Genomic DNA, 144,179 nt, shown 5'->3' with positions numbered 1-144,179 from the left:
GGCTTGTTTTATAATATGTGTTAAAGTTAAAGGTAAGGGATCGTCTTATGATGTCTGTTAAAGTTAAAGGTAAGGGATCGTCTTATAATGTTTGTTAAAGTTACAGGTAGGGAATCGTCTTATAATGTTTGTTAAAGTTAAAGGTAAGGGATCGTCTTATAATGTCTGTTAAAGTTAAAGGTAAGGGATCGTCTTATAATGTTTGTTAAAGTTACAGGTAGGGAATCGTCTTATAACAATTTACCCATCATCCTCTCATTATGTGACAAGACACTCGCTTTAACTATAAGCAAAATAAATAAGGCATTATTGAATGATCACATTAAGTTGGTTATAATGTAAAAAATCCATGGTAAACATAAATATGTTTAATATGGTTATTTCAGTAAATATAAATCTGAATTTAAAGTAACCTGACTCAGCGCAGTTAGTAGGTGTGGCGGCTCTGTCTCCTTTAAATTTCCCATTAAAGAAAGAGTTCAAGAAAAACTTGTAAATTTACAGTAAATAGAAGTCTCCACAATCATTTTTGTAATATATATACACTTATATATATTTATGTAATATATAGGAACTAATGTACTTTTTGTGCTGGTTATGAACTTTAAAAAAATGTGAGAGTAGATACTATAATAAATAACACAAAAATTCTAAATTTCACACAGTTTATTCATAATATAACACACTACAGTATTCATTACTACCTCCACAAACAGTTTACATAAGTTTTAACAGCTCAATATATTAAAAACATGATATACAATGTGTGATAGTTAGGGTGACTCTGTAGGAAGAGCCACCGATAAAAGTTCTGGAGGTAAGGGTGTTTTCTGTTACCCGCTGAAATGAGAAGAAATCTGTGATAGTTGTTTCGGTTTGGAATTATTTGGCCCCAAATAAAAGGCCGGCAGAAGAACTATTTGATCCAATACCTAGAATTAGATGGGAGGGTAGAACCCCAAGAAATCGCACTATACACTACCTATGACTCAGCACATGAAACAAAATAAAAACTCAAGATATTAAGAGACCAAATAAACACAGACACAAAAATATGTTCACCTGATAAAATTAATGATGAAATTTAAAAATAAAACAACATTTCATCAACATCAACAAATTTCTTCAAAAGACCCTGAAAAAAATTATACGCACACACACACTCATCGAAATCAACAACACAGTCAACAACAAACCAACAATAATAAATCCCAAAGTACAACAAACGACAAAATTTTACACTGCTACATACCATACATTCCTGATATCAGCGAAAAAATAACTCACATTTGAAAAGAAACTTAACAGAAAACAGAACATTCCGGTAAGCACCAAATTTATTCAAAAACCAGGTACAAAACTAAAGTCCATACTATGTAAAAACTACACTAACAAACACAACATCAACATTATTTATAAAATACAATGTAACAACTGCCATGATTTCTATATTGAAAAAACAAGCAGAAAAATGGAAACCAGATTCAAAGAACAAAAAAAAAAAATTCACACGTGTTTGAACACTGGACGTCAAATAAACACAACATAACCATAGAAAACACCCAGATACTAAGTTGGGAAACAAATATAACCAAACGCAAAATCAAAGAAGTCCTACTAAAACAACAACTCAAACCAAAATTAAACCAATATAAAGGAACAACTTAACATATACTGCAACGCCCCCTAAATTCCCGTACCCGTTTACACTATCGTCTCTAAGACATGTGCCCAGCAGCGGTCAGTTGCAAAATCTCTTTGTTAACCTGAAGATGACCTAGGAAGGTCGAACCGTTGTTCTCTACTCCATTTTAATAAAAGTTTTAATACCCATACCAGCCGTCTTCAGATACATTTGTACTTCAAGTGGATTTCTCGTCATCAAGAGAAACTCCGAACTTTAGTGTTGTAAGCAAACTTACCATTATCCTATGGAGGGACAAACGTTCTAGTAATAAATAGTAAAATAGCAGGAGATAAAGTAGTTCATCATATAAAACATATATATTATTTAATTTACAAAGAAAAGTAGTTATTTCTTAATAAAAATGTGGTAATATAGAAAAAGATACAATCGTCCATCATGTACAACACATATATTATTTAATTCAGAAAGAAAAATAGTGATTTCTTAATAAAAATGGATAATATAGCAGAAGATGAAGTAGTCCATCATATACAACATATACATTATTTTGTTTTTATTATTGTTTTCCGAAGGCATATTTTTCTTATCCTATACGTCATTAGTTCGTAATTTCAAAACTTTTAAGTGTTAATATTTATAAGATCCAATATAAAACATTAAAATTATTGTCTTCTAAACTGATGGTTGTTTTTATTTCCATAAGCTTATTTATTCCTGCTATCATCTTATCAGAGACAAAATTTCCGGAAGAGCGAAAAAAAAAAGCAAACTAAATAAAACACGTTTCACTCTCTTCATGGTTTTAATATTTTACAGTTAGTTTTCACATTTTTCTGTATATAAAAAAAAATTAAAATGGCGGGTTTTGTACCACCTTGTATGAAACACATTTTTAATTAATTTACAAGTATGAAGTTTGTGTACTGTATATAAGTTCTCTTCTCTGCTCTGCTAACAGCACACGTAACATATCTTTTCATTAATAAACATTTCTGTTCTTTTGATGTCATTATTGGTCACGGAAATTTAATAATAGGCTAAAGAACTACCAAGTATTTTAATATTTTCATATTACGGGTATGACATTTCGAGCTAACACTCTTCGTCAAATGATTCTTTAATGATCTGATGTGACCTGGCTCAGTTAACATTTGACCAGCCGTGTATGCATATACTTATTAAACCTGAACAGCTGAAGTAATAACCTCTAATATGTCTTTATTGCGTCATTGAGAGACGCTCAAATACAGCAATTAACTTGTCTAGATAAATCACCCATTACATTTTATTACTTTAATAGTTTGTTTGGTTTGGTTTTGAATTTCGCGCAAAGCTACACGAGGGCTATCTGCCGTCCCTAATTTAGCAGTGTAAGAATAGACGGAAGGCAGCTTGTCATCACCATTCACCACCAACTCTTGGGCTATTCTTTTGCCAACGAATAGTGGGATTGACCGTCACATTATAACTCCACTGCGACTGAAATGGCGAGTATGTTTGATGTGATGGTGATTTGAACTCGCGATCTTCAGATTACGAGTTGAGTGCCTTAACCACCTGACCATGCCGGGCCTTGCTTTAACTGTATTAGTAGTTTCCAGTTCCACTTTCTGTACGTGTGTTAGAACTCACAATGAATGCAAAGTTTTATTTTAAAGTAACGACAGACACAGTTATAAACAAATAACTTATATTCAATAATGGGAAAAAAATATCCTGAAAAACAGGCGCCGACACTTTTGTAGTAGTGTTTAATTAGGTTAAACTTTTCTGTTCACCTGGCGAAGACATATTTATAAATACACAAACTATCAATTACCCTGTCCTGTCTAAAAAAACCATAATAAGCCTCACTTGGTGAACTTCGTTATAATTCACAAATGCACTTCCACGTTTAAAGTGGTATAGGTTAGTTTACCTAGATAAAAGTATTATATATACATAATAAAAATATTATATATATTAGGCAAAATATAATGTTTTACTAGAGAAAATGATGCAACTAAATAGGTTAACCAAGCGTTGCGAATAACGTTGTATTCCACAAATATATATTATATTATAGAAGCCTGTATTGCACAAACATGTCAGAAACGCATTAATTTTTCTTTTGAAACAAAAATTATTTACGACTTCTCGAGTTATTTTATAAAGCTAACCTTGAAGTTCTCTTCAAAATGCAAATGGGATTACATTAGTTGTTGAAACTTTTGTAGATAATTTCTGTTAGAGAGGACTCTGTATTTTGTCATCAACACAGAAAGTTTCTGTTAGAAAGAATCGTAACATTCTACCTCGTCTCATAAAAAGAATGTTTCTGTTGGAGAGAACTCTGCACCTGATCTTGAATACAAAATGTTTCTGTTGGAGAGAACTCTGCACCTGATCTTGAATACAAAATGTTTCTGTTGGAGAGAACTCTGTATCTGATCTTGAATACAGAATGTTTCTGTTGGAGAGAACTCTGTATCTGATCTTAAATACAGAATGTTTCTGTTAAAAGAATCGTAATATTCTATCTCATTTTATAAGGGGAATGTTTATGTTAGAGAGAACTCTCTACCTTGTCTTGAACAGAGAACGTTTCTGTTCGAAAGAATCGTGAAAGTGTATAGTAGTCTTATAAGTAGAACGTTTCTGTTTCAAATAGCTTGACTGCAATGTTGAACTTTCAGAAACTCTTATACCCTGATCACTCTTTCAGAGAATAATTTCACAAGAAGTAATTACGTAAATCTAAAAAATAGAACAACAACTCAGATGTATTGTCTGAGATTATTTCCAGATTCCCATGTTCTCTCATTTTCCTTTTTTTTTTGGTTTTTTACCAGGTGGTTAGGGCACTCAACTCGTAATCTCAGAGTCGTGGGCTCGAATCCCCATTACACCAAACATGCTCGCCCTTTCAGCCGTAAAGGCGTTATAAAGTGACTGTCGACCCTACTATTCGTTGGTAAAACGTGTAGCCCAAGAGTTGGCGATGCGTTGTGATAACAGTTGTTTTCCCTCTAGTGTTACACTGCTAAATTATGGCGACTAGCTCAGTGAGGGGGGAAACCGGCTGAAGACAGGTTTACGAACTAAAAGAATGACAACCAACTGACAACAGGAACTTCTCGGTAATAAACTGGTATTGGTCAATCTTCCTTCTCGTATATCTGTAAAACATGTACTTGATGCCACCTCAAAGAACCAAATAAAGTACAGCAAGTCCCTCTACGTTTACGTAATTCATAATGTTTAAGTACATCATCCTTTTTACGGGTCGGGGGTTCGAATCCCGGTCGCACCAAACATGCTCACCCTTTCAGCCGTGGGGGCGTTGTAATGTTACGGTTAATCCCACTATTCGTTGGTTAAATTAGCGACGGTTAGCACAGATAGCTCTCGAGTAGTTTTGCGTGAAATTAAAAAAAAACAAACGTCATCTTTTTCCTCATTGTTTGAGAGATAAAATCATTCCTTGCTACAAGGAAAGATAAACAAAATATAATATATTTTTATTTGCTAGTCTTTCCACAGACTTCATTTGATTTATTTAGTACGTCTGCAATAAAAAAGAGGAAATGTTCAATCGTTTTAGCTCGAGATGTATTCTGGACAATAATTGTACGGTATACAATAGAGTATATATAATTATACGCAGAAGACCTGCTTAAGATAAGATATCTTAATAAAGACTTAATATGTTACCTAACTCACCAGAGCAAATAAATTGTATTTTTTTTTCTATTATATTCAGTGTAGAACTTGAAAAATAAAACGTTGTTAATAAAAAGTCGTTTGAAGGCGGTCCGTTCCCGTTGGATAAAACGTCGCAGTTTTAACTGTTTTAGGAACATTCCTACCACGGTATAAAGTTATAATGGCATTATATTTAACCACCCACTTGGACCATCACCTTTTAATACTCAAAAATCGTTTCCACCTATCTATTTTTAAGGGGGAAAGGTATTCAACAAGATGAGGAGAGATCCATGGTTACATAGTAATCTTGTGCCCTAGGTTATTGGAGAATCACCAAGACACAAATAACCGACATCGCTGCCAGAACCTGTAACAGAACAGATAAATATGAGATTCGTGACTTCACCATGACAACAAATTAGATAAACATTGATCATTCCTCATTTCATCTGCACGGTTACCTTTCAAATACGTTGTACAACTTTGTATCAAATATTATTTTTCCTAAAGAAAATTTTCAACACTTTCAGCTTGAAAGTGTCTGCGCTAGCTGTCCCTAATTTAACAGCAAAAGACTAGAGGAAAAGCAGCTAATCATCACCACTGACCGCCAACTCTTGGGTTACTCTTTCACCAACGAATAGCGGGATTGACCATTACATAATAACGTCCTATGGTTGAAAGGGCGAATACCTTTGGTGCACGATTAGAGCCAATAAAATATTCTGTAAATTCAAGTACTTACAGGTTTATAATAATTGTCTTTGTTGGATGAAATATTTTTAATATCTGCACTACTAAGGCTTAACTTCATTACATTTAACTTCTTCGCTGGAAGGGCCCGGCATGGCCAGGTGAATTAAAGCGTTCGACTCATAATATGAAGGTCACGGGTTCGAATCCCAGTTGCACCAAACATGCTCGCTGTTTCAGCTGTGGGGACGTTATAATGTGACGGTCAATCCCACTATTCGTTGGTAAAAGAGTAGCCCAAGAGTTGGCGGTGGGTGGTGATGATTAGCTGCCTTCCCTCTAGTCTTTTGCTGTTAAATTAGGGACAGCTAGCGCAGATAGCCCTCGAGTAGCTTTGCGCGAAATTAAAAAATACAAACAAATCTTAGCTGGATGTTTTTCTCACTTTCGATCTCTATTAAGGCTTAACTTCATTACGTTTCACTTTTGTTTTTACTCATGTTTGATCAGAAGCTCTTAATAATTACACACTTTTGCAACCAATAATACAACCAGCGTAACAAGTGTGACAGTTTCTAGCTTTTTTTAATTTGATTAAATATAACCACCTAAATAATCGCCAGCATAAACTTTCTATAACTCTTCTACAAATTACATGAAGTGGAAGTATTACGTGTTAAGAGAATAACATTGATTTATTCTTGAGTAATTTAACGTCTTAATTAATTGGTTTGATTACAAAAATATGCTCGAGCGGAAAATGAATCACAACGACTTCTTAATCCCTCTTGATGCAGCTAAACGAACGATCCTTAATTTAGAAACTTCAAACACGTGCAAGTAACTAATAAGGAACCAGAATACAAGAGTATCAAATAAAAATGAGCTACAGCTAATACGTCATAATTTAATCCAATTTTCATTGGATAACTTAATAATAATCAGCAGCAGAGCAAGTCGTAATGAAACATAAGGTACTACCTGACAATGCACTGTCTTGTTCTTCGCCATTTGTTATGCAAATTTAAACTCAAAACAGTTCTGAATTATAACAGTGAGAGCAAAAGGGAGTAGGCTTTAATGCTACCGATGACTTATGTCTCAAGTGTATGGCATCTTGTTTGTCTCCCAGTGTGGAGAACGCCATTCGTAGATGAATACGTTTAATGACTTTTACTTATGCCTTGGAATTAACGTATCTCTGTGTTAATTCCTTCAATACAATATTTATAACACAAATCGTGAGGCTTTTCGAATACTCTTTGTCTCAGATGACATGGTCTAAACATTAATGTTCGTTAGCAGCTGAATGGCAGGACCCGTAATCTAATATTAGGTTAGTGGATATCATGATATGTTCCAATACCTTATGAATGTTTCATGATATTCTCTATAATTTTACAAATGTTTCATTATATGCTCCAGAATCTTACAAGTGTTTCATGATACGTTCCGGAATATTACAAATGTTTCATGATACGTTCCGGAATATTACAAATGTTTCATGATACGCTCCAGGATCTTGCAAATGTTTCATGATACGCTCTAAGATCTCAAATGTTTTACGATACGCTTCAAAACCGTATAAATGTTTCATGATATGCTTCAGTCTTACGAATGTTTCGAGTTCAATTTTAAATCATCGAGTTTGGCTGATATGCGAAGTTTTTGTACGTTCGTTCAGTTAATTAGCCAAAGTTTTTCTAAAATAATAGCACTGGGCTTCAAGAAGATAAGGGAGAATGTTATGGTAAATTTTAAAATAAAAAGAGGTTTGTTTTAAATTTCGCGCAAAGCTACATGAGGGCTATCTGCGCTAGCCTCCCTAATTTAGGAGTGTAAGACTAGAGGGAAGGGAGCTAATCATTATCACTTACTGCCAACTCTTAGGCTATTATTTTACCAACGAAATGTGGGATTGACCGTTACATTACAACGCCCTCACAGCTGAAAAGGTGAGAATGTTTGGTGTGACGGGGATTCGAACCCACAACCCTCAAATTACGAGTCGAGCGCCTTAACCACGTGGCCATGCCGGGCCGATAAAAGAAGATAGACATGATATTGAAGTATTTGATGAAAGAAGAGTAAGGTTGGCTACTCGTAATGTGGTAGTAAGACCATTCTGATGTTGTGTCAGTACATCGTAAAACAACAACATGATAACAGATACGTAAAAACCGTGACAGTGGAATGGCAACAATATAGAAAACTTATTTATTAAAGCAACAGTGTGACCAGTTATTGAAAAACATTTTGAAAGCATCCAGCTATAAGTTTTTAAAACACGTTTTACGTTTTGAAGAAGACATAAAATCAGATTAGATGTTGGTGAAGTCTTTGATATAAGGCTCACATCTGTTCAATAAAATGTAGATTTTTCTTATATGAAAGTTTGGTCAGTAAACATTACCATCACAAATTAAACGTGCTCGTGCAGTTTAACTTTATTGTGCCAGAAAACGTGAGTTCAGAAACATGGATTAGCTGAACTTTAGTGTGCTACGAAACCTGAACTCGAAAACACAGCTTAGCTGAACTAATAACGTAAAGCAAATAATTACTTCTTTGCATAGAAAACGGAAAACGTGAGGCAAGACCTTATCATCCTGATAATCTATAAATTACAAAAATGCGTGTGTCTCGCTGTTTGTCCCTTATCTAATAATTCCTATGTCGCTAGGTCATTCTCAACCAAATTTTACACAGTGAAACTTTGGAAAAGGAAGTATATTAATGGAGATGAATAACTCTCTTCAACCCCATTATTTCTGTTATTAAATGTTTATTAATCTTGGCATAAGCTAATTTTGATTACATACACAGATGGCGCCACGTCTTTACACAAAACAGTTACTAAATGTTCTGCACAACAGAAACAGTCTTACATGTTTCAGAGAGTACGATTATACCGTTTATGGAGGAATGCAATGAAAAAATGGTGCAGTAATATATAGACATGGTTGAAGTTCCTACTCCTATGGTAACCTTAAGGCTGATGATAATAAGAGCTGTTTCTATAGTTATACTTGCTTCCTACTTTGACCCTTGACCTTTCAACTTCCGTCAGTAAGACGCTCCTGTGGCCAATGACCGTGACTTAATTACTAATGTGAATTACTATTGAAGTATATTAAGAGTTGGGCGTTGAAAGCGGGAAACAGAAAGCACCCCTTCCTCCACAATTTTTATCGATACCTCTTCCTACAAAACCACCCTAACCATCACACAGTGTATACCATGTTTTAAGTATATACACGTTGAGTTGTTAAAACTTATGTAAGACTTTTGGTGAGGTAATAATGAATACTGTAATAATATGTTGTGGTATAGATAAACTGTGTGAAATTTAGGATTTTTGTGCTATTTATCTCAGCATCCATCCCCACATTTTCTTAAGTTCATAACTCGGACCAGAGGACGGCGCAACAACTTGTAAATTATAAAACACTAATACAATCCATCCTAAAATTATTTATATTTGGTTCAGAACTGAAGTTATTGTAGAATTCTCTGTACTGTGTTAGTTTTATTTCACTAGGATTATTTGATAATCCTTCTTTATTAAAGCTATTATTGAATCTCTTCTACTGAAGCTATTTTTGGATCTCTCCTGTTAAAGCTCTTGCTAGATCTCCTTTACTAAACTTGCTGTGGAGTAACCAGTATTCAACCTGTTATGGAAAGTCTACTGAAATCTTTATTGGATCTCCTTTAATGGAATTGTTGTGGAAACTCTTCTACTAAAGCTGCTGTGGAATCTCCTTTACTGAAGTTATTATGAGATCTCTTCTAAGGTTTGTAATGTCTATTAAGAAGACAATAAATATTTCATCTTTTATATAGGGAACATTAGTAACACTGTCTACGGTACCATTGTGTGTCTGTACATCCAAAGGTAAAGAAAGATGCATCTATCAAAGGAAGTTGATGCTGTGAGGGTTTTTATACACATACAAAGATGAAGAGCAGAACAGAGTGGATGAACATATCAAAAGAACAGAGTTTGGAATACCTCAGTTATCTTTATATAAAACATTTAAGTAAAGTTTGGTTCAATGTATTTAGACACTGAGTACTTCAATCTTTCAGTGTGGATCAGCATTTATATAATCGACAGTTAGGCTTAACAAAATAGTATACATATACCTAAAAAAACAAAACGAAAACAGATAAGCGATAAATAGGATATACTTAACAAAGAAATAAACTCAGGTCCGCAAACATTGGGTAGTAATAATGAATTATCTATACAAATAATGGGTCTGACATTCAAGAAGAAAGAAAAGCTAAAGAAGTGGACAGTTACGTCGTGAAAATGGCGACGTAATTGAAGGAATTCATTTGTTTAAAACTCCTACTTTATTCAAAAGGACGAAGAAAACGAGTTTAACAGGGACGAAAAGAAAGAACCTAATTAACTGACGAGAGTTAGTCGCTAAGAGCGATGGCTGATCTTTGAGAATAACTCAGAGAAGCTAATTAGTAAGTAAAACGAGAGGAATGGCTCGCTATCAAAAAGACAACTGTAGGAGGAACGACTGTTTGTTTTTGCACAAAGTTACACGTGGGCTAACTGCGTCCCTAATTTAGCAGTGTAAGACTAAAGGGAAGGCAGCTAGTTATCACCACCCACCAACAACTCTTGGGCTTCTCTTTTATCAACGAATAGTAGGAGTGACCGTAACATTATAACGCCCACATGGTTGAAAAGACGAACATGTTTGGTGTGATAGGAATTCGAACCCGCGACCCTCCGATGTCAAGTCGTGCGCCTTAAATACCAGGCCATGCCAAACCGAAGAAAGGATGATTGAGATTTAAGACTGAAGAAGTAGTGTCTTAAAGTGCAAGTACCGTACCAACAGCATAAATAGAAACGTAAACAATATGACAAAATTAAATCATGGAGATAAAAGTAAAATTCGTTACTGTTAACAATTCACACTCATGAAGTCTCAGTTATAATCAGCGAATGATTATTGTTTCAGTTATGAGAATACATTAGTGAATGATTATGTAATTTGTGAAGTAAACTTACAACTAAATAGTTAAAACAGGATTTTTTTAAGCTGTTGAAGTCGTTGGAGAAGGAATATATTTTCTGTTTCATTTATTCTCCTATGAATTAATTGCTTGTATGAAGCTACTGGACTCAAAACGTAGTCTTCACTTAACATAAGCCCAACATACTCTTGCGTTTTGTTTAGAATGTGCATTTGAAATATTAAAAAATAAGATGACCTCCCGTTCAATAAGATAATTATTACTGTGATAAATCTGTTTTACTTCTTAAATTATGAATGTAATAGAAAATAACGAATTTTTATCTTACGACTAGGTGCTCAACATTTGAACAATATCTACTAACCATAAGAAATGGGGCCCGGCATGGCCAGGTGTGTTAAGGCTCGTAACTTGAGGGTCATGGGTTCGAATCCCCGTCACACCAAACATGCTCGCCCTTTCAGCCGTGGAGGCGCTATAATGTGACGATCAATCCCACTATTCGTTGGTAAAAGAGTAGCCCAAGAATTGGCAGTAGGTGGTGATGACTAGCTACCTTCCCTCTAGCCTTACACTGCTAAAGTAGGGACGGCTAGCACAGATAGCCCTCATGTACCTTTACGCAAAATTCAAAAACAAACAAACAACCTATAAGAAATTATATATTCCTATGGAGTTTTATATCAACGATTATATATTTCAGAGTAAGCGCTTATAAGCACGTAACACCTATTTCAGCTCTTACATAGAAATCCAAGAAGCAACAAAGTCATCTGTACCAATGAGACAATTGAGACAGATGACGCTTTACAGCTCAATATCTTGTGGTAAGCAATGAAAAGGAAAGAAGCGTTTGGAAAAGGCTTAAGGCGAGGCTTAACGATCCGTTACTGAAATGCTTTTGAAGCCCACCTCTATCGACTCTTAAGCTTTTGGCTGGATGTGTGACGTCGTTGACACTTTCTTAATGAAAGACAATGATTCTTGTCAATTCAACTAAAGATTTTTTCTCCGTTACCAGGTCACCAAAACAAGTGACCATTTTAATATAGATCTAGTAGTCAGTATTTTAAGGATAATCCCACTTATACAGATAACAGTACGGGAACTGACTTATATTATTACCATTATTACTACATGCAGATCTGAAAGCATAAGTGTTTAGTTTCACGATAATCCCTCTGACTGATTAAGTATTCTGATTATGTATTCCTTCTTCAACAGTACAAGACTTCCCTGTCTACCCATAACGGTTGTTACCACGAGTATGGTCACCATAACACGAGGTATTTGTTTTGTTTTGGATTTTGCGCAAAGCTACTTGATGATTATCTTCGCAAGTTGTCCCTAACTCAGCAGTAACAAACTAAAGGGTGTGTGTATTTTCTTATGGCAAAGCCATATAGGGCTATCTGCTTAGTCCACTGAGGGGAATCGAACCCCTGATTTTAGCATTGTAAGTCCGTAAGTTTACAGCTGTATCAGTGGAAGACTAAACTAAAGGAAAGGCAGGTAATCAACACCAACCACCGCCAACTCTTGGGCTATTATTTTACCAATTAATAGTGAGATTCACCACAACATTTTTACGACCGAACAGATAAAAAGGTGAGCGTGTTCAGTGAAAGGGATTCGAATCCGAGATCTTCAGGTTGGGAGTAGAGTGCCCTAACAACCAAGTCATGCCAGGGTCGGTCTAACTAATAGCAGATTGATTTATCACCATCCAATGAAAGTATACACTTTCATATAAATTTTATTAGTAGTTCACAAATCAATGACTCTTTTTTCTTTTTCGCTTTTTATACAAACTTTTACAAAGAATTTCCAAACTGATGAAGAAGGGCACACAAATGGAATTAGTTCGTAATTTCTGTCGTCGTCCAATAAAACAAATATGAACTTATACACAACTTTAAATGCCAAACCAGTATGATGAATAATTTTTGCGTGTTCTAACTTAATGTAATAAACTTTTATTGATGGCTGGTCGTCAATAAGGCATGGTACTGATACTTTCGTCTATTTTGTTTCGTAGGCAGTGGTATGGTTTTAGAGAAGGCGTAATTTTCTGTCGTCACATTGAAGAGAGTGACATTGTTTTACTTGTTTCTTTAAGATTTTTATAGATAATAACACTGAGGACTGATGATCACATGTACATGATTTGGATTGAACGTCTTCAATATTGTATCGATTATGAGGGCGTTTAATTTTAACTTATTCTGTAAGCGTGTATAGCTAGAGGTAAGCAAGTTTTGGAACACCCTATATATATAGAGGAAGCAAATAGCACACTGCTGTGAAAATTGTGAGAGATTGAAAGCACAGTTTCAAGCCTTTAGAAAAATTCTGTGTTTAATATCAAATAAGTCACGCAAAACAAACATTTAGAACAAATACGGTGATTGTCTCCTTATCTAAAAGAAAACTTTTCAAATCTATACAGACGATTACGATTTCATATAGTACCGCAAAACAGAACATATTAGAATTTACATACATATGTATATAGGTGTTCATATAATAAATTCAATTACAGCTTGTAATAGGATAGATGCAATAAGTGCTTGATCTTAGGATATGAAACTGTTGAACTTCTTTATCTGCTAAGCTCAAGATCACTTGAAGTCCTCGCAAAATTCATATAAAATAAAATTTGGTATGCTATGATATATGTGCTACTAAACAATTACGACTACACAAATGAAAGAAAGTTTCTCTCTGATGTGTTTTGTCGATTTGATCATGTTTTCTTCCTTATTTAAAGACTACGAATATCTCTGCCTTACAGAAATGAACAACTTTAAATTAGGAAGTAAACTTGAATATATTTAACATTATTTATGCTATTAAACTATTTTGTTTTATGTTCGAAGCGATGGGGTAAATATTTCCTATGAAAGGATAATTAGGTTTAGATGTCATGTGTAATATTGACCATTTTTGTCTTTCTTTATTTTTAAATAAAATAGGACAGTACAATCTTGCTTACCGAAAACTCAGCTTAAAGATATTTTTCGGGGTATAACATAAACAATTACTACAATATTTAAAAACATGTTTAGAGTGACGAAACCTATTATTCGGTTGTAAAAGAACGAAACTTTTAAATGTAAATTGTGTTTATGAGGATTTTAATTCTTTGAACACGATTTATAAATTAAATGAGCCGATGTTTCTCTTTGTTTACATTCAAAAACAATATCACTGTGAAGACCTTTACTGAAATGCAAGCGTTAATATACTAAACAAATATTACATTGATAACTGCAATAACAGAAGAATTATATAAATTTGATACAGCAACTAAAAATCTAAAGAAGCAACTTTTGTATTTAAGTAAAGAGCAACCCATTCTTCATTTTTCTGATAAGACTATACGAATACAGAATCTCTAATTGCCTTAGGAACAGTTTTGAATATTTCATGAAACGAGAAATAAGATTTATTATATTCAAAACAATTTCAGGGCTTTGCAGATTAAATAAGTTTCCTCTGAAAGAATAACCTGAACTGCATTGAAAAATCTAATTTTATAATACGAAAAAAGACACTTATTTCACAACCTATCACTTTAAAAATTCTTATAAAAACTGAAATTTAATATGTATTTCGTGTTAATTTTAGCTCTTCAATCTTATTACTATATTTTACTCTAAATCATTTATGCTTATGTTAAAGTTTCATACCCTTCTCTTTGTTACAGTCTAGTGATTTAAATACATCGTAAGAAAAAACAAATTTCCCACGGGTAAATGTAGTGATGGTGTTTTATTATCTCATTTTACTACTGAAGTGCTGAACTTCATGTCTCTACTAGTATAAAAGATCCATATGTTAGAGCAAATTAATAATAGCTACACTTACTTATTTCTTGTAGATGTTCATTTGGAGAATGATGCACTTAGTATTCATTAATATCCTTACATAGTTCTAGATGACACTATTAAGTAGCGTCCTTATTTAAATCTGAAAACTAGTATTCATTAAAATCTTTATTTAAATCTAAAAACTAGTGTTCATCTACATCCTTATTTAAATCTGAAAACAAGTATTCATCAACGTCCTCAATTAAATCTAAATCTAGTATTCATCAACATCCTTATTCAAATCTGAAACTAGTGTTCATAATCTTGCTAATTTAAATCTGAAAACTAGAATTCATCAGCGTCCTTATTTAATCTGAAAACTAGTATTTATTAACGTCCTTACTTAAAAGTGATAACTAGTATTCATCAACATCCTTATTTAAATATGAAACTACTATTCATCAACGTCCTTATTGAAATCTGAAAACAAGTATTCATCAACGTCCTTAATTAAATCCGAAAACCAGCGTTCATCGACATCCTTATTTAAATATCAAAACTAGTGCTCATCAACATCCTTATTTAAATATGAAAACTAGTATTAATCAACGTCCTTAATTAAATCTGAAAACCAGTGTTCATCAACATCCTTATTTAAATATCAAAACTAGTACTCATCAACATCCTTATTTAAATTTGAAAACAAGTATTCATCAACATCTTAATTTAAATCTGAAAACTAGTATTCATTAGCGACCTTACTTAAATCTGAAAGGAGTATTCATCATCTTCCTAATTTAAATCTGAAACTAGTATTCATCAACATTTTTATTTAAATTTAAAAACTAGTATTCATCAGCATCCTTATTTAAATCTGAAAAGTAGTATTCATCAACGTCCTTATTTAAATCTGAAAACTAGTATTCATTAGCGTCCTTACTTAAATATCAAAACTAGTACTCATCAACATCCTTATTTAAATTTGAAAACTAGTATTCATCAGCATCCTAATTTAAATCTGAAAACTAGTATTCATTAGCGACCTTACTTAAATCTGAAACTAGTATTCATCATCTTCCTAATTTAAATCTGGAAACCAGTGTTCATCAATGTCCTTAATTAAATCTGAAACTAGTATTCATCAACATCCTTATTTAAATCTGAAAACTAGTATTCATCAACATTTTTATTTAAATTTGAATACTAGTATTCATCAGCATCCTTATTTAAATCTGAAAAGTAGTATTCATCAACGTCCTTATTTAAATCTGAAAACTAGTATTCATTAGCGTCCTTATTTAAATCTAAAGATAAGTATTCATCATCTTCCTAATTTAAATCTAAAACTAGTATTCATCAACATTCTTATTTAAATCTGAAAAAAAGTATTCATCAACGTCCTAATTTAAATATCAAAACTAGTGCACATCAACATTCTTATTTAAATTTGAAAACTAGTATTCATCAGCATCCTTATTTAAATCTGAAAAGTAGTATTCATCAACGTCCTTATTTAAATCTGAAAACTAGTATTCATCAGCATCCTTATTTAAATCTGAAAAGTAGTATTCATCAACGTCCTTATTTAAATCTGAAAACTAGTATTCATTAGCGTCCTTACTTAAATCTGAAGATAGTATTCATCAACATCCTAATTTAAATCTGAAAACTAGTATTCATCAACGTCCTTATTTAAATCTGAAGATAAGTATTCATCAACATCCTTATTTAAATCTAAAACTAGTGTTCATCAACATTCTTATTTAAATCTGAAAAAAGTATTCATCAACGTCCTAATTTAAATATCAAAACTAGTGCACATCAACATCCTTATTTAGATCTGAAAACTAGTTTTCATCAACATCCTTATTTAATACTAAAACTAGTGCTCATCAAAATTCTTATTTAAATCTGAAAACTAGTATTCATTAACGTCTTTATTTAAACAGAAGGATTTTAAATTCTGAAATCTGACAATCTTTATTTCAATTATTATTTTAAAATAAATTCCGGGAGTTGATTTTTCAAATAATGAAAGATTTTATGACATATTGTGGAAAATATTTTACTTTTTTAAATTATGACAATACATAACGTTGATTTGTCAGAATTATTTCAATGATATCGTACCTAATTTTGAAATTCAACAGATTTGCCGTGTTCAAATTTATCATCAATCCATTTTATATTTAACACAGAAATTCCAAACTCTTTTCCAGTAAGAAGATTTTTTTACCACTTTAACTTCAGACACGTGGTTCTGTAAGTAAGCAGATAACGAAATAGGAAACTGCCATAACAGTGTAATCTCAATGTTATTGAATTTCGTAAACATTGAATGTATGGAAAATAAAGTAAAAAATGTATCGAAAAGGAAATTTTGAATCTTTAATAGTAGTTTTCAATATAACTTTTTTCATGCTTTCTTTCGTATGGAAGAAGCGTTAAGCTATGTAAATCAACGTTGAGAATATAGAAGATTAAATTTACCCAAATATCTGGGTGTTCTATAATAATGTTTTAAAAAACTTTCGAAAAGATAAATGAAAGAATTACCTGTTTCAAAACTGATAAAGGATGTTGAAGCCTCGTCTTTCTCATTTCTTGAGCAAATATTGACTTAAATCTCTTCTCAAGAGATACAAACAGCTTCTGGTAATATGAATACTCTCTACCCACTCTTCCATTAATTTTCATTTATTAACCGTTACTTGCTACTAGGATAAAAAAAAGAAAAGAAAAGTAAAAGCTTTAGTTCCTTTATGCACGCAGTTCGTTGCTATGGTAATTTATTATTGTTTTTGTTGCATGTTAGATATTTGTAAAAACAACATTGTTGAATGACAAAATCCCATTAAGACCGATGTGGATGGGTGTTTCATAAGTTAATGTTTTATTTATATTGGAAATATTTTGTTAATATATTTCCTGTTTATTGTGGTAATATTTTGTTGATACATTTCCTATTTATAACACAAAGTACATACATCACTACGTTTTGTTTCAGTGGTTTGGAATGTTGTCTCAAATCTTAGATTAGCCAGTGATAAGATACGTCTCGCATGCGGCTGCTAATGCCCATTGTTTTCGGAAGAGGGCGCATCGGTAAGTATTTTGAATTATAACATTATAATTAAATATAGTGGTACCTCAGTTCTCGAACGACTCCCTTCTCGAACAATTCGGTTTTCGAACATATTGTTTGTGAAAAAAATCTATCGGTTCCCGAACCAAACTGTCGTAACCGAACCCCCGGAATAACCCGACTGATGACCCGAACGACCCTTTGACCATTTTCGGCCCACGCCAAGCTTGCCCAAAACATTTTACCCGCACCTGTCGCTCAGTCCACACCCCCGCTAAAATTTACTTTGAACGTTCTCGTTTTTCTTTTTGTTTTCCTAAATATTCTGATTAAGTAAGCCACCATGGGGTCAAAGAAAGATAATGAAAGCAGCAAACCAAAAAGAAAAGTTGTGAGAGCCACAATAGAGGTTAAAAAAGATCTCATAGCAAAGTATGAGTGGTGTTCGCGTGTCTGACCTTGCTACACAGTTTGGTATGGCGAAGTCTACAGTCTGCACCATACTGAAAAATAAAGAGGTCATCAAAGGAGCTGATGTTGCAAAAGGAGTGACAGTGCTTACGAAACAAAGATCACAAACAATGGAAGAGGTAGAAAAACTGTTGTTGAGTTGGGTAAACGAAAAACAGTTAGCTGGTGATAGCATTTCTGAGACCATCATTTGTGAGAAAGCAAAGCAGTTGCATGCTGACCTCCTGAAAAACACCCCTGGAACGAGTCCAGGGGTACAAGTGATACAAGTGATGCCTTTAAGGCTAGTAGGGGGTGGTTTGAAAAATTTAGGAAGTGAAGTAGCATACATAGTGTGGTGAGACATGGGGAGGGTGCCAGTTCTAACAAAGACGCTGCTGATAAATTTGTTAGGGAATTTAAGGACTATGTAGAAGCTGAGGGTTTTATTCCCCAACAAGTGTTCAACTGTGATGAGACAGGCCTCTTTTGAAAGAAAATGCCAAAGAGGACCTACATCACCAAGGAGGAGAGGTCACTGCTAGGACACAAGTCAATGAAGGACAGGCTAACTCTATTGTTATGTAGTAATGCAAGTGGGGACTTAAAACTTAAGCCTTTTCTTGTGTACCATTCTGAGAACCCGAGGGTTTTTAAGAAAAATAATGTCCTGAAAAGTAAACAGATGTCATGTGGAGGGTTAATAGTAAAGCATGGGTAATCAGGCAATTTTTTATGGAGTTAGTCCATGAAGTGTTTGCACCAAGTGTAAAGAATTACCTCACGGAAAAACAATTGTCACTCAAGACCCTTCTTGTGATGGACAATGCACCTCCTCACCCACCAGGCTTGGAGGACGGATTGGTGGAAGAGTACAGTTTTATTGCCCCCTAACACAACTCCTCTGATTTAGCCCATGGACCACCAGGTCATATCGAACTTTAAGAAACTCTACACCAAAGCACTGTTTCAAAGGTGCTTTGAAGTGACCTCTTACACAGAGTTAACCCTCAGAGATTTCTGGAAAAAATCACTTTAATATCCTCCATTGTTTGAGGATTACAGACAAAGCCTGGAGGGAAGTGTCTTTGAGGACCATGAACTCAGCCTGGAAGAAATTGTGGCCAGACTCAGTAGCAGATAGAGACTCTGAAAACTTTGAGACTGAGTCTGTTGTCGAGGATATTGTCTCACTAGGCAAGTGTATGGGCTTGAATGTGAGTGGTGATGATGTGGAAGAGTTGGTGGAAGACCACAACACTGAGCTCACCACGAAAGAACTTCAAGACCTTCAGAAGGAGCAGCAACAGAAGGCAACTGAGGAAGTGTCTTCAGATGAGGAGGAGGGAAGGGAGGATGTTCCTAGTTCACTAATTAAGGAAATGTGTGGAAAATGGAGAGTTACAAAGTTTTGCGGAAAAATTTCACCCTGACAAAGCCTTAGCAAACCGCAGCATAAACCTTTTCAATGATAATGCCATGTCTTACTTCAGAAACATTTTAAAATGCAAGCAAAAACAAACCTCATTAGACAAGTTTTTGTGAGAAATAGGTCCAGTGAGTCTCAAGCAGGTTGTAGCGGTGCAAAGAGACAGAAAAGTGAAAGAACCCCAGAAGGAGAGTTACCTGACGTTTTTATGGAAAGTGACTCCACTTCCAAACAATAATAACCCTCCTACTCTCTACGTTCCTCACCACCTTTCACTTACGCTATCAGCTCTCCTCAGCACAGGTAAAGTACAGTTAAATCTTCATTTATTGTTTTTATTGTGTTTATAGTTTTTGTGGTTGACTTTATGCATGTAAGCATTATTATACAGGCATAAATAAGCAATATTTTTACTTAAAATGCTTCATAATGTGTAATTTTTGGAGGTCTGTAACGGATTAATTTAATTTACAGCATTTCTTATGGGAAAAATTGATTCGGTTTTCGAACAACCTTCTGGAACAGATTAAGTTCGAGAACCTTGGTACCACTGTATTTTGTTTACCTTAAACTGGTATGAAGGTCATTTAAGTGTGAATGAATACAACAATCTTGAACTAATGTTTCAGTGTGTACTGCTATACGTCATATTTTTATGTGATTTGTTAATATCCTTCCCCTAAGAACAATCTCACAATTTAAACGGTGAAGAGCAAGATTTCCTATCTTCCACACCTGGCCTTCTTACTGAATAACACCTTAGGACGATCTCAGTGGAAACTGCGAGACTTTTTTCCGGTTAATGCTGACGTCAGTAACGTGGCATGATGGTGTCTGCTTAATTCTAGTTCATTCCAAAAACGTCAGCCTGACATTTTTTTTACTGACAGAAACTAGCTATTAGTAACGTTTTGTACTACAGAAATTAGCTGTAAGTAACGTTTTGTACTACAGAAACTAGCTGTAAGTAACCTTTTGTACTATAAAAACTAGCTCACTGTTTGTTTATTTATTTATGGATTTCACGCAAAGCTACACAAAGGCTATCTGCACTAGCCGTCCATAACTTAACAGTGTAAGACTAAATGGAAGGTAGCTAGTCATCACCACCCACCGCCAACTCTTAGGATACTCTTTTACCAACGAATACTGGGTTTTACCGTCACATTATAACGTCCCTACGGCTGAAAGGGCAAGTATGTTTGATGTGACGAGGATTCGAACACATGACCCTGAGATTAAGAGTCGAGCGCCTTAACCACCTGGCTATCCCGGGCCTCAAAAACTATCTTAAAGTAACGTTTTGTACTACAGAAAATACCCGAAATTAAAATTTTGCTAATTTTTAATCGATGTGCATATTTTTCATTGTTTTCTAGTATATGTATATATATATATTGCGCCAACTCTAGTTTGTTTGTCTTGTTCCTTAAGTTTTACACAAAGGTATTCCAGGCTATCTGCTCTAGCCGTTTCTTATTTTGTGGTGATAGAATAGAGTGAGACTGACCGCCACATTATAACACCTCCACATCAAAAAGGTCGAATATTTCGATGACATTATTCGATCAGGCGACCCGAATATAGTAGGCCAAGCACACTAACCAGCTGACCATAAATTCTAGTTACAAAGTTGCATAGTTTTGAATATGAAACACTTATCTGCCCATTTATCTATTTATGTCGTTTTTGTCATTGTTAAGCTCAAAGCTGCATAACTGACTATATGTGATGTGTCCACGGATTATTTACACAGTGAAATATGAAATTATCCAAATATCTAATTTTTGAATATGTTTGCGGGTCTAAAATCAATTTGATAATGTTATATTTTGAATATTATTTAGCAATTACGTCATTTTACAGAAACCATTTTCAGTTAAAGTGGTATGAAGGTCAGTACGTACCAGGTCGTCTTATGTTCAGGAAATGAGCTTCCTTCCAGATCTACGTATAAGACAACAGAGAATACAAAAGCCCACCAGCGGTATTTAAAATATTTCTAGGTTATACGATGTGTTGATTCAAGCTTTTTACGTGGCGATTTGAAACATTTACATACATATATATAATATATACATAGGGTTCAGAAATCACCTCATAAAAATACCTTAAAACTGTTGTGGTCACTTTATCATAAACATTTTTTTCTTTGTTTTGAATTTGGCGCAAAGTTACTCTGCGCTATCTGTCCCTTGTTATCACCACCTACCGCTAACTCTTGGGCTACTCTTTTATCAACGACTTGGGAAGATTGATCTTCACATAATAACGCCCGCACATCTAAAAGGGTGAACATGTTTGGGGGGTGATGGGGATTCGAACCCGTGATCTTCAAATTAGGAGCCGAGTGCCTTAACCACTAGGCCAATCATAAACAATAACATTTAATTGAGTTTTGAAATTAATTTTTGTCCATCCAGTTCCCTTCTAAATACCTGCTAAATAGTTTCCAAAACTATAAATAAGGATACAATAGCTAATAACGATTAGTATATTTTTCTCTATCAAGACAAATGGGTGGGGTGGGACATCATCTTTAATCTGGTATTTCAGTATGCAAGGATAATGAAAAAAAAATCTTATAGCAAGCGAGAAAAATAATTATTGTATTTAATATTCGAATTATCCAGATATTCCAATAATTACATTTTGATCAACAACTTTAACTATATCTGTAATAACTGATAAAATGCAGAGTTTGGACTTGATTGAATAAAATGCTGTGTGTGATACTATTAATAATCTATTGATCGTTGTACTCGATCACATTTTGCACGTGCCTCGTACTAACACTTGTGTGTGACATCATTGTTTATAAATGTTTGACAAAGTTCTCGCGCACAGTCTAGGTTTTTAGAAATTGAACACGTGTCTAGGACTATTACACAAATAAACTGAAAAACTTTCATTTTATCTTTAGGTGCTTATGATTGTTAAATCTGTTATACGTTGGTTTTAGGTGAATTTTTTAACCAAACAGCAATTGTAGAAACTTTCGTCTAATAATCGTAATGCTTTAACTTAACATAAAAAAAAACTGATTTATTTCAACCAACATTTCCTCTTCAGACATTCTAGTGACTTTGTTTAAAAAGAAACATTTGGTTTCGTATGTTCGAGTTAACATCTTTCATTCTTAACAGATATACTAAAGAGGAGATAACCTAATCATATAGTGTGATTTCACCGTCTATCGGATTTACACGGTGAAGGTGTGATGAAAACCAGGAAACCTCAGGTCCCTACGGCTGAAAGAACGAGCATGTTTGGCGCAATGGGGATTCGAACCCGCGCCCTTCAAATTGCGGGTCGTACGCTTTAACCTACCTGGTCATGCCGTGCAAATATCAACGTACTTTTTAAACGTAAAATAAATCTTCTTCCAACTGTCAAGGATACTGTGATTCTTTCATGATAACCATTGTTTCTTCACCTACTTAGCATGAATGAAATAAAGAAATTCCTATTGATCACAATGGCCAGGTTCGTTGCTTTCTAATTTTTAGGATAAAAGAAAAAAACGTATCTTGTTTTCTTATGAATTGGAAATAACAATCCTAAACACTGAGAAAACTTTTACTTATTATTAAAAATGTTGAATAAAGGTGAAACAACTTTCTTCCAAGGAATATTCAGTAAAACGTATACATACAATTATATATATATATATATATATTAGTGAAAATGAACACATTCTAATAAAATTAAATAAGCAAAATCACAAGGAAGGACTGCAATAAAAACTGCAAATCCAAACCTCTGACTAATTATATTAGTTTATTATAATTTCAGAAGACAAGCTGAAACAAAAATAAATTAAAGAAAAAACGCTGCACTGATTAAAAAGATCTCGGGGTACAAAGTATAATGTGAGATTATCAAATGTACCCAAGGTTGTGGAGGTTACTGAAGAAGTAAGACCCACACAGCGGTTGGGATACACCATCTCTCTGTCTTTAACTCCTCCATTCGCCAGTCTCACATAAGAAATAAAAAAGTAGCAATAGGTATAGAAATAGAAATTAGGAGAGCGAGATGTGGGGGTTCAAGCCCCCAACATCCTATATCTATATCACCCTTCATTCCCTGCAGACAGTTGTGGGAAGTGACTACTCTCCCAAGTAAAGAAGAAAAGTAATTGAAATAAAAATAATAATAAGAAACTAAGGTACTACCGTTTGGAAGTAAGTAAGTTGAATACTCACTTGTTTTAGTTAATTTTCCAGTCCCCAATATGTAAAGTGTGTGTGTGTGTTTCTCTTAAAGCAAAGCCACATTTAGCTATCTGCTGAGTCCATCGAGGGGAATCGAACCTCTGGTTTTAGCGTTACAAATCCGTAGACTTACCACTGTATCAGCGAAGGACCCAACATGTAGAAGTGCACTAATTGACAGCACAGTTTGTTATAACCTAAAACACAGAGACAGAGTGCAACAGAACATTAAATGACCTCAACAGCTATATATTTCATGAGAAACAGAGACAACAGAACATTAAATGATCCCAACATCTATATATTTCATGAGATACAAAGACCAATAGAACATTAAATGATTCCAACAGCTATATATTTCATGAGAAAAAGACCAATAGAACATTAAATAATTCCAACGGCTATATATTTCATGAGAAACAGACAATAGAACAATAAATGAACCCAACAGCTACACATATCATGAGAAACAGAGACAATAGAACATTAAATGATCCCAACAGCTACATATTTCATGAGAAACATACTTTTGAGGTTAACGAATAATTAACTCGTCCTTATTGGATTCAAATTATAACACATAAAGCTTCCATAAGCAGCTAAAGTGAAGCAGTTGGTTAAACGTAACGATATTTGCCTAACGTCTGCTGCTTAATTATAATAAATAAATATATTAACGTTATTTTATCTTAATATAATTCCTACACATTATTAAGCATATGTACATACAAAATTTTGTATTCAACTCAATTAAACTGAATTATTGAATTAATTAAATATTCGCGTTTATTTTATTTTCATTTTAAGCAGTTGTCTCATACTTTTTATAATGAAATAAACATTGTTATTTTTTAAAATTATCTACGTAGATTGAATTGAGGTCAATTTAAGACTACATAATTTTTTTTTCATTTATTCGCAGTGGTAGCTAACATTAATACATTTATACTAAAAACACACATTACAGTAGTTTAATCTTAACTGTCATACTTTTCATGCTCGCTTAAGACTAGTACTAAAAGAGTTTCTTCACGAGTTGAACATCTTACATTAAGCAAATATAAACACATCGGACGAAAAAAGTATATTAAATTTATTTATGTTCCTTATTGTGTTAACCTGTAAAGTGAATATGAAAACTTGTTTGACAGTCTATTCGGGCCCCGGCATGGCCACATGGGTGAAGGCGTTCGACTCGTAACCTGAGAGTCGCGCGTTCTAATCCCCGTCGCGCCAAACATGCTCGCCCTTTCAGCCGTGGGGGCGTTATGATGTGACGGTCAATCCCACTATTCCTTGGTAAAAGAGTAGCCCAAGAGTTGGCGGTGGGTGGTGATGACTAGCTGCCTTCCCTCTAGTCTTACACTGCTAAATTAGGGGCGGCTAGCACAGATAGCCCTCGAGTAGCTTTGTGCGAAATTCAAAAAATAAACAAATAAATAAACCTCCCAATGCTAAAATATCCATGGAACTGAAACGTACAAAAGCACCAAAGTAAGTACTCACATAGTTACGTAGTTGGTGTGACGACACCTGCTGCCATCTGAAGACGTAATAGTGATTTTGGTGTGAGAGTCTAAGATGACATTTTTCTTACATATTCTTATTTTTAAAACCACCAATAAAAAACAATGCAGTATAAACACTAAACGAATTCTCACAAAATGGGCCAATCTTTAAACTGTTCTGATGAACACTGAAATGTTCCAAATACATTCGTATGGTGGTTTTCATCCGTGTATTTAACCCAAAATACATTTAAACTACTTATTTTAGTTTATTTAAATAAATACTCTCAGGAAATGTTAATCATTGTCTGTAAACAACGTTTTATATATCAAGACATTATCTTCCCCAAACATTATGAAATTGAGAGTCACTCCATTGCAAAGTAACGCTAGGAACCAGGTTGCGATACCCATGGTGAGTAGAACACATATGACCTTTTGTGCAGCTTTGTACTTAACTACAAACAAATAAAATATTATGAAGCGATTACTCTAACATAATTCATTATCAGTTATTTCGAATAAATACACCAAACAATATGTTCCCCAGCGTGACGTAATGGTTGGTATCTCGGACTAAGTCCGAGGATTTAGGGCTCAAGATGTGTCACTACGAAACGTGCTTCGCACTTTCAACTGTGGGTGCATTATAAGAATAAGAAACAATGCCGCAGTTCGATTAAGAATATTCACTTTAGGTAGCAGTTTCTGCCATCTAGTTGTCTTCCATCTGTTCTGCAGTTCGAAACAAAAAACAGCTATGCCTGAATTACAGGAATCTCCGACCTGATTATTTAGTCCATTGCGTGCGTAAAGTATCGTTTAGGTGAACCATAAAACGTAAAATATTACAATAAGATAAACAGATTAGCTAAATTTCTTACAAAGATTTACTCTAGAAGGTAAAATCTAATTTTTATTGGATATTTGTGTCATTTTTTAGCTACCAAAGCACTGGAAGTAATTGACTTTGTGATCATATAACTTGCTAAAATTAAACTACTCTCAGAAACCTCTAATCTTATAATCAGTTGAAATATTAATACCCGTTTCTTTTTCCAGATGCTCGATGTATGTTAAGGTTGGATAAATATGTTATGAAAGCAACATGTGTACACACAACGTATATCTCTTTTCCAGGCGAAGATCCTTCTTGATTATGTTGCATATTGTTTTCTGGGACATATGGACAAATTTTGCCCTTGATCTTTGTGTTCATGGATTCTAAGTTGTTATATATCACTGCACTTTTAGTACAACCGCTGTAATATGACTTACTGCAGGTCTCTTTCTGGATGGTGCTGGTGTCTTAAATTGATCCATTTTCATCACTTTTCCTATTCCTGAACACAAATTTATACTCTAATATATAATACTTTGATGTCTGATAGGGTAGTAGCAAGACACCATCTATATGCTGTTCCACCGTGACATTATATTGTCTGTGGTTGTCACATGATGTTTGCATATTCAAAATCATTTAATATAACGCACTCAACCCTTATATAATCAAACGATTGTATACATAGACCATTTAGTTTTAAATGTTTAAGCTTAGAATCTAGTATTAGAATAAACGTAATAATTCTATGCTCAGTGGCTGAAAATTCGGTTTGTTTTGTCTAGTGATAAAACCAACATCACCAAGACAAACAGAAAAAGTAAATTTCTCTCCAGTAGAACTTTTACTGCCAAAGTGAAGAGTAAACTTCTGGGAGGCTTAATGCGACCCATTCTTTGCCGATAGTTAACTTTACTCTTGAGAGCAGAACACACACTTTATAAAATGAAACATATCTTACTAAACCACTAAGAAATAAGGATCAGGAGTGGATCGAGCTGCTTAAAAATTCCTTGTAGACTGGCGGTCATGGAAAAAATCGCGAATTGTTTTTAACATTATTTGGATTGTGCTTAATCGGGTATCCAGTTTTCCTTTAATGGCTTGTAGCGCAGAGAAACAATGTTTTATTTAAAAATCAGGTTTGTATGGATTAGTTTCGATTCATGTCGTATTATGATCATGTAGATCTTTACTAACAAACGTTGGATTGTAAAGGAAAATTTTGCACTATGTACTTTTATTTAATGTGTGTAGTTGTGTTTTTCTTATAGTGAAGCCACATCGGGCTATCTGTTGAGTCCACAGAGGTGGATCGAACCCCTGATTTTAGCGTTGTAAATTCGTTGACTTATCGCTGTACCAGCGAGAGACATTTTAATTTGCGAATTGTATGAATAGAATTAGTACTATTACATAGTAATGACAATGTAACATTAAGTTCAGCAACCTACCCAGTTTGTTTGTTGTTGTTGGTTTCCGGGAATCCAATCTCTTGGAGGTTTGTAATAAATATAATTTTCTCGAGCCGTTTTCAATCTCCAGTCAGCTCCTCTGTGCCCCCACTTCCAGTGGCACAGTAGTATGTCTGTGGACTTGTACTGCTAGAAATCTGATTTTGATACCAGCGGGCAGAGCATAGACAACAGCCACCTGTGTAGCTTTGTGTTTAATAGCAAAATAAGCTCCTGTCTGAATGTTACAAAAATGTCTTAATATTAGCGTGGGTGTGATATATAATTTCATATATTTCTATCTGTATATTATTGTTGGTTTTTTCTCCAAATTTTGTTAAATAGATAAAAACAAATCACTTCGTGATGCAATTACTTTAATTTTATTCTTATCTTTCATTAATTTGAAAATAACTTTATAATACAGAAAAAAAATGAAATTATCAGCAGTCATTAATCTTACCATTTACCACTGTCTATCGAAATCTCCACAGATATTCGTACCTGGATGACACACATATTACATCACTCGAACATTTATAAGATAACTTGATTTTTCTCGAAACGAATTTTGAAAGACAGCATCAAAATCAGGTTACGTACAAATGAGATGAAAAAAAGCAACCCAACTATATACAGCACACTGTTCATCAAAATCAGTATGTACATATGACGTATTTATCTTTGCTGTCTGCATCACTAGTATGTATTACATTACTCAATGTCACGAGTAAACACACGTAGGCGTAGCAATTAAGTCAAAATTGAAGGGAAAAATATAAAACAATGTCCCTCTCAGCACAGAAGGATCAATAGAGAGAATCGTTTTAGTTATGGAAAATTTACAATAAAGGCTAGAAACACTTTTTATAAACTCGTAAATCACATAGCTAATCTCATTAAAGAATGCTTCATTAGAAACTTCTTGTTCAACCATGTACAGTGCCAGTGGTGTCAGAAAATCGTATTAATTTTACGTATTAAATTTGACATTTTTTATATTTTTTTCTGAAAAAGGAGTTTTTAATAAATTCAACAAATTAATACAAAGTACAGGAATTTTATATACAAAATTATTTCTATTTTTGTCCTACTTTCAACAATTGCTCAGATATATCAGCGTGATTACGATTTCATAGAAACTGGCAAACAAAAGTGTTTTTCACAAAAATGTTTTTGTTGATAAATAAGATTTTGCCGACATGGAAACTGCAGCGCCCTCACTTACTATGCTTTACTTTAGAAGCATTATATAGGCAGTATTCTCATGGGTATTACACTAGTCGCAGTCTTATACTTAAATCTGATGGAAATTTTTAACCCATGCAGTATGGAAAGACATCAAATTTCATCCATCAGTGTGACAGAAAGAGAGACATAAACGAGAAAGTCGCCATTTTTGTTCTCATTGTCACAAACTAAGCGCTGAATCTGGTTCTTCAGCTCTTGCGAAAAGGGAGTAAGACGTAGACATAACGCATATTCACGTTGAAAGGAAATAATAGAAATGCAAAATATATTTCTCCATCGGGGAAACTGCAGACCTTGTTTGTTCCAAGACGATGCAGTGTACGCTTTTCAGAAATATTCCACCTATTTTCACACATGTCTGTCTTTCTTCAGTTGGGAAGAAAATTGCATATTTCTTGTCTGGGTTATGCTTATTAAGCATTTCAGACATCTAAAAAAGTGTGATTTCGCGAAGTTGAAGAAGTTTTGTGGAAAAAAAAAATACTTATTAGTTGCTCAAATCATTTGCTTCTAACATACTTTTAGAACGTATAAAATGTTACAATGCTGGGAACTAGAAGACATAGAGGTGTATGATATATATCTGTGCTAGTAGGCAACCAAAAAAAAATCAGTGCTGTTGGTATATTGTCAGGAAAGAAAACAAGACAAATCAAATGGAAAAAATAGATAAACACACAATTTTACAATTAAAAACAAAGTAAAACACTTGTTATAATAATACTCAGTTTTTGCCTGTACTAAAAAATGCGCGTGTACGCAACTAATTTCATCGAATGTAAACAATGAAGTGAATATAAATGTACTTTAGTAGATATTTTGTACAACATGTTAAACCGTCATCAAAGTTTTCAAAAAAGTCTAATGTTAGAGCTACAGTAAGATTTTGGCTTTATTTAATGACAGTATTAAGTGTGTTAAAGTTTAGTCCAAACTAAACTAAAGCAAAAAAACAACACAAATTACGGTTTTAATTTATCGCTGTCAAATATAGGGTTCTCCGGAGCAACAAAAATAAATTTACGGAAGTACATCGTTAGTATCCGGGGTTCGATTCCCTGTGATGGATTCAGCAGATAGCTAAAAGTCACTTTGCTCCAATAATGCATTTACTAATGTTAAGCCTAAAACAAGTGAACTTAGAATATAAATTAATGGTGACAAACTTGCCAAATTAATATAATTTTATTAATAAAACAGGAAAGCAACATTTCGAAAGACATTCCTTCATCAGGTTTCCAGTTTATATGATACTTTGCATTTTGTTTCCTCGCCTGCGCAAGTAGTTTATTATTATAATTTATATATTTTGGTGTGTTCGAACAGAATTATTTCATATTATTCTAGAAACTCAACATTTAAAGTATTTTGTAATAAAAACACTAATTTGACTGCAAATGTTTTAAGAGTCTCTGGTAGTTTTCTTAAGAACGTTTTCATTACACTTAAGCAAAAGAATTTGTGCATTACAATGTTTTATTATGCATTTATTACCCCTATGGATTCGACTCCGTGCGATACTACAAAATATTCCTAGCACTTTAAGCTGTGTGTACGTTTTACGAGTTACGGTAAGTTCCTTAATCTGATGTTGTTGAATGGCTTTCTTCCCTGTGGTCAGTAGTTCAAAGTTTCACACTTGTACCAAGTACGATAAATTATTGGCACCAGTATAGGTAATAAAAGACAGTTATCAGACTGTAATCATCTAAGCATAAAAATTGCAAAGAGAGAGATTAAAATAAGCTTAGAAAACATCTATAGCAAGAGATAAGTTAAAAACATACGGGAAATTACTCTTAATTTAGAGAACTCAGTCATAAAAGCAAACGTATTTTTTGTAGGACGAAAAAAATTTTAAGATATAAAGAATACTCGTTTAAATAAACAAACTTTTAAATTCTTTAATCACAGTGCTTGTGCATTGTATGTCATACTAAGACCCATAACACCAGCACCACCACATATACCATATTAAATCCTACAACCCCGAAAGTACCACATATATCATATAAAAACGTATGATATATAAATTACCTTTGATATCTAACATATTATCGTGTACGTAAAAATCAATCATTTTCAAGAAAAGTAAGCGAGAATGGTTTGGTTTGTTTTGCTATAGACAAGAGGATAGATAGTCAAGACCATCCACTGCCAACTCCTATGTTACTCTTTTACTATTCAGCAGATGAATTGACAGTCTCGTTTTAACGTCCCCAGGGAGAGCATGTTTGGAGTGACGAGGATTCGAGCCCGCGACCCTCAGGTTACCAGTTGAGCGCCCTAAACGTTGGCCATGCCAGATCAATTAACTAAATTTAGTAATAGCTGTTCCCTAGAAGAAGAAAAAATGTTTGGTGAGACGAGGACTGGAACCCACTACCCTCAGATTGAGAGTCAAGTATCTTAACCATTAGGCCATGCTAGAACGAGATGACATTCTTTCTTATACTTAGATAGTTTATGTTCGAAAGTTGTAAAACACAGTTTGAACACTGAACCGGTAATTGGCGGATTGCTGAAGACAACTTGAATGATGAACCAGTGATTAGTGGACTGTCCAAGACAACCCGAATGTTGAACTGGTGATTAGTGGACGTTTTCACTCTCTTCCTTGCATCTTACCAATTCACAAAGTAAAGCTGTCCATTTAACAACTCTTAAATATATATAAAACAGCAACTTCACTACACTATTATCTTTGCTAATCTGCAATAATGCATTGCATGGCCCAGGGGATGTAAAGAGATCAGCAGTGCAATCCCTGTCTTGAGTTTAAGGACTGATAAATTAGAATTTTCATCTTCAATGACACTTTGTGCATAAATAAGCTATCACCCAGGTAACAGGTCATCAAATGGATTCAAGAATGGGCATCTGGGTCTGTTATAGCCATTCCTAATTTTGAACTATTGAAAAGGGGGAAGGGCAAATAGCTAATAACACTCACCCCACAAGGGCTACATCCAGTTTTGAACTCAAAATCAGAATTGACTAAAGCTATTATAACAAATATATAAGCTGAACATGCAGTGATAAGCACTATTGCCAAATGAACTATGGACATTTAGGACCAACACCTGGCACTGTAACCATTAGGTCACGATAGACTTTAAATAACAAAAACATCCTACTCAATGACTGTTCTCAGGATGAGCATATTTGGTGTGATGGGAATTTGAACTCGCAACCCTCAGATTACGAGTCAAGTGTCTTAACCACCTGGCCATGCTGGGCCCAAAACAAAGTGAAGTACACATAACACAAGTTTTAACAGAAATACTTAATTCAACTATGCATTTGATAAAACTTGATATTTATTCCACTTAAAAATAATGATTTAACCTAGTTAAAAATTGTGCATTTCTTCTAGTTTATAAATCTTGAGTTATAATGTTTTATTACTTTGATCCACTTCAAGCTATCTCATCTTTGTTATAACATTTTAGTTTTGTTCTGGACATCACTGTGTAGTCAAATAAAGCAGATACATGTTTAAGTCAGTATTTTATTTTGAACTAAATTTAAGAAATAATAAAAAAACGACAGGAAAACTTGATTTTTGATCTATTTTGTGTTTGTTATTAAGCAGAAATGATACTATTAAAAGAAAACCAACAGCATGTACATAACCTTGGCAGCCATTATTTATGCTTAAATTAAAGTTTAAATTTCCAGCCATCTTTTATTCTTTTATACAAAATGTTATACAAAACCAAAAACTTGACTATAAGGTCATTTTCACATGAACTAAAACACATCCAAAACAGTTTCAGCAATAATAAAAAAGAAAGAACTTCATAACAACTATTAGAGTAACAAGCGAAATTCTTTTAGCAGGAATTGCACAATTCAGCAACAGAGCTTAAAGTAATATTTAAAAGGCAACAAAGATTCTTCATAAAGCAAAGTCTTAGTTAAAATGACATTAGTCCTTCAAAGGTTATGAACAGCATAGAATCCTTCATGACTCATGAGCAGCTAGGCAAGTCCTCTGGGATCCAGTCTAGAGGGATTTAGGACTAGTGCACAATGAAGAAAGGCTAAACTGAATTAACCTACCACCAAAGGTCTTATATATAAAACAAATTCAAGGGAACACTTTCAGGTTAAAAAAAAAGCACCAAAGAGATCCACAAAACCTGAAAACTTGAATGCCTTCGATCAATTACAACTATTTCTTAAATGATTAACAAGGAATAAACCTATTCAATATTTACTGCTGAAAGTAAATATATGTTAGTAAAACTGATTGGGTTACTATTATTTTTTAATTCACAGAGGACTTATAAACAATTCAGAGTGTCTTATTTGCATGACTATGGTTGGTTAAGGACACTAGTTGCTAATGGTACAACTATTACAAGTCATTCTAAAATGCTTATTAATTATAACCAGATCTGTGAAAAAGTTCGTTTAGGTCATTCTTAGATATATGCCATCTTAAATTATGATAAAGAAAATTATTCCACTCTTCTTACATGTGTACATGTAATAGGTTTTTGTTTTATTTTTTCCTGTAGCATAAGAAATTTAAAAACAATAACCCATTACATAGGCTCAATGATGGTAGCTCTAGATATTTTCATAAACTCTTTCCTAAAGCTAAAACTGAAAGATTTCATTAATAAAGTTATTTAATTTCTGTCTCTGCAAACATACTTTGTTTAAAATTTTTAGCATCACTTTAAAATATGTCTAATACTCATTTTTATACACAAAGTAAATTCATAAAAACTAGCAATATTTGAAGTTATCTCAAAACTTTGGTGATTCAAGTAATCCATGATTGAATGCTGTATAAAAATATAAGCCACATTGCATCTTCCATATCTAGTGCCAATAAAGCCATTCACTCAATACTAGGGTTTATCAAGCTTGCTTGAGTACAACAAACATAATACACATGGCTTTTCAGCCCCACAACCATTTAAGAAGCAATTCTTTTTACATCACATGTTGTGCAATATTAAATAATAGTTCTAATTACTATTAGCTGGAGAAACTTGTTTAACTTGCATTTTATCTATTTCATTTAACAAATATCTTGAGAATTTTGTTTTAAACCTGCTAATTTAACAACCTCGAATGGAGGTTAGGATAATATGAACTCACAATAATGCATTATTATTTTACACATCAGTTATTTCAGATCATTAAAAAAAATATCCTTATAAAACATATCTCCAGACACTATTTTTTAATTTATCTCAACAATTCTTGCTACCTTTGTAATTTTTTTCAGTCTTCCAAAAATGATAAACTCTAGAAATCTAAAGACCTCATACTTCATTGCAACAGTTATTTAAACTATGTAACTCTCACTGCACAGATTACACTATAGTAATTTATTGTCCACCCTTCATAATAAACATCTATTCAAACTGTACCAAATAAGAAACATTCAACAATTATAAAGCAGGGTTAATTTTAAATTTCACCTAAGTTAGATTTGACCAAAAACATGCATGTACAAAACCTGTTTTGATCATTTACAATAAGAATAATGAGAAGAAAAATATATCAGACAAATATTTTGACTTTTTGAAAAGACTGAAGTATAAGAAACTGAAAAAAAAACCATTAAAAAAAGAAGTCTCTTAGGTTTTCATTTTTTTGTTCCAACTCTGACTTTGAAAGAAATTAATTTTAATAAATTGATGGTAACTTCACATGAAGTGAAAAAGTTATGCTGGTACCCACGAATAATTGTACGAGAAATTTCTGTCTGCTAATGTATTAACATCAGAAAGTAAACAATGGAATCCTGCATAAAGAGAAAATGTAAAAACAAGAAACAAGAGAACATTATGTTTTGTGCTACATCATTTTGTATTTCATGTTTACTGCAAAAACAATTAAGAAAACATTATGAAAATTCAGGAATGTGGTGTATTTTTAAACCACATACTTTTCAAAGAAAGGTTTGTTTATTTGGAATTAGGTACAAAAATACACTCTGCCCATCACTGGTACTGAAACCAGATACAATAGGATACCTGCATTATGTCCACTGGAAGAAGTATATCTTTAAAAATAAAATATTTCACTTCAAAAGGTTTTTCGAGCTCTCTACAATCCCTTGATTTGTATTCTGCTAGCAGAGACAAGGATCACTAGACTCACGATAACATTAACAAGTATTTATATTAGCAGCCTTTTTTCTTCTTCATAAACTGATAACAATATAGTTTCCTAAAAGTAGTACCTCAAGTATCCATTTTGTAGAGATAATTACTTAACTATACATACACATATATATATGTATATATATATATATATCAAAAAACAGTAAATAATCTCAAAATGATTATTTCATAAAACTATAAATGCTCATAGTATAGGAATGTTTTCAAGTGGAATTTTCATAAAAGAGGCTAGATGCCCTTCAAACAAAATGAAGAACAATGATACCATAACTATTTGTTGGAGGATTACCATGGAAACAGTAGATACAATAAAATAGACATAAAAGTAAAATGGAGATTAAGTGTGTATTTCATGGTGGATTTCTTAAAAACAAACTCCCTGTGATAAGAAAACAAATACATTATATAAAGAGAAAGAAACAGAGATTTTCTGAAACAATACACACCCACAAGAGTTTCCCTAACCCATAACATTTTACATCTATTTCCAAATGTAAATATTTTGTTTTTGTTCAAGTTCACATAAAAATTTCAATAAATACTTGAAACAATAATTTTTTAGCTTGTAAGTATACAAAGCCAGCCTAATATAAATGAGAGACGTATAAACTAAAAATATTCATAATGGTTTCATGACACAATTAATACATTTGATCTAGTGTTTACCAATGTAATTCTCCTCATAACCTTGTACCAGCAAGACTTACAATCATCTTTATTATATCTAGCATCCCTTTGTTTCTAGGAGACAGAATATGAGGCTTTGCCCAAATAGAATTTTCCTCCAGTTTCAGTAACATACTTGAACCCAGGCTCCGCTTTCGTCCTTCCTGAAGAAATGTGGTCTGTTATCTGGAAAGACTGTCACACCTGGAAAGGGATTCTGCTGAATAAATTTCAGTGTTGCTCGCACCTGCAGAACAAAATGTGGTGGCTGAACTTCAGGAGATGTTGAGAGGTGCTGAAATGATGAGATTTGTAGCTCGTCAATGATTAAACTTTAAAAATGTACTGGTATTGCAACAAAACTCTGAAGCTCAGATTAACCTGAAATATTACCATTTTAGTTTAAAACTATAACAAAAAAACCAACAGCATACAAAATAGTCTTAGGTTTTTTCTTACTCAAGAAAGCAAAACAAAATTATAAAGACACCTACATACACAGGTTTGATCCATTGATTCAGAATGAAAACTGAACTAATCCTAAATATACAGGTTTGATCCACTGGTTCTGAATGAAAACTGAACTAAACCTACATACACAGTTTGATCCATTGATTCTGAATGAAAACTGAACTAATCCTACATACACAAGTTTGATCCATTGGTTCTGAATGAAAACTGAACTAATCCTAAATATACAGGTTTGATCCATTGATTCTGAATAAAAACTGAACTAAACCTACATACACAGGTTTGATCCACTGGTTCTGAATGAAAACTGAATTAATCCTACATACACAGGTTTGATCCATTGATTCTGAATAAAAACTGAACTAAACCTACATACACAGGTTTGATCCATTGGTTCTGAATGAAAACTGAACTAATCCTACATACACAGGTTTGATCCATTGGTCTTGGCTCATACTGAAGAATTAATGGTTGCCATAATTAAAATTTTTTTCTTATCTTTGTAAAATTTGACAAATGTTTCAATAAATGTTGAAAGTATGTAGTACAAAACAAATCTGATTTCTGAATAAAGTATTTCTACTAAAAATCTGACAGAGTTTTCCAAGTCAGGCTACATAAAAGTGAAATTTGTGACAGAAATAAGAATTATTATTACAATTTTAAAGTTTTTATAACCTTTGGAACCTACTGAATAAATATCAAAAATTATTTTTACTGACACTGTATGTTTTTACTTGTAGATTTATCTAAACAAACATGTTTTATTCCACTGACACAACATCTAAACAATGTAAATGATCACTAGTGACCAAGAAAGTCACAAATTACTTATATTTACAGTTTAAAACCTTTATTCTTTTATTAAAGATGTTTCTTGTTTTATTTTTAATCTTGCAATGTGGAGAAGTAGTCCCCATACACAATACATTATTGCACAAGTCATTGTATTGTTTCTGGTAAACTATAACAAGTAAAGATGTCATCCTTCACAAGTAATGCAATAATCTTATGAAACTTACACTATGGCTCACTAATATTTACAGTATCAGTAATTTGTGTGAAACTTGTTAGATAAAGGGGAGTGGAAGGAAAAATTCAAAAATGGGGAATTTTGTGCACAGATGCATCATGTGTTACAGACATGTGAAGATTGAGATATGAAATACCTCCTTTTGAAATTGAAATACTAAAACTTGTGTAATATTAAAATATTAATCATAAAATACATTTTGATGCTAAGTTTGGCATGCATTCTTAAAAACATTGCAAAAGAAAAACATCATGACATGCACATTTTGCAGCTGAACAGAAAAATAATACACATTCAGTGAACAACTTTATAACTGTTTAGTAAAACTAGCTTACAAAGTACAACTCTGTAACTTAGCACACCAGCATATTTTGTCAAATACAATGATATTTTAATTACCATATATTATGTACATACCTGCATTGTTACTATTTACTCGTAAATGTTTAAATTGTAATTACAACTTGACTTTCTAGCACGTGATGTCACAAAAGCTACTCTCACTCAGGAAGATGTGGTCACTATCTCTCACACTGAGCCTTATTATCAAACTAAAGTGGACACAAATTAGTTTTCTAAATGTTAAATAAGCAATTAACAAAACACAATAAAATTATCACTCACCAGAAACTCACTTACAAAACCAATGTAGTTTATATGGTTTTCTGACAAAGGTGGAAGCAGATAAGAGATTATTTTTTCAGCATTCTATTGTAAATTTTCTTTCCTTGCCATAAAATTGACATATAACTATTAGACTTATATAGTTCAGATTCTACTCTTTCTTTTGGTTATAAATATGTGCATGAAAAGCAGGTATGAATAATTAAGTAGTTTCAAAAGAATGAAGGGATGGGAGATGCTTCTCAAGTAGGTTTAGTTAATACACTGGCAGCTCAACAAATTAAAAAGGTTAGCATTAAAGACTAAGTTTGTGTCCTTGACTGTTTAAGTACTGAGACTGTACAGTAGAAATAATGAAATGTAAATTGAACAACCTAAAGCTCAAGCAGGCCATGTAATATACTTGAGTATTGAGTAATTTAAAAAAAAATATTTCCTTTAGAAATAATACATTAAATTTTATATAAAATTAAAATATAATTAACCATCTTTTGATGCCAAGTTTATTATTATACATTTATAATGTAGTTTAATGTTTAACATAACTCTATAATAAAAAAAGGTTCTGACATGTATAACTTGATCCTACCTGCATTTTATTAATAATTTCTAATACCTTGTTTATTATCTTTTGCTTACCAGATGTATGTGTCTAACAGTTTGATTCTAGGCTTAATAAACCATTAGTTAGTTTATGATTTTTAACAATAATGTTGATAGTTTACTCAAAACATTTAAAATGTTAACATGATTAACTTGTTTTAACCTCACTGAAGAAATTATAAAATATAAAACATTCATGCTTTTAACCATTGTTTGGATGGGTCAAAGTGTGAATGTCAAGATATTATACACAGCTAGATTCAATGTTATTATTAATGCATTTATCATCAATAAATTGGGCATCAAAACATAGTTTACCAACCAAACCTGACTATTATCTGAGTTTTAATTTAGTAATATCAAAAAACATCCAAGGAACTTCTAAACCTTGAGTTCTGTTTCACATAATGCATCTAGTGTTCCAATCTCCCCTTTTTATAGTTTTTCTTTCTACTCATTTATTAGTGTCATTGTCCTGTGAATTAAACATACATTCAACAGATATTTACAATTTAAAATACACAATTTAAGTATCCACCCATTTTACTTTACTGAGACACTAGTTTAGTCACATCTCAATTACATGCCCTTCTATTTCTCTCAGACTTTTAAGATAAGACATGTATATAATGCTCTCTTACATTGCTAGTGGAAATGTTTATAACCAGTAGAAAGAGCAAAATTCATTGTACTACCTACTTACGTTTTCTTCACTAAAATGTAATTGGAAAGATCAAAGTTACCAGAAAACACTGCTGCATGTTGAATGAAGTCAATGTTCCAATAAGCTAATGGAATTTAATATATTTATAGCTTAGAGAGAAAGCCTGCTAAATTATAGTAGTTTGGGGTAATTCTACTTTTGTACCTGATTTATTTTTTGTGTCTAATATGTGTCTAAATGAAGCTAAAAAAAATCCAACTTGGGTACATCTTAAGTTAACCTAGTCACAGGACTGTAATTTAATCAGTTGTTTACACTAAATTATCCTGCAGTAGTTAATGTTGTTAGATACATCTAATGGGTATTGTAAAAACAAACAGCTGCAATGTTTAGAAAACTTAGAATAAACAAGTGTAGTTATCTATTACAATCTGCAGTCATTCCAAAAACACAGAATCTTCATTTTATTTCATATTTTTCAATATTTTGTTTCACTGTTTTGCTATAGTTGGTATTATGATTAAAAAAGAAAAAGAGATAAAATATAACATTTTACTGAAAAAAAATTATTCATTTAGGAGGTGCTAGAAATTAATCAAATTAAATAATTAAATTAATCCATGCTGATGAGAAAACCCACTTGTAGAGAAAATTATATATTCAAAAACAGCTGGGTAGAGAAAGCACTAGTAGAGGAGCGAACAATGTTTTGACCTTCTTCAGTCATTGTGAGGTTCTCAGCTGCATCTAAAGTAAAAATACTTGTGTACAACACACGTGTAATTTTTAATAAAAACTTACCAAATTCTGTAAAGATACAATATGTAAGTTCACAACCTGACGATGACTGAAGAAGGTCGAAACATTGTTTGCTTCTCTACATAGTGCTTTATCTATCCATACCAGCTGTTTTTAAATATATAAATAGGAAAACTGTATGATAGGAAATATTTTTATTCTTAGCATGAATATCACCTTTTAATTTCAGACTCAGTAAAAGTTTCATGAATTCTAAGCTGCATCTAAAGTAAAAATACTTATTTATGTATAATATATACGTAATTTTTAATAAAAACTTACCAAATTTTGTAAAGATACAATATGTAAGTTCATAATTATTGTAAATAAAAATGGAGCTGGTGCAAAAACACCAATTCTATTTGCAGAGGGTTCATTAAATAGTAAGGAATTAGGTTTTTATTTGTATGCCAAATTACCTGAAGAATAAACTCATCACTTTGAGACAACCACAGATCAACACCTCTCATTGGTTCATAGTTGAATGGTCCAATTCTCAAAAGACCCAAATTGTAGTCATAGACATCAAGCATCTAGAAAAACAAAATTTTATTAGTTATTACAAAAACATGGAGAGACCTTCAAAAATGGGCTACTAAAAATCTTTTATGTACTAAACCTAGTTCAAAGTATAAATATTACTTCAAAACTGTTGTAATACTTTAGAAGAGTCAGATTTTTTGTTTACAAATGTTTGAGGTTCTTGATAATAGCATAAAAGAAACAAACATCATTCGAACTGACAACTTTGAACAATTCAAATAACTGAATATTGTTATACCTCTTTATCATAAGAAACTTGCTTTAAAGCAACTGCTATTATAACTACAATTAAGGGTTTAACTGTTGCCTATTTGAAATTAACAATTTTGCTTCTATTCAGAGTAAACAATTAACCATAAAATCTATATAGAATTCTTCTTTATTACATTCTATGTGGAACCAAGCCTTCTTGAATTATACATCCATTTATCTCTCAATATTTCATCAAATCTCAAATTATTACCTCTCTTTTACGAGTTGCTATTGTGGGATTTCACATTACATCACATTAAACAAAGTTACATCACTGTCTGTTACAATGCTCAATGTAAAGAACTGATCACAGCTGAACAAATGAACTCATTTTCTATGTAAAACACACAGTGTGCCATGTAGTAATCAGTAGAATTAAGTGTATGATTGACATATCATTAAGATTCCTATAACAACAAAATAATGTGCCTAAAAGCAAAAGTAGTTCATAGCTTCATTTGGTTTTGTTATGAATTTTGTACAAAGCTAAACTAGCGGGAAGGAAGTTATTGAACACCACTAACAGCCAGTTCTTGAGCTATTTTTTTTTTACCAATGAATAGTGGGAATGACCATCACATCATAATGCCCCTATGGCTGGAAGGGCAAGCATGATCAGTGCAACAGGGATTGAAACCCACAACTCTCAACTGCAAATCAAGAGGCCTAACTATCTTGTACCAGGAATTAACTTATAAAAAGTATTATAAAGTCAATGAGGATTCATACTGAATCCACCTGCACTTACAGGGTTTATACAATCATTTTGATCTCTATGTTCTAGCTACAAGTGCACTGATATTTTTACATAAATTTCACACAAGTACTATTTTTACTTGACAATCTATTCAAAGCAGAAAAACAAAAACTAAGCCATATATTTTGTACTTCATATTTAAACCTTAGACTCACTTTAGTAATCACTTTTCATCTGAAAAACCCCCTGATTTTTAATAGGTTAGAAAAATAAAAGTTGTTTAAAATTTAGATAAAAATGCATAGCATAATTTAACTAACATGTAATATATTTAAACAATTAGTTATAATATAAAAGATAAGCAGAATAAATGTTACAGTGACCAAAAAAGCTTGGTGCCAGAGAATGACAACTGACAGCTCTTAAATCATGATCATGTCACCTTTTGCTGGAATGGCAGAACAAAGTTTTGTTTATTTTGCTTTACTCTATCATGTCATCATTAACTGGTTTTGCATACAAAACTGTTTTTAAATTTGATATTTTAAGAATTAAAATGAATTTTAAAGAGACATTGTATAAAATTGAAATCAGGTAGACTTACCTCTGAAATACTGAAAGCCAGAATAAATACATTGTAAAGGATGTGGAACCCAATAAAGTGAAAAGAAATGGAAAAGTATAAATTACAAGCTACAGGGCAAAAAAAAACATACAGCCAAGCAGAATCGAAGTAGAACCCAAAACCAGAAAATAATTTACAGAATTTACTTCCAACAATCAACCTCAACCATTTGATGCTTGTTAAAGTTTTCATACTATAACTTTTAATAAGTGTTTGTTTGACATTTTGCAGATTGCCAGTAAACATTCCACAGCTTATGTACACAAATTATCAGATTTTTTTAAAAATTAAGTTTCACAATTTTTAAGTAATGATTTCCCATGGAATTTTTCTTTTCAAATGTTGACTATCCAATGTGCAAAGTAATTTTAATTTTAAGATTAAACACACTTTCATGCACCAGAAGATTTTCAAATTTCACATAAAATCTGTACTACCCAGCTAATAATCAAATATTTCTTTCAGGAAAACTTTATATTTTATCTTTCATTTTCACTATCATACCCTTGTATGGGTTTGGTTGATTTGTCCAACATTGTAAACATCATAAAAAATTGTGAAATAGATATAAATGAAGTTTTTTCCTTCTGGAATGACTACAAATTATAACAAAACCATGAACATTTAGATCATCAAGAGTTGTAGGATATATTTCAATACACAACAGGTATGAGGATGGACATTAAAAAAGAGTCAAGAACCTACTGACAATGTCTCAAGTAAGTTCTATCAATGGAAATTGCTATATAATGATGAGCCATCTTTCCTAAAACAAAGGTGAGTTTGACAGGTGAAAGAATATTCAAACTCTAAGGACTGCAAAGGAAAATGAAAAAGGTGAAAAGTTTCTGTAGAAGTGATAATACCAAAAAATCCTAGATGAATAATATATTGATTAGGCACAATCTCAGACTTGGACTTGTGTACATCTCAAAGAAGCTATCCAGAATGTCAATTCAGTGCAAGAAAACAATTGAACAAGAATCCTTCAATAATCTGTAATGATGGAAATCAATATGTGTAGAAGCCATAAAGTGCTCATGCCAGACTGAAAAAGGTAGAGCCATAAACTGATAAACCAAACTATTCCATGAAGATAATGGCTAGTAGATAGGTCAATTGGTACATGAAAATATGCACCTTTGAAATCCTCTGTCAACTGCCAAGGACCTAACAAAGGAAGTTTCATATAATTCTAATTAGTTCTATCTGAAAAGGAGGAATAACCACATAAAAACAAACAAGATAGGAAAAATATAATACCAATCTTTGTTTTGTTGAGATGAGAGTAAAAACACTGAGGAAACATTAAAAACAACATAAAAATCTCGACTGGCCCAAAGATGACCTTCCCCTCTAAAATGTTCAGACAAAGATGTCCTGAACAGGGAGTCAACGAGTAGGTCATAAAGACCAGCCTTGCTTACGTCAACCTTAAGCTACAAGAAAAGTATGAGTAGATATAGCAAGTATTGAAGAACATCATACATGGGATTCTGGAAAGTAAGAAAATGTAGTAGCAAAACAATATGCTAAAACCATGATCAACTTCTGGTCACTAGCTTCCTATGAATGAAAAACAAGTTTATATATATGCAAGAAAGTGAAGTACCTATGAAACTAAAAAGCAAAGTAAAACACAGATTTATGCCTACACACAAAATATATATATGAAGATCAGCTAATTAAAATATGCATACTTTGAAACACAGCCTGACAAGGAAAGTATCACAGGTACATAACAGTAGTGTGGTGAACTAATGTGAGATCAGTAGGTAATGAAGATTAGAAAACAGATGTGTGATCTGGATTCTAAATAATCAGACAAAGAGAATAGTTAATAATGTTGCAAAATAAATGTCACAAATAAGACAAATCATGTTGTATAATTCAGACAAGATGAATGTTTTTTAGTTGAGATATGGGTAGTTACTGTTTTCTCTATGTATGCAAATATCAGAGTCTGGAGGACTTGGTAGATGTTTTCTGGTTCTTCTCAATGCTACCATATGATCACAAGTTCACAAGTGTAACTAGTTTATAGTTTTGCCAATCTACACGGCATTACAGCTGTCAAGAGTATTTATATATGAAATATATAGAAGGAAACAATTCTTTAAACCTGAACACATTTTGAATCTTGAAAGATGATTTAAATATCACTTGTAATTTAACTCGTGGATAAATGTTTTAATGTTTCTTAAATTTTGTTACTTCACTAGGAAACTTTGATTACCTGAAAAAGGTATGGTCAGTTTTAACAAGCAATTGTCTACAGTATACGGTTTCTTTGTTGGTTTGATTTTGGTAGAAAAGGATATCAAATGTTAGGGTTTGAATGAAATGCAAAGGATAGCCACTCCTTATTAGAATATTCCATAATGTAGTTACTTTGGTATGAAGAGAGAAGTATTCATAGATGTTATATACTCAACTTAAAAGACTCAGTACTTACATTTAAAGAACTCTATAATAAAGCTGTTTAAACAAGCATGTAAGCCTGTATATGTTTTCTTACAATAAACAGTTGTTGTGAAGTGGTTATCTAATCTGCTGGTTGGATATCAAGAAAGGGCAATCTGCTATTTTTTTTCAGTTTCACAACTAAAATAAATGTGAGAATGTTTCAAACTGGAAAAAATCCTAAAACTGTGCCTTAAGTAGAGCTTCCAAATAGTAGAAATGTATCATCAACATACTTTCTATGTAAAGTGTGTTTGTACTCAGCAGGACAGGTGTCCAACCAAGAACCCTCATAATAAGCAAGGAATATATTTGTAAGAGTCAGCTGTTAAAGTGACTCTATTACAACAACATCTATTGGGTCACATACAATACTGTACAAGTATTAGGACAAGAGAATATTTAGTCATTCGTTCCATATTATAAAGCTAATTCTTCCAAGCCATTACAGAATGTAAATTTCAACACTATGGTAATGCTTCCCTGATCTTTGTTAACAACTGAATGAGTCAGGATGAGAATACTTATCATTCTTTGGAATTCCCATATACTTGTACCAAGGGCATATCATAAAGGTTCTGCTTGAATGAATACACTGAACAAATTTATGGTCCAAAGTAGCTCTCATGTTACTCCATGCAGTGTCTTAACTATACAGATAAAATTAGTAAGAGGTTAATGTATGGTACTGGTATATGCTAGAAGAAATTAAATTAATAGCACTCCACAAATAAACCTTTATAAAAGCAGTGTTTAACATCATATATTAAGTTTTGCTGTCATGCCATGGCCCAAAAATTACTTAACTAAGACAGCTGCTGCTGGAGTCACTCGTACAATGCAATGGGCCTCACAGAGTCTGATCTCAAACCAATTGAACAGATGAAATTTGGTACATCAAAAAACTTGACAAATCAGAAGTTACTTTAAAAAAACCTTTTACAGGCATGTATTGGAAACACCTGGAGTAAAATCTCAAAGGGCAATTTAATTAAATAAGTTGTAACAATGGCTGAATGACTATCTGCAGTTATTAAAAAACAAAAAATTTTAACTGTTTGCTGAACTCAAGAACTTCCACTGAGTTTCTATTCTATTAAATATGAAGAAAATTTGGATATTTCACCCATAATTTACATTCCATTGTTCTTTGAAAGTAACATTAAATCTAATTTTTGACTTTGTCCTAACACTTTGCACAGTACTGTACCTGACCACTGAAGACAAAGTGATTATCTTTAAGAAGTTTTAGTAATTCTTCAAACTTTTGGCATTTAACTCTCTCTATATGGGGCTCAGTCAACCTGACTGACAATGTGACCTCTCTGTACTTATTTCAAGTCTATAAATCTATAATGATTTTTGTATGTGAAAGACTTATAACTTTTACTGAAGTGTTTTTAATGAACTAAAAAAAGATTTGTCTTCGAATATATCAAATATTTGTTTTGAATAGTCTATGTGCTAAGCGATTTTCAAGTTAAGATTAAAAATACTTTTCTTCATCTCAAATATCATTTTGTTTTTATCTTAGACAACTCCTAAATACATTTCAAATGTTTGTTTTGGGCAAAACTTTATATTTTATGTGTTAGTTTCTCTACCCTAACAATATACTACTTGGTCAATTTGAATGACCTTGTAACCACAAAGAAATTGAAATAAATCTAAATTACCTTTTTTTTTTCTTGAATTACTTCAAATTGTAACATGAAACTGCATTTGTTTATCATAAGTAGCTTTAAACTTGTAACAGTATACATCTATTTACAAATAAATTTTATTGTTTTATTGCCCTTTGAACTGTAGCTAACTACTAGTTGCATAATTATAAGTTGTAAATCACTTGGAAATGTGCAGCTCATGTTATGCTATGAAATTATGTTACCCACAAGCTGTTCACATACATGCATTGTAAAACATTATTATTTTTTGTTACCTAATTTAACGTTAATTAACCAAGAGTTCTTGATAACTTTTATATTATTAAATAAAGAATAAACATGATAAACAAAAAATATGTATCCATATCTTTTTCTTTGCTGCCAACTGTCATTGACAATTAAACCTGCTTTTTTTATACTAATAGCAGAAATGCATAATTTGTATTTAAATAAATAATGCACCAACAAACACAGAATAACAACATGCAAAAAGCAAACAGTTTTCTATAACTATAACAATTCTCCTAGCTTTCTAATAACACAACAAGAGCCATTACAAATTCATCCAAGATAGTCATTATTTTTCCCATGGAAACTAAGCCTATACTAAAAGATAAACTGACAATTCTCTGTTCAGAAAACAATGTAACACAATACTTCATTTGATAGATGAAACTCTTAGCTTTCTGTTGGTTATAAATAATACAGAATTAAATGTAAGAGAGAAATATTTACAATTCCTAAGAGTAAAGGTGTGGAAAGAGGGGGTGGTGGCTCTATAACCAAGCAAAATTGAAAGCTATAAAAATTATGGTTTGTCTAAGCAGTGACAATTTTATGGTGATTAATTTATATTTAGTTCTGCATTTACTGGATGAGTGTTGAATAAAATAGGAAATGTGTTACTTTTCACATACTAGGGGAAATTCAGGGTTTTTAAAAAAATATATAGATATTAAAAAGTAGCTTATTAAAATATTAGGTGTCAGCTGCTAAAACCTCATGACATCTATGGTAAATGATGTCTGGTCAGATAGAGTTAAATTCTGTGTATTTTTCAATTTTGTATGGGAAAAATCTAAATTATGAATAAAAAAATAGAGCTTTTGTTAAATTACTTGATGCTTGCAGTAAGTCATATGGTATGTAAAATGTATCTAATGCATAAAGGACATTAAAATATTTCTAATTATGGTTTGTTGACAGCATCAATTCAAACACAACATGTAAAGCTTCTCAAAGATAAGGCTTTCTGACTTCAAACACAGTTTCAGAAGTTTAGAACATAAAAGTAGAAATCAAAACCACTGAGGGATTTGAAAATTACTTACTTCGTAACAACTTGTGAAATATCTTGTTGACCTTAAAGGTACATCAGGGCCTTTGTCTGGAAAAGTTGCTGGAAAGATTTCTCCACTTTTTACATTAACTCCTGGAAATGGATTTCAATAGTCAAACAAAACTTTTTTTTTACACACCAATTTAATTTAGCCCTTTAATATGAAATTTATATTCTGTAACAATTTATTTTTTAGAATAATAAAGTATAAAATTTAAAATCAGTTGATAAGTCTAAGCACTAACTAAAGATGTATTATTTACTTCTCTTTTTGTTTCATCAGATTATTTACAAACCTTACATTTCTCTGGGTAACCTAAACAAAAACTGGAGCATAAAAACATATTTAGAATCTACATGCTTAGGAAAAAGAAAACTGCTACACTTTAACTGTTTCAAATCCTTGTCTACTTGGAAAACAATTTTAAAATTCATACAGTAATTCATGTTTTCTCCTTTTTTCATTCTACAAGTTGCATAACAAAAGATAAAAACCTGTTGTCAGTAAGTTTACAGAATATGTAATAAGAATTGGTAAATTTAACCAATACTTGTACAAAACTATCTGTACCAGACAGTGAACAGTTAAGATAAAAACCCTAAAGAAACTTGTTACTAAATACAAAAACAAAATATTTCATTCTATTCAACATCATAAGCCACTGACTATACTATAAAAACAAAATATCAACACTTGTTCCAGTCTTCCTTTTACAATCCAACCCATAAGAAGCATTGTTTAATTACTCTGTTGTCCCATGTTTATCATAATATTTATAACACTACGTTTATTTATCTGACTTAAATTTTATTTGTTGCTTCATGTATAATAAGTAAACCACTTCAGGTACTTTCCAAATGATCAAACATCACTTCAGGTATTTTCTAAATGATAAAACATTTTATGTTTCCTTTTATTAGTTCTATGTACATGATTTGACTGTTTTCCCTAAACCTTCTACACTAAGTAATTTAGTGCAGAAGCAACTGTAATAAAAAGAACACTGTCTTGCCATTTCAGCAACCCTTCAAGACCAGGGTTCCTCAATTCTTTAAATTATGTTCACTATCCTGTGTATAACCAGTTAACAATTAGATAAAAATATTAAAACAGTTAATGTTTTAAGTGGAACAACATTCATATCTGGTCAACTTAATTAGTAAATTACTGGAATTAAAAGTTTTATTCAATATATTCTTACATACTTTCATATTCATCAGTTTTCTTGTTACTGTGCACAAAAGCAATACTTCTAAAAGAAACTTTTCTGTTGTATATATATAACAACGGGTGTTCACACAGAACTCTTTTTAAACTATTTTGTTAATATGTATGTATGTCTGTTTTATTGCTGCATGTAACAACACATCCTTAATTTTTTTAAATACCATAATCTACATTTCAAAGCAGAGAACAATTATCACAATGAAGAAAAATTTAAAGTTTTAATAAAACGAAAAATGTTTAATAATATTACACGTACTACTGTGCATTTTTAAAAACTTTGTCTAGCCCATGGCATGGCCTCAATAATATTCAAGGCCTACAAGAAGTAAATCATAATCTTACTAAATTATGTATTTATGAAACATAACTATCTTGTTTATTCTCAATTACATAAAAACATAAAGCTTAAGTATTTCAAAAATTTAAATGAAAACTTTCTCAGGGTAAGAAACATTCTGAATGATAAAACTTAAACGATAACTTTCTTGAGTAAAGAAACATTCTGAATGATAAAACTTACATGTTTATTCTTTAACAAGTTTTCAAGTTATTTTAGTATATAGTTTAAAAATGTGATAATCTCCATTACACTTCATAAAAGTATCCACAATAAAATCTTTACTTACCAATCCCATAAATGACTGGCCAGTTGATATTCCCCCTCAGAGAATTATTCAACTCTTAAAAATAAATATTTATTCAGTTATTATTCAAAGAAAGCTATACCTCTCCATTATATACAAAAAATTTAAATTACAAACATTTCAGTCACCTCTCGAAACAGTTTCGTGCCTAGCTTAATTTATTTGTATCAAAGGAAAACTAGTAGCACTTAATTATCAAAATTTTTATTTGTAAAATAGGTATATTAAGTACATACATGCTATCATTCAAATGTTCAATTAACATCTGTTTTTTTTTCCACATGTATGTACATCACCTTACTGATGTATGCTATCTTTTAACATCCAACATACAGTGTAGGTAGAAAAACAGTCATATACACATGGAGTGTGCATGATTTCAGATATCATAAATTTGTATAGCAAAACGTTTTCTGGAAATAAAAGTAATACATAAACACAAGACTTTACACAAGCTTGTAAGATGTTTACTTATTCTTTAAAAGCTACCAAGAAAAGTGTCAGCCACACTGGTATGTAAAAAAAAAAAGCAGCAGCAAATGATTCACAACTTGCATGTTCTTACTGAAACAAAACTACAAATACAGTCAAAATCCTAATATTTTAGGAATCAAATATAATCATAAAATAAATAACAAACATAATTCAGATCTTAAATATAATTTAATAAAACAACCAACAAATTAAGATTGCAAAGTCTACCAGAAGCCACAATATTAGACTCAGTATTTGTAATGCATTCCATGCTTTATCGAGACTACCTCAATTCTCTCAGGCATCTCACTAGTCCTCCAAACAGCCTTTAAACTGAAGACAATTGAGAATTTTCTCATCTAATTTTACAAATTTTTAAGTTGGTGCAAAACTTATGGCCACAGCAATAGTCAACTTTTGGGAATTTCAAGGAAGTGCAACATTTTCTATTTCATAAATTTTAATGTTATCAAATATAAAATCTATGTTTGTGATAATAATTGTATTTTCTAATATAAACCAGGAAAGAAAAGAAAAAGTCATATTTTTTTTACAGTTTTTACATGCTAGTTTGACCCTGGATAACTTGGTTGAAGGATTCATTAAAACCAAAAAAAACATGCATTGAGCTACAAAAAAGGCTTATTGACAAATTACCAACTTGGGGTTCTCCAATAAAAGTTGCATTGCCTGCATGTTTTTTTTATTATAATTTTGCACCGTTGTTTACAATTGACTTAGATTATTGAAATTATGTTGGGTTTATTAACTGCTCCACAATAGTCATTGAGTAAATGCTAGAACCCACTGGCTTTTTTGCCGCCTAATAATTTGTATAAAAGTAAATTACTAATTAATTAATAAGTGAATGATTATCAACAGAAATAAAGGAAGATATATTTAAATACATAGGTATTACTCCATTTATTTATTTTTACAAAGGCAGCTCTATCAATCGAGGCCAGTGGGCATACCATTTCCACTACTGATTAATACACCATGCATCAGCAATATACAGCTACTAAAAGGAAGAATATGACAGTTAAAAACTGAAGCATTCGTAAAATCATTACATTTACTGTAGGCAACAAAACAGTGTACATTTCTGCTACACCTGTGTTATAAAGTTTCCAAAGTTGATATTCTACAAAGTACGTACATTTACTGTATTGTAAGGTTATGACAAGACTCTAAGTTTTGACTTAGCACAGACAACAATATCACATGTGCCCTCTTTTCAATCCATGAATTACTTGATGTTTGAATAAGTCGTATGTTACAACAAATGTATGGATTAAATTAGTGAAGTAAATTTAAGTGTTGTGGAAAAAGACAAAACAGATTATACTCAGTTAAACTACAGTTTTATTCTACCTTCACCCAACATGAATATTAGTTGTTGCAGATTTTATCCATAGATCAATCAGCATACATTAACCATTGAACTGTTCCATAGTCAATAGGTCAGACTACCAATCCATGGCAGATTAACTAATGGTGGAATCACACTGCCTACTAGTTTAGATTGACACACCTGGCTTTGGAAAATACAAATGCCAAAATTTAATGAGAAATGTAGAAATAAATGTAAGTAGGTAGGAGCAAACATGTTTTGAAATAAATAAACCGACTGCATATATAAATTTTTCTCTATTTCTATTTATTCAGCCACTTTTTAATTTACTTATGTCTCACTTTTAAACCAAATATCTCCTATAAATTACAAGCCCTGAACAACAAATAAGAGTAGGATATACTGGCTAATGTATCAAAAAAAGAAAATTTACAATCACAAATGTATATTCTATTCAAACCATTTTCACAAAAGTCCATTTTATAGTTTGTCATTAACCTTCTTGTCATTCAAATTCAGTCACAGGTAAATTTAACAGTATTAAAAACAAAAGAAATTCACTTCTCATTGTATTAAATACAATAATTAAGACAAATTAAAAATGGATATATGCAACAAAAGAAATTACAGTAAGTACAAGAATATCAGGAAATGATTAATTACTTTGTTTTTTAATTAAAAGATAAACAAAGTGCTTTATTAGCCATTCTCCTTAAAACACATCAGCAAAGTCTCAACTGCCAAGAACTTAATGGGTAACAATTGTTTTTTTAACCAGTTTCACAATAATGCTAGAATATGTCAGACAGTGATCACAACATATTCTATGTCTAAAGCCACAAATGTTAAGTATATAAAAGAAAAAGAAACTAAGAGGAGAAATAAGTAACTAAAGCTTAATAACTACACAATGGGGTATAAAAATAAAAATATTTTAAACAAAAGTTGAGTGTTTATTTTAATAAGCTTTCTACTATGCACAACAGAACTTAAAATGCATTAAAATAATATAAAAAATAAACTCACCAGTAATACATGCTGTGACTAAATGTATACTAACTGGTTGCTTGTTAAATGTATCTGGAAATAAAATCAAAACTAAGGTTTCTTCAAGGGCTTGTTTTAACTAGCTTTACATGCATGTTAATTCATTTCTAAAAAAGAAATAAATTTCACGTAGTAAACACAACGATAACAAAAAAGAAAAAAGAGGCTATTAGGAATATATACACACACACACACATTTACAGTAATCCATTTTTCATTCACTGCCTGTCAAATACTTAGATTGCACTTTTGCAGTAACGATAATTGCATTTTAGATTATTAGTTTTTTGAATATTGTTCTTTAAACCAGTAAATACCAGTCATATAACATTTCAAAAGCTGGTTGGTAGATATGAAGGCTGATGTGGATAAAATCAGTCTTTTCTTTTCAACATGTAAATGGGGGTAATCAACTGTAGAGTCCTTGTATTTTACTGTCAAAAAATGCAAGGCATGCCAAAACATGATTAACATTGTAATATTTATCATAGTACTTCATGGCTAGTCTTTCAGAAAATTTAAAGCAGACACATTTTTACAGTAAAGTAGATACTGAAAAAAGTGTCCATTTTATATAAAAAAAATTTTTTGCACAAAAACTTAAAATGCTGTGGGTGACATTGTACTTTTAAACTCTCAAGTATCGTGACCAAATTAAATGTTACTTTGCTAGCAGAAACATATTCCAGATAAAATGTTTCAGAAATAAATGTACACTGAAACCAAATGATGTAATTACTTCCAAGTCCAAAAGAGAAACTTACAATTACATTCCCATCCACAGTTAAATGTACATGTGTTTCAAGTAGATAACAACTTACTGGCAATATACTTCCACAATGCTGTGCTATTCTTTCTTGGGTGCCCATTAGCAAATAATCACAAAGTATTTGTTTGAATAAAATTGTTGTAAACCTACAGGACCAATTACAGTAAACACTATTAACATAACTGGAGATCATACCTATGATATCAACATAGCTATGCATGGAAGTAATGGCTGTTACATTAGTAACACAATCAAAATAAATAAATGTTTTTTAATCTAATAATACACCTAAATTTATTAATAGCTAAGAGTGAACAGCTATCAGACAACATTCATTTCAGTTAACGTAATAGTAGGTAAAATAGTTAGTTAGTGGTTACTGGGACCAGCTGTGATATCTTCAAAATGGCATCTATTAACCAGACTTCTTTTTTTTAGAGGGTATTCATCATATTACATTACAAAAATAATACAAGTACATGAAATTGTTTAAAATTTGACAAGAACATTTATAAAAATGTTTAATTTAAAAAAAAAATTTAGTCTTGATTTTGTTTCAACTGTTTCTCCTGAAAAAATTTGAAGTATTTATTTACACCTGAACTCTTAGTTGCTCACCTGTAAAATGAATTTTAAAGGAAGTATAGAATAAAAAATACTAATTATTATCTTACAGTTTTCACATTTCATTTGTACAAGTTATAGAACCTCCTAAATAAACATCAATATTTTTAAAGGTAAAGCTTTGATATTTTGTTTTCCATTTTTGATACTCTATCACTAACTACTTACCATCAATGTACAATGCAATAAAATATAACAAATTAAAATATGTATATTTTAATTTTAAATCTTTGTAGAAATCTTTTGAAACTTTTTTTTAATATGCATAATTTCACATCTTTATCTTTCCACTTATAGTCTATTTCTAATTTTCAATTCCAATTCTTTTATTATTTATGCAGATACATCAACTGGTGACTACTGGGCTTTATTATTATTTATATAGCAAATCTTGTACAGTAACTCGATTTACTAACACTTTATATGCAAAAACGGCTCGTTTGGGTTGAGAAAATATTTTACATAGAAGAGCGAACAACGTTTCGACCTTCTTCGGTCATCGTCAGGTTCACAAAGAAACAAAGAGGTAACTGACCGGAAGCTGACTACATGTGTGAAAGAGGTTGTGTAACTGAGTGTCAGAATGTAGAGGGCAGTGTTAGATGTTTGAATATATAATTTTATTTGAACAAATTTATTCAAAAACCGGGCACAAAACTGATGTCTATACTATGTAAAAACTAAACTGACAAACACCACACCAACATTATTTACAAAATACAATGTGATAACTGCCACGACTTCTATATTGGAGAAACAAGTAGAAAAATGGAAACCAGATTCAAAGAACATAAAAAGTCACCTTCACACATTTTCGAACACTGCAAGTCAAATAAACACAACATAACCATAGAAAACACTCAAATACTAAATACAGAAACAAACATAAACAAATGCAAAACTAAAGAAGCCTTACTTATACAACAACTTAAACCCAAAATAAACCAAAATGCCTTTATACCTATATTAATATAATAAAATAAATAAATTATATATTCAAACATCTAATACCGCCCTCTACATTCCGACACTCAGTTACACAACCCCTTTCAAACATGTGGTCAGCTTCCGGTCAGTTACCTCTTTCTTTGTGAACCTGACGATGACCGAAGAAGGTCGAAACGTTGTTCGCTCTTCTATGTAAAATATTTTCTCAACCCAAACGAGCCATTTTTGCATATAAATTTCTCAACAAGTGGGTTTCTCAACATCACTGATTATTAATAACACTTTAAACACATTGGTGATGCCACCTTACATGGTTTCACAGTTCAGACAAGTTAAACCTATAAAAATCATTCAACCTTTCATGTACAACTTTTAAAGCAAAAATAATACATAATTAACTAAAATATAAAACTAAGGCCTAAATACAACTTAACTACCTAACTAACATATATAAGTAGAGAACACTATAAATGCTATAGTCGATCAAGTAGACAACAACACTAATGTCAGTTACATTTACTCCAGTCTGAAAACTGTGTTAATTTCAGATTAACCATTGGTGCAGTATAGTGTGAAATAAGCCCTTTCTAATGAATATATACACTTGTATCCATTAACTACATGTACGTTGTAGATCTCATGGCAAAGTATAGAAGGTGGATGTGCTACTCATCAAGGATTGGAAAATTTCTCTTTCCCAATGAATATGGCTATGAAACTTTGTATCTTGCATGTCAAAAGCCATGCAGACCTACACTGTGTCTAGACACTTGTATACATTGCCAGCTTTATTGAAGCTAAGAGCAAACTGCTACTAAAGTACAGATTTTTATAGTGTGGATCACATGGCATTAGAACTGCAGTTCAAGTATTTTTTAAGCATTTCCTATGAAAAAAAGAAACTAAAACTTAAGATAAAATTAAAACATACATCACATTTCTAATTTCCTTGATATATACTGTAATTTAAATTTTGAAGGTAACACCATACCACACATACAAAACAATTCAAAAATGGTCCAAATAGCCAAAAAGTCCATGACACTGCAGAAACCTGTAAATCAGTTAGTAAAAATTGTTATTTACCATGCATGGCTGTATTTTGCACTAAACCATGAACTAAACTTTCGAGAGAGGCAAACTCTAATTAGGTTTAGTTAATTACTTTTGTACTAAGATTAAATTATTCTTTTTCATTGTTGTCTTGGTGACACAAATAATAAGTGTTGGACAAGTCAATTACGTCATCACAAGCACCAGGTATACCAAACAGATTTATAACATTAATATGCTAAAACATATTTTTCTTTCAAATTATGGAAACTCTCTTGCCTGTGTAATACCACCAGATCAGGAAAAAGCTTTTGGCAGAAGACAGAATTAACCAGGAATTGTTATTTTATGTATTAAACAAGTGCATATTTCCATAGGAATTAATAAAAACAAATTAAACTACTTTATACCAACATTACATCTATGGTAAGTGAAAATGGAATTTTAATAAACATTTTTGTAAGGTCAGGGGTCAAACAAGGTTGCTATTTATTTCCCACTCTCTCTGTCCTAATCTTAATGTGTTTTTTATCATATGTAAATGCAAGTTCTGGTGTTAGAGGTTTATAAATACCAGTAAACTATAATATCCAACAGAACTGTATGTTACATTGTGACAATGTAACCTTAACTCTCACTAGTGAAGAGTGTATCACAGTCAGTATAAAAATAAGAAAAATTTGTAAAGCCAGTTCAGCCAGCCTTTTGATTAAACAAGTGGAGGGAGAGAACAGACACACCAGGAAATACGATGCAGACTACAAATCCTGTAATGTTCTAGATATTTGATTCAATTCTCACAACTTAACTACTTATAACTGTAAAATGAGTAAAAGAAACAATAAATGAGTAGAAATGGAGTTATCATTATTGGCAAAAACAAATAAAACAAGTTATTTACCACCCAAAAAATTATACTGGATGAGTATTTTTAGTGCCTGAAAGACAATCATTATTTTACATTTGTTAGAATGATATAGCAAATTGTCTTTCATTTTAGGCTCACCTTACTTTTCTTATTTCAGTAATTAAATCACATTTATACTGATTTTTATCACTATGGGTGAAAATGCTGTCTATGCAATCTTCCTGTACAAGTTCAAGATTGATCACAATGCAGTAACAGAGTTTGTAATGTTAATCATGCATTTTGTGATGGCATGAATAATGAATGCACAGCACAGTGTTTGTTTTGAAGATTTCACTCTGGTGAAACAAATCTTGAAAATGAACTTTGGAGCCACTCTCAGGTAGTCATTAATAAGGAAGAATTGAAGGCCTTAGTTGAATCAGATACCCACAAAACTGTGTGAGGATTTGCTAATAAACTTAATGTTTATTATACAACAGTTTCCTGACATCTTGAAGCAATTGGTAAGGTGAAAACAATAAATGGGTACCTCACAAATGACTGAAAACCATAAAACAAGAAAAACTGAAATTTGTTCCTCACTCCTTACTCGCAACAAAAGATGACCCATTTCACCATAGAATTGTCACCTGTGATGAAAAAATGGATTATTCACGACAGCTGACAATGATTGGACAGTATCTTTACTACAAAGAAGCTCCAAAACATATGCCAAAATGAATTTTTCACCCTTAGCTTATGATCAATGTTTAGTAGTTATTAGCAGGTGTGATCCATTTTTCATTCTCAGACCCAGAAGAAACAATCATAGCATAGGAATATTGCTGTCACATCTAGCAGTAGTCAGTTATAATGAATCCATACTGCTTCATGACAGCACTCAACCTCATGTCTTGTGCATTACTGTCCAAAAACTAAAGAAATTCAGAATGGAACTTTTCCTCATCCACCTTATTTATCAATCTGACTAGAACTTTGACTGCCTTTTATGTGTTTATCATACCTAGTACAACCATTCTGACATGTCCAATTCAATACTCCTCTCTATTTTGTATTGAGCTAAACCTTCTCCATGATACTAACCCAAAGTTTCTGCAGTTCCTACAGAATATTATTCTTCTAAATATTTGGACATATTTGTAAAGAAAAAAATTTGCAAACCAAAAGTCAACTGAAAGTGCCTTCAAAAATTTCATTGCACCAAAAAACATTCCACCCAATAGCATTTATAAACTTAAAACTCATTGGCAGAAGTATACTGAATCTAAAGCTTATTTAGATTAAATAAGAAAATAAACAAAAAACACATTTTCCTTTAAAAAATCCAACATTTCTTATGCAACAGCATGATAGAAAAGATAGGAGGTTTTTATTTTATATTCTGGCTTATCAGCATCAGTAGTTTGAGTTCCTAATTTGTACAAAACTATAGCATTTGTATTTGAACAACACAAACAAAATTTGAGCAAATGCTCCATTCAACATACCACACAACACACAAAAATCAATATGTACAAGTGTTCCTTCAATATTTACCTTTCAATGAAGAATTTAAATAATACATAATAATAAAATTTGAATTATAACCTATAATTCAATACCAAACTTACTAATGTACATTCATAAAATAGTTCACTAGAGTTCTGAATGCATGTCAACAATTGCAATGACGTATTGTGATAGGGTTAATGTGTGGTATTGTTTGTTGACACCTGTATGTAGCAGAGCTAAGATTTTTTGTCTGACTTCGAGTGTAGATCAGATCCTTGGCCTTCTTGTTATATTACTACTTACTGCCTTTCATGAATTTAACTTCCCCAGTAAAACCATTTTGATAGGTCCAGTTTGATAATCCTTTCTGGTCCTCTGTTTTGTAAGTCCTTATATTTTATATTATACTAAACTTTCTCCATGACACTATCCTAAAGTTTCTGCAGGGAAGGGTGGTCTTTCTTCTGTGATTCCTTTACTTCCCACAGACCTATATTCAGGATATCACTTTTTTATACTTGCAGGAACTTGATGTCTTGTTGTTTTTTCTTTTCTATAGCTCTAGTGGTGACTTTAAATGATTCATCAATCTTCTTTCTGTCCAGTTCCCCCAAACTTCTGCTACCTAGTGTGTTTACAATCACTAAGTCATACACTGGTAAATCTAAACACATGGCCTCAAAGCCTCCTACATAGGATAAAATATCCATCTTTATTTTTATTGTAAGAAACTTTTGCACTATCCCATCAATTAGCACACACAGATGTATCTTACCTGCTATCTGGACATCAGATACAAAGATACAAAGCTAGTTTTCACTGCTGCAATACCTCACCCAGTGTCTCTAAGAACATTCACTTTCTTATCTCTGACATAGTTTTCACGTATTAGCATTTTGTGAATCATTAGCACCTCTTCATGCTTGTAATATGCTCTGATCAATACTGACACTGCTGATCCATTTGCTAACTTAAGCTGACCATCAGTTTTGCACTGATCAATCACAGAAAGAGCATTTCCTTCTTGTGTTTCTTCTGACAACAGCATCCATGATGATGATAACACTTTTCTTGCATCTTACTAGCACTATCTTTGTAGATAGCTTCAGATGCTTTATGGTGAAATTTCTGCTGTTACTTGTTGGCTATGCACTCCTTTACAATGTGCTCTATTTTATAACAAATATATCAATTCTTCTTCCATTTGTCTCTTAACATCCAGTCACAACTGATCAGCTACCACTGGTTTGAACTTTTAACTGGTTATTCTTACACTTGCAAATTATACTCTCTCCATGTGGTTTCACACACTGTTCTGCCAGCTTATTCATCTCATTTATGTATTTTGGGGCTCTTTCCTTTAAAAACAGTGACATTTCATTTGAACATGTGATCATGAACTGTTCACATATTAGAAGATCTGTCAGTCCATCTTGTACAGTAGTACCACAGACATGTCACAAATTGAAATACGGTTTTTCTAGTGTCAGATTTAAGTCTCTGAATTTCATAGCATTTCAGCAAAGCTACTTTTAACTTTTTATGGTTCACAGTAGCTACTGGCATTATGCCTACATAGACTTGTAGGCTTTCTCTTATAAAAAATAGAATCAGACAGACTACCCAGTCACATTTTTCCCAGTTTTGATTTTTTTGTGAATCTTTCATATCTCTCCAGGAAAGCATAGTTTTTCTCTTCATCAAATTTGGACAGCATGGGTTGGCTGGCCCTGCCCCATTGTTTGGTCCTTCGTATTTCTGTTGGGTGACCTTAGCAATACCAATTTAGGCTCTTATTCTCTCTATTTGTAATCTCACATTTTCTCATTCTACTTTTAATCTTTCTTCCTCTCTTTCCTATCCAGGCTTTTCTCTCTCTAGTTCTTGTTTAAAAACTCTCACAGTTTGTCATCTTTGAGCCCAAGATGCTCACCCCTTTCTATTCATTTATCAAAATCTGTTGATGTGATTATATAGCATGATTGAGATCTTAACATTATTTTCTTTCCCCACTATGGTTCTGCTCACCTACTTCTGTTGTCGCTACAATTTTCATCACTGCCATTTACCACTGTAATCCTGGCTGGCTCACCAAGTGCATGGTTTTATGTACGTAGGGGATGAAATCTTTACAGTAAGTGTCTGTAACTTGTTGGTAATAAATTCAAACAATAAATGGACAGCACACAATACACTTATTTTAAAATAATAAAGTCAAATTATGTTAAAAAATTATTTACACAATAGAATCTCACAGTTATATCTAAAATTCTAAATAATTCTCTCTTTTTTCCTATTATCATAATATAATTAGATAAAATTACACTTGCATTGCCCCTGGCTTATCACAGTTGTAATTAATTCTCATTCACGTTAAAAGCTCACACAGCTTGGTTCACTTACTTCAGAAATCAACTGAAAGATGAATTATTTTTCTCTATTCTCTTTATTTACTGCATAATCTGCACTAGATTCATTTACATTACTTCACAGGTTACCACAGTTGTATCTACAACCTTAAATATTTATCTTTTCTTGTTAAAATCGATACAGTTTAGTTCAATTACTTTAGAATACCACTTGACAAGTTATTCTCTTTATCTCTGTTATACTGAGATAAATCACTTGAAATATTGCCTGTTAAGAGTAAATTAACAATCACACAATCTAACTTCACTTTCATTAACATAACAAATAACTTTTAACACTTGTTATGAAAGCTAAAGAATCATTAAACATTAAATCACTAAATGAACTAATTCTCCTACACTAAACAGTCTTGTATATTCCACAGTGTACTTTCAGAAATTGTGGCATAATACTTTGATTTTTTGTTCAATTTGAATGTTATATAAAGTGTTTAACAGTGTTCCTTAGGCATGTAAGTGTGCCAAGTTTTAAGGTCAGTGCTACCTTAATGATAAAAACTGTTTTTAAACAAAATATTTCCTATTACGTCTCCACTTCACACATGGCATTACATACTGTTTTCACGATGTCACGTAATTTATCAATGTACAATGGTAAATTATTGTTTGAATTGCCCTGAACAACTCACAATAATTCGGACAAGTTGTTTGGTTACCTTTAGACCTTTTCAATTTTTACTGAGGCCATACTATTTTCACATAACTTTGTACAAGCTAAACCATAGTTATGAGTATTACATTGGTCTCTTCACCATCATGACATAATTCAACAATGTCTGTTGTACAAATGAGATCACTGTCTTACTGAAATATGATTCCCTGCTTGAGGGAATGACACAGTGGATCAGAAACTATTTGTACTTGTCAGCAGTTCAGGGTGCCATCAATATTGCATAAATCACATCAACTACTGGTTGAGTACAAGTTTTGGATTGCATCTCATCTCCCACCATGGTTCACTGCAAATGTGATGCATTCACTATAATACTCTTCTCCTCTCCCCTATCAAACAGCCAGAAATCAAAATATTATGTTTCCACTGAAATGAACTTAGCTTGAGAAGTTCCATCTTTTTAGTTGACTTTCCCACTTGAAAATGCAAGGCCCATCTGTATTCCTTTAGTTATGACCAATGAAAGCAAACATATTACATGGATTAAATAAAAATACAATTCATGAAGAAATGCAACTTTACATAAGGTAATGTAACTTTCCTGATAGCTTTTCCTCAAAATTGAATGTAATTTTATTTCATTATTTCTGTCTCTGATAACTCATTGCCAAACAATCCAAACCTTAATTCATCTGTGAGGAGCACACATTTTCAGCTTTTCTTGTTCCACTTTTTGAGATTAATGACCATTTTGTGTGGTTACCTCATTCCAGTAGCTATGCATGTGTCCCTTAAGGCCAATTCATGCTAATGTGTATGTTATTAAACCATCATCTATCTTTTCACAAACATACCAAAACACTTAATATAACATTGGGATGTTTTTGTTTTTTTACCATGACATCTTCTATTATTAACAGTGCAAAATTCATGTATCATTTTCAAACACTTCCTACTGAAACATGTAATCTTGTTATAACTGCTTTGCTTTGAGTATCTTTGACCAGTCAAAACTTTTTATGAGGTAAGTCCTTGAGGCCAAAACTTGATAACACTGTCACTGCTCAGACTTTTATATGCTTTATACTACTGTGGCACTTTCTTACTGGATGGATGACAACCAATCATGAAGTAAACATGACCGTACTCTGAAGCAATTCATTTACACATGATCAAGGGGTAGCTGTCCTCTAGTATTTGTCTTCTATACCCTTTAGTTTATACCCATTCCTATAATTATTTTGAATACTGTATAGGTTTATTACCTCTATTCTAAAAACCTGAAATGTTTGTTTCTTGGGTGTGTTGGTTAGTGTGAGGTAATACAGATAATCTAGTGCCAGATTCAGATGTCAAATGGGTATCGTACTGTGTTTCTATCAAAAAACAAAATAACTAAAAAAAATACATGAACACCTTCATATCTTGAAACATTTCAGCAATGAAACACATAATTTAAAGCTTTTTCAAAGAAATAACAACATGGAATTACAACAAATATATTTATATGACACTATTCTACATTATGTGCACTAATACAATGCAAGATAAAATCATTCAGATAAATTTCAACTATGGTTTAGTGATATATCATAATATGAACTCAAGCAGTAAAGAATTTTTTAATTTGCTTCAAACTGTTACATTTTGATACAAGAAGAGCTGAAGATGGAAATATATTTGACGTACAGATTATTTCTTGCTCTAATGCAAGCTGGAACAACAGACAAATACAATAAAATAAATGTCCCATCCTAATGATTAAAAATATTCTAAATAAACTTAAGCAGGGATTCAGATACATTTGTTCAACCACACAAAAGATTTTGTGGTTGCAGTGAACACACCTTTATATGTGATTATCCTTCAAAACTGTAAGTGTAAAAGACTGACTTACATATTAACCTGACAGCCAGATCTTCAGAATAACCTCGGCTGTCAAGAAAACCACCAACAAGATGAAGTTCTAGCCTACAGAAAAAAAGTACTTTATTTAGAAATAAATGGAACCATAGTTGTTAAAACATAAAAATGGCATGAATTCTTCTACCTTTTTATTATTTTATATACAAGTTTCTTCTGCCTTTAGTCTTGAAGATGTATCAAAACTCATACTGAAGATCTAAGACCAAGAACAGATCATAAAACACTTTTTAAAACCATTACATTTATTAATAAAACCACATCTGAGTGATGAATATATTACGTAACTCAGCTTAAAATTAAGAATTTACTAACATTCATATATTTCTAAAATAACAGAGCAAAAAAAATTACTTCCTTCCAATTCCGAAAGAATAGCTTGTACGAATTACAGTAATGTTTTGAATGTACAATCGTTTGACAAGATTTTGTGATCACCAAGTGTAATAATTACCCATTCAAATCATATTTAATCTTAGTTTAAATTTACTCACTTATTAAGTTATATTTTTTCATGTTTACAAATTCAGAGGATATACAAAAATATAACATTTTTGTCTCAAAAACATTAAAATCTCATTTGATCCATAGTTTTAATTTCTAAAATTTTACTATAAAGGTTTACACAAAATTAACTAAAACATTGAAACAAGTTACTCATATTAGCTTAAATAAGTTTTGCTATAATTCGTTCAATAGTTATGCAAAATTATTTCTAGACATACCAGTTAAAATCATAATATTAGGATCTATAATTTTGTTCTATATGCACTGCTTATTCAAAAGGAAAAAAAAATATCTAAACCCCTGTTGTTTCTTTCCAAGAAGACAAAACCTATTTATAGAACCAGCATTATGTAACTCACATGAAACACTCGTCATAAAAAAATGTACATGTACTACATACAGGTGTATAGCTGGGTAAATTTCTCCCTGACTGTACATTTGTATTGACAAAGTCAACGTACAACAGTTTATATTTAATGAAAATAGTGAAAGGTCAAGAGAATTGACTTTGTTAAAAGATATAAAAGGTCTGTTCACATTCCTTGTCACTACTAGTTTGAAAGCTAAAACGCATATATAAATACACATACCTAACAATAATGGTGATTTACTGAGGTTAAAAAAAAAGAAAAAAAGGTTTGCTCTTACCTGCCATCTGGTGTATTCATAGAAAACTCTTGAACTCTTCGAATCATATTGGCCACCCCTTGTTCCATCCCACAACCATCAAAGTTACCCAGAGCCACTGCTCCAGAGCCTAATAACATATTGAAACTAAATGAAATATTCCACTTTTTCTTCTTTCTGAAGATATTTTACACACAATTTTTAACTGCTGTCTAAAATATTAATTACTAACAAATGACAAGACTAGAATTATCATATTCTGGTAATTAATACAATCTTTTCAAAGCAATCTAGAAATATAATCTGATAAATATTATAATCTTTTCAAAGCAATCTTAATGTTGAAATACACTATTAAACATGACAAATTATTAAAATAAACAGTACTTTTAGGATACGTTAAAGTTATCACATTTCAATGTAAAATGAAAGAATGAGTTTCTAACAGACTCCCACACTTCTGTATACAAATTTAAATAGCATACAAGCTGTTTAAATAGAAGACAAATAACTATGATGAATATCTTGCTCCACAATATTTGGGACTCTCCCAAAACTCTTTGTTTTGTAGTTCAAATCAACTAGAAATTCATATGCTATGACGAATATTCACCTTCTAGGTAATTTCTCTGAACAGAGTCCAAAAGCTACTTGTTTTAACCACAGTATACTGTATAACTATACAGTAGTGTTTTCTGTCAGGCAGTCAGAATGCTCTAAAATGACATCACATAAGAGATGCTTAACTTTGTAATGAATGCTGTTATGACACGTCAAATGTGTGCATGCCATGAATTATGCATGATATATACGAACTTCAGAAGCAAGAAATAAAAATTTGTTCTTAATTTTGATTTTATTTATTTTTGAAGCAGAACACTTTCTGAGGCACAGTGAAAAGTACATCTAGTTACATGTACATTTATTAAATACTCATTAACTACTGAATTCTTATTTCACATTTACAGTTATAAAAGAAAAATTTTTAAAAATACTAATGACAAATTCCTACATATATTTTGCCACTTATGACCTCTTACACACTATTAATTAAATACGAGAGATAGCTTCAGGACTACCTGACAGAACTGTGTTATATTTTTAATTTAAAGGGAGAGAAAAACACCTTCATAGCTACCTGACAAACCTATGTTACATTGTTAATTTAAGAGAGAAAAATAGATCTAAGGTTCAGAGCTAACAGACAAAAAATACTACACTCTTAATACACTAAGAGATATCTCTGTTTAAATCTCCATCAAATATTTTAACAATTTCCTCATTATTGGTTTTTCATAATCATTATTGTTGCTATCCACAATCTAAAACAGACATAGATAAAATCGTCATGGCACTTCTATCAAATGAAATACATACAACATTCTTACTTGTAAAACAAGAGTGAAAGGTAAAAGTATTAGTTACAGAATATTATAAACATACATTTCATTGCTAACTGAAGCCTTCATTTATAGGAACAAAACTAAAATGTAAAAATTAATTTCATTAAGTTATCAAATAACAAAAAACATCTTTAGGTTAAAAGTATAGTAAGAATATTGGTGGAAATTGAAACTGTCTTTCATAGGTGTTATTACTTTAAAATACCAAAGACACAACAATAAATACAATGTTATTAAATATGTATTTAGACAATAAAATGAAAATCATGATATTCAATTATTAAAACCTTAGGGAAGATGCTCCCAGTGAATGTGGAAAAGAAGTTGTAAAGAAAAGCATATCATATTCTGTGCAATGATCAACATTGAATTAAGGGTTGGCTCACAAAGTATAATTCACTCATTTCAGCAGTATATAGAATATGATTTCTGCCATTTCTGTAATCAGCTTTGAAACTGTCATTTTGGTTTTTAGATCAGCAACTGATAGAGATTTATTTATAGCATTGTCACTTTGTAGCAGAAAGATAGGTGTACATATCATGATGTTTACAAATTAACGGTTCTTGCCACAGCTGACAATTACAAACATTTACGAATATGTTATTCACAAATTCTATCACATTCATCAGTTCAGTAGTTATCATATAGTCTTAAAATTTGCACCAGTTTTAATTTTAGAAGCTATTCTCTACAGAGTAGCACCACTGTTTCTGATTCATCAACAATTTATTTAAATGTTAAGAGTATAATATTAGATAATTTTATGTGCTTATTTATATTTCAAAATGTCAACAACATATTAGTTTAGTTCATACTAAAGACAGTAACTAAAACAGATGTCAAATGAAAGAAGTTTTACAAACGAAACTGTTTACATAAGAGTTTACTACATATTAAAGAAAGTAACTAAAACAGATATCAAATGAAAGATGTTTTACAAAACAAACAAAACAGTTTACATAAGAGTTTACTTCATACTAAGGAAAGTAACTAAAACATATCAAATGAAAGATGTTTTACAAAAGAAACAAAACAGTTTACTCCATACTAAAGAAAGTAACTAAAACAGATATCAAAATAAAGATGTTTTACAAAAGAAACAAAACAGTATACTCCATACTAAAGACAGTAACTAAAATAAGATCAAAATAAAGATGTTTTACAAGACACAAAACAGTATACTCCATACTAAAGACAGTAACTAAAATAATATCAAAATAAAGATGTTTTACAAAAGACACAAAACAGTATACTCCATACTAAAGACAGTAACTAAAATAATATCAAAATAAAGATGTTTTACAAAAGACACAAAACAGTATACTCCATACTAAAGAAAGTAACTAAAACAGATATCAAAATAAAGATGTTTTACAAAACAACCAAAACTGTTTACTGACAGGTAACTAATAAAATGACATAGTAGAAAATATTCTAACTAATATGTGGTATTGAATAAACTTTTGTAACACCTACCTGTATGCTTAAGAATCACCATGATACAGGTTGTTGTATCATCTGTACCTAAGACAGTTATGTTTTCTGCAAAACAAAAGAGTTAATATATTCAAAAAACTATTACAAAGATTTGCTCAATTTCTCATTGAAAGCTTGTGTTGATACAACACTGCTTTTGAAGTATTTTATAAAGAATTGAAAATTTCAAGATTAAAAAAATCCCCAATCTTCATGATTAATGTGTAATAGCTATGTGCCACTCTTTTTGTAGGTTTAACAAAGTTTAGTTGAGTACATATTGTCTAATACACAAATACATCCAGACTTAATATCTAGATACTTTATTTTAAAAATATTAATAAAAGTAAACTCAATACAGACGTGAAACTTCACACAAAAAGAATGCAAAGTTTAAACGAAAATCAATCAAAAATGTTAAGTGCTTCCAGGGACAGGCACCTGGGTTTGGGGCTGTATGACAGACCTTAATATTTAACATCATTCCAGAGTTAAAACCTTATCTTTAGCATTTTCAGGTTGAAATAAAATTCCACACAAAATTTTAAGAACATAAAATCACATATTTAGTTATGCTACTTTAAGTTTTGGACTCCCACAACACACAGCGTAGCTTGCTTACAGTAATGCTGGACATTTTGTACTGCAGGTTATAGCTGAAACCCATATTTCAATTGACAAAAGTACTATCTATCTTTTTCTAAACCTTGTTCTACAATCTTCAATCTTCCTTTTACTCCTTTGAATGTCATCAACTAACAAAGCAGTACAACTTTTCTCTTCATACATTTCTCTGGCAGAACTTGTTGCACATCAATGGCAGATGAGAATACAGATTTCTTACCAATGCTATTTCCAATCATGTTCATAAGACCATCTGGATCTTCTGAGAGTAGCATGATACATAGAATCCTTTATACAGTCATGCATATTGCAAGTAATCAATTATTCTCATCAAGAGCACTAAAACGTAATGTCTCCATCAAGCTTCTTCAAGCGAAAAGTTTAATGTCACTGTGGATTCAATACCATAGAACTCCTCAAGTTGTAAAGACTTCATTTCTGTGCTTTACTGAGGTACAACTAATATGCCTTGCTTTTACACTCGAGTTCCTGGATTATCTGTGTCATATATCATAAAATCCAAGAGATCTTTAGAAACATCATCAGACATTTCATCTTCAACACTATCCAATGGAATAGCATAATCAATCCTCCTTTTCTTTTTATATTCATGCTTTCAATTTGCTTTGTAACTGTTTCCCACGTTCTCTTTATGCCATTTTGACCTTTGGATCTAAATTGTTGCATCCATACTGACATCAAGGACATTTTATTCTTTACCTGTATTAACACTGCTTTATCAATACAAGTACAATACACTTATTTACTGAATGCCCATTGTATGTCGATATGTTTTATGACCAGCTGTGGATCTAGTTTTTACAAATGGTGTAGCAATTGTCTGCTTTTTGTCCAATTGGGTTTTGGTAAAATTGTTAGCCAAAAAAGAATAAAAAATGACTTGAAAAATTAAGTTCTGCAAAATCCTGGGTGGAAGCACTGTTATATTTAACAGCTATACATTGACAAGTAACAGTGCTGACAGATGTGAAGTGAGATCTATGTAACAAAGACAAAGGAGAACAATATATTTTTCTTTAACACAAGATCACTTACTATCATGAGGAGAGGTTACTGCATACTCCCTCTGGTGAATATAAAGCAAACCAACTGGGCCAATGACCTTGGGAACTTGGGCAATAAGTGCTGCTGTGACCTCCTGAAAGAGAGATAGATGTACATAAATTGTAAGCACATCAATAATACAAAATATGAATATGTACACACAACAAGTTTTAGACTAGACTCTGAAAATTCTTCACTATCTAAATATTCAAAGGTAGGTCTAAACTTTAGAAGGTTTGTTATACGACTTTCATGCAGTGATATTTTGTTAACAGAAACTATTTAACAAATTGATATCATATAAGTGGAAAATTTTAAGTATAAACAATGTTAATTACATTTAAAAAATGAACTAAAATGGTGTTCTAGCATGTATTGGCACTGCTGTGGTGCTCTGAACAAACTTTATGGTCCAGTACCAGGGATAACTTGTAGCTGCTGCATAGATGTGATACAATGTGTGCTGAATGTCTAATTGTGCAATATGTTGTATGAGAAGTGTTATGATGTCATAAATATAAAACCGAAATTGCAAGTTGACTAAAGTATTTATAGATAAAAAAAAAAAAAAAAGAACATCAACAAACCTTTCACCTATCCCATTTGTATGGTAATAAGAGGAGGGGCTTTAATTACACCACTGTTAATTTTGCAGTCAAGCATAATATTTTGAAAGCAATATTTTGGAATATATTTGCCATTTGAGATATTTTTATTAAATGCTCAGTGACACATTTGTTATATCATGTAGGCAAGACCAATCTTCAGTAACAGTTAATGTTATTATTTTATAATAGCATGCCAAATACTAAATCCATGTAGCATGAACACTTTTACTTTAATGATGGAAAGAATAACATTTATAAATTTGATATTTTATCTATGTATTCTTCACAAATATTTTCCAAACTTTTAATCATCATTTCACAAGTAAACCCACCTCAGTTTAAATACTCTCACTTCCAGCCAACATAAAGCTCAACTCAAAGACCAATTCAAGTTTTTTAAAGATCCCTATCTCAGAAAGGCAAAAACAATATTGCTAATAGCATCATAGCTTTTCCTTTCCATGGATATGAGACCAGCAATGCAATATCAAACGTCTTTGACAATCAATAAAATCTCTACAGCTATGTATACAATCCTTTTAAGATAAACTTGATCTGAAATTCCACATAAATATATGCAGGTATAGACCAGTATTTGACAAGATCATGCAGTTCACTCTGGTCAGCTTAACAACAGATATATGGTCACAGACCTTTCTGTGAAAAGAAACCACATGTATATGGTGAGTCTCACACACACACACACACACACAAATAAATCTGTATATGCAAATCAAATGGGTGCTTAATACAATGTGTTATGGCATGAAAATAACAGTGAGGAGCCTTGAGAAAAAGATGCACGAGACCAGGTGTGCAAGACATATACTGCAACTTTGCATTAATACAGACAGACTACCTCTTCAACTGTTGCTACTAGAAGAAGACTTGAAGGCAGGGCTTAATTTTGAGGTTGTTCATAGCGCTGTGTTGGTTTTCCAAAAGATAACAACAGATCATCATGAAGATCCAAGAATCATTGTTAGATTGAAAAAATAAGTTCAAACCAAGCTGTTATTACCTTAGTACTACCTTAAGTACCAATGATCTGTTAAACTTTTAAACAGAACAGAAATATTGACCAATCACATTCAAATGGGGTCAGTGTTTCAACTGCAATGATTAACAATGAAATTTTTGAGTGATTATGTAAAGTTGATCATTTTTGTTTCTAAAGAATATCAGTAAGAAACTGAATTAGTCATGTTAGTTTCATTGTCATAAGCATCTATACATTAATGTCACTGAATATGCATGCTACAGGCATTCATTTTTACCATATAGTCATTCATGCTTAGTAAGACAATAGAAAAAAATCGTAAGCATAAAGCAGCAGTGAGGCACAGCTTGTCCACAATAGAAAGTTTAATGACTAGAATAACATTAGCCATTCACAAAAGCAAGTTTTCCTAGCATTTTTAGCCCCTTTTATTAAATTATACCAACATTTCTCTTGTACAATGTATAATCTTTGTTTTTAAACAAAAACAATTGACTGAAAGATGTTTTTCCTGCGAGTTAAAATTTCAGAGTTCATATTAGGGAATTTATTGATAAATTTGGTCAAGGATTGGAGTTAATGTTATGTGTGTAGTGTGGAAACAGGTAATTGTACTGTAAACTGTAATGTTATTTTGATTAAGTGCCTGTTTCAGGGAGATAGTTGTCCATCAGATGAGTGGTTTAACTGTCATCTGAAGCTTTTAGTCATCTTGAATGACTGTTAGAATCAAGTAATGCTGGTAGGTTATTTTAAAAGGAGTGTTACTACAACAGCTGCTCTCAATGTGAAACAACAGCACAGAATGTGTTAGAGAACCAGCCGAGTAAAAACATATCAGCATGGAACAGTGATGGCCAGAAACATAGGTTTTATCAAATCCAGACAAAACCGAAAACTGATCTCAAAAGTCCTGACTGGGAATTTGAAAAGTGGATTATAGTTGATGGCACTGTTAAAATTCTGTCTCAAGAATAAAATACTTCCTTACTTAGCAACTCCAATAATGCTGCTTAATATGAAAGTACATCACTTGACTGTTGGAGGGTGAAAGCCCAACTACAAAAGTACTGAAAAAAAAAAAAAAGAATACAGTAGATGGTAATTGACATTTTTAACAGGAAATGGTACTCTAAAATTTGCTCGCCAAGCAATACAGGAAGTAGAATATGCTAAACATGAAAGGCTGGTGGGATGGTCAGAACAAATAAAGCCAATCTCACATGCTGTATCCATTCCAAATAATGAAGGTAAAAGTTTTGAACATGGTCCAGACTAAAACGTGCACACAAAACAAGCAATACAGGAAGTAGAATATGCTAAAAGTGAAAGGCTGGTGGGATGGTCAGAACAAATCAAGCCAATCTTGCATGCTGTATCCATTCCAAGTAATGAAGGTAAAAGGTTTGAACATGGTCCAGACTAAAACATGCACACAAAACAAGCAATACAGGAAGTAGAATATGCTAAAAGTGAAAGGCTGGTGGGATGGTCAGAACAAATCAAACCAATCTCTCATGCTGTATCCATTCCAAGTAATGAAGGTAAAAGGTTTGAACATGGTCCAGACTAAAACGTGCACACAAAACAAGCAATACAGGAAGTAGAATATGCTAAAAGTGAAAGGCTGGTGGGATGGTCAGAACAAATCAAGCCAATCTCGCATGCTGTATCAATTCCAAGTAATGAAGGTAAAAGTTTTAAACATAGTCCAGACTAAAACGTGCACACAAAACAAGCAATACAGGAAGTAGAATATGCTAAAAGTGGAAGGCTGGTGGGATGGTCAGAACAAATCAAGCCAATCTTGCATGCTGTATCCATTCCAAGTAATGAAGGTAAAAGGTTTGAACATGGTCCAGACTAAAACATGCACACAAAACAAGCAATACAGGAAGTAGAATATGCTAAAAGTGAAAGGCTGGTGGGATGGTCAGAACAAATCAAACCAATCTCTCATGCTGTATCCATTCCAAGTAATGAAGGTAAAAGGTTTGAACATGGTCCAGACTAAAACGTGCACACAAAACAAGCAATACAAGAAGTAGAATATGCTAAAAGTGAAAGGCTGGTGGGATGGTCAGAACAAATCAAGCCAATCTCGCATGCTTTATCAATTCCAAGAAATGAAGGTAAAAGTTTTAAACATAGTCCAGACTAAAACGTGCACACAAAACAAGCAATACAGGAAGTAGAATATGCTAAAAGTGGAAGGCTGGTGGGATGGTCAGAACAAATCAAGCCAATCTTGCATGCTGTATCCATTCCAAGTAATGAAGGTAAAAGGTTTGAACATGGTCCAGACTAAAACATGCACACAAAACAAGCAATACAGGAAGTAGAATATGCTAAAAGTGAAAGGCTGGTGGGATGGTCAGAACAAATCAAACCAATCTCTCATGCTGTATCCATTCCAAGTAATGAAGGTAAAAGGTTTGAACATGGTCCAGACTAAAATACAGGAAGTAGAATATGCTAAAAGTGGAAGGCTGGTGAGATGGTCAGAACAAATCAAGCCAATCTGGCATGCTGTATCCATTCCAAGTAATGAAAGTAAAAGTTTTGAACATGGTCCAGACTAAAATGTGCACACAAAACAACTAAAACACACTGAATTGCTGCTTTATGATATTGACAAAAGAGATGATGATGAAAGAAATTAAACCTATAAATAGGAGAAATGCCTGGAAAACAAAAACCATAACAGCCAATGATATAGGTGAGACCACCATCTAAAACTAACCAGACATGCCAAACAAATATTATGCTTTTCAATAACATAAAAATGCTTTGAGAGGATATATTGCAAAATAAGACTTGGTATTCACTGCTATCTCAAAATATGGACAAAACAGTTATTCTTTGTCATAACAGGGCAAAATTAGGCAGTGCATAAAAAGGCTATAAAGACGTTTACATTGAAGTTTAAGATATCACTCATATGACACTATACCAATTTATAAGTGTTTCTATTATGAAAGGCTATTTGTTATTAAGTTTTTATTGTTGCTGTTCTGTTTTGCTATTTATTTATTTATAAATTTCAAACTTGTTATATTTAGAATGTTGACTGTAAAATAATGATTTGCCTGAATTAGCTGCAGTTCTTTTAATTGGTCCCATACGAGTGCTCTTCAAACATATTTACAATATGTATGAATGAAAGTAGCATCATATATATATATATATATATATATATATATAATGTAAAATCTAAATGTAATTAAGCATTAAACACATGACTACAGTTCAATATGATGCATTTTAAACCCAAATATATAAGAATTTTCTTTTTATTGATAACAAAACTGAATTTCAAACATAACCACACTGTTGTGGTGATGTCATCATTAACCTTTATACACAGCAAGAATGTTGTAGGTAGCAACATTAATTGATGATGGTTACCATTTAAGGGTTTATTATACAAATTAAAAATGAAAAAAAATATTTCAATCTTTTTCAGTATCCAAACCTTCAAAAGGCAACAATGTATCATTTATTATAGCCCTATTTTAAAAACACTTGTGTCATTAAATCACCAATGTTGAAACAGATTTATTTTCTTACCAACTCTTTTAAGGGTGTCATTAGATTGCTAGAATCAAAAGGACTAAAAGAGAGATGCAGCTTATAAACATTTATAAGTTAATGTTATACTGCTTATACATCATGTGGTAGTGAAAGTCCCATTGCTTTTTATTTTTAAAAAGAAAAAAATTGTTGATAAATATTTTCTACTTTATTTTTGTAAGCACATTCAACTACTATGTTAAGCACCTTGATGTACAATAACAAAAGATATAGTTAAGAACTATTTATGGATGTTTGTCATGACAAAAAGGCAAAGCCAAAATACAACTAAAACGTATATAGTTCGCTCACTACTGTATAGCATCAACAAAAAGGTTGCTAGCTTCACCAACGCTTCTATTACAGATAACACAATTTACTGCTGCAATTCTAAAATTCTAAACCTAAAATACTCTAAAACATTTGGTAAGATACAAGTTTTAATCTAGTAAAAAATACATAGTTTGGAAGAAAGTTCAATCATAATATAAAAATACTAGAAATTCTAGTTAAAAAGTTTTATGAAAATATAAAAAAATGTTTGTAAATTTATCAAGCATTTATTTCATCATTACTTACATGCAACCTCATATACTCTACATGAGAATAGCTTCAACCACTACTGTGCTATAATACTGAACACCAATTTTCTCTTTTCAAACTTGATGCAACCTATGACATTCACAGGACCTTTTCTTTAACATTATTTAATTTTTTATTGATACTCATATTTTTCTGGTCATGTCTAATTGCAGTAGGGCTAGTTTCTTTGTTATCTAAGATGAAAACTACTCAACTCTAGCAGTTGTGCATAAACTTGTTTCAGTTTTCTTAGTTTTTAATAAAATCTAAGTTTTCTTTGCAATCAATTCAAGTTATTGATTTCACAATATTTCAAACATGTATTGTGCCTATACTTGTAGCTAAATAAGAATAATTTTCCAGAAAATGTTTACTATGACACTTACTTGAAAGTGTGAAATAAAATACTTCATTCACAGCCACTTCAATATTGAAGTGGAAACATTAAGCAATGTAATAGTTTTGGTCTTTTAAAATGCAAAATAATACATGCATAAAAATACTAATAAACCAATTATTTTTAGACTAGAGAAAGTAATATTTCACATTCTTATATTACACACAAATGATGACAAAGTGAAAGCCGTTTTAGGCTTCATAACTCCAAGAAACAGCAGAAAAGTCAAGTACACACCTAGGTATATGTGTAATACAAGAACAGGACACTTAAAAAACAGATAACTTTGAAGCACAGTTTGGTCTCAGCTGTTAGTGATGGTAGTTACCTTAAAGTGGGGATAGGCTTCAAAAAGGGTCCTTGTGTCAGGTGGCACTTCTTCAAGCATCACTCCATTTATAAGCAGTGGCATGCTAAAACAACATCAAAGTATTTATGAGAAACAGCTAGCTGATGGTGTTAAAACTAACAGCGAGGATTTGTTTAAGTGTGTTAAAATGACAACTGGACCTTCAACTCTGTGAGACACAGATAAGTAGTTTGAACATACTTATTCAATGTTCACATTATTGCATTGCAGGAAACATATATTTTTAAGAAACAAAAATGCTCACTTTCATTGCAGATTTTAAATACCATAACCTTCCACATCTAACTAACTCCCAAATATAATAAATTCTCTAATACTCATGAACAAAGAATGAAATCTGCCTTATCACCACAAGTATTATGATTCTAGACTCTTGCAATACTGCAGTAAGAGTAACCCTTTGATGACAAAAACATTGGAGTGCTGTATAATATTTAATTACACACTTGCCATAATGCACGCTATCTTTAAAATGTTGGGCAATAAGTAGACATTGTCAAAATCTTAGTGTATCCATAAAATCACTAAAAGGTAATTTGTCTCATCAACTGCTGTGCCAACTATTTGAGGGCAGTGGTTTGCACAGAGAATTGGAATGTGTTATTAAAATCAACTCGTAGTTCTGAATATCAATGTCACAACAATTAGTTTTGTATTTCCAGACATTACTAAGTGAACTTGTAAATAAATTTTAAAAATTAAAATTATCAAAAAGTCTTATAATTTTTAAAATTCATGTTTAAAGATGTTGTGAGTGAATGAAAACAAGACAATTCTCATTGTTTGGTCTCAGCTGTTAGTGGTGGTAGTTACCTTAAAGTGGGGATAGGCTTCAAACCACAGCCAAGCATTTCTAGTATATGTGCATCATTGTTCAAGGTTAGAAAAGACAGTCTGAACTGGGTGTAAAAATAACACTTAAACTTGTTACCATACATTATATGCAATCCAGCATGGCTAGGAGGTTAGGGCACTTGATTTGAAATCTGAGGGTTGTGTGTTCAAATCCCTGACCCATTAAACATTTTTGCCCTTTCAGCTCTAGGGGCATTACAATATTACAACCAATCCCATTATTCATTGGTAAAAGTGTCCCAAGAATTGGTGATGGGTGATGATAACTGGACACCTTTCTTTTGGTTTTTCAGTAATAAATTATAGACAACTACCACAGATAGCTCTCATGGATATTTACACAAAATTCAAAACAAACCATACACCATATATTTTATGCACCCTACCTTCTAGATAAGTATTTAGTGAGAAAATGTGTATTATACTTGGAACATTCAGTCATTAATTTTTGTCTTCCCACACTCTTTTATAACTTTCCAGTAGAGTTTATGTTGCATAAAACTGAATAATTGTATTCAGTATTCAGTAAAATAAAAAGCATAACACAAGCAGTTCAAAATCACTGTCACTGAATAAAAACTGACTTCTTTAAATTGTTAATTAGAAAATTTGTGTATATGTGTATACAAGTCTTAAACCCATTTTTTTAACCTCTTTAATAGTTTTCTAGACCAAAAGATTAAAGTATTCATTTTAATCAAGAAAAATAAACAAATATTATTGCTTACCTTTAGTGTACAGAAATTAATAGCTTTCTAAAAGCCTCTATACATATTTATAAGGGTTGAAATATATTTTCAGGCATTTGTTTCGTGTTTGTATTGATATATATATATATATCAATATATGTGAAAGGCTATATATATATACACATATACGATCATACATAACATATTTTATTCTGAATATAATTACTAAATCATTGCATGTAGTAGAATTAGTATAAGTAGTAATACTAATAGTATAATATTAATAAAGTTAATGCATTGCAGATTGCCGACCACATATAAATACTTTCTAACTAAAACTAAGAAATAAATTAGACTGTGTTATTTTCAATGTTATTAAAATAAGTGATGAATAAAGTTAGTTTTTAATTTTATTTCACACGATTACGAGTCATACCCATGGTCATACACTTGCTCAAGATAGTACTGTACTACTATTATGAGTATTAGGCCTAATGTTGAGTTATGAACATAACTACAGTATATAACGTCTACTCTGTTTTAAAATAATAATAAATGATACTGAATAATTCTAAGAATATTCTATGTACATACCTTGTTTGTGCATACCGCACACTAAAACTTAAATTCCAAAAAGGTTAGTTACACCGTTCACTGTATTACGTCTCTACGGTTTTGCTTTAACTTTTCCCTATTCTTCCATTCACAGAGAGATTTAGTGATTGACTGCTGACAACACAGATATCGCACATACACTTCCGTTCATGCGCAATTTTCTTGAGTAAAAATTTCATGAAAAAAAAAATTAAAGAAACAGTATCATACTATTTATTTATTTTTATGCATTAAAAATGAAACCTTTAATTGAAAACTTGTAGCAGCAATTCTGCCAAAATAATTACCCGTAACTTTTTTTTTAATTTTTAGTTTACTTCAATGTTCTCCACGAAGCGTTTTGAAAATAATATGAGGCGAGGATATTTCTAAAATATCTATGGTTTATATTACTATTTGTAAAGATAGATAATTTTAATGTTCTGAGATCAAATTACTCAAACCAATTACTTAGCTCCCAATATACATTATGTACAAGAAATGTAAAATTTGAAAATTTCATTTACACTCTGGGCCTACTTCAATCACACTGTCTCAAAGTAAGATACAAACATGGTTCATGCCTGAATTAACAGAGTAAGTAATTAACATTATGGAAGCTTCCCTTTAATTTCATTTATTTTAAGAGTAAAATTTAATTTTTGGACATCTAGACCAAGGAATTTACTGTTAGGTAAATTTTGAAGTATTTATAGTTTATATTATAATTTATATGAATATTAATAATGACAAAAATATAAAGATTTAAACCTTTCAAAAGCTGTAAATCAATGAGGATGTGTTAAAAAATTCAGTTTAAAATTGTTTCCACTGTTGCATTTGTTATTTTGCTAATATTAGCTTAGTAGTATAAAAGTACAATAGTTTTGTAATAACGTTAGTAGACCTACTGTAATTTGTGATGAAAACTGCATCCAGTGTCTCTTACTGAGTCTCGCATTTACATTGGTCTTCTACAAATTACAATAACATTTTGCATTAGATCAGTGTTTCTTAACCTGATAGTAAACGTTATATACTTTTCAACCTTAACTATGCAACAAAAGTTGTTATAAATTCTCCCAAGCTAGTCATTAAAGTTCCCACAGGAGTGAAGCTTCTGTTCTAACTAAAATTAGCATCTAATTGTTCAGAATACAATTTAATATAATGTATCATTTGATAATGAGAACATTGACTTTTTGTTGGTTACAGACAACGTGTAATTAAACATATGACAGAATTTTTAACAAATCTTGAAAAGCAAGGTGTGTGAGAACATATCCTGTAAGCCAAGTGGGTGCAGCTTTTCAAAAATGTGCAAAACCACTTCATCAGATGATAAGTCCAAAGTAAGAATGTTGTAAAATTTAAAATTTTTCAAATTAACATAACACAAAACTCACTTGTAAACATTTTAAACCGAATGCTTTATTGTATGAAATATGTTTTAACTGTTCTTCTTCTTTTCAAGATTTTTTTGTGAAAGAGAAATTTAAAGTCTTGCTTTTTCAACCGGATATTGTGAGTTTTATGGTAACTGTAAGGAACCAGTTTTCTACATTTTTGTTATCTGTATGATCAAAATTAAGTATCACCTGGTACCATGAGATACCACTCATAGATTAGTAGGTTGTCAGATTAATTATCACATCATTGTTTTCTACTAACAATAGTTATTTGCAGCATATGTTTTATGGATCTTTGCCACAAACTATATGAACTGTATATGGGAAATGTTTTTCTTGCTCCAGATGGTCAACTCGTGAACTAATTAGAATGACACTTTTTTGTAAGTTTCATGGTATCTTTTACTTAATGTGTTGGTTATGCTGTTTTTCACCTTTAATGATATTCATGAGTACTTTTAAACTAATCCATGGGTGCTTATTGATAGCATTCCATTTTTACATTTGTTGGAAATGCAGGTCTCCTATGATAAGCATGTTTATAATACATCATTAAATTTTTATTTACTTACTAAATATAATAATAACTTCTGATGAGAGTAAGATATTCACATAGAGCGTAACTAAAAATCAACTTGGTTTTCAGCACATCTATTTAAATATACTTTCCTTAATTTTCTCCTTGCAAGAATTATAATGTATTGTTTTATCAGTTGATGTCTTCACTGTTAAAAGTTTTGGGGATGTAATTCCAATAATATTTCACAATTTTTGGCTGGATTAGGGACATTTTAATTTGCCCTTAAGTTCATATATTAATGTAATAATGCAAAATAATCTTTGTAATAAAAAAATTATTATATTGAGTATATTAAGTAACATAGTTAATAAAAGTAACCATACATATATGATACAGTATACCTTATTTTGGGAATACAGAAACACTTTTCTGAAATCTTAATAGATTAGAATATAACAAAAATTAAAAATATCATCCAATTTTATTTTAGACTAACATGAATTGGGACAAGAAATTCATTTTTCTTTTGGTTTGACTTTAACTAAAATATAGTAAGGAACTTGCACAGCAAGTTTTATTATGTCTACTCATATATTTATTCATGATCTTCTTACGTACTGTTATACTAGTCTGTTTACTTGTATTAATTATGAATTAATTCAGTCACAAAAATTTGCTGTATCAAACGTGAAGCCATTAGCACATGAACTGGGCACTCTCGCTGCCACATCACAATCTGACAAAAGGTGGTTATGTTATGCATTAACACTCCTATGAAAAGACGTTTCTAGTCCTGATAGTCCTGATTTCTCCAAGCCCGTTCCCCTGGCTGTGGTTTCGCTAGATAGTAGATAGGGACAGTGGGAATCTCGTTAATCCATTCATTAATGGATTTAAATGGCAATTTCATTTAAATACAAAATTATTAGCCTAATATTATTAACCTTTCAAGTTGCTCTGGGGCCTATTAGGCCCCACTTTTCGTAGGAGTGTTAAAAGAAGACAAGGTGCACCTTATATTATTATGTAGAATTGTATTCAGAACTATTTACAAAGTAAGATAATGTTATTTAACATACATTTCCACCAGTAGAGAACCGTTCAGTCCTTCAAGACTGTCATTGCATAGCTAACCTCAATTAAAGCAAACATTTAAACTCACCATTACTTTTATTGATTATGTTCTTGAACTCCTGTAAGGTGCATTTAGTACTGCTTGTGATAACTCATTCTGTAAGTTAAATACCTTGTGAGAGGTATAAAGTTGTTTTAAGTGGAGATTAGTCTGTCTTTTTCCTAATCTTAAATTTGTCTCTCCTTCTTTTATCTTCAGAATATAATTTTGAGCTTGTCCTTCCAATGGTATCTTAAGCTATCTTCATAAGATATCCCTTAAATCATCCTAGTAAATTACCTGTACATACTCCAATGTGTCAGTATTCATTATTAAATAAGGATACCAAAACTACACACACTATACCAAGTGAGGAATAACTAGTACTTTTCATAAAGGGATAATTTCCTCTTGACTTGTAATCAGTATATATTTAGATAAATCCTAAAATTATATTAGTTTTATACTAGTACTAGTACAGTTCCTCAACTGAAAAATTATGAAAACCCAAATGTGATTGTTTTTTTATATTAGAAGAAGGAAAGAAATATTTGTGTGTGGAAAGACTATTTAAAATGGTTAGTCATAAGTAAATAAATGGAAGTATCATACTGTGAAGAGATAACTGATGCTTGGTGTAGTTGAACAATGTAGTACTTGCATGTTTTAGTTTCAATTGAGAGACCTGATTTTGACACATATATTTGGTATCATGAAGGAATGTGTTTCACTGGGAATAATGCCATGTGCAGATAATTGAAAAGCTTATGAATGTCTGTCAAAGAACAGATGCAAGCATCTGATGGCCAAATATTCATTGTAAACTGAAGTCAGTTCTACTAGCTGTCGTACAATAGCCTGTGAAGGGGTTTAGTGATACATGAAAACATGGTCCTGTGATAAATACACAGCCATCAAAACAAGGATCTGTGATAAATATGTTGCCATCAAAACTTGGACCTGTAATAAATACATAGCCATCAGAACATGGATTTGTGATAAATACATAGCCATCAAAACATGGACCTGTGATGAAGACATAGTCATTACTTTATTATAAAAATCTTCCCTCAAGTGCTACTATTGTATTTGCTCCAAGTAACACAAAGTTTTTGAGACCAAATTTCTTCATTAGGTCACTTTTTGAAGGCATGCAGATACTGCACAAAAAATTAGTTTGGTCTGTGATAAACTGGTAGAGTTTGAGAACATTGGCAAGATGACAACCAGAGTTAGCATGATCATATATCCTGGTTACGTTGGGACAGTCTTGGTTTTTGGGACATTGACCTGGAATCCAATAGAATGTTTTGGGTTGCCTGAGTATGTCCTGGTTTTTGTTTTGTTCAGTGTTCTATAATATTTTAATGCTTGCAGTAAGTACTTTGAACCTCTGACAACTGTTAATCAGCAAATCAGATGTATATTTTTTAATAGTATAAGATAATTATAATAACTCAGAATGACTAGATGTAGATTTTTTACACTTCCTCTGAAGTTGGCAATATGCAGGCTAAAGTAAATGATTTGATGCTACTGTTGCATACATCACTAACAAATGTCATTTAACACTTGTCATGATGAAGAAAGATGGTTGAATGCAGATAACAACTGTTGTTCACAGTCAGTATTTGATTTTTAAGTCATGAAGTATTTGTTGAAAGTAACTCAAAGATGAACATGAAAAACAGTTGCACTGTATTTGACCATAAATTTTTCACCAGTTAGTGTCACATCTCACAAAAATAGTCAACTGATTCAAAATAGTTTCCATTTATTATTTTAAATAAAGCTTGATAGGTATGTGAATAATAAGGAGTGGCTTTACGTTTTTGTAAGTTCTTAAAAAGTAGCCATGAACTTACAGATTGGTAATTAGATTATGTCACTCCTATCTTCAAGGGAGGTAACAGAAGTTGTCTCAGTAATTATGGACTTATTAGTCTTTCACCAGTTGTGGGAAAAGGTTTGGAAAGCCTGATGAAAGATTCTTTGCAAATTCATTTATCATAGTTTAATATTTGATTGGATAGTGATCATTGTTTCACTTAGGAAAAATCTTGCCTTGTAAATGTTTTGACATGCTTTGAAAATGTAAGAGCATATGTAGATTAGGGTAAAGGTGTAGATTTGGTGTATCTGGATTTTAAGAGAGCATTTGACAAAGTGCCACATAAAAGGCTTGTAAAGGAACCTATCTCCAAAGGTTTGGAGAATTAGTTAACTAATAGACAGAAGAGTGTCTTGATGGAAGAAAGCAGAGTTCTTATAAATGGAATTCATTCAAATGGATTGATATTGTAAGTTTTGTACCTCAGGTCTCAGTTTTAGGACATTTTTGTTGTTGTTTCCATCATTGATATAGATGAAGGAATAGTCAATAAATCACTTGAATTACAGATGATATTAAGGCCTTGGGTGTGAAAAAGATGCTGCTGCTTTGTGAGTTAAGCAAATCAATGGTAGATGGGTTTTAATTATGATGAATGCAAGTTATTGTATGTGGGTTACCATCAATTGAATTATAAATATAAGTTAGATGGGAATAACCTTAACAGTGTCATGAAAGAAAAGGATCTTGGTGTAATGATTGTTCAATCTCTTAAACCATCCAAATGGTGTGCTATTGCTAGTGGTAGGGTAAATAGGATTTCAAGTTGTGTCTACAAAAATATTGAATACAAGTTTAAAGAGTTTGAAATTTCATTGTATAAGTCACTGGTTAGGCTACATTTGGAGTATTGTGTTCAGTGTTGGGCTCCCTACTAATGAAAAAACATTGAATTGTTGGAAAAAATTCAGAGAAGGGTTACTGAAATGGTACCTGAGGTAGAAAGATTGTCATATGAAGAGAGGTGACACATTAATGGTATTAATGTTGTGCAAAATTGTTTTCTCTTTTAAAAAGAAGAGGTAGAGGGTATCTGATTGAAGTGTTTAAGATTATAAGAGTAATAGAACTAGGGGATACAGGTATAGATTTAGGCAAGGTAGAAACCATCTTCAGCTAAAATAATTATATTTTTTCAAATAGGGTGGTTGGCCTATAGAATGGGTTACCTTTGGATGTTGTTGAGGCAGTACATTTGAGTGAGTTTACAAGAAAGCTTGATAGATATATGAATGATAACAGTGGACTTTCGTTTCTTTCATTAACAGTTTTTAGTTTGGCTCAGAGGATGGAATAATCTTGTTGTCCCTAAATGTTATAGTTATTTTTGATTATCCAAGTACCCAAGTCTTTTGTGAAAATAATTGACAAGTTGAGTGTAATTAATTGATGAGCCTGATGATTAATCACTTAGAAAACTACTAATCACTCAGCTTTAGTCAAATGTTATATCATTGTTAAGTCTATCTTAATTTTTGTGAAGCTTCAATATTAAAAGATTTATATGGTTAGTCAAAAAATTATAAACAAATGATGCATGTTTATATATTTGGAAAATTTGTTTTAAAAAAGAAAAGTGAACTATTTGAATTGAGTAATATGGGCCATAGTGATTTTTATCCTTATACCAAAACGTAGATTAAGATTAGTAGGATTAGGTTAGCCCTAAATCAATACAAGCTAACAGTGCAAAATGATTTTTGTACTAAAAACAAACTATACTGGTAATGAAAGCAATATTAAAGAGCAGGAAACATTACTGCACAGCCTCCAAAATGGTCATATATGCATTTCCTTCAGTGGGCTTGTCATGACTAGTGGAACATTACTCAAATCTCTTGTCAGCTCCTTTTACCTTTCCTCCTGCCCTGATAAGATTGATCTCCATTGGTGGTTGGACCAGGCTCACATGTTGATGGGTGTCCCACCTCCTCCTCCTCATTAGGATTTATATCCTTTTGCAGATACATCTCTTCAGGGCTGGGGTGCATGGGTCAATCACCAGGAGGCTTTGAGTCATTGGTTTGGAAGCAGAAGGTCTTTGGATAATGTTCTTGAGGTACTTGCATTCTGTCAGGCTTTTAATCACTTCCTTTTTCTCCCAAGACATTATCTGGTGATGATGTCTTTCAATAATTCTGTGGTGGTAGCACATGCCAATTGAGGGGGCACCCAGTTGAGATCTTTTCGTTTTTGTATGTTGGATCTACTATACTGTGCACATATGCACCACATTCATCTTGTATGTCACACTTCTGGTGCTCTCAATATCTTAGTGGATTGTCTTTCCTTCCCTGGCCAAGTATATCTGACAGAGTGGTCTTTAGATCTCATTTTCCAGTGACTTTGCAATCATTAGGGTTTTCCTCATGTAGATGCATTTGCCACAGCTTCATTCACAAGTTACCCCTCTTTTGGTCCTTGGTACTTCATCTTTGGATTTTGCTCTTGATGCATTCAGCCAGCAATGGTCCCATAAATTCCTTTATGTCTTTCCTCCTATCCTATTACTTCATCTGGTGATCTTTCTCATTCATACAAATCCAGGTTAAGTCCTTCTGATTGCTTCTTATTGGCCAACTCAACTGTGGTTTCCATAGTTACAACAACTGCTACTTTTCCCAACAGTACCTTTTCTTTTGTGTCCCTCCCTTCTTCATCGACCTTGGTTACCAGTTTTACATCCAGCCACTCATATCTTTGGTCTTTGCACCTGGCTTTTATCCAATCCTTGGCAAAAAAATCAAGTTTATCCCATTCAGTAGCTTTCTTTTTAGTTTGTTCCACACATTCTTCTTTAATGAAGCTGTATCAGTGCAAATGGAAAGTGTCCTGCAGTTGGTCTGTGTGTCAGGGATTTTCCATTGACCAACTTACTGTGATTCAAGTGGCAAAGTTTCTTACATGGCTTTTTGGTCGAAGGTCTTCCATCTCCTTCCTCTTTTTGGTTATTGGGCTGCCTTATCCTATATCTTTCATTTTTCTCAATATCATCCAAGTTTTTGGTTCTTCTGTATCCCCCCCTCCCAATGGCCTATTCTACCAGACTTTTATATTAATGTGGTTTCCCATTTCTTTACCTCCATTTGAACCACATCCCTTGTGTTTCATTTTTCAATTTTCCTTTGAAACATATTTTCTTTTATTCTTAGTATGTGAAAGTTGACTGATTTGTTGGCCATTGATGTTTTACCACCCTTCCTATTTTTTCCTTTATTCAGATCATTCCTTCCTCCAAAAGACTGCAGTGACTAGGGAGGATAACTTTTCCTTTTTTTTTCTGTTTCCCTTCCTTCTACTTCTCATCTCTACTATCATTGATTGGAAGAAACTTTTATGTCCATTCCATGTTCTCTGTTCTTGTATTGCCAGCACAGCATCCTTCCATGGTACCCATTGCTGAATCTATCCCTTGGCAGTCTTTCTCTTAGATCTTTCCCCTTCTACCCTCATCAATTAGGCTCATGTTTTGATTTAATTAGCTTATTGCTCTTTCTATTCTTGGTCTAAAAATCTATTTTTAGGTTTCTTCTCATCTCTGTCAGTTATTGGAGGAAACTCTACAGTTGGGCATAGGGACCACAATTACTATATTTATCTCCTATTATTTAAACCACATTGAAGTTTCTTCATATGATTTTCATCTTCCATCTGTGGTTTATATCCAGGCTTCAATGCAACATTGATTGGGTAAGTTTATATTCATACTTTCCATTCAGGGGCTCTTGCTTCATTTACTATAATTATATGGATCCTGCTCTGTGGTGCCTGATCAGGTTTTCTTCAATTTGCAATATGTATTGTACAGCCATGTTGACTTGCACTTTTTTTTTTCATGGCTTTGTAATGCTCACTGTTGAGATGGGATGTTTCACAAGATTGTATAACTTCACAATGAAATTGCTTCATAAACTAGCCTGTTCCAGACCATAACACCAATGGACTGCATGCATAAGGCATAAAGAAATAGCAACCCATCCCTATCATGTCTTGCACTGAATAGCTTGATCAATACATTTGTTTTGCTGCATTCTGCCCTGATGAATTTATATTATCTGTGTCCTAAGACAAATAACTTAAAGCTACACGAATTATGTCTTGGGGCACCCACATTTTTGAGACAAAACTATTTCTGATAGAATGTTTTAATTTTTATTTGAGTGCAAATGATCCAAATTTGTGATGGAAGAAGAGATGTAGCAATTCCCTTTTAAACAATTTATGATATTTCAGCATTCTGTTTCAAAGGATGTTTCATGGTAGACGATTTCAGCTCAATTGTTCATATGTGGTGTTTTCTTAATATAATGTATTCTGAATTATCATTGACTATTTATATACGACTGAGCAAATGACTAAAATATTTCACTTAAAAAAAAAATCAGTGATCAGTACCAAATATGTGTTTTCATTTTAATCAGTGAAGATTACTGTTATGCATAAGGGCATAATATTTTCATAACAGTTAATTATTCATTATTATTCAATGAATGATAATTAGTGGCTTAAATCAATTTTTGCTTAATGCAGATTTCGCCTTTACTGCTATTTTTAAAAGATGTCAAGAAATATAATAATAAACAAATCAAAATTTCTATACTTTATTATAAATGTATTTGAAATAACAACTGCCAAAAGAGGTATTTTGATTCTAATCATTAGTGCTTATTGTTGTAGTACTTGAGGTAAAGGGCGTAAGGTTAATCATAATTATAGAAATCCAGCTCTCCACCATAGATGTTTAAATCATCAATGATGTCTCATCTTGAAGGTTCATATTTATATATATTAGTGTAATGTATGTATTAGCTGTTGGTTTCTGCACAAGTGCAGTGGCATTTGTACTTGGGCTCTTTACCTTATGAATGTGTGGCAACTAATGTTAACCATTTCCATTGCGGAGTCCTGTTTATTCTGCAGAAGGACAGAACAGGTAATTTATGACCTTACCTCTTTCTAGGATGTCACGTCATTTTATTTTATTTTTTTTAGTCATTGAACAGTATTAGTTCATAGATCCAAATCAGTGAGTTGTTAGGGTTAAGGACATTCCAAAGTGTAATGATATTTTTCAAACAATAAAAAGTTCTGTGTGCAACAGTGAATGTAAAAAAGATGCTTTATACACTTTGGTGTCATGTAACACCCTTTTGCACCAGAAAAGTTAGCAAATGAGATGATGAATGTAATTACACAATATTCAACACCTCACTGTTATCATTTCCAAAATGTTATTCAAAAATGATCACACTCACATAACCCACATAACTGAAATCCTTGATAGCATGAGTGTAGGTTTGAACTTTCCAATCTAAAGGTATTGGGTGTAGATAGTTTTTTACAAGAAAGCATAGCATTTGTTTTATCTAGAAAATATGAAAAGCCATCTTTGAGATTTTGTGGTTACTTTTGCATAACAATTTTTTATTGTACCCAACCTTTATAATAAACTGAAGTAAACTTTTTTTTTCATTATGATTGAATATGAATTGTTTTTGTTTAATAATAAAATTTTGTTTCACAAAAGGAAATGATGAACAAACTATTGTGATGGGGAGCTGCCACGGCATCTACTGAAGATTGGTCTGCTATGGCAAACGATTGGTTGCCAGTTCCAGCAAAAAATATAACACAAAACAAAAGTGGAGCTGACATCTGTGTTTTTCATGAATGAGCATAACTGCTGATTACCTGTTCATATTGTAAGAAGTTTGATACAATAAAAACAATAGAATTTCATTATTTGAACATTTCATTCATTTTTTTGTTTCTTATAACACATACTGCTTAAATTAGTTTTGTTTTTTTTCATACAGATTTTCAAAACAAGGCTATCCCTAAAACTGTGTGTTAGTTTAAATTAGCAATACCATATACTACTACATATGTAGATAATTCAATTTCAGCATTCACTTTGCAAACATTGAGACTGTTCTAAGTGTGTAATGTAATTTTTGAAATCTTAAAAGGAAATAAAGTGAACTTAACTAAATGAGGATTTGTTAAGGAAATTTATAATATCTTCTCATTCATAATTTTTGAACGTTTTTTTTTGTCATTAGTTAATAAATGATTTTTAATTAATACCTAAAATAAAACATTTTTTTTATTGTTTCCCCAAAACACTACATCAGAAATCTATCAAACAGAATATTCAACAAAATTAGAACTAGAAAAAACTGTGAACTTGTACTGAGATTATTCTTCCTCTGCTAAATCTGTAGTAAGTGTTCTTAGCCTGTAAAGTAAATCAGGTCGAACATATTTACTGTATATTCCTCCATGGATCTGTGAAGAAAGTAACAAAACTATATACTTATAAAATATTAGAAAAATCTAGCTATTCAAACTACAGTAGTTCTTTAATTAGTGACATCAAAATAATATTTTAATACCAGTTATAAAAATTATCTTTAGAAGAAAACAGTAGTGTTCCTCTAAACATTAGCCCTAACATAAAAGCTTTTATCATCATCTGAAGAGTAAATGTTGTGTTTATTCTAACTTTATTGTGAGATTTTATCTAATCCTGATTGACATACTGAATCTGTGTTTGCAGTATTACTTTTATTTTTTTATTTTTTACTGCTTAAATGTATAAATCTCATAGCTCCCAGAAGTTATTTCTTAATTCTAATTAAAGCAGGTTTTTATATATATATATACATGTATGAAATCCTCAAAGCCTCAGCAAAAGCATAACTGACAAGAACAGCCCTACTGATTAACCTAATGTGAACAAGCTTTAAATATTAAAACATTTATGTAGAAGGGAAATCATTAAATTGATAAATTAAATGTAGATAAAACTATTGCATTTTTTTTAACATGAAGAAAATAGTGTAAACTGATAAAAGGCAATTAAGATTACTGTGTGGTGAGTTAAAAGGACTTAAAACCTCCATAGATACTGGTGTAAACATATCACTGTAATTGGAGGCATAACTGTATTTTTTTCATTTGCTGACCCAAGTTGTGCTGTTGAGCTTTGAATAGGCAAAACTACAGTACCAGCTGAGGGTACAGCCAATCAAAGAATGTATTTGGCCTCTCTGTCATAGATTCTCTTTTCAGTTTCACTTCTGATGAAAAAGAAAAGGAATCTTTAACATGTATATACTACAAACTGAAACACCACTCAATTGAAGGAAAATATTTAAAACAGTGAAATTAATTAAAACAATGTAAGTTTAATATCAATCATATATTCTAAAGTAATAACTTGAACATAAACTCTATCTCAAAACTTTAAAAATTATAATAAATCTTCTTCTTAAACAACATTTACAGTTTGTTTTCCATATACCAAAGATTTTGTGGTGGTCTCACTCTTGAATATCCTACATCTCATTGACCATAGGAACAGTATGGTTGTTTGAGAAACAATCCAGCAACTTTCATACTTTAACACTGAATCCCTTCAAGGTATCCAACAGTGTCTAAAGTGTCAACCTGACAAGATTGTTTGAGATTAACTCAACAGGCCAGGAGTAATTAATCTACAGGCTTTACAAAATAGAAATAGGGTTAAGTTCAATTATTATCCCCTTAAGTAAGGATATTCCCTATGGTTCATAGTGTTTACATACAAAGTTTGTTTTAGATTAGTTCAGTAGGCTTGGAGAAGTTAGGGTGCAAACAAACATACAAGACCAGTTTTTACAGTGGGACATACTCATTAAAACAAGAAAATTTCAAAAACTAGAAATGTATCATCAAGGTTCTGGAGTAATTTTTAGAAAATGTTGTATGTTAATGTTATTTTTTAACTACTATTACTTACTGTGGATGCTAAATCTTGAAGTAAGTGTGAATTTCTTACAGTCTCTTCATTTTCAGCTAGGAGGTTTGCATACTCACAGACCATATCTACTAACAAAGGATTGTACTTGGGACACCTGGTGAACTAAATGTGGAAATATTTTTTGATCCATTTGTAAGTTTTTAAGTTTCATTTATATTCAGTTTGCTTATCAGATGATACATTAAGTTTAGAAAAATAATTTAAAAACAGCAGTGGCTGTTACTGTAGTTTTCAGTGTTAACAGTGAATTGTACTATTTGGTAGAATTAATGTGTGTGCTAACTAACTTGTTTAAGAGAAGTGTTGACAAAATGATTCAGAATTTAATAAATCATTTCAAAACTTGAATATGTAAGTTAATTTAATAAGATTAGTTGAATAAAGTTTTCAACTGGATATCTGAAAATTATACTTTATAGTTAAAACTTGTGATACTTAACCAATTACAAAATTTATATTTTTGATTATATGAATATAGTAGAGGGTGTCAGTATCAAGAAAATTCTGTCATAAAAACTTAATGTTCTGTATACAGCAGGATAGAAGTACAAGCAATACAAGTTTTTTTTCTTATCCCCAATATTATAAAAAGTATTTGTGTTGCTACTACTTCTATACATTTGGCATGTTTTATATTGGTACATTTCAAAAGTTTTAAATAGTTCAGGTGTATCTAGGTTATTTCAAGACTTCTTTTATGATTGTTCTGTTGTTCTTAACTTTAGTTTGTCAGTTAACTCTATATTTTATTATTAATTTCCATATTTTCAACAACGTTTAGCTCTATACAATTGGAAATTTGTCATTTCCATTTCCAAACTTTCTGATGTTCATACTAGTATAAAGTAAAAAAGTAATCCAGAATTTTACTTTTTAATGTGGTTATCCAATTATGTGATGTTTTCTTGACTTTTATTAGAATCTCCACTATGCATTTTTATATATTTAAAAAGTAAAACACCTTTTACATTTTGTCTTCTAACAACTGTTACAGACAAACAAGAAAAATGGAGAAGTTATAAAGCAACTACATTATAAAAGTGAAATACCTGATATTATATTCCTGACAGTGTAATTCTACAAATTATTATATAGATACTGGAACCAAAGCAAAAACCGTCACTTGTAATATAGAAACAAGTGTTTTTTTTTTCTTTCTTTTCAGGAAGCCAGAATAATATTAAATATTGTAATGGTATGACACTGATTTAAAGTATGTATCACATAGTGTAGGAAAAATATTACAATCTACCTAAAACATTCAGAAATCTCTACTGAACATCACAAAGTGTAACAATTATTCATTTAATAAAAATGCATGCTTGTCATGGAAATTATAACTCAAATATTTTTTTGGTGATATTGTTTGGCTGTAGTTTGAACCCACAAACTTTTCTGGGATTTCAGTGTAGATAGTACACATTAAAATCTTTGTTTTTAATCTGTACACTAGTTACAGAACTCAGTAACCTATTGCAGAAAACATAATAAATTATAAATAAACATGTGTACAAAATATTGCATTTCTAAAACAAATATTTTTTATAAATATTCAACAGGCATGATTTGCTTGTTTTTCACAAAGTATGTTTGAATGTTTATAATTTATTTCACTTCTGAAAACATTTAATTAGTATAATATATTTAAATTTAATATTATATTAACATTATAGTGTTGTTTGTTAGAGTGAGCTTGACATGACACAATGATAATAGAACTTTTAAAAGTTCCTGGAGAATACAGAAATCATGTACAATATTAAAAAACAAAAACAGTTAATAAGTTTTGTATAAGTTAATGAGTTGTTGTATCTGTTACTCAGTGGTCAAGTTAGTAAGTTCATCAGTCAGTGTGATTGTTGTAAAACAGTTAAGTAGGAAATTCTCCCAGTAAATTGGGTTTATATTACTTTTGAAATTTCTGAAATTGTTGATTGTGAAGGTGTATACAAGTAAATGTAGCCTGTAGCAAATGGTTTTGAAGAAATAAATTTTTAACCAAATGATCCAAGAGAACCCACCCAATTATAGAGAACTTTATATTAAATACTAAATAATGTGAAACATTTACTTGAAAATTGGAGTATAGGCTATACCAGGGGCGTAGATTTTTTACACCCGATGGGGAAGATGATTTTTGCAACCACTTATGTGGACTGTTCAATTTGCAAATTGGTAATCTCTGATTACATGAACCTGAAAGCTGTAAGCATGCAGTCACAGAGTAATCTTGTTGCCACGATACTTGCATGTATACTTAGGCCTACTGACTGATACTTACAAACTATCGCTTAGATCGAAAAGCTTAGAAGCACACCTATATAAAAGATGTACATTTTGGCTACTGAAAAAGCCTACATCTAGGCCTAATTATGTAACTTGATTGGTAAGAACATGAGAATCACAAGAACGAACACACAGTTTGAAGGCCTGTGATTCAATAAAACAATTCAACAGACCAAACTGTAGGGAGGGGATGAATGTATGCACCATACCCCCACCTAAAATGAAGGAGGGGATGTATACCCTCCATCCTCCCCAAGATCTACGCCCCTTGGACCTGAGTTGAAAACATAAAGATTCTGTTTGACTTAATAAAATAAAAATAATTTAAAAAATACTAGAAAAAAAAACAGAAATCAAGAAAGACTAGAATAACGTACTCTCCTACTGCTGCAATTTTAAAGAATGCACAAAAATATACAAACAGAACTTTATGTGACCAATAAAATACATTACAGTATAATATTAAGGTGATTCAACTCCAAGTATAGCAGTGAAGCTTCCATTCATGGCCTCTAGCTTACAGCATAAAACACCATGTAAGAAATAACAAGACAACCTGAACAAAGCTTCTTCAAGATTGCTATATTTTTGTCATTAATGAATAAAAACCACATAAACTTTGTGTGGAAGGAAATCACTACTGAATGCATAAATACCACAGGAACAGAAAAATCCTGCACAAGAGATTAATAATTACTTTTCAAACTTACTATCAAGAAAAGCTGTATTATTCTTGAGTCAGCTTCCTGTAAGTTTTCTCTATTTAGTCGAACATTCAGAACCACCTTAGTCCAAGGCTGCATCAACAGATGTTGCTCTGTTTCAAATACCAGTAATTAAATTTATTAGAAATAATGATCAAAAGGAAAGACTTATAAAATAAAAGCAAGTTTGCACTGCTGTGGTAATAACATTATATTTTCTTATACACATTAATAAATAAATCTTACTATATTAAACAATTGTAGGGGTGTACACCTTTTAGAAGCATATATGTAAGCCTTACCTAGTTTGTATATTTTAAAAATTGTCAGTATTTGAAAGTATTATGTATAGGAGGGCTATACAATATAATAATTTTTTTATTTCATTATATTTGTTTTTTCAATCATTTTTCACTATGCATCATTTGAAAAATTGAAGGTGACATTATGCACACAGTTTCAGAATTTTGTCACCCATAAGTTTTTGTAATAATTTAATATTATTGTTCATATATATATATGAATACACACTGAAATAAGAATTGGATAAAATGATATACTGTTAAACAAGTCTAAATAAAAATAATGATAGTCATCAGAAGGCAAATAAAATGACAGGAGATCATCTTACCTAAAAAAGTGTCTGTAGCATGGAGATAGGAAAGCATGGAAGTTATACAGGATAAAACTTCTTCATCTAAAAATGCATTCTTCTGTTGGTTAAAAGTTAACAGTAAACCATAACTGGCTTAAATAACATTTACATGTTATAAGCTACAACTAACTAAGTGACAGAGAAAAAAGTAAACCAAGTCAAGAAACTGCTGTTTACATACCATTATAAAATCTAGCTTGGCCATATTGAAACAATGTTGCTCACACTTATTAGATTATTTTTAATCTGACTCCTGCAAGATTATTAGTAGCTTCAAAATTAGTTGCATTGTATAGTTGGAATACAGGCATGATAAAACAAGTACACATGTGTTCATGTATATGTCCAAAAATTATTTTTCATCAATTCAAGTAAAGCTATTTCTCTAAGTTTACAATTTATTTTTGTGCTTTGAAATGTGGCTTATTTTAATTTTCTCTTTAGCACTGTATAGCAAATATTTGTCAGAAATTGTTATAAGAACCAATTTCTTTATATATCATTCACTAGTTTTAGGGTCTATGGAACTGGTAGCTATTATCTCATTTGAAGCCTTAAATTAAACTTTTACATGTATGAATATTAATGAGTACTGTTGTAGCCTATTATGCAACCAGCATTAGAATATAGCTGAACACCAGCAGGAGGTGACAGCAGGCATTATGAACACCTTGTGATTCACAAAGGGTCATTCTAAGCACAATGCTACTTGGTTTAAATGTTTCCTTTTTTATTACAAATTATAAAAATATTGCATCTATTGTTTTAAATGTTAGTTCCCATTTGAACTTATTTCTTCCACTTTTATTTTCTTGATTTTGTGAAAAAATATACAATTCTTTTTAAGCATATATCTCAATGAAATTAGAAATTTTGAGACACATTTCCCAAAGTCTGTGACATGATTTCTGTGAAAGCATTATTCCCTGTCATTATTAAACCATCTCTGTTTGAATTTTTATAATAATTATGAGATTTTGTAATTGTAGCCTATGTATCATGGGCACACCAGACCTATTAAAAAAGTTTCATGGATCAAATCAGATATAAATTTAAATTTCAGAAACCACCTGGGATCCTGACAATTCACAACAGGAAACATATTTCACTGTTTTAAGTGGCAACTTAAAGACACTTTAAGAGTCAGTAATGTTCCTTCCACTGCACATCAGCTGGTTAGTTTCATTCTAATCTTTGATCCAGGTTTTCTGTTTGCCTGATTCTGTTGTTTCAGCTGAGTCTGCTTTTTTCTTTCAATGATTTTGTCCTGTTGTCCCCATTTCTGTCCTTTACCTCTTTATTTTTACATAGGTATGCAAGATGTTTTTTCTCATTCTCCAGTACCTTGATATATGTGTTGATGCCAATACCTTTTTATTTCAGCTTTTTACTGAACTCCAATTGCCTTATCCTCTCAGGCCCTGAAAATTTTATTTTATGGCATATTGTTTTGATTCTTTTCCTTTCCTTGAGCTTCACTGAATCTATTCTTCCAGTTTGAGGATCTTCTCATTTTTGATCTTCCTCTTTTCATCAAGTTGTTTGTCCTCATCTTTTTCTCTCTAAGATTCTTTGCTATCTGTTAATGCTTCATCTTCTTTCAGAGGCTCTATATTGTGACTCTACAACTTCACAAGAGAGCTTTGCTGTTCTCCCTATTGGCCTTGATCTTCCAAAATCTTCCATAGTTTCCTAATTAATTTGACTATTTTATTTTTGAGATTTTATTGATCAGGATACCTTGTTTTGTGGAGTTGCCTTCCTTAATCATTTCTCAGAGACTTCTATATTGCACATTTCATTTGTGATGAAGTTTTGTGCACTTTGGTATTCTGCTTTGCCAAGTTTAGGGAGTTCCAACAAGTTTCTTATCTTTGGGAGCCTCATTGAATCATCCCTCCTTCCAACTGTTTCCTCTCAAGGCTTTGCATTGGAAATCATGAAGTGTTGATTCTGGAGCCACTCCTCAACACTGATTCAGTGGGAGCTCCATTCTCTCACTATGCACACTTGTGTATTCTTTTTACAGAAGACCTTAAGGTCATGCAAGTACTTTCTATATCTTTCCATACCCCTTTTTCTACCTCCTCAGAACCCTTGCATCTTTGGTGCCAAGAGAAGACTGTATCATCTCACAAGATGATGAATGCAATGAACTGTGTCTTCAACCTCATTCTGAGGTTTTACTTTCATCTTGTTTTAACAAAGATAAGTGATTGGTGATTTGTAATTGTTCATTTGTATTTGAACTAATTTCTTATCATCCCTAACTTAAAGATGGACATTTTTTCCAATTTTGATGCGGGTAGTCTCTCAAGGTGTGAATGATCAAGATTGGTGTTTTTGATTCATCTCTTCACATTTTGATCTGTCCAGTCAACCACTAATTCCTATGTTTCATCCATAATGGTCTAATTTATCAGTTTTATGCCCTTCACTTCAGGTTGGCTATAGTCCAGTATGTCTTCATTTGGGTTCTAAGATCATTTCCATCACAGAGCATGTTTTTTGTTGGGCTTACATTTCCACTATTATATGGATATCAACTCCTCTCTTGCCATCCAAAAGGCATTTTGGCTGTCATTTCCTATCTCTTTTGAGAATTATCTTATTTGGGTTAACTGGTAAAACACTACTTGTCCCAGTTCAATATCAGATTTACTTAAAAAGTTTCACCAAGTGCAGGGTTTGTTCTCCTATGGCAAATAGTGAGCCCATTGTGTAGCTTTATGCTTGAACAATCTTATGATAACCTAAGTGATATTACTTTAGTTCATTGTATTTTTATAGAGAGTGGGCTCTACTTCTCCATTACATCTTTGAAACATGGAGTTTCTGATTATCTTAGCACTCATGTCTCCTTCTCTTACAGTGTAAGAGGTTCTGTCTATATTGTATACTCTTGAGTCCCTTGTTCCTCTTAGATGTGCCTATGTGCAATATTTCTAGTGGACTTTGGACGATCACTGGAGCATAAACAGATACTTACTCTTATGTTATGTCTCTCCCACCATCCCTTCACCCCTCCTGTTGTGGTGGCTTAACATGACCTTGAGAATCCCTTTTCTTCACCTCCCTGTAACTTACAGCTGGTCACACATGTCTTTCTGTCAGAATGCAGTGCAGTTTTGGACATTTGCACTTTTTCTGAGCCTGGCATCTAAATCACCATCCTTGGGAACTTGACTGCTGAATGAACCTGCTATCCTCTTCTGTTTCATCTGTCTGGTCATCTAGTTATGATCCATTCTGAACACTCTGCTTTCATCTCTTCTGTTATTTGGGAGAGTGGCATTTACTCATAGAACATCTGCTTTCTAACTCTGTAATATATGATTTCTACCTGGACTTGCATATTCTGGTAAGTATTTCTTCAATACTGTATGACTTAACTTTATATATTGATTGCCCTGATAAGAGTATACACATACACACACATGCTCTGCCAAACACTGAGACACACAACAGTTGAACAGTCTTTACATTTCACTTACCAATGTAACACTTTGGCACCACAAATGAGGTTCTTTTGACAGTATTTTTTGCTTTACCATCTCTATTAGGCAAAGAGTTTTCCCTGCATAAGGTGGATGCTGTCTCTGGCTAAGTGATGTCCTACAAGTCCCCCCCCCCTAGTTGGTGATACCCTTTCTTCCCAGAGATTCTTTGTTAATACACAAGGTGCTCATAGGGGTCCACTGCATATTGAGGATGTGTAATATTTTATTGGAGAACTATAGTTTAATACTGATTGCATTGTTGATTAGTGCAGTATATGTTAATATAAATGGGGATGGAAGTCTTATTCAAGACTTTTAGCAATGGCATGAGATAATATCCACAAGTTTTTGGAGAAGTATTTATCTAAATGAGTTAACTTTTTTTTTTTTTAAATGTAAATAAACTTTTAGGTGAAATAACTCACAAGAAGGCCTAAGCAGTAAATTAGTAGGATTAATTACAATATTCATAATATTCTTGTGTGATATATATATATATATATATATTAGAGGCTCTGTAACCAATAAAGTCATGAACCATGAAAGCATTTTCATGCATATATAATTTAGAAAAATCTGTTTAAAAGCTTATGGGGTTTGTATGGGTATCAGGGCTATGAACTATAAAAATTATCATTAAATCACTTCTGTCTCAAAGAAATAAAGGTAGAGGTTACTTTAATCCAGAGGCTTTACATAACATTATTTGCACTGTTTGGTAATAGGGAGGCAGATATGACAAACTTAAATAACATCCTTCATGAAGAAGAAAAAGTTATTTTGGACCTTATGGAGATAATAAATAATGAAATAAAATTACATTTACTGGGGGAAAAGCTACCAGGAATATTACATTCCCTCATGTAGGTTGCATTTCCTTGTGAATCATTTTTTCAATTAATCCACACAATATGTTCATTTTCATTGGCTATAACTAAAGGAATATGTGTGGACCATGCAGTCCTGGTTGGGAAGCTAACTGAAAAGATGAAATTCCTTAAACAAAGTTAAATTCCTATGGAATATAATATTTCAGTCCCTACCTTAGCTTATTTCTCACCCCGATGAACAGGCTAAGGCAGTGATGTTTGTATTGGTTCTTATACTTTGAACACGTTATTGATTACAAGCTTCCTGTTTATCATTTATATGTTTTGACTGTTAAAACCTAATATTAGCATTATATTTACAGCAGTTATTATACATCTATTGTTTTATTTTGAAGAAAACATTTTTAACATTTAAATATAAAACACCTCAGACACGATATTTATATTGAATGTGCAAAGAAAAGAAGAGAAGAATTTGGTAACTTGAATATTTAAAAAAGTGCATTTGATAGCAGTTTTTGTGAGTTACTCCTTTAGCTGTGTCGGTAACATACTAGCTTGTAGTACAAGTGGTTCGAGGTTTGTAACCTGACCACAATAGCTAGATGACAAAAAATGGTTTACTACAGTATCAAAGGATAAATAGCCTAATCTGGACTATTAAAGCTTGTACAATACAGGCAGTTAATTGCACATGAAGTACTTATAACCATAAATTGATACATTCAAACTCTTGAGTTCTTCAAATGAACTAACCTGAATCAGAATGTTCTGCATTAACAGCAGGATTGTTCGACAATCTCCATTGGTAGGACGTAATTCTAGGTAATGGTTTCCATGAGAAACTTCATTGCTAGATTCAGACTTCAACTGAACAACATAATTTTGAAAACGTTTCATGAAAAGCCCAATAAGCAGCTTGATGGATGATTTTTGTACTTTTAGATTAGACATCTGTATCCAGTTTAGGATTTGCTTCATGGTAATTTTCATGCTGTGGATCCACTTTAAAATAATTTATTCATTGAATACATAAATGCTGTGAAGTAATATTTGTATTAAAACAAACATGTGCAGATTCTAAAAAAACTTAAAGTTATTAGTACAACTACACAAGCTTCCAAGCATCTACAGTATGTGTCTCCACTATAATCTGTATGAAAAAAGAAATTACTGAAAAGTAGTATCAAAAAAGAATGATTATTACCAGCATTTAAAGGAAAGTAAGTGATCCAAATGTTTAGCTGATGGCAAACTTGGAAGACTGATCTTGTATTCTATGTCCATTTAAGAAACATTCATCTTTATGGCTATGAATTAGTAAGATAGATAATAACATTTAGATTTTACTAATTTTCATAGGTAATGCCCCCACCACCCCTAGTGGCACAGTGGTATGTTTATAGACTTCTACTGATAAAAATCAGGTTTCAATACCAGTGGTAAGCAGAATTGCTTTGTGCTTAACGATGAACGACAACTTACAGGTAATAAGATGTAAGTAAACCTTAATAATAAAAAAATTACAAAATTTAATATAACTAGAGTATAACTTAATAATTGTACATTAATGTTAATTTGCTGCTTGATATGCAAAAGAATGGCACCTAAATACATGATACATCAGCTAAACGGTCAGATCAGAGACTCTTAAGGCATTGACAGACCATCACTGGCTTATAACTGAAATACTGACATAGCAATCACTGAGCTATAACTAAAGTACTGATGTAGCCATCACTGACTTATAACTGTTGAGCAGTTACTACTCATACAGCAGCAGACTTGACTGTCACAGTGAAGTATGTGGATTATGTTCAGTGGCTTGAACCTTGGACCATATGATCTGCTCTTTGGCATGCTAACCACTTGGCCACATTCACTTCATATGAAAGAAATATATTGATGCTACCTTCTATACTGATAAACTTTCAATTAAAATGTGCACTGTCATCACCACTGTACTTACCTTTAGATTATATTGAATTTGCAAAGTTGCTAAAGTGGCAGTTAACCCAAGAGCCTCTGTCAACACATCTTCATCATCTGTGTATAAGCAACTGTTTAAAAGAGTTAAGAACTGCAAGTTGGATGAAATAAAAACCACACCTATAACAAAAAGAAAATAATGCAGTAAATATGCATGTAAATTTTATAGAAAAAGAGAAATGGGTACTAGAGTATGGTTTATGCAATAGCCAAGTGTAACCAATTATATTGTGCTGAACAGTAAATGTCAATGTAGCAATTAAACCTAGGCCCAGCATAGCCAGATGGTTAGGGTGCTTGACCCACAATCTGAGAGCAGAGTTCAAACCCTCATCTTGCTAAACATGCCTGCCCTTTCAGCCATGGGGGCATTATAATGTTAAGGTAAATTCCACTATTCATTGGTAATATAGTAGCACAAGAGTTGGCAGTGGGTGGTGATAACTAGCTTCCTTACCTCTAGTCTTACATTGCTAAATTAGGGATGGCTAGCACAGATAGCCCTCGTGTAGCTTTGCGCAAAATTAAAAAGCAAACAAAGCCTTGAGAAAAGTTAGTATTGTCAGTATCACTCAGTATATCAATTTCTATTATTGTTCATTTTGCCAAACTTCAAATCACTTAAGTATAAAGCACAATAGTATCATAACAATCATTTTTGCAAAACAATTTAAACATATTAGTTTTAGTGCTCCATTGTTTGAGTGATCATGGGAAGTATTGTTACTTGTAAAATATTGAAAACGCCTGTGTGAAATTGTCTTACATGTAGGTATCAATATTATACTTGATATTTCATGGTTTTACAAATTAGCACTGTAAAGTTGGTTAACTTTTCTATAAATAGAGAGCAGTTATTAAAAATCACATTCTTACCCAGCTCCTCACAAACCTATTAATATCATACGGAACCAATAGCTTACTTCTTTTGTCTTCACAGGATTGTACAAGCTCTTCTTGGAGGTAAATCAAACCATTCACAAGTACCTTGGAGTCGCCTGTTTTCTTAGTAGTTAAATACCTACAAACTACAGGAAAAAAATTATTGTTGTCCTGACTAGCTATCTAATATCCTGAAAGTTACTGGAGCATCAGAAATTGTGAAGTAAGTGATGCATGTACTTATTACATGTAACAAAACCTTTTTGCATAATTCATTGTTAACATCAAATTACCTAGAATAATTATTTTGTAATACTGCAATATGTTATAATACTTACATTAACACCAGTCATTGCATGTAATGGTGACTCACAATTATTACTGTTTTGCCTGTCACACCTGTTACAGAAAATGAGTGGTAATAGGGTTTAAGAAGACTTATGGCTTAAGCACCTATGTTCAATTATCTGACAGAATTTATTCTGTAAAGCTACCAGATTTTAACCCTAATTTGATAGATACCGATAAAATGGGATGTTCCTAATGCTATTCTTTGGGTTCTTTTATTGCAGCCATACATCTTTGGAGTTGTATATTTTCAATTTTTCTTGGAATTAGTATAACTTTAATTTATATATTTATGTATTTAGATATAATAACTAAAAAGAACACATGCTGATACATAACCAATATAAAAAATATGTTTATTTGAAGTATTTTTACTAAAGATTAAACTTACTTTGAGAAACCAGTTTGTAGCCCTCCATTTGCAGTTCTTCTACTGAAATCTGCGAGCTAAGTGATTGATATTTACTCCATACCAGCAAGTCAAGCAAAATTCCAATAGTTGGTTCTGTTAGAATAAATAAAAACGATCAGATTCTAATAAACTAAAAGAAAATCTAACTATCTTGAAACACCATTGTGTAACATTTTCAAATGGAAAGAAAGAAAAGTAAACAGAATAACAAGAGATTATTTAATATAATGTGTTATGCGAAATAATTTTGTATTATATAACTAACTAAGTGGCTGAAGACAAACATACAACACAATAAACTATTCTTTTTCAAACAAACACAGTGAGAAGGTATTTTACTTACGACAAAGGACAGTAACTTTTACTGGAGATGTGCAGCAGTTAAAGTTATTGTGTGATGTGGTAGAGCTGTACTCACTCACACAAAACCACATACACACGTGTCTTAAAATTGTTTACCAGACTGTATAAATGTGTTGCTACTAACTTAATTTATTTACATTGGGGCAACTAATGCTATCTGTGTGGCTTGGCATTACCTCATCTGCCAGTGGAAAAGATAATTGTCTCAGAACACATACTAAAAGTGTTCTTTCATCAGTTTTTTACCATGAAAGTAAAAGCAACTGCTACTAGGTAGCTAGAGCAAAAGAAACTTAATGGCCTTCTAGACTGAACTTTTATGTTGAAACTGCACATAATTGCACAAATAACAAATATTATGCTTATTCTCCATAATAGTTAACATATACAAAGGTAATTCAAATAAAAAAAAAAAAGTGATTGTGAAATAATGTCAGTTACCTGATTCTACATACAAAACCTAAATATAACAGAGTTGTATTTAATTTACATATCATTTGCACATTTCTTTTATTTACAACAAAATGTATAAGCATATATAAGACATCTCTCTGCAATATTACAAACACATACTATATGTGAACATTTTGTAAATTAATTGTTACATTACACAGAAAAGGAACAACTAACTGAAAAAAGAAAGTTTAAAGGAACACAAACCTCCTACATTGAAATTCACTGAACTGTTTAGTTTGGTAGGTGTTGATAAAAGTGCTATCCTTAGCCACTAGTCTTAGGCCAAGTATGGTTTTGGTATAAATTGTGTATCTTACTAGTTTACATGTCAAGTATACTTCAAACGTTTATTTACAATACAAAATCAACTATTAGTCCAGAGACACTAACAATAAACAACTCATATAAAACAAAAGCATGTGTAACCTTCCTTCAATAATTATCTTTACACTTCAAATGTAACTTCAACTAAATTAAAAAAAAGAAAGATAAAACAAGAAGTTAAAATTATATCATAGTTATAAATACTGTATAAATATAATTATCATATGATTGTCTAAACATTTACCTTAAATATATACCTCTCAGACTATACTCAACATACTTAAACTTTTGTGTATGTGTATGTGTGTGCGTGTGTGTGTGTGGGGGGGTACATTTGTTCTTCAAAAGCAGATAGAAACAATAAATTTTACACCAGCTTTCAAAACATCTTCAACATTACTATAAGTGATTTTTAATTTAAAATATTGCTAAATGTTAATCCAATTAATTCAGGTGACTTATCATCACTCTAAAAAATTTATAGGAGCCAACAATAACTTTAGAATACAACAGTTAATAAAGCTACAACTTAACATTGGTGTTAATTGTGCTGTACATATGAATAGCTTACACTCCACAACTTCCTGATATATGAGCATAGCACAGTAGTTTCACATAGTGTACCTAAGTAAACCCATATAATTACATTCAGGCCCACTAAAGCCAAATTGATTCTGCCTGGTGGCAGCTGTACAAACCAAAATGTAATAGGTCTACTTGATGGAGTTATTTCCAAAGCCAGGAAGCATATACAAGTTCCTGTTAATGTATCAGGATCAAATACTTCATGTACCTTTTAAGGATGAAAGTTCAAAAAGAAGAACCATCAGTGCAGCAACATTTTAGAAACATGCTGTTGAGCCTTCTAATGTTTATGATCGTAACAGACAAATTTACTTATCTGATTGAGTAATCTTAACATGTAGAATATCATAGCTAAGTAGAATGTTTATATGATAAATAAATGGAATTAATCACAAACAAAGCAGAAGATATACAGTCTTTATAATGCAAAAGATAGATAAAATAAAACACAGAACTACTGAAACAGAGTAAATTAGAATACTAAATAGATAGAGTGAATCAGAAGGACAAACAATTGAAAGTCACAGTTGGGTAAATTATGGATAAAGTATAACAATAGCAAAGATAGTGGAGCTTTCATTGAGTAGAATTGAGAAGATGTCACATAAAGACAGCTGAGAGAATGCAGAGTCAATAATTTAAGATAATGCAGAAATTAGAAGCTAGAGTCATGCACAATAGGAAAAGAGACAGGATTTGAGAAACTAGACATTTTGAATCATCAGTTACAAACAGAACTGTTGAATTACATACAGTAATACCCCATCTAACACTCAGGAAGGGTTTTTAAGAACAGAGCTCTAAACAGGATCATTTTAACATTACATGTGGAGATATGTAACTGAAAGCATTGTTTCTTACCTGTGTTTGAAGAATAAGTGCCTTATGTAGGTACTGGTAAATTTAACATAAGTTACTCAATATAATATGGTCATTGCTAGAAAAAAAAAAACAAATTTTTACTAGCCTTCAATCCTGTTTGGTTACAGAGCCATTGAAATAGAAACTCAGATCCCACCTGTTATATTTTCTCTTTCATGATTTGTCAGTACTTGTAGTTCTGTCTTACATTTACAACTATATTAGTAAAAACCAACAGACAGGCAACGTTTTTGTCTGCTATAGGACATAATATATTAAGTTGTTTTCTGTACAAAGATTTGTAGATCATTTCTTAAGAAAATTATCTTTCTCACAGGAATGATATTGTTATATGGATGACATTTTAATGGATCATATTGGCTCGCTAGAAATGCCAGAAAAGTTGTGATAGTAATGGGACATTGTCTGCTTTCTATATGTTATTATTTTATGTTATTTGTTTCATTATTTAGTGCATTAAATCAGTATGAAAAAGTACTGTTCAATGAAGTTTGGGTTTTCATAATGTTTTTTCTTGTCAAAAAAATAATCTCTGAAGGAGGCTAGAGCTCTATAATTAATCAGCTTAAAGCAGGGTCTTACTGTACATGTCCTCATCTGTTTTCTTCAATCATATCATGAATGTTTACTCAACCTTTCCATTCATTTACCTCAATTTACACTCAGTTATAACTATTTGTGCAATATTGTGATTATCAGTGTGTCTACATAATAAAGCAAGATGAAATCAAGATGTCACACTTGCCAGCAGCATTTTAAAAATAAACATTGGTAAGTGTCATAATTCAAGTAAAAACTTTAATCTGAGATTTATTACATATTTGAGAAAAGGTTCCTTGTCAGATTCGGTGTAAAATCTGAACTACATTGACTTGAAAGTATGTTTTGTATCTATACATAGCACTAAAAAAACATACATATATTTGGGATGGTGGAAGTAACTAAATATAGATACAGAGCATTTTATTATGACACAGTTAAGATTACAATCATGAAATTGTAATTTGAGGTCTCACCATTTCAGAAATCTTACATGCTATATTACTTTTAGGTTTAACATAAATTTACCATGATGTTGATCTTCAGTCAGGTACAGAAGTAGCTTATAAAGGACACCAGGAAGATGGATGATTATTGTATGCATCAGCTGCTCCCACTGTTTTCTAATATCAGCTGGCATCTCCTGCAAAAAATACATTTCTTCAGGTTTTAATATGTATTAAAATACATCCTTGAATTGTCTCATAGAAGCATGATGTATTTCTGCTTTTTTTAAAGTTACAGTATCTCCTCATATAGACTAACACTTTTTTGTACATGTTATTTCAACTCCATAAATAAATTAACTCATAATTCCTAATAACTAGTGGCATTAAAGGTGAATTTTCAACAAATTTTATAATTGCCTTAGAAACTGTACTTTGGTTAGGTATAATTCCTGTGTGGTTGCCATATTTTTAAACACTTTAGTTTTTGAGTAAAAAATGAAACAAAATATGCAGGTCTTCGAGCTCAAATTTCTCTCAGTTGTTCGGCTGTTTCCGTGATGTTTTACAACTATGACGTAATAGTTACCAAACACGCTTCGTTGCACGCCAATCATTTTGTTCCTTTCAGTGCTGGTGTTTTATGTAAATCTATCGGTGCTCTTTTTGGATTACATACTTTGTGAGACTATTTTTTGTCTTGATATTGCTACTTTATGTTTGTTCTATGATAACATGGTTTACTGCATTGCTTATGTTTGTAAAAACGGTTTGGCATCGAGCAAAAACTTCTTTTTGTTTTCTGAGAAAGGATAAGGAACCGGCAAGGTGGTGAGAGTGGGTGCAGATGGTCAATAGGAAGAACTGGACTCCTTCACACCATCCAAAGCTTTGTCAAGATCACTTTGAACACTCATGTTTTGTGTCACTTTCCCACTGTTTTGGATTCCATGGGTTTCAAGCCAGGCAGGTTGAGACTGAAAAAACCATCAGCAGGAGACAGGATCGTCCCCACCATCTTTCCTCATGTAGAGCTGAGGACTGATCTCAACCTGCAGCGTACAGGTTCTAACCCTCTGAAGCCATCCCTTGCCATCACAAAAAGAAAAAAATCAAAGGTATTTGTGCAGTATAAAGTGATAAACAATAACTAGTATACTATACTAATTTGAAAGGTACAAGTTTTTGAAGAATGTAACTAGACATACACATTTCACATTCATGAGCATGTTTTGCATTTGTGGCACCTGAAAGTCAGTGAAACCTTGATTTCCTAGTCTAGACAGTGGACAAATCTATCCCAGATAGAGTATATTCCAAGTTTAAAAACTGGTAGATCATTCTGTAGATGTTTTATATCATTTTTACATATGGAAAAGTTTGAAGAATACCATTTTTCAAATTTAACATTTCAAGATAAATTGAAATAAGACTATGTCTTGAACATAATCAAGTACATGCTATGTATTTTTAAAAAAAACATTGTAGACTTGTAAACAATCAAATGTAAGCTCCATAACATATTTACATAACTCATCATAATAAAATTAATCTTAACACAGTACTTTGACATTGTCATATTAAATGTAAATCTCATAAACCTCATAAAGCATGTATGTTGTTTTAATATATAATCTTATTTCTTCAGTATCACTCACAGTTCTGCTACTCTCGCTCGTGGAACTGTCCTCATCACTAGAACTTGTCAGATCTGTGTCAAAAATAATTGTTCTAGGTTCGTTCAGAGTAGGTTCGAATTGATATGGCGCTGCTCGACAATGTTCAGAACATAAAGTCAAAACAGACCCCGACTCTGTTTCTCCGTATGCACTGGCCACGTTTATTTACATTCAACGCGCTGTCGTTGGCAGTTTGTTTGGCAACTATTACGTCACAGTACTTTTCCTAGCAGCAAACATAAAAACTAAAATGTTCAGATTGTTGCTCGGAAAGGGCTCTTTCTGCACCAAGTTCTATGTTTCATTTGTTAGCACGCATGTTTTATAAAAAATTTGAACCTGCAAAATTAATCAGTATGAGTAGTTCTTTTGACTTTCTGTAAAATTCACCTTAAACAGGGTTTTGTTCTTGGGGCAGAAAAAAAAATATGTCAACAGGAATCACAGTGCAGAGAATTTAAAAAATCTTAAAAGACTATACATCAGCTGATGTGAGGCAGAGCTCTCCAAAGGGGTGGAGGGGGCACCATACAACCATGGTGTAAATGCCCCTGTTCCAATATCCACTTCTTGCAAAACCAGCACACCATGTACAAGCATGTCAATCATAATAGTGGAGAAAGAAACAAAAACCTTGGCAAGTACAAAAATATTTTGAATCATATTTGTAAAGTATAACAGATCCAAAATATGAGAATATATTCCTAACATAATTAAAAATGTTTTGCAAATCTATACAAAAAACATTTGTTTGAGAAAATATAGTAGTTTCAAATGAATAAAACTGTTATCTCTAATTCCTATAATCTATAGGCCTTTATATATAAAACTGTACAACATAAATCATTTTCAGGCATCTCATACCTTTTTTATATCATCACAAATACTCACTACACTCCAACTCGTATGGTTAACCTAACATAAATATTTAACACTTGTAATTTCTGATTAAACATAACTACAAAAACTATACTTGAAACTTACTACTTAGACATTACAGAGAGTTGTAAAGACTTACCTCATTTTCAGTTGGAAATTTCACAAATCTAGATATTCTAGTTACCATCTCAAGTGAGTCACTTACAAGAAGTTTCTAGAAATAAGAAATATTTGTTAATCAAGGTGAGAAGAAAAGTTAAAAAAAATATAAAGCATTTCTGTTTTCATCAACTAAAACTGAGCAGATTTATTCAGTCAATTTGATCATTCTACAACTTTAAGATATTTAATTATTGGCATGTAGCAACAGTTGTCTGACAGAATCAAAATACCTATGATAGCATATAAGTTGAAAGTTGCCCAAAACTAGTTTTAACAATTTATATTTCTCCCTTTTTTTTATCTACATAAGAAAGTGTGTGTGTGTGTGTATGTATATCATTTAAAGTTTCTATATTATTATAACATGACAATAAATTTGGAAATACAGCTGTTTATAATTTTTTTATTTCAGTCTCTTTATGTTTATAACTAAATATAAACGTCTCTACTTCATGCCTAATATAATTTGTAGTTTATATTCAAGAATCTATGTATTACATTACATACTGAAAAAGAAATTGACATATTTAATAACAACCATTTATGTAGACACGACATTACTGACATTTTATCCATGTGTTTAAGAAACTTGATTACCTGGCTTTTAAAATGAGTTTTAATTAATGAAGAAAATGTTACAAATTCGTAAAAACGTACAAAACACTTAAAAGTGTTTATCAGAACCTTATTAACACGTATGAAAATCCTACCAGAAATGTCTCATTTGCTATTAAGTTGGTGTTAAGCAATCTGATTAAAATGCAGGCTTCTCCATCAATCTTGGGTGACATTTCACATACTGACAACCATTGTTGGATCTTAAAAATAAGGTTAAAAATTTAGCAGTTTTCTTTGTGTCAAGATGGAAAGTAAACAAAACTGATTATAAAACAATAAACTATACATTGTATACTCTTATACTTTAACTATTTTGACGTACATGTGCATAGTTACAGTTTATATTTGTTTTATTGACAATTACTCTATTGTAAGTAATGGATTATAAAGTACTTTCTCATGGACCTCATGTAATAACTTTGTTATATAAAATTATCACGTGATATGCTGCCATTTAATATAATTAACTTATCAATAGCTAAACATATCCTTCCTGAATATTGAAAGAACATTCTGTTAGATATTTAATATTAATAATTTTTAATATAAAATATCAAATGTGTTTCACTCTGATACTTTAAATGTTAAAATTCCTCCAGTAATAGCTGCAATGGTTATTCTCTTGTGGATAAAAATGTGGGAAATAGATTGCTCAACATATTATAATTTTAAAACAATGATTATATTTTAATGACTGATCTTGGAAACAATTTTGATTCATATATAATAACTTTGAATTAACAATTTATCCTCTTTTTGTGGTAGTTGTAAGTCAGTATATATTTTTTATGCAATCTTTAGAATGCAGAAAATACGTCTTTTAAGTAGATGGCTTCGCACAATAAATCTGTTAGAGAAATTTCTTATGAAATTTCTTATGTAAATTCTTATGTAAATTCTGTTACAGCTGTTAAGGGACTAATCCACTAAGAAAATCTAGTAAATAACTCTCTTATAACTCAAACTTCAACAGTCTTTAATTCATGTGCTCAAGGTTATTTCTATATTCTAAAAAAAATCATTAAATTTCTAAATCTAACTTGCACTGTGCTAGATATACAACCTGCAGAAATCTCCAAAAACTCACCACATATATTCCCATGACACTAGCATGTGCCTCTGACGTAAAACTCCACACAAGAACAGACTGATTATGAGTGTAGATGGACTCTAATGAAGTCAGATGAGACAGTGATTGTAGAACCACAGAATTGGCTGTATTACACAGACAACAAAGGAAACAGAAAGATTTAAAACACAAAGAGTGCAGTGAAACACCTCAAACTGCACATTTATTAAATGAAATAATCAGAAATTAAACATGAATACACATATAACCACCAAAGTTTTTTTTATAATTATGTTTATTAAGTTTACAATTACAGCTGTTAATTTTCCAATGATGTTCAGGATGTTTGAGGAGCTATGTATGCATGTATACTAGTTAATATATTTCTAATCTAAGTTGTTTTTTCTGGAAGAAGTATTAACAACTCATGTAATACATATGTTTTATACCCATTTGTTGACTTCTTATTAAATATTAAATTCTATATTTAAGAAGAAATTTCAACAAAGCTCATACAATTTAAACAAAATAGATTACAAATACCATATATAATGCACAAAAGAATTTAGAATACATTTACAAAAAATCATATTTGAAACTACTATAGCGTTTTTCTGCTGTAAACACAAGTTATATAAACAAGTGATTTCATTTGAAATGCTTTTTGTACCTACCATTTTCTAGACTTTGAAAACAATGGTTTTCTGCTTCTCTAATATGATTAGTCACAACCTTGATAGGGGAAAAAATGAAATCAGAGTACTTTTTTTTTCAGTGAAATCTACATGTTTTTCTTGAATCAAGAAAATAGCAGTAAATAGTTCTGAAAGTAAATGTACAAGGTTTTTCTTTAATCATGTAAAAAATTTTACAAAAACACATTAACTGAAGTATTGGAATGATTTAAAGTACGAAGAATAGAAATTCTGTACTCTAAAGAATTTTAAAAACTTTCACCCATGCTGAAGGATTACAAGTGTTTAATACATATAACATAAAACATTTGTATTACTACAGAATTAATGTGCATAATTCAAGTTATATATTTCCCAACAAAAGACATAAAAGACTCTTTGGAATTTTAAGCAAAGCTACACAAGGGCTGTCTGCGCTTGCAGTCTCTAATTTAGGTGTGAAAGACAAGAGTGAAGGTAGCTAGTCATCACCACTCATTGCAAACTCTTGGATTACTCTTTTACCCAACAAATAGTGGGATTGACCATCATATTATAATACCTACACAACTGAAAGGGCAAACATTTCTGGTTGGACTGGAATTTGAAATCATAACCTGAAGATGACCTAGGAAAATCGAAACATTCTCTCCTTATCAATACAAGCGTTAACACCCATACCAGCCATTCTGAGATACATTTTTGTTTCAAGTGGGTTTCTCATCATCAAGAAAAACATCTTTTACTTGTAACTAGTTGATCTTGGTGAAAAATTTTAGAATTTTTTTATAAATTAGCTGAAAGTAATAGGATTATATTTTGTTTGTAACCAACAGAGTGCATAACTCTTCTCATAACCCATAGCATGCACATGTTCTACTGACATCATGAAAGAACAAATTGCAACTTTAAGCATTCCTTATGTGATGTCATTTTAGTGTCTACTGGCTGACTGACAGACAACACACAACTCTATGAAAGTGCAAGTGGTTAAAACAGGTGACCCCTTCAGACAGCTTTCAGCCCCCTTTTTGGGGATCTATGGAAAAAATTATCAGTAAGCTAAGCCTACATTTTACTTTAATTTTACATAAATAGCAAAATTAAATAAATGTGTCTGAAGATTTATAATGCTAAAAAACAGGTTTCAGTACCCATGGTGAGCATACCACAGATAGCCCATTGCATATCTTTGTGCATATGAACAAACAAGAAAAAATTGTCATAAATAATTACATACACAGGTAAGACATTTTAACATGTTCAAATTAATGCCATTTCTATATGCTCGCTAATGGCACAGCAGTATGTCTGCAGACTTAACAGTTGTAGAAACTGGGTTTTAATTACCCCTGGTGAGTTGTGCATAAACAACTCATTTTGTAGCTTTGTGTTTAACTTCAACAAAAAATAAATACTTCCAGAAAACATATGAAAAGATAACAAAGCCCAGAACTCGTGTATATAGCTATTCATAAAGAATATACTTATTCAGAAACATAATAAGGATGAAAGGAATTTTTCTTAATGGTAGTAGAAGATAACTTTGAACAATAATGAAGAGCAATCTAGTTTCCTTCTTCTCCTTAAAATCAATATCAGATGTTTTTGTTTCTTCATAATTACTCTCTATTGAAAGTTCTGTCACTAATATATTGATAAATATCATTATTAGTAGTTTTATATGTAGCAACAGATTTGTTACCTGAGGATATAAGCATAGCTTTCATGGAAACTGCTTAAAGTCCACGATACACACTTACAATATTAGTTCATGCAAAGAATATCTGGACAGTTCTGAGAAGGATAAAGTTATAAACTCCTTGCTGGGTTAAAGTATACTAGTTCTATAAATTATAGTAATATTCTGATCATGGTTTTGTTTAAGTTAGGGTTTTAAAACTCAATGAAAGTGAAAAATATTGCAACAATAAAAAAAATTTTGAAATTATATCTGTTATGTGTCTTCCACTGCATGAGTCTTAACTAGCTAACACATAACATACGAATAGCCCTAAAGTTTCTAAAACTTCAAATTAATATTTTGATGATTAAAACAATAGAAAAGGTTATGACTAATTCCTGTTTGTTTACACTCTATCTGAACCTTTAAAAGACATGATAAAAACATATTTATCTTTCTCCTATTTTATTTTATTGATACGAGAAAACAAAATATTTTTATAAACAGTGAAAGAAAAATGTGAAAATAATATACTTACAGCCAAAAGAAGAACAAGGTGTCTCAGGGAGGTCACAGGGAGCAATGTCAGATCAGAATTCAAATTAACAAAGGACACAAGATGGGGAAGAAGAGTAGATGCAGGAACAAGACTTTTCAATGATTTAAAGAAAAACTTTATTTGGCTTAGTTACTTCTTTAATAGAAAAAGTGAGATCTTAAGCACATAAACTAAGATATGGAACAGTAATTACTAAGTTATTTCTTAATTGTTTATTCATGTAAATAACCTGAGCAGTTTAGCAATCCAGTTATCTTTCGGTTCTACATACATACGTGTAAGATGACAATTTAAATCTAATGAATTACTTCATGAATCCATGAATTAGAAACACAGAATAAAAATGATATTCAAGATGTGTTTTACCCTTACTTTTGTGAAATATTACATTGTTTCACTGACCTATCAAGCAGTCGTCAAAAAAATATTCAGAAATGTTATTGTAAACTTGGATTACTGTTATCGAAAATGGTGGTATAACCATGCTATGTGGTGTAGTTGCTACTCTGTGGAAAAGTATTCACTGAGACTTACATTATATCATTACTTATGATGTTTTCTGGGAAGAAAAAACAAAATAATAAAGAAATAAAAGGTTTAAAACGAATGTTGAAGAAATCTTTATACTGAAAAATGTTGTATAAATTATTCGAATTAAAATGAATTTCAAGGAGATACTGACATACTACAGGTCTTTTCTTGGTTAGTTATTCTCTCTGACATTAACTACATGGCTTTTGGTTCTGAATATACTTAATGCAATGCATTATGTGCCACCTTACCCAAAGTTCTTCATTCACCCTCTTTCTATATGATTAACTGTACAAGTACCAGATTAACTACATAAGCTCAGCTCTCCTGCAATAAACCAGTCATGATGTCATAACTTCTTTCTCTTAATTGTAAGTAAGTGGATGAGAATGCACTTCAGAGATAAGTACCTGTTTGGAATTCATTTTAATTCTAAATATGTAATGCAAATTTTGGATTAGATAGATTTAATTCTGAGACTGAATATGCTAGAATACCCAAAACTAGAATGGGGGGAGGGGAGCTGAAAAGTATTGTTATAAAGGGTCATCAGATCATCAGGTGCTGAAGGAAGTAGCACCAGGAAGAACTTCAAAATGCTAAGTGGCATGATAAATCAGAGCTTGAAAAACCCAGAATTAGACCAATAGGCACTGGGTTATACATGTCTGTAAAACTTAGTAGAAGAATACCTCACTAAAAGACACCTGGCTGCATGACAGGTGTAAAGAACAACTAAAATGTTAACTTTCTGTTGACTTTTGGAAAGTTTCACCAACAACCTGCATATTAAGAGAAGACAGAAAATATAGGGATTGAAGAACCAAATCATTTGGTGTAACAGTAGGTAGCACTCTTGATCTAAATCTGGAACAAAAGTGAAAGGTGAAATCTTCTTCAGGATTAGGAGTAGCAAAAAAAAAGTATTCTCTTCCATCATAATCAGAGGTCTAGTTCACCAACATGAGAAAAAGGTGGATGTCCCACAATGTTAGTGTCCACATGATCATTTCATTAGCCTTAATATGATGATTAGTAAGAGTTGACAATGCAGCCATAGGATTTCTCTGCACACAAGAAAAACATTGCATGAACAAGGCCTCACGAAACATTTGAAGAGGTTTTTAACATCAAGAATAAAATTTACTTCATAATATATAAGCAGAGTGAAGAAAAGCATGAAAAATAAAACCTTTATTACTAGTTATGGTAACACAGTACATACTAGCACTGATGATGGTAACTGTTGTACTAAACCTAGTCGACTGTAATTAATAATAATTATTTTTCCTTGAAATATACTAAAAAAACATCAATTTGTGTTTTGTACTCTTAATATTAAAAAATTAGCAGTTGATGCAAATGGTGAGTTTATGTAATTCCACTGGCTTTTGCATGTTGAAAACGGGGAAGTGGAAAACAGTAGGTAAACTGATGTGAGTAATAAGTTGCATCAGGACATTCAGAACCAAAAATTGCATGGTTGTTGACAAAAAAAGAATAACTCAATAAGACAATGCTTACAGTATTACAGAGGTGACATTACCTAATTAGAATTTTCTGCTATTTCTGACAATTTTGCAAGTGCACCATAAGTTATCTATACTTTTCTACAAACTATTTTTAATGTGAATGGAATTATTTAAATCTGCTCATGAAGTAACTCTTAAAATAATGCATGTAGCCAATCTACAGTGTGTTTACAAAAAAAAAGGTTTTTAATGTGATTGGATTACTTTTTTAGTTCAACAAATTACCACCCATCTTATTTCAAACTAGGTATGGTTTTATCAGCATAAATAAACTGTACAATATCCACCTTAGAAGTAAGCATTTTAATTTAATTACATTCATTGTATGCATTTTTACATGTTATTGTTATAGGTTATAAAATTACATTTTTATAGTTTTTGCTACTAGATTAGATGTCAGACCTATTCTCCTGCATCATGATCTTTAACTTTCAATAAAATTTTTCTTACATTTCAACAATATACCTTGTATATAGTGAAAGGATTGTAAACTATGTCTGGTGCTTTATTTATGTAGTTACATATACATTTTTATCTAACCATTTGTCATGAAGTTAATCAACTTTGAGACAGAAACCCAGTAAAGTTTCGTGCATTTACATTTACGAATACAAAAAAAGCAAGAAATTTCTCACAAAAGTATGGGACTAAAGTTTTGTTATTTATTCAATCAATATGAAAAATAATAATAAATTACATGAGACTTAGAAGCTGTTAAAACGTGTACACAAGAGTTTATACAAATCCCATACAACAATTAAAAAAAAACATCATAAATATGATCAAATGGAATTTTATAAAGAAAACATCAGAAGTGAAATAACAAAATACAGATACAGTAAGAAAAATGTCTAACCTTTCACTATGCACACAGCAACAGTAAAGCATGAACAAAATAGTGACTTGGCCCTCAGCAGTTTTATTTTCTAGTTCTTCATCAGTAGCATGATTCCTCTGTGAAAGAAGAGTCAGGATTTCATCTAGAGTTGCTGTAAGTTAGGATCAGGAGAAAAAAATTAGTTGTCATATAAAATAAGGAAGAAAAATACATTTTATGAACTTGTGTCATCATACCCTTCAGTCCCCACTTTTCTCTGATGAAATACAAAATTAATCTTTCATTAATATTTGGGTATTTGTGACACTAACCAATAGATAGTTCTGTTTTTCTATAATGCAAGATTGGTATTATTTTGTAGGTGGCTATGGTTATTTCACTGTTGATTTAAAATATATATTTAAGCAGTGTTGCTAAACTCTTAAATAGCTAATTATGTACAGAAAATAAACACTGTGTAAAAAAAGGTTCATTATCCTTCATTCAATCAGTGGCAAAGTAAACTTACTACCCATGACGTCTACACCCATTTTCAGCATCTTCATGAAATTCTCATTGGTAACATTTTCTTTTGCTGCCAACCAATGGAGATAGTGCTTCAGAAATATGTTACTTGTTACAATGGAAGGTGTCACACTGAAATAATATAAAAACATTCTAAAACAGATGCAATGTTACCTGATTTTATGTTATACTATTTGTGGCAATCCTTAATTACCTGTGTTAACATTGAATATTCTGTCTTTCTATTATTCAGTCCAAATCTCTAGCTCAACATATCATAGTCTACACAGAAATTTTGAAAAGAAATGACACTGGATACAGTGAAAAATTTTAATTTCATTTGTAATCTACATGTTATCTCTTCTTTATCACTTTACTGATGTAAATATAAATCAATAAAACAGTAAATACGTTTGATTAATTATAGTTTGTTTCAAAACTTAAGTAAGACATAAGTTAATCACACAATATGATATCCAAAAGACAAAACAATATTAAAAATGTACTGAACAAAAGCTACAAAAAATTACTTTTCAGTTAACAGTTGGTTCTATCAGTATAAAACTTGAGACTTATACAACAAATGTTTGAGGGTTTCTTGCTACATTGAGCACAGCACAGATACTCAATTTTGCAGTTTTGTGCTTAACATTAAACAAAAGTACTTACCATAACAAGTTCCTGAATTTTCTATCTACACATTGATAAGGTTCTGTAAATCTTCAAAATTATCATCCATTGAAATAACAGGAAACAAACATGTTTAAAATTAATTATACACTCAATGTCACACACCCTCTTTAATAAAGAAAACAATTAGATAACACCCAAAACTTAAATTTTCATAAGAACCTGACATCATCGTGAGGTAGCAAGTTTCTGAATCTCCACAAAGAGTTTAAGAATCCATATTTAAGAAGTTTTTCAAATAAATCATGAAGCTGAGGTATAACTAGAAACTTATCCACTTGGGTCAGCATTGTTACTATCAAACATACTGAGGAAAAAAGTTCATTTCCATCTGAAGTAGTGGCATGAAACTGTGAAGGGGAAATAATATCCATTTTAAAATTTGATCAAATAGCACAATGTCAGAATAATGACTTTTTCAACTGTTTTTAATAATGTTACAACCTAATTTTTACTTAATTAGTATAAAAAGATTTCAAACAGAAACTTGAAGTATTTAATTTGGAAGAATTTTATTACCAATCTGAAAAAGTAGTTCATAATATGCTTGTCAATTATACCACTTTCTATGGTTTAAATCAATATTTTGTAACGTCTATATATATATTTACACACACACTTTAAGGGTAACTGCCTTCCCACAGCCAGATGCAGATAGTGAGAGGCAATCAGAGTTGAGGCATTGTGGGTATAAGCGCTCAACTCTGCACCCTTAATTACATTTCCATGAGTGATAACTGTGATATTTCCAGTGCTTTTAGATACTATTACTACAGGTAATCTTCATTTTGACCTTTAGATTAAGAGACTAGAAAGTGTGATGAATTTATATTTAAAAAGTTTTGAATAATTTTCTTATATTAGGATATTATTGTTTTATAGTGCTGATTTTAACTGCCTAATGACAAGTAATGTCAATAATATAATAGTTTTGAAGCTATTCCTTTTATTTTAGCACACATGTATATGTATTGTAAAAATAAAGCATCTGTTATCTCAGCTTTTACCTTTAAAAATTTGGTTTCAATACCAATAGTGGGTACATAACAAATAGTTCATTGTGTATAGCTGTATACTTACAAAAAAACAAATTACAGGAGTGAAATAATTACCATGGCTAATGGAATGAAACATTCATCCATAATTGCCACAAGGAACAAGACTAAGTCTGTGATGTCTTCATCTTGGTTAATGTCTTCACATGATGACTTCAGAGCTGGAGAACAAAACGTTGCTTCTTGCAAAACTGGTACTTGCAAGCTTTCTAGAATTAATCTGTAAATAAGGCAGGTGTTGAATATACTTTGATACTAAAATATATATTTAAAATACCATACTAATATACCTTTTGTAGCATTATTAAAACCATTACCATGAGAAGCAATTTTAGAGAGTCAAGCCATCACCACAGCTAAACAAAGTGATCCATCATGTGCACAAAGTAGACTAGTGTATGCTATTACATATTATAATTTATCTTCGATGAACCTCTGATTTATTATATTACATATTATGGTTTCAAATAACCAGAAATCTGAATTTGAATTTATCAGTTAATTAAATGTTAATATGAATTAAATTTATTATTGTATTTGCCAACAAGATTGATACATATAATTTGACACAAATATATTTTAATATATGAAAAAAAACAATACAATTTATGATAACAGTTATTACAAATGATGGTTTATATACAAAAGTTTTACAAACTTGTAACAATACTAAGTCTTCTATCTGGTCTAGAATTTAACCTTTTATCAATGTTCATGGAGAGCAAATTAATTCTTTGTTATTACATCTGTACACTTCTTATGACTAGCTAGCTTGCAGCATTCATACACATTTGCTGATGACAATAACTAATGCCCTTATCGAAATACTAATGTCTGAAGTTATTCATTAATGTTAAACAGTTTGTAATGTTGAAAATTTATAAATGTTTTCAGTCCACTTTTGTAGGTTTCTGGTTAACAGACATTGATCACAGTTATAGTTTCCTAGGCCTATAGTGTAGTGACTGTAGTTGTCAAATAATAACACTGTTAAGCTGTCTCTCAACTCGCTCCTTTTTATATGAATCGTGAATTTGTAGAAATTTCAACAATATTCTACCAAGCTTTTGTAAAACAAATATTGTTGATTGTTACTTTCAAGAATCTTCTACAAACTCAAAGAACAGAGGGGACTTGTGCAATACAAAGCCAACAATATACGTCACATGCAAAAAAAAGAAAACTATTTAGAAACAAGCATTGGCACTAAAATAAATGTACAACAGTAAATCTGTTGTACATGCAAAGTATGCCATTTCTAGAGATTCTTTGAAAATTTAATGCTATGAGATTGTGTCTTGAGCAATTTTTACTACAAATACTGCATACACTCAACATAATGATGTAAGGAAAGATGGAACTGAGGAGCTCTTTGATAAGTTTAAAACACTGGTAAGTGCATTTAAGGAAGGGGATCATAGATTGATTTTGTCAGAGATATTCCCAAGAATAAATTGTGGGGATGAGATACCAAATAGGTATATAGGGTTGAATGCCAGGCTTAGGTCAGTAATAGGTGCGTGGATAAGCTGGCTGAATTTTGGGGATAATTTTAATGGGAAAGTTAATATTTTTGGAATGGATGGCTGAAACTCAAAAGAAGGAAGAAGTTAACATGTCAGCAAGGGCTACTAATTCAGCTGTAGTGGTAGAATTAAACTATGGCTTAAAAAAGATTAGGGCTATGATGTTAGTAAAATACGAAATACAGCTGACAGGAAAACTTGTACAGTAGACATAAAACATTAACATATTTTAAACTCTATGACTAAATGATGCTATTGTAATACTAGGAGTATTAGAAATAAAACTGATGAGTTCAAAGCAGTTGTGGAAATTGAGGATTTTGATACTATGGGTATCACTGAGATTTGGTTGGATTTGAACAACTTTGATGAGAGATTTTTTTATGAAGTACCAGGTTACAGATTATTTACTAGAGACAGAGTACTGGAAAAAGGGGGAGACGAAGTTTTATGTGTGAGAAGTGAATTGTATCCTCTTAAGGTTATAGCTTATTAAAGAAAATCGCAATAAGATTGAGTCAGTTTGGGTTAGTGTTAGTGTATGTAAATGGAAGTCTTGTTATAACATGGATTTGATAGACTACTAGGTCAGAACTTGGAAGTTAAAGAAAAACTGTATAATGAGGTCAGAATGGTTGCTGAAAATGATGTTGTTATTATGGGGGATTTTAATTTCAGGGGTACAGATTGGGAAAATTTTGAGTCTGATAGTGAGGGGTCGAGGTGTTTGGAAATTGTTCAGGATACTTTTATACACCAACTGGTGAGGGAAACTACAAAAGAGAAGCTATATTAGATTTAATATGAGCATGAGATGCAAATATGATGGAAGAATTGTGTTTGGTGAGCATTTAAATACAAGTGGCCATTGCACTATTAGGTGTGGGATTTTACTAGATGTAGAACTGAAAAAGGATAATATCCTGATTTCAAATTTTAGAAAAGCCAATTTTTGATGTAATGAGACATGATCTGACTTCTGTGGATTGGACAAGAGTTGGGAGGAGATCCTGAAGAGACATGGAAGCATTTAGAAAAACAAAACAAAAAAAAACTAATATGAACACAGAACACATATATTCCTTGCAAAATAGGCAATGGAGCAAAATGGTTTAGTAAAGGTTTGTGAGATCCTGTTAGGGATAAACATAATAAATTCAAGAAATTTAAATTTAATGCTAACAACAAGAATTTGAAGGACTGTGGGAAATTAAGAGAGCTAGTTAAAAAGAAAGCTAATAGGGCAAAAACTGTATAATGAAAGAGGTTTGGCTGAGAGAGTTAAATTAAATAATAAGGAATTATTTAGGTATATGATAAGTAAACAAAATGTTAAAATGTGAATTGGACCTCTTACAAATTATAGTGGGGAGCCAATCTTGGAAAATTATGAGGTGGTAAACTAATTAAATTATATGTTCTCTTCACTTTTTATGAAGATACAAGTTTTATGTCTCAACCACAGTACTTAGTATGTGAAGAAAATATTGATGTAAATATTTTAAGTTCTGAAATTGTACAAGTTTGAAAACCTAAAAACTGATTAATCCACTGGACAACTTTCATCCTAGTTTTAAATTGTTCATGTTTGAAAACCTAAAAACTGAGAAATTCTCTGGACCAGACAACTTTCATCCTAATTTTAAAGGAAATTAAAGATTTTATTTCTGAACAATTATCTAATATCGTTTTATAGGTCATTGTGTAGTGGAAGAGTATTGGTAGTTGACTAATGTTAGTCCAATATTTAAAGGAAGTGATAAACATTGTCCAGGCAATTATATGCCAGTTAGTCTTACATCGGTAGTTGGAAAGGTTTTGAAGAGTGTAATTAAAGATGCATTGCAGTCACTTAAAGCAGTTTGGTATAGTGTCAAAGAGTCAACATGGTTTCACTAAGGGAAGGTCTTGTTTAACAAACCTTCTGACATCCTTTGAGGAAGAGTTTATGAAGGAAATACTGTGGATTTGGTTTATCTTGCATTTGAGAAAGCGTTTGATTAGGCACTTCACAAAAAACTTGTCACAAAACTTCAAACTGAGTGTGCGGGGAATGTTATTAACCTGGATATAAAACTAGCTGGAGAGTATATCAAGCAAAGAGTAGTGATAAACGGAGTTAGATCTGACTGGATTACAGTTACAAGTGGTGTTCCTCAGGGCCTTGTATTGGGTCCTCTGCTGTTTGTGATTTATATTAATGATATTGGCTCTGGAATGACTAACAAAATATCGAAGTCTGCAGATGACACTGGGATTGTTGGGATGGCTAACTGTATCAATGATACTATACACTTACAGGGACATTTAGATCATTTGATGTCCCTGTAAGTGTAGATGATGTTTAATTATCCAAAATGTAAAATAATGTGTAGTTTTTCACAATTTAAATGGGAATATATTAAATGCTGTGACTGAAGAAAGAGATCTTGGTGTTGTGAAAGAAAAGTCACTTAAATCATCTAAACAATGTATTGTATCCAACAATAGGGCTAATAGCACTTTAGGTAGCATCTATAGAAATACATAAAAACATAAAACAAGGAATATTATTGTGTGTGTGTATATATCACTTGTAAGGCCTCATTTAGAGTACTATGTTCAGTTTTAGGCTCCCTTTCTCAAGAAATACATTGAACTGTTAGAGAAGGTTAAAAAATAAGGTTACTAGGATGAAACATGGGATGGTGGGATTGTACTATGAGAAGAGAATAAAATCTATTATCTTGCTTTCTCTGGAGTGGAGAAGGGTCAGGGTGGAGTTCATTGATGAGTTTAAGGTTAGTGGTATTGATAATATAGATCCATCAAACTATGTTTAGCAGTGAAAACAATAGGACAAGTGGTCATAAATTCAAATTTTAGCAGCATAGGAGTTGTCTGCTGTTTGGACAGTATTACTTTTCAAACAGAGTGGCTGACTTTTGGAATGAGATTCCTTCAAGAATGATGGAGGCAGAAACTTCAACTGAGTTCAAGAACAGTTGGATAAACACGAGTAATAAGGTTGTTATAGTTGGAAACTGTAAGGGTCAACGTTGATAGGCTAATAAGGTCCTTTTTGCACCTTAAAACATTTATGAATTATGAATTTATAATGATAAACTAATGAATATTTTAGCATACATGTGAAAAATAACATACCTCATACATGACTCTATTGCACCTAGAGAAACAATTTGGTGTTTTATTTTAGGGTTTTTAGCTGTAGATATTGAACTTGAAATTAAACTCTTGTTTTTAATTATCTTCACACCCCTAATATCCACAGAAATAAATCTGAACATGGAATTCAAGCAGGCTGATAGAAGAGAGTGGATCTGACTGATAGGCAGAGGAATAGGTAAATTATCTTTCCTGGAACATAAAAATATTAAGAATGTAGTTGATGTTATTCATAACAAGATATTGATATGTTTATTAGAAACAAAAATCTAACTTTAAATTTACAAACTAACAAGATAAAGTACCTTGTTTTATATCTACATGTAATGCTAATTTTGATCTAGTCTTTAATTTTCAAAGGGTTAATTATGGAAAACATTCAGACTTTTAGCTAGTTTGAAAAAAGCTTGATTGAAATTTACTAGCTAAAAAAACGTCTTAAGACATCTAAGCAACTGTATGATTTTAATGCTAATAACCCTTGATAAATTATGTATACGAATCTTGATGTATCCATGTAATAGTGTGAATAATAGAAATATCATCCACTAAAAAACATAAGTTGCAAGCATTGCTAAATCTCTCAAACATTTACACTTATTTTACAATGATGATTACAGAAAGCCATCTTTTCCCAATTAATATTAAATTTTTATAAATTATACATACATGGACAGTGAAAGTTAATTGCAAGATTATACTTCTCTTTGTAAAAAATTATTCTAAGATATAGAAACATACAAAATACCACAATTTCTAATAAAACTTTTTTAAATATATGTGACAAAGATCGTGTAAGCATAAATATATACCAGAAACAACCCAAAGCTTCTCTCACTTTCCATACAAATAAACCACATTAAAATAATATATATTATACCATGTTTAAACTTTTTGCCATATTCATATGAATATCCTCCACATAAAATTTGTTATTGCCTTTCAAAATTTGTAGTGCACACTGGTGAGATTTATACATTTTCATAAAAGATACAATATTAACCCTGAAGAAGGTGCAAAGGCCAAACATTTGTTTAAATAAAAATAAATTATTTTATATATATCTGGAATGTAAAGGTTGTTTCTTCTTAATCTCTATATAAAAATACTACACTAAAATGCCAAAGACTGTTTTCCAGTGTTTTTTTCTGTATTTAACAACTACAATTAACAGAATTCAAGATGTGTATTTATTTCAGTATTGTACAATTTCTTTTAACTCACCTGAACAATGAGTTTAACACCCCTGTAGCCTCAACAAGAACACTAGTGTTGAGGCTCTTGAATGATTTCTCCAGTAAGTTATACATTTGTTTGAAAATGGATGTACTAACTGTCACTGACTGAGAGATTGACTGTCTAATGGTTAAGAAAAAATATTATTTGTGATATAATGTTAAAAAATAGAATTTTCAAAGGGTTAATATAAGACTGACAGATAAATTACATACTTTCTTTTAATTTGATCACTTATGATAGAAATAAAACAAAATTTAAAATGATACATTCACTTGCACATAGTCCTTAAAAATATTAAGAAATGTTTTTTACTTGTTCTAAAGTCGAGATCCTTCACTATATGACTTCATCATTACAGAAACAAACACAGAAAGCTAATGTTTCTCATGAAATAACCAACCTCACTAACAGTAAATGAAATATTAAATTCTGTTGAATGGGCTTTTCAATTCTTACAGCTCTGAAGCATTAAACCTTGTAACTCATACATAGCTATAAAGTTTGCACATATAACTTTTAGCATTAAAAAAAAGTTTAGTTTCCAGGAATGTTATATGCTGGTTTAACCACTTTCATATTAATCTACGAATAACTCCTCTTTTCAACTTGACAAGAACAGCTGGAATGTAATCTATTGGGTTCATCACTTAATTTTTATGTTAATTTCCAAAGACCCTCTCTTTATGACAGTTGAGAAGGACAACTTGAATGTAATCTGTTGGATTCATCACTTAATTTTCATATTCACTTTGAAAGAGCTTTTTTTATGAGAGTTGAGTATGATACCATGAATGTGATTTACTGTGCTGGATATACAAGACTGTTCAGTATAAGAGTTATTATTTAGATTATTTTGTGATGTAATATTTAATGATCGTTTTGTTTTAATAACAAGTGTTAAAAGCTAATTATCTTAAAGACAATAGTTATGACAAGTTTGTAACATAACTTAATACAATAAGGCATTGCGTATGCAGTTTAATTGTTGTACTAGGCTTTAGTAATATTGTTGACAGCATCTTACTCCAAGCTTCTAAGTTGTTTCTGGTTATGTGTAATACTGCTGTTACTAGAAGACTAGATATTTCTAGATTTTGCTGCTCGGTGTTATAAATACTTGCAGGTATAACAAATGAAGTTAAAAAAAAAGAGTTAGTTAGTGGAAGAAAATGTGAAGTTAACCAGTGTGTGAGTGGTTAGCCTCAACAAGTGATCTGTGTTGTGTTTCACATCCACACTATCTTGTCTTGTCAGTTGGGTTCTATAATAACTGAGCCAGCCTATGTGGAATCTTGACAGAAAAGGAAAAGAGACAATTTTTTAAAGTTCTGGATGCAACTGTGATAACCAACAAAAGTTAAGTCAGCAGAAGGTAAGTAAAAGTGAAGTTTGTTAGTTATTGTTAGTCTGACCACAATGGGCAATATTTTAAAGCTAGTTTCACAGTTTAACAGAGATAAGGCGAATTATTGTCTTGTTAACTAAATGAATAAAAACCCTATAACTGGAGCACTTTTGAAAGGTGGAATTTTCTCCTTCTGGAACAAATGAGAATTGTCTCGTCAAAGGGTGTTCTAAGATAATTGAACCCATCTGTGTAGACTTTGACTGAAAGGAGACAATTATTTAAAGCTTGAGATCCAGCTATGGTAACTTATGAAGTAAAGTAAGTGAATCCATCACAGACTGTGCAGTAAGGACCACAGTAGAGAAAAAAAATTGATCTTGTCAGTTGGGTTCTAAAGTAACCGAGTTCACCTGAATGAACTTTTGACAACAAAAGAGAATTATTTAGTTTTACATACAACTGTGATATCCTATAGTATAAATCATTTTTTGTACATATGTTTGACTTCTTTTGAATATATTATTTTTAAATGAGTGTATTGTGTGCTGCCCATTTATTGTTCAAATTTATCACCAACAAGTCAGAGACACCTACTGTAAAGAATCTAAGCTCACATGTATAAAACTCTGAAAATCATTTAATTTTATATTAATGTGGAAAGATCTCCTCTTTGTGACACTTGAGTAGGACACTAGGAATCTAGTTTGTTGGTTTCTTCACATGACTCTGATATTAATTTACACAAAGCTTGTGTTTTTAACAATTAAGCAAGATTCCAGGCAGATCAATTTTAAAGTGATACTGCATGCTTAAAATCTATAAGTTTGTGTTTTTCAGTACCTTAAAAATGCTTTTATTAATAACATACGTTTGAGAACATTCCTTAGTCGTAGAAGAATGCATGGTGGAGTAATTCAACTACTTAATTTTTAATCAATTACATGAAAAGCAAGAAGGAAGTCATTTGTTAATACCTTGATGCAATCATTTTCAACAGATTAAGTCCAAGAATTGATATTCTCCAATTTTTGAGCTCCAAGAAGTGATAAGTTGTCCTAGCAACTGATTCAGTTCCTGAAATGAGAAACAATTTAATTATACTTTTGACATTAAAGTTCTATCATATGTCCATTTCCTATAAAACCTAGTATTCACTGTTTATCAAAAAGACAGATCTACATTAATTTTGTCCCCCACTGATACAGCAGTAAGTCTACGGATTTACAACGCTAAAATCAAGGGTTCGATTCCCGTCAGTGGACTCAGCAGATAGCCCAATGTAGCTTTGCTATAAAAAAAACACACATACACACTCTAAATTAATTCAACTTTTAACATTTAAAACCAGTATATTATATATAGCTGCTATAAAATATAGACTTTTATGAATTTGTACATCAAGAATAATGTGCAGTTTGAAAAAAAAAATTCTAAAATTTTATTTCATCTATTGCTGCAAATGATATTCAATAACTTCATAAACTACATGCTGTAAGATTTACAAATTTAATTCTTGCTTTGAAGTGCTGTTATCTAACCAATCAGGTTTGCTACAAATAATTTAGTACTTTATTGACTTTTAGGACTTAAATGAATAAGACTGTTTTTGAGATTCATACTTTTACTTTTGCAAATATTTCATCCTTTATTGAAAAGTTAACATTTTTCTAAACTGAAAATGTATTTCCAATAATACTTACCTCCACTGGCACTATAGCTATTTTTCAATCTCCAGAGAATGCTTGCTCTAGTCTTTTATACCCACTTGAATGCCCTTGGCTAATTCCAATTTGCAAATTTCTCCACCAACCTCAGTGTGCCCTCTATCCAGGTATTGTATATAAGCATCTCATTCCAACAATGTAACCACGTTTTCAAGACATAAACCTGCTTTTAGTGGAGAAAGTAGGGTGGGAAAGAAAGTAAGCAAAACCTAAGTGGACAAACTTTCTCATTCACCTGAAAAAGTCCAAAAGTTAGCAGCCTAGGCTTAGAATAACAGAATCATGTATACCATACTCAATCAAAAGAACAGAACTCATCTGGTATGGAATTATGAGCATTCATCCTCTCTCCCCAGCCAAGTCAACAAGGAGTATTCTGCTTGCACCTCAAATTATAGAGAGGATGTGGAATCTCTGCTCAACCAAGAACCTAGGATGGGACCACTTCTTGTCTGAAATTATGAGGAGATAGTGGACTACCTTTCATGAACAATATATGAAGCTCAAATTTATCAAAAAAGGTCATGCACTCCCTAACTGGATAGCTTTGTGTCAAATCTGAAATGGAATTATGACTAGGCTCCTGGGAAAGCTGGTGTCACTCCAACTGACATCTGGGGAAAATATATAGGGAACCTACCAAGAGGGCTCCCAACTTTGCCCTCTTCTCAAAGAGTGAAATAACATGCTTGAACACTCTGGAGGAATAATTTCTGTGTACTACCCCAATGACTGGTAACTAGGCATGGTAAAGACCTCTGATCTCCACTAGTAGAGTTTAATTCATAAAAAACATTTGGAAGTCTTGAGGAACAGTGCTCTTGAAACTGTGCAAGAGATGAACCAAGTTCCCTACATTTTCAAAAGCTAACTGATCCCAGTTTATTCAACTTGAAGATCAGGAGAGATTAGCAGGAGCTCCTTTTTTAGTTTTACTGATGATTGTCCACAAGTGGCAGTCTATAATAAAGTAATATCCTGAAAATAAAAGTGTATATGATTGAAGAAAATAGTCACCTCTGGTTAGAGTCAAACAGATGTAGTTAAAATAGCTATGAAGGTAGTCAAAAACCATCACAAGAGGAAAACTGTCAGGTCATGTAAGTGATGATATAGAAAAGTATAAAGAGTAGTCCACACACAAGCCCACACAATATCTTCCAGAAGGAAATTCAACCATGCAACTGATGACATAGAGATATGATAAATCTGGTGAGATGTGACTTACAAAACATTCCTCTCCTCTAATGATTTATAATCCATTATAGGTCACTTGAATCAATTTGGGAAGTCACCTTGTGAAGGTAGTGGGAAATAAGTCACAGGAAATGGAAGGATCCCAATGAATGAACAATTAGTTCCTAGTACCTTGAAAATGGTTAGTACGAGCCACATAACACCTATGGGCCTTGACAGGTCATAAAAAATGATCAGGACTGGAATGGTTATAAAGGTGAAAAATGGCTGACAAATGCATTAGTGAGAAAGATCTTTTCCCTTCCCTAGCTGCCAAGTCTTGGGAGTAAAAGTCCTATTGGGGTAAAGCAGGACAAATGTGGATTGAGATAAAGTATCTTATGCACATGGACAGGAAACAATTCTAACCAATGACATCCATAGGCCAACAACAATAAAAAATACAATTTAAGAGAAATGTGAAACAAAGAACACAAAACTATGGACTCAAAAGAAGAATGAAGCAAAGCATGTAAAATAGATTTGTCCAATCTGATAAGGGAGCTCACTTTTGTGGACTCTGAGAGGAAAATCTGAAAGTGTTGTTCTGCTAATTGACAGGCTAGAGCCAGTTGTTTATATAATGGAGTGTGTGTACAGGCCCAAGGAATGTAGATGATCAAGAAAAGCTCAAACAACTCTGCAGAAGACATATGATACTGATACAAAGCCAAAAGGTAGAGTCCAGAACTGTAGCACCTGACCCTTGTGCACAAACCTGAGAAACCTCTGGAAAGATTCTGCTTCGGGAATATGTATGGAGATAAGCATTGGTAACAACAAACTTGGTCATCCAAAGCCTTAGTGCAAAGTGCCATTGTAGGTGGAGAAAAGATTTCATTGTGAAACAAGGAGGATCTAAAAGTTGGTTGAGTTGACATAAATTGATGATTGGATGCCAATCTCCATTCTTCTTGGGTATCAGAATAAACAGGAATAAAATCCTAGAAGAAGAAGGTTGACTCTGTGCTGCCTTTTTGACTAACAACTCTCTTATGGCTTAGGAATGAAGTTCCACTTTCTGTGGTTCTGATAGAGGTGAAAAGGGAACAGACTGCACAGACAATGATGGAGGTGATGTAAAGTGAATGACCAACTGTGAAGACAGAACATGGATTCCTTGGAAAAGAACTCCAGATGTCCAGGAAATGATGTAACCATGCTCCCCTGCCACTGGAATAATCATCAACACTGATGTGATTGGTCAGCCAAGAAACCAACAAAAGAGGAGAAGAAGACAATTATACTGAGGTAGATTTCAGCAAAATCCTCAACTCCTCCTCAAATTGCTGAGGGGAATGTTGATAGGCTTCAGACAAAAGTTGGGTTAAAGATATATACCTCAGCACAGTCATAAGAGTAAGTCAAATCTGAGTAAAATGTGAAATTTTTAAAGTGATTACAGGTTCCAATTCAGATCCTCAAAGGTCCAAAAGGAGTCCATCTATTGAAAATCTAAACAGATCTCTTCCTATTGGTGATACGCAAAGTAAACTGATGCAATAAAAGTGGAGGACGAGATAGGTATTCTGTTGCATAACTGAGCAGCAAATTTCCCAAGAGGAACAGCAATATCAGGAAAAGGAGGAAAACTAAGTTGTCACTTGTCATCCTTTCTGATAACAAGGGAGAAGTAGATTCAAATGCAGTAGGAGAGACCCTCAAAACCTCATGAACCCAAAAAACCAACTGAATAAATGGAGCTGGAAATGGTTGATCAAATTGATCCTCTGTTGAGGCCAACCTAGTAAAAGAAGGAGTTGAAAAAAACAAGCCTATATTCTCACCAGTAGTTCTCAGATCATTTGTAAAAACCACCTCAGTACCTCCTGGACAGATTCCCTTGGTTCACACGTCTCCATCTTGCAATGGATCATATTACCGACAGCTTCAAATGAGAGTGACCCCTCCCATGGCTATTGATTAACACCAGATAGCAGAAACATTAACTTAGAAATTCAGACCCATCGGTAAAGTTTTTTTATTAAATAATTTATAAATATGAACAAAAATGTAACAATAGAAATGCCAACTGCATTCAAAATTACAACTTAAATAGTAAATAATCACAACACTCCTGTTGATAGAAACACATACTAAATGTTTTGTCAAAAAAACTAATTACATTGTGGGAATGAAGTGCTTATATACAGAACTTAGATAAAGAGTGCATTTATGTTGGTGGAGAAATTTGCAAAATCAGAATTTGCCTAAGGTATTTGAGAAGAGCATAAAAGAAATGATGCATGTTCTCAATGCACAGATGGGCAAAGAGTGGGAACTCTAGAAATAAAGAAATAGTTATAATGTCAGCAGATGGTAAGCATGCTTTGGAAATAAGGGAATCCCCCAAAACACAGCAATAAATATGAGATTCCTTATAACAGAAATGTAACAGTGTCAGTATGATGGTCATTCTCTTATGTTTTAATTTCTATCCTCTTAACTTTCAAACTTAACAAAGGATGGGGGAATCTGTTTGTAATTGGGTTATATTATAATATTTACAGAACCATAAACACAGGGACCAGAATGGAATAGGTGATGAAATACAGCTTATACTAGTTTCTTACTACAGTTAGAATATTCCTGTTCCTGAGTTAAAGTGACATATATAGTCTTGTCAAATCCTCCAGATGAACTTATCTTGGTTACACTGTCCAACTGCTACAAAGACTTGTGAAAGTTACTTGGACAACATTTAAAGTTTCTAAAAGAGAGTGCTGACCTAAGTTTAAGAAATTAAATAGAAAATAATTCAAAGGTTCTGTGTAAACTACACAAAGTTCACTTACCATATATAGCATGATGGCACTTGTAGAAAGCAGGATTATCAGAAAATAACAGTAAGCAACAGAAAACAGACCTAAAATAATAAGCATATACTTTGTAATAAATGTACTGGAGAGTTATAAAAGCAATGTTAATATAAAAAACAAATACAGGATGCACTAGTATTAACTGTAGTGTTTGAAAACAAGGAAAATAGAGTACAGAATTACCATAAATATGTAACATTAAAGTTTCATTTCTGAAATTCTGTATGACCTTTGAGATTCAGCTGCATTATATATACATTAAAGAATAAGTGTTGTATTTACTTGTTTAATTTTCTATATTATAAAAGAGTAACAAATTTTTAAACAAGAAAGTTGTTAAAAATGAGAAAATAGTATTAATCCATTGATATTCCTACTTCTTTCCATAATTTTTACATACCTTAGTTCATAAAAATTAAGCAGAAATTTAATTGAAATATTAAAAGCCTATAGCAATAACTGTTCACATTTTTTAACAGTTATTTTTAGCAGAAAGGTTAGTTAGCAGTAACAAGGTAGATATGGTTTCTATTAATGAGATTAGCAGTGAATTTACAGCATAAATAACATTTGTGCAAATACTATTGGTTTTGTGTAACTTACTCAACAAGAAGCTCGTTTGATGTTGAAAGAGTTTCGTAGAAAAATTCTGAAAAAACAACAACAAATTAAATTACAACTCTGTACACAGCTCATGTAGAAAAGAAAGTGATGTAATTTGAGAGAGTGTAAGTAAGAATATATAATTAGTTTCATTACACAGTAAATAAATCATTACTGTTTGTGTCACTGACTGCAGGATTTATTGAATTAAAATAATGTCATATAGTATTCCATCTAGCAACAAAATGTGTTTTATTATTATTTTAAGTAATATGTTTAATTATAATACAATATAGAATGAATGGAAATCTTTCTACCTAATAAATGTTTACATAAAAAAAAATAACAAAATTCCCCTACAGAAAAGAAAAGGTTCAACACATTCTCAGATTTGAAAATCTGTCCTATACACTAGTATAAAATTGAACTATAATATTTCATTTCATAATATTAATTATTCAATGAATAATATTTTCTACATACCAACTTGGACAAAACAAATGGATAATTGGTATTAACATTGTGTAGCATACTTGTAGCCTTGTGTAAATTAAATTCCACGATAATAAAAGTACCTTACATAAAACTTATCATAGACTGTATGAATGTCAAGCTCAGTGGTGACAACAGTCAATTCTTTTCATTAAAACAGAATAAAATATGTATCTATCACTATCTTGTATTCCAGTTTGGGAAACTAAAAACTAATAATATGTAGTTTGATTCTGGGAGTATGTCTAAGTTACCTATCTCTAGATCAGTAAAAAATTACAAAAACCTTATAACCTGAGCATTTTGGAAAGGTGGACCCTTCAAAATAGCTTTAGTTATGGGTTTTTTTTTATCATTTTATATTAACACTTTTTGGACCTACATGAATTTATGATGTCGAAACCAATATAGTAAAGTGCATTTTCCATTTCACAACACCCATGTATAGGTTTTCCTCCAGTGAATATATTTTGTTCCAGAGGCAGTAATAACGACAAGAATAAAAAAAAACAACAAAGAAAATTACAGAAAGAGTTAAAGTAAATTCTTGTATATGTGTGTGTGTGTGTGTGTGTACAAAGCAAACAAATTATAAGGAAGAATAAACAAAACGATATGGTTTAATAGTAAGTGTTGAACGATAATGAGAAGCCTATAAGAGGAAGTACTTGATTAGAAAGCTGTATGAATAATAGCTTAATTATTAACTCGGTTTACATAGTTCCAATAACTGGATTAGGCTTAGCTTAGCTGTTGCTGATAATGTTTTAGAAAATATTTTATTTCTACTCTTTTTACCTGTTTGCATAATTCTCTTTGTATTATTTTCCAATTGTCTTTATCATCTAAATTCATTTTATTAATACTGAAGCACTCATTTGCTTATTAAAATGTATTGCAACAAAGAGCTTTCAGCTTACAAAGTAAACTAAATACCTAAACTGTATATTCAGTCAAAGATACATACCTGGCAGACCAGCAGACAAGAAAGTTTCCACGTAAGCAGCTGATTTTTTGTGTGTAAAAACAATAACACAAATACATTGTACTACTGCTACTTGAAGGGAGGAGTCTTTAAGAAGAAGTAGCTTCTTTAATATGGAGGTTAAAGTCGATCCATCCACTTGAATTTCCATGGATATAGATAAAAGAAACTCTCTTTGCACCAACTGCTGCAATAAAGCTAAGAAAAACTAAACTATAGATTTTATTTATAAGAACCATACAGCTTTTTGTGAAGTTAAGAGTTTTTCTGAACCAATTTAAGTTAATATCAGGTACAATCAGAACCTATGTTCCACTTTTAATAACCAGTGAAATAAAAAGATAGATTTGCAATATTGACTATGTGGAATTAGCATAGGAGGCTACAATTTTTGCCTAATAAATAGAGACTTAAGATTGAAACCCACCCACTCTTAGCTTTCATTTTTTTCAGAAAAATCTTGAATAAAATAAAATATAGTTATGTACAATGATTATACAAACATGCAGGAATATATATTGTTTTTAGCACTTAAATTATTACTTGTGTAGTTTTGTAATTACAAACTTGATAACCTTTTAAAGAAAATATATTTATCAATGAATTTCTAAATATCATCTTTCAAGAACTACATAACAGTACACATCTTCAGTTAAAAAATACTAAAACATTTAACATACAATAAAAAACTATTAAAGTTTATAGTGTTTTCTGATACTTTCACACAAAATATATTTCAGGTATATGATTCAGTTTCAGAACACTTTATAATATAGGCTTTTATTTATGATGGCATCAACAATAAAATTATTTTATGACAACACATAACTGTAGATATGTTTTATAATTAACTTACTTTATCTGTCTTTCTGTGTATATATGGCGACATTCCTGAAACACCATTTGACGAATGAAAATATAGCTTTTGTTTCGTAATGACACATGACAATTTGAAAGTTTCCTTACATTGAAGAGATTTATAATAATCTTGTCCTTTAAATATTACATTATGGCACTTTCTAAATATCAACAAACTATATATTTTGAAATAACCTAAAAATTACATAACATACATAGTGAAACACCAGCACTTTGAACCAGTGGAGCCATGCTCAAATATCAGTCATAGAAAGTTATTTAGGAAGCAACTTTGCAGCCACACACATATCCAAAAAGAAAGCACCCTTGAAGGATGATAAAGGAAGGCTAGTATCTGATGATTATAAGATGGCTGAGTTACATTACGTTATTTTACTTTTTCTTCAGTTTTTACTAATAAAGATTTAAGCAGTATTCCACATCTTAACTGATGAATGAAAGTGAAACCAAATAAGATGACTGTATTAGTTCTGAGCTAGTTAAGAATAAATTTTGAAGTTTAAAAACAGTAAGACTCCTGGAATAAACAGTATTGCCCAAGAGTTTTGAAGGAGGTTAAAGATTGTGAACATGAACCATTTGCAACTATATTTTGGCACTCCTTAAATAGTGGACAGGTACCAGGGGGTCAGAAGTTAATTAATGTTACTCCTCTTTACAAGGAATTGATAAAAACTGCCCCAATAATTACAGACCCATTAGTCTTACATCAGTAGTGGGAAAAGTTTTGGAAAAAATGCTTTACAAAGTCATTTAATAAAGTTTATAATTTTACTGGACAGTCAACATGGTTGCACTGACAGAAAATCTTGCTTTACAAATCTTCCGACATTCTTTCAAAAGGTTACTGCTTATGTAGATTTGGTATATCTGGATTTTTAGAAAGTATTTGACAACATGCCACATAAAGGCCTTACAATAAAAACTGTCTTTACAGGTGTGGAGGATGAGTGAGTAAATTGGAAAATAGAATGGGTAAATGGAAGAAAGAAGAGGGAGTTCAGTCAAATTGGATTAACGTCACAAGTTGGGTTCAGTCTTAGGATCTTTGTTCATTTTTATTTACATTAAAGACATAGATGAAGAATAATCAATAAATTACTTAAATTTGTAGATGATATTAGGGTATTGGGTGTTGCTAGCTGTAAAAGAAGATGATGCTGATTTACAAAAGAATTTGGAACATTTAATGAGTTAGACAAGTAAATGGTAGATGGCTTTTAATTATGATAAATGCAAGATAATGCATGTGGGTTATCATAATTTGGATGGGAATAACTTTAACAGTATTATGAAAGAAATGCATCTTGGTGTAGTAGTCGATCAGTCTCAAAAGCCATCCTAGCAGTGTGCTGTTGCTAGAAGCAGGACAAGTACAATTTTAGGTTGTATTTACTAAAATATTGAATACAAATCTAAAGAGATTATAATTTCACTGTATAAGTCACAGGTAAAGCCACATTTGGAATACTGTGTTCAGTCTTGGGCTCCTTGCCTTAGGAAAGACGTTGAATTGTTGGAATGGGTTCAAAGAAAGATTACTTGAATGGTGCCAAGATGGACCAAGAGGTCAGATGCTGTCCCAAAATGTTATATTATTTTATACTCACCAACAGAACTTCTATGGTAAATTTAATTTTCTGTTCCTTCGATACTCACCAACAGAATTTATTTGAACATCTTTGGACTGGGTATTTTTCAAAGTTAGCAATAAACCTTTCACTACAGATACATGAAAACGAAGGCCAGGATCCAGCTCATCTTCCCAAGTGGAGTAAACTTGAGTGAGAATGAAGATTATTGCAGCTTTAATTTCATCAGAAGGATGGCTTAAACCAGAGCTCAGGTAGTGCAAAAAACCAACTGTATAGATTAATGGATTAATTAGAATAAAATAAGTTAAATTAATTATTTTAAAAAAAATCACACTTTAAAATAGACTAATGTATCTAAATTAACAGTGAATAATAATAACATTGTCAAATAATGTATCTGAATTTAAGTTCACCTCAATATCCAAAGAGGGATCATTACACTTTATCTGTATATGTAAATACTGCTGTGTGTAAACAATGGCTCAACAAATTTAATGGTAATGCTTGATATATTTAATTCAATATACAATATCGATGAATAAATTTGGGTGTTTCTTATTACTCATACTGAGAAGGCAACACTTAGCATTCTTGGGTATGTAGCAGCTAAAGAAAACTTTTGCTTCTTCAAGAAACAGCAGATTTAACGTTATATGTGGCATAACCTGTTAGAAAGAGTAAAACACGGTAACTTCAAAGGCTGTGTGTGTGTTTTCTTATAGCAAAGCCACATCAGGCTATCTGCTGAGCCCACCCAGGGGAATCGAACCCCTGATTTTAGCATTGTAAATCCGTAGACTTACTTAACTGCTATGTTACACACTGATACGTACCATGGGCATGTGTTATAGTATTGCTTAAGGAGGGCACTGTATGGACCAGTTTTCCCACCAGATGGAGAGGTACAAGACTTTTCTGGTAACTGCAGTCTTCTTGGATCTATCAAAAAGAAGGAAAGAAAATGAGTACTTTGATAAATATCAATTATGAGGAATTATCTTAGCTTTAAATTTCCATTTTACTTGACACTGTCTTTTTATATATGCGGATTTACTACGCTCGAAACCGGGTTTCGATACCCATGGTGGACGTAGCACATATAACTTTAAACAGAAATAAACTCTGTCGTCTCTTTAAGTCAAAAAATGACTCAGTTATGACAGACAACAAAGGTAAGTCATAGCATAATTTTCTGTTGATAATAATTCATTTTGTTAATTTCACGAAAACTATAAAAACAAATATTTTCGTATTCTGATAGGACGTAAAAGTGAAGTATTCATCACCCATTGAGTTTAAACTACAAAACTTGTCACAAGAGGACGCTGAGATCCGTAACTCCTTAAATAATCCCTCTGGTGTAATCCAAAACAACTTAAAAATAATATATTATAACAGCAGTAAACTCAACTTACTTCTATATGATATAATAATTCCTCTCTTTCTGAACCTTATAATATTCATTAAAATCAATAATAAATGTATAAACGTTCAGTATTTGTAACAACATCTATGACTAAATTGAATTACGGAAAATGGTTCAAAGAAACACTACTGATACTTAGGAAGGAAAAGTTATAACATAATGACATGTTAAAATCTCTGAAATAGTTTATTATTAAGAAAAAAAAGAGTTAGCGGCGATCTTACTGAGATGTACAAGACTATTAATAGTATTGATAGTATCGATGGAGTCGTCTTCAGCTTAGACCATTTTACTTATCCAAAATGGGATTTGGCCTTTGGAATGGGTTGACTTGTTTCTTTTAATTTTTTAATAAATAATTTTCGACTTTATTAAAATAACTGATGCCATCTATGCATCATGTGTTTTCATATTTATTGGCAAAAGAGGTAGAACAAGAGGACATAGCTGTACATTTTGGGAGGGTAAGAGTCGTCTTCAACTAAGAAAGTTTTACTTTTCCAAAAGGAGGGTTGGCCTTAAGAATGGGTTAAGTTACGATGGGTTGAGTTTTTTGGTGTTTTTTTAAAGATGTACCACCACACCCCTTGTTTATCTTAGGTTTTGAATAACAGCCTGTTGAAAAGCTTAATGAAACTGGTCAGTGAGTTTGAGAAGTTCTTTGGATTGATCAAGCATATACACTTCTGTAACTGCATCCTTGAAAACTATGATAAGTTTGAAAGTTCCCCTTTAGAGAAACTGTTGCAGTATTTCACTTGCTAAACTGAGTCCAGTACAGACGAACTAGGTAATTTGTTTGTTTTGAACTTCGCACGGAGCTACACGAGGACTATCTGCACTAGCCGTCCCTAATTTAGCAGTGTAAGACTAGAGAGAATGTAGCTAGTCATCACCATCCCCCACCAACTCTTGAGCTAACCTTTTACCAATGGTATTAACCCTAACATTATAACGCCCTACCCTGCTGATAGGGCGAGCATGTTTGGTGCGACGAGGATTCGAACCCGCGACCCTCAAATAAGAGTCAAGTGCCTTAACCACCTGGTCATGCCGGGCCAACTAAATAGTAGCCATAAGTCCAACGTGTAAGGATGAAAAAAGTAACTTAGAACCACCATAAATTTTCATGAAAAAAGAAACATTCTATTAAACTAAGCCATTTTACACTTAATTTATAAAATAAATAATATTTAAACGTTTTACAAAATAAACAAACCTAAACGAACCTATTTTTTTCTGTCATTACTTCTTCAAAAAGCGGTAAAGCAAATCAAGGAAATCGCCCAATTTATACAACAATAGCGTGAATTTACACTTAGCGCTTTTAATATAGAGTCTAATTTTAATCGAAATCTCACCAGAAACAAACTAGACTGGTTTCTATCCTAACTCATCTGTGTCTGTAAGCTGCAAACCTTTAATGAAGTTGAAGATTGATCCCAGTAATTGTAAGATTTGATGAGAATTTAATCATGGCTCCACTAAAAAACCTAATTATTTTTATTATCTTGTTATTCTAATGACATATACAGCTGTTTTATTCAAAGAAGCAAAACATGTTATAATCCAAAACTGGCGTCAATTTGGAGCGCAGAAAGTTACAACACAGTTGGATGATTTTTTTTTTTAAAGATCCATAGAAGTCCTTTTCTTTTAGACATGACGTACGCAGCGATCAGACGTTTATAATTTCCCAGAACAACATTTTGTCACGGTAATAAACGCGTGTTATTTATTCTATTATAGCTTGCCAAAACTTGTCAAGTAATAACCAGTTAGGGCTATGCCAAATGAGGCAAGGTGTTCGTTTCTATTTCAGAGCTATATAACAAACAAATACCATAAACACATGTATAACTTTTTTTTAACCTAATTATAATGGAAAATTTAAAAACGTTTAAATTTAAGATTCCGTCAAGTTATTGGAAATTTTAGACACAAGCTACCACGAAACGTACATTATCATTTTAACTTGAAGTCAATATTTTCATGAACAGAGATTAAAGATATTTATCTTCAATGAATAAGACTGGTATAAAATATTGACTAAATAAACTTAAATTTTGCACTAAGCGAAAAGAAAAACAGAGTAGAGTACGGTTTGTTTTGAATTTCGCGCAAAGCTACACGAGGGCTATTTGTGCTAGCCGTCTCTAATTTGGCAATGTAAGACTAGAGGAAAGGCAGTTAGTCATCACCACCCACCGCCAACCGTCATTATATATTCTTCAATGGATGACTTAGGCACACTATTCATAACTAATAAAGATGAAATGTTCTTAGTAGTTCCAATTCCAGTGAACGGCCTGGCATGGCCAAGCGTGTTAAGGCGTGCGAATCGTAATCTGAGGGTCGCGGGTTTGCATCCCCGTCGCGCTAAACATGCTCGCCCTTTCAGCCGTGGGGGCGTTATAATTGGACGGCCAATCCCCCTATTCGTTGGTAAAAGAATAGCCCAAGAGTTGGCGGTGGGTGGTGATGACTAGCTGCCTTCCCTCTAGTCTTACACTGCTAAATTAGGGACGGCTAGCACAGATAGCCCTCGAGTAGCTTTGTGCGAAATTCAAAAACCCAATAATGCAAGGTAGAACACAGTAAAAACATCTGCGTATTGCAAAAGTAGAAGAAACATCTAAACTGCAAGTTTACTGAAAGCACCAACATGTGACACAAGCAAAAATACTCCCCTTCTCTTATTATTGACACCAACTAACATTCTAACACAACAATAGTAAACTAGAAACACAGCGGAGAAAATACATTCGGTCCTGGTTATAAAAACCCTTCCTGTGTATCTTACTTGAAATTATTATATACACAAAAAAGCAAGCTAAAGACAGAAGAAGTCTAACACGGGTGATGTGCTTCAAAATGCTCTCTCTCTCTTGAGTCAATTATGTTTCTGAACAAATTGAAAGTGATTAAGGTATATAACAGAAAGCACTTACCTTTCTAATGAGTTCATCTAACACAAGCCATTCAGAAAGTTCTAGATTCAAAAGGCGAAGCATGAGTATACCTGAAAAGATATTAAAAACAAATACGTTTGAACAGCTTCAAGCATTCCAGACAAATATTTGTAATTTTTGTTGACGTTCACCGTATCTTTCACCACAAAGGACACTGGGCAGTGTTTAGTTTTAGTATGATATACAAATTTCAATAGATTTTAATGCATTGCGTCTGTAAGATTATTAAAAAATGTCAAATTATTTCATATACAAAAAGAAAATACAATCATGTTTTTCGAATATCTTTAGTTAACCTTCGGACTATATCGTGTTCAAACGAGGCAACTGGAATGCTCAGCCTAAAACTATTTTTAAAAATGTTAATTTTTATGTGCAAGTAATACCTCATTGTGCCTACTAAGCAATTTCGTAAAAATTGTCATTGTGTAGAGCAAAAAATAATGCCCCATTAATATAAACGTCAACATATTTCTTCAGATTATAGGTTATGGTTTCGACATATGCACCCATACTTTTATTTAACGTTAGTCAGTTGCACGAGCTATTATAATTTCATTGATAATTGGAAGCAGTGCGGCGTTAGATTTTGTTACGAAAGACAGTGTGTGTGTTTTTCATATAGCAAAGCCACAAAGGGCTATCTGCTCAGCCCACCGAGGGGAATCGAACCCCTGATTTTAGCGTTGTAAATCCACGAAAGACAGAGTAGACGTATTCGAAAGTTATGAATATTGTCTAGAAAGACAATACAATCCCACTATTATTTGGTAAAAGAGTAGCCCAAGAGTTGGAGGTAGGTGGAAGTTGCTGCCTTCCCTCTAGTCTTACACTGCTAAATCAGGGACGGCTACCGCAGATAGCCCTCGAGTAGCTTTGCACGAAATTCAAAACCAAACCTGTACAGTTTATTTAAATACTATATCTTTTATCTATTGTTTCTTCAACATAACAGATACGCGTATTGGTTTGTTTAGAATTTCATACAATGTTACTCAAGGGTTATCTGTTCTAACCATCTCTAATGTGGCAGTGGGAAGATAGCTAATCAACACCATCCACCACTAGCTTTTGGGCTACTCTTTTACCAACGAATAATGAGATTGATCGTCATATTATAGGCATGGTCAGTAAAGGAGATTCGAACCCACGACCCTAACCACCTGGCCAGGCCAGGCCCTAATAAGTAAAAGTTACTTTTAAATATTTACATGTTTTATAACTAATGTTGAACATTAATGAGTAGTTTTAAGGCTATAAGTTACAAGCTTTAATGATAGCATTTTTACATAAGCATTATGACTTGAAAAAACAACTTAAATATAACATTGGAATTTCAAACTGTATATACATATACATATCTTTCAAAGCCCATTTTTATTATTAAAACTTTATAATTATCCATAAGTCAACAAAAATTACCTTCGGCAGCAGAATGATGAAGGCTTTCGTCGTTTTTGAACAGCAAATCTATGAAGTGTAAACAACTTTAGGTAAATATTTGCTTATGTGAACATTTTAAAGGCTCTTTTACTATAAATAAATCGTAAGCATATCAGTATCGAAAATCAATCAATTACACTGCAGAGAAACCAAGGTTATTATATTCTCGAAACAGTTTTCATATATCAGAAAAATAAATAAGATATAAATTATAAAAAACATTTATTTGGATATTTAATGTTATAATAAAGAAATAGCTAGTAACGTTTTCTGAGAGTAGAGGGTAGCATGCTTAATATTTCAAGAAGTGTTGCCAAGTCCACATACAATAAGAGCAATGGGCTTGTTTTATTTCAAAAGTTACTTTAATTTTTAATAGTCGCAGGCGGTATTGTTTGCTTTTTTGTACTTGTTTTATTCTGAAGTCACTTATTTGGATGTTTCGTAATATTTGACTTCAATATATGATAAACTCGTTGTTAAAGTGGTTTTGATGATTGACAGAGTTAATGAATAACTCACACCATTACAATTTTATACTGATCCCATCCATACTCCTGTTCAATTAAAAACACACCTATAATCGTTAACTTTTTGTCCCACCCACTCGACACGTTCTATACAACAATTAAGACGCGTGAAACGCCATTTTGAGGAAAACCTATTAATAACAGTTTTGAAAGCCAGTGCCATTTGCTTTGGGCTTGTTTTGAACGGCAGTGCTATCTGTTTTAGGATTGTTTTAAAAATCAGTGCCACTTGTTTCTCTCGCGAGACTTGGCAACACTGATAATAGGATCATATTCCATTCAGTTATGAACAATAAATAATATTAAAGCATCACTGGAAACTAATAACTGACACATGTTTAAAACTAGCCTGCTTTGATGTAGAGTTACCTTCATTTAAAAATAAAAAGTGAATATTAGGTAGTTTATGATTCCTAGTTCGATTTTACCCAAAAGTGTTTTACTCAGTTGCAGTGTTACTTGGATTTCGGAAGCCAGTGTCTTTGCTAAATCTGTTCCTTCGTGACGTAGTTCGCCCAAGACTATTGAAAGTAAGAATCTTTTCCGGCAGGACAGACTGGTCTCATCCTCTAGAGTCAATATAATACATGCCAAACACAAATCTGTGTCGCTGCTCGTGTTACTAGGCTCAATTAACCACCTGTCACCATGTGAAGTGTGCTCATCACGTAGCAGTGTTCTGTAGCTGGTGTAAGACTCTTCATGAACATTCATTTTCTAGAAGCACGTCAAAATTTAAGAAAGAACAACAGTTTCAATTACTATCTTGCAAGTGATTTTAACTGCTAGTGCCTAAAATTCCATTTTATTTTTTATCAATTTATTCACTGAGTTTTAAATATATCTCTACGTGGGCTCCTACGTAAACAAATATGTTGCAGCTCTCCACGTCAGCTGCATAAAACATAAATTTGGGTTGTATATATTCGTTAAAACAATAAGACCATTAGAGTTAGCACTTACAACGTATCAGAAAAGAACTCGAACATGTACGTGATGAAAACGATTATTTCTAAAACTCTTTTTAGTTGACTACCCAGGCCTACGAATTTAAATTTCTTAAAAGTTGTTTTGGTTTTCATAACAGATTTTCCGTAATTCAGCTACGCAGACTTCGAAAATAAAATTATTATTTTTTCTATCACATCCTTTTTACAAATCAAGAAGAAAGAAAAACTCTTACTTCGATCAAATTTACAACAAAGTTTCCACAAATATAACATAATATATTTGGGTCATTCACACACCTCATTTTGCCATAGCATTTACCGCAGTATTGACAGATTTTATTATTATTATTATTATGTTTGTCAACAAAAATACAAACAAGCCTGAAGAAAAGGGAAGAGCACTGATGTCAAACGAACATGTACTCTCATTCATGCTGATTTTTGTGTGAAATCTATGTCTTTTTAGTCTCAAAATTACCAACTGTAATCTTTCTTTTATGTATTGCGTCTGAAGCATCTCGTTTCAATGACCAACAGTAATCAGCCATCATGGTGATGTTCCATCTTCCTGATACCTCTTCTAAATTTTCCTTGATGTAATATTTCCCCTTGTTCTTTGCTGACAGCTCCGAGATTTTCAGGGAAATAGTCAATATGTGATTGTAAAAAATTGACTTTGAAGCTCATATTACAACCATACTCTCTGAATTTATCAAGCATGTTATTGACGATAATTTCTTAATCTGGATCCTTGTTACTTCCTAAAAATTGTCAACAACATCTTTAAAGGTGATCCATGCTTCTTTTTCAACTTTCCTCATTGTCTTTCTGAACTGTTTATCCAAAATCAATTTCCTAATCTGAGGTCCAACAAAATCCCTTCTTTACGTCTTGCTTCTGAAAATGAAGGAAACTTGTCATACAAGTACTTGAAACAGTTTCCATCTTTGACTAAGGCCTTTAGAAACTGTTTTATTAAGCCGAGTTTTATATGAAATGAAGATAATAAGGCTATCATTGTGTTAATCAAACCTCCACGTTCAGTGTTTTTCGATCTTGGTATCAGACTGATTCTATGTGTCAATTGCTTCTTTATCCAGTGTTGATATCGTGCTCTTCTGTCCCATTCACACAAAAAACACGAAAATTTTTCATAAGCGGATTGTTGACTCAACAATATATGGAGAAAGTTTAAGTCACCACAAAGTAATCAACCATGTTCTTTGTATTTGACCTTATTAAGAAGAAGTTCGATATTTCCATACGTTTCCTTCAAGTGAACTGAATAAGTAACAGAAACAGATGCATAAATGTTA

The 144,179-nt window shown here is 31.9% G+C and overlaps 5 protein-coding genes and 1 long non-coding RNA gene across 8 annotated transcripts; 1 reads left to right on the top strand and 5 right to left on the bottom strand.

The window, feature by feature from the left end:
* Window positions 1–32,579: 32,579 nt before the first annotated feature.
* Ntan1 (N-terminal amidohydrolase 1) lies at window positions 32,580–77,669 on the bottom strand. The gene is made up of 11 exons (XM_076479521.1): window positions 77,518–77,669; window positions 75,338–75,422; window positions 68,841–68,943; window positions 67,161–67,226; window positions 64,300–64,408; window positions 63,119–63,192; window positions 52,403–52,456; window positions 49,531–49,584; window positions 47,669–47,769; window positions 40,513–40,626; window positions 32,580–36,195 (listed from the first exon to the last, which is right to left on the bottom strand). Exons 2-11 carry the CDS (start codon window positions 75,419–75,421, stop codon window positions 36,025–36,027), a joined length of 930 nt encoding a protein of 309 aa, XP_076335636.1. The 5' UTR covers window position 75,422; window positions 77,518–77,669; the 3' UTR covers window positions 32,580–36,024.
* Window positions 77,670–77,801: 132 nt separating this feature from the next.
* LOC143238893 (uncharacterized) lies at window positions 77,802–115,335 on the top strand. 3 transcript variants are annotated; one of them, XR_013020820.1, is made up of 7 exons: window positions 77,802–78,114; window positions 87,979–88,153; window positions 90,291–90,387; window positions 99,593–99,717; window positions 101,160–101,324; window positions 111,477–111,595; window positions 112,763–115,335. It is a non-coding gene; the product is annotated as an uncharacterized LOC143238893 (long non-coding RNA). The 3 variants fall into 3 exon arrangements; XR_013020818.1 differs by lacking the exon at window positions 111,477–111,595; XR_013020819.1 differs by lacking the exons at window positions 99,593–99,717; window positions 111,477–111,595.
* Window positions 93,228–99,234, bottom strand: LOC143239839 (uncharacterized). Its single transcript, XM_076481406.1, has 3 exons — window positions 98,987–99,234; window positions 93,877–93,958; window positions 93,228–93,358 (listed from the first exon to the last, which is right to left on the bottom strand). The coding sequence occupies exons 1-3, from the start codon at window positions 99,221–99,223 to the stop codon at window positions 93,228–93,230; spliced, it is 450 nt and encodes a 149-aa protein (XP_076337521.1). The 5' UTR covers window positions 99,224–99,234.
* LOC143239833 (uncharacterized) lies at window positions 101,529–111,411 on the bottom strand. Its single transcript, XM_076481395.1, has 7 exons — window positions 111,373–111,411; window positions 110,539–110,596; window positions 109,883–110,010; window positions 108,888–108,995; window positions 108,155–108,229; window positions 105,540–105,654; window positions 101,529–101,954 (listed from the first exon to the last, which is right to left on the bottom strand). The coding sequence occupies exons 1-7, from the start codon at window positions 111,409–111,411 to the stop codon at window positions 101,824–101,826; spliced, it is 654 nt and encodes a 217-aa protein (XP_076337510.1). The 3' UTR covers window positions 101,529–101,823.
* A 1,693-nt stretch (window positions 115,336–117,028) lies between the features above and the next one.
* LOC143236158 (uncharacterized) lies at window positions 117,029–123,127 on the bottom strand. The gene is made up of 3 exons (XM_076474442.1): window positions 122,602–123,127; window positions 117,989–118,151; window positions 117,029–117,226 (listed from the first exon to the last, which is right to left on the bottom strand). The coding sequence occupies exons 1-3, from the start codon at window positions 122,742–122,744 to the stop codon at window positions 117,029–117,031; spliced, it is 504 nt and encodes a 167-aa protein (XP_076330557.1). The 5' UTR covers window positions 122,745–123,127.
* A 6,042-nt stretch (window positions 123,128–129,169) lies between these two features.
* Window positions 129,170–142,627, bottom strand: LOC143236157 (meiosis inhibitor protein 1-like). The gene is made up of 9 exons (XM_076474441.1): window positions 142,342–142,627; window positions 141,363–141,410; window positions 139,920–139,990; window positions 136,376–136,481; window positions 135,607–135,810; window positions 133,051–133,266; window positions 131,592–131,637; window positions 129,774–129,913; window positions 129,170–129,342 (listed from the first exon to the last, which is right to left on the bottom strand). Exons 1-9 carry the CDS (start codon window positions 142,625–142,627, stop codon window positions 129,170–129,172), a joined length of 1,290 nt encoding a protein of 429 aa, XP_076330556.1.
* Between the last annotated feature and the right edge of the window lie 1,552 nt (window positions 142,628–144,179).

The sequence above is a fragment of the Tachypleus tridentatus genome, chromosome 13 (genome assembly GCF_004210375.1).
Source record: "Tachypleus tridentatus isolate NWPU-2018 chromosome 13, ASM421037v1, whole genome shotgun sequence".
Taxonomy (NCBI): domain Eukaryota; kingdom Metazoa; phylum Arthropoda; class Merostomata; order Xiphosura; family Limulidae; genus Tachypleus; species Tachypleus tridentatus.
The sequence above is the reverse complement of the archived record's forward strand: the minus strand, read 5'-3'. Positions and strand labels throughout refer to the sequence as shown.

What these genes read in the sequence shown, in the direction of transcription:
- Ntan1 (XM_076479521.1), bottom strand. Translation starts at nt 75,421, where the DNA reads ATGCCACTGCTTATAAATGGAGTGATGCTTGAAGAAGTGCCACCTGAC. An exon ending in ATGAATACACCAGATGGCAG is followed by an intron (nt 63,193 to 64,299) that starts GTAAGAGCAAAC and finishes TTTTTTCTGTAG; the next exon opens with GCTAGAACTTCATCTTGTTG. An exon ending in ATTTCACAAGTTGTTACGAA is followed by an intron (nt 40,627 to 47,668) that starts GTAAGTAATTTT and finishes TTGTTTTTCTAG; the next exon opens with ATGCTTGATGTCTATGACTA.
- LOC143239839 (XM_076481406.1), bottom strand. Translation starts at nt 99,223, where the DNA reads ATGAAAATTACCATGAAGCAAATCCTAAACTGGATACAGATGTCTAAT. An exon ending in TGCAGAACATTCTGATTCAG is followed by an intron (nt 93,959 to 98,986) that starts GTTAGTTCATTT and finishes TTTAACCAACAG; the next exon opens with AAGAATGCATTTTTAGATGA. An exon ending in TGCTACAGACACTTTTTTAG is followed by an intron (nt 93,359 to 93,876) that starts GTAAGATGATCT and finishes TATTTGAAACAG; the next exon opens with AGCAACATCTGTTGATGCAG.
- LOC143239833 (XM_076481395.1), bottom strand. Translation starts at nt 111,411, where the DNA reads ATGTGCATGCTATGGGTTATGAGAAGAGTTATGCACTCT. An exon ending in GTGTCATGGGAATATATGTG is followed by an intron (nt 108,996 to 109,882) that starts GTGAGTTTTTGG and finishes CTTATTTTTAAG; the next exon opens with ATCCAACAATGGTTGTCAGT. An exon ending in TAGCAAATGAGACATTTCTG is followed by an intron (nt 108,230 to 108,887) that starts GTAGGATTTTCA and finishes TCTTATTTCTAG; the next exon opens with AAACTTCTTGTAAGTGACTC.
- LOC143236158 (XM_076474442.1), bottom strand. Translation starts at nt 122,744, where the DNA reads ATGTTCAGATTTATTTCTGTGGATATTAGGGGTGTGAAGATAATTAAA. An exon ending in GCAATAGAGTCATGTATGAG is followed by an intron (nt 118,152 to 122,601) that starts GTATGTTATTTT and finishes CCTTATTTACAG; the next exon opens with ATTAATTCTAGAAAGCTTGC. An exon ending in GTTTCATTCCATTAGCCATG is followed by an intron (nt 117,227 to 117,988) that starts GTAATTATTTCA and finishes TCCCCTTCACAG; the next exon opens with TTTCATGCCACTACTTCAGA.
- LOC143236157 (XM_076474441.1), bottom strand. Translation starts at nt 142,627, where the DNA reads ATGAATGTTCATGAAGAGTCTTACACCAGCTACAGAACACTGCTACGT. An exon ending in TAGATGAACTCATTAGAAAG is followed by an intron (nt 136,482 to 139,919) that starts GTAAGTGCTTTC and finishes TCTTTTTGATAG; the next exon opens with ATCCAAGAAGACTGCAGTTA. An exon ending in TACTATAACACATGCCCATG is followed by an intron (nt 135,811 to 136,375) that starts GTACGTATCAGT and finishes TAATCTATACAG; the next exon opens with TTGGTTTTTTGCACTACCTG.